This window comes from Diplotaxodon limnothrissa, linkage group LG3, assembly GCF_057381915.1.
Source record: "Diplotaxodon limnothrissa isolate DT_005_m linkage group LG3, D_limnothrissa_male_GT1.1, whole genome shotgun sequence".
Lineage (NCBI taxonomy): Eukaryota > Metazoa > Chordata > Actinopteri > Cichliformes > Cichlidae > Diplotaxodon > Diplotaxodon limnothrissa.
Window position 1 is genome coordinate 39606726 of NC_140598.1, and position 144179 is coordinate 39750904.

Below are 144179 nucleotides of genomic sequence, written 5' to 3' on the forward strand. Positions count from 1 at the left end.
AGTACTTTGGTAGCCTGATAGGCAGTGACCATAAAGACATCAGAGGCAGAGTTAACAAAGCTTGAGGTGCTTTTATAGCCAGCTCAGTCACTTCAGGAAGTTGAAGCAACACAACTTTAAAACCAAGACCAGGCTCTATAATAGTGATGTTAACTCGGTGCTACCATGTGGCTCAGGATGTTGGAGGGTAGTGCAGAAGGACATGAAAAACACTGACACCTTCCAGCTGTCTTAGAAGGATCTGCAACACCTGCACAGCCTAAAAGGTCTGCAACAGTAGAGAAGACATCGGTGTAACTTTGTGCTGAAAATTGGGGGGGGGGTCAAGATCTCTGTCTAAATAAATAAATAAATCTGGGTAAACTCAGATGATTAAACGTGAAACTATTTTGCTGGTAATAACGGATATGAGTAAAGAAAATCAACAGCCTATTTATGCAAGATTATTCATAATTTTATGGGGGTTTTATTGGTTGGGTCTGATTATTGGGGGGTTCATAACCTCCCCGGAAATTACGCCCCTGGAAGATGGGCTGAAAGATGAGGAGGCTAAAACAGCTCTGCCACATCTTAAAGACGCTCAAAAAAAAAAAAAAAGAGTTACAAAAGCTGCCTCAACATCGACCCCTGCTGGACAGAAAAGGATGTGACGGCCTAAAACATCTGGTGATCACAGCGGAAGAAAATGATCACAGCAAACAGTACAACAGATAAAGACCTTTATGTTGCTTTAATTCTCTCTTCTTCTTCTTTTTTTACCTTTACATCACATGTAATTAAATATAACACATTTAGTTTTTTAATCTGCTGTTGTCCTGAGTAATCACTATGTGGCTCTGTTTATATCTGTGCAAGATAAATGAAACAATCATAATTATCATATTCTATATTTTCAGATTTGCTACATTGTTTTCTTATAATTAATTTGTTAAAGTTGCTAACCTCTAAATAGCTTTTTAACATTATAATCTGCTCATTATTCTCTTGACTGAACCACTGATTTACTTTGTGAGGTGTAAAAAAAATAGTGAAAAAATGTCAGCTCAGTCAGTCAACACATGTGACACCTGCACTTGTTTTTGGTCATTTTTCATGTTTATTTCTTTAAGTAATTGAAAGCTCAAAAATATTTAGTGTGCATAATGTTAAACTATTAAGTAACTTGTAGCGGAAGTTTTCAAATCAACATATTGGAATAAAATCTGATCAAATATTTAACTTACCTCACAAATATGCTAAAATTAAAATGCAACAATAGTACCCGAAAATGAAAAAATAATGAAGCGGAAATGTGAAAAAGCTTCAAATGTACTCAGGTAAATTTGTAATTTTCATCATTTTAGTGTAAGTGTGTGAGCGTGTGCATCTATGACGGTAGGAGATGAAAGAAAGGAAGCCAAGTGAGGATGTGTCTTGACCAACATTTCATATGTGTGCCATCTCTCTCTCTCTCTCTCTCTCTCTCACACACACACACACACACACACACACACACACACACACACACACGCGTGCGCGCGCGCAAAGTGCTCAGTCCATGCTGGAGGCGACTGAAGGCATTGCACTACTAGCCTACTTTTGGACAGGTCAGTCCTCTAAAAGCGTCCAGCCACCGTGAAATTCATATTATTCCCGTGAAGCACACACACATACATACACACACACACAGCACGCACACACACACACACACACACACACACGCATGCACACACACACACACCATATATTGTCTCTTTATATACTGAACATGCCTACATATTTTACTAAAAATGTGTTTTACAAGCATAAAATTTAAATATGTCCATAAAAATTTACTTTGGTAAATGTACTACTGATAGCTGTTGGTAGATGTACAATAAGCCATAAAAACACGACAGCACCTACTTTAACAGACTCATAAAGACATCTTAAAATTAATTTTATATTGAAACATTTTTCTTATTATATTCACACATTTTGGCCTTTTTTTTAATCCAGTACATATTCACGTATGTGTATATGTATAGTGAATTATTATCTTTGATTCAGCTAACTACAGCATAAAAATGACAGTTGTAGTGTAGTGCATAGGTAGTAATGATGAACATGGATACATTCCTTAATATAAAAGAAAGATGAACGAAACAATTTCTGGTGCCTTTTTAGTCACATCAATACAGGATTTCTAACAGGTCTAAGAATTAATCCTTGGAGACCACAGAAAACCTCTGCTATGAGTAAAGAGTAAGTATCCGTTAAGTATTCAAATTGCCCCCTGTGTGCTCATATAATGATCTGTTGTACTGTTATAAAGTATTAGATCATTATTACGCATGCATTGATGCTTACTGCAAGTAGAGCTGTACTCTTTTGATGTGGCTGATGTGGAGCTAATTTATAAACTATTTTGTATTAAAACGTAAAAAAAAAAAAAAAAACAGTGAGAACTCCTCATCAGTAACACAGTGACAGTGTCCCGTTGAGTCCCAGTAACTTGTTAAAAAGTATCAAATCACCACATTTCGTGCAAATGATGATATTTTTAGTCTAAATAATCAACTTTTAAGATCACAGTGTTAGAAGTCACTCTAAGCACTTTTTAAAGGTGAATGCAGTGAAATGCGAGTAAAGTTTGTTTATTAGGCGATTTTTAAAGACAAAGCCCCGTGAGTGTAAAATAAATAAGAAATTGTCACAATAGCCAATAAAAAGACACAATAGATGAGAAGGTGGGAGCTGTATTACTCCTCTAAAGTACAAGTACATGAAAGTGTGTTTAAGCGCAGTAATATTTATGTGCAGTGAGTTTAATCCAGTGATTTCTCAGTGAACGAGAAGCTGGATGAGGTCTGGCTGTCTGGAGACAACGTCAGCGTGCCATTGCGCATCCGGAGAGCGCGCGCTCCAGCGGTAGGAGCGAAGGGGAGGATGAACACGATCGTGGAGGTTTTGGTGTTGATGGTAATGGCGGGGAGCGCGTGAAGCCGTTTCTCGTGGGATTAACTCTCGTGGACATGGATTTAATGGACGATCGTAGTTGTTTTAGTTGTTACTTCTCCTGAGAGACGCAGACAAACAGAAAGGAGCGGGAGAGATGGGGGACCGACAGCGGCGGACCGGGAGACTCGAGAACCTCACTACCAAGTCCCGGGTCTCCAAGGAGACCAAGCTCCGGTTGCGCGTGGTCTTCCTGGATGACAGCGAGCGCACGTTCGAAGTGGAGGTAAGCCCTTCACAGGGGGCAGTGAAAACATTCATATTTACTTTTCTGAGTGGATCCACATACAGCACGTGTCTCTCTTCAAAACAATATTATAAATGATCAAATGTGTCGAATATGCGTTTTAAATCTGTCTGGATATTATTTTTTCCCCGTTTTGATAAAGCTTTCTGTCACTTTGTTTGCAACTTTCTTCCCCTCCTTCCTGAAAAAAGAAAGAAATCAAAGAGGGGGAATCCACCACGGGCTCTGTTCAGACTGGATTCTTCTCCAACATTTACGCTTTAATATAATATTGAGGATTATTATCTGGGAGTACCTGGTCATGCACTTCTCTGGTCTGACAGGGTTTAATCTGCTGTTTAATATAAGTTAAACCTGCTTTATAGACACTATTTTAGGTTTTTATAGCGTGCTTTATGCAGCAGAGAGTGTGTACTTGTACTAAAGTATTTATTTAGTTAGACTGCAAAACAGAAACTGACCATTTAAGCTTACGAGTGTTCCTTATTCTTAGGCACCAACATCCGACACAAACCCCGTGTCTCTGATTATCTCTGTTGAACAATCAAAAACAGAAGAAGAGCGCTGCAAGTTATATTTAAATAAATAGCAGATCTGTGGTCAGTATACTGTAGCTATACTACCATATTCCCATGTACTTATTTTTTCAGGTGGGTTTCAATCAGTGGCAAAACTGCAATCAAAGATACAAAAGCACAAGATTGCTGCACTCAATAATCAATTAATTTATCTATTACAGATAACTACAGACTGTATAAAAAGATGGAAAGAGTTTCAGGTCTGTCAATCTGGTCTTTCGGTGATGATGTATGAACCCTGCTTCCGGGTCCAAACTACTCTGAGTTTATTAAGGCTGTTGTGTTTTTAACATGTTTTAATGCTTTGCATCTTGTTCTATTTAATCTGAACAAGCACCTTTAAAAAGTCAGTGATAACTGTGAGACTCTCTCTGTGATTATTGCCACTATTCATTTTAGAGCTCGGTTTTTAAAACCTTACAATGTAACTACAGCCCAGCCCATGCAGCAGTATATGAATGACTAACCTCGTATTGTGGATGGATTATCTCAGTTGTTCTCCTGACTGAAGTTTGGTCCATTTACATGCAATTACATTTGCCCCCGGCAGCTTTCACAGCTTTTGTGACATAAAAGAAATGATGGATTATATGATATGGAGAACACACAGGAGATAAATGTGTGTTATGTCCTTTCCTGCTTGCACTTACATAACACCGTTTTACCTTAGTGGCTCACAAAGAGAACTACAATGTGAGTTGCTTGCCTACTAACATTAGCAACTTGAGTTTTAGTGTCATATCCAAGTGCAGTTTAGCACAAGTGAGGAGAACAATCAAAACCTCTCCCACCTGAGTTACTGCCACTCTTGACTCTCTCTCTGTGTTAGTTTGTCCAGTAAAATAGGGAAAAAGATGAAATAGGGAAACAAACTCTCAAGCTTTCTGACAACACTGGTACAGCTGTAACAGTTGATTGTTTGTCTTGCAGGTGCTGTTTAGCGACAGAAAAGTGTTTGTGAAGGCAGGTTTGTGTAGATTTATGCATTGCTAGGACTGCTCTCCCCCCTAAAAACTGAAATTAATGCATTAACGAGGCTCAAACCCCAGTTTCTTCATTAGAAATGGTGTGTTTGAACCACCTCCTGTCTAAACTTTCATTCTTTAAAAATGGAAAAGCTCCAAAATGTCTTTTCAGAAACTCTTACGTGGGCTGTTTCACATGGTAGGCACAAATGAGAGAAATTGTCTTTAAATATTAGTATTAGTCATCACAGTGACTAATACTGCCATTACTAATACAGTTTAATTTTCACTCAGCATTAAATATACTGATGCAGTCTTCAGTAACATAATGACAGGCAGAAGTCAGTTAAAAAATACCCTGTAACCTGATTTTTAAAAAAAAGTTTCATTACAGTTGTAGGTGCTTCAGGATTGCTGAACAGCATCCTACAGGAGTGCTTCCAAATCCGCTGTTTAGCGTCAGATTCTCCCAGTGTCCCTCCGTGATCGTCTCAGCAACAGCGTGATACGTAGTCAATGTCACCAGCAGCCCTCAATGGAAGAGTGGATTAGGAAGTGACTGCAATGATTTGGCCACATCTGCCGCATCACCTTTTGATGCAGCAGCACCCCGCCCACTGGAGAATCAAGCGTGGCTCGCCTAAGAAGACTTGGATCAAGCAAATTGAAGACGATTTTAAACAATGACGCCTAACCCTTGAGCAAGCAAATGTGAAGGCAAGAGACCACAAGGCCTGGGAATGCATCATTGACCAAAATGGAAACCCTACGGCACCCACAGCGATGTATTGGCTTCGTGGACAACCACCAGCTAGGGACAAAAGAAGAAGAAGAAAGATAGCCTGTACTGTTTGCATTCATACTTGTGCATTGATGTTCCTGATCTGCCATCAGGACTGCCTGAGCTGTTCATGTTGGACTTGGAGCTGATAAATGTTGAATGACAGCTGATTTTACTGTCACAGCAAACAGAAGACTTCAGAATCACCCCTGGCCAATAAGCGTGTTATTAGAGCTACGGAAACCAGAAAAATGGCACATGTCAACATTGTCAGAGAACTAGCTATTGGATTAGCGATGTTGGCGAGCTACTTTAAAGTTACCATGATATAGATTTCAATATCAAATCTATGCTGTGGGTGTGCTGGAAGTTGATAGGTACCTACCTAGAAATGTTACTATATGTCAAATCGGCGCACTTTGATAGGTCTTTTAAGTGCTCCTGTTTACTCCTATGCATTTCTGGTTATTCTTGAACTCATTTTTCTCTTTTATTAGAAGAGAGAAACTTCACTGCCAGCATGTGTTTTCGCAGTGAAATAGCCGTACAGCAGAGAAACGCCATCCTGAGGGATAAAAGCAGGCCACAGCATCAGGCTCTTACATATGCAGATGCATATACATATATGCCATGCAGTATCATCACTGTGCTAGCATGTTTCCAATGTTAGCATGTCAACAATTCCAGTTAGAGACACATATAGCCATTTGGGGTTGCATCAGGAAGTGGATCTTTCATGAAACGCTGCCTGATCTATCTGACATTATCAAGTGATACCAAGCAGAAATATCACAGTTGTTAACATCTGCATTGCTAAAAGTTATTGGAAAAAGTTTTGTGGTTGTATGTACAGTGTGTCTCTGAACACCTCCTAAAACCTGAATGTTGTTACCAGCTTCATAAGTCATGTGGCTGTAAGCACATCCACCACAAAGTAATGACAGAGAATTAAACTTAGATGGAAAATTCAATTTAATTTTATTTAACCTCCTAGGACCTGTCGTCCACATATGTGGACATCACATTTTGGGTTATTTAGACTAAAATACTCAATTTTGCTCTACAAGGGCCTGATATCCACTTACGAGGACATTATACTGCTACTGTTCTATCAAAATATGAAATGAATATCCTCATATGTGGCTCTTATTTTTCTTAAAAAAAAATAAGGTAAAAAATAAAATAAAATCTGGTAATTCTTTGTTTTTACATTCATCAGGCCCCAATCAGCCCAAATATCAAAGAGAAATTAAAAATGCGTGTCGTGGAAGAGTTCGGGTCTTAGGAGGTTAAAATCACAACAACAGTCACTTCTTGGTGACTTAATTAAGTCTGTCAAAAGAAAGATTTATTTTATTTTTTTAATGGGCCAAACAGCTGCAGATGTTTACCAGCTGTGTGAGGTGTAAACACTCTGCTGTCTATGAACAGCCATGTGCTGCTCTACTATCCAGGTCAGAAAAAGCAGACCAACGGGCCTCTTTTTCAACATGGTAACGTCGCCTGCAAGGCAGTATTGCAATCTAAAAAGAATCTGTGTGTGAGTGTGTGTGAGTGTGTGTGCATGGCTTGCAGTATTGTGCTAGCAAAGGAGCTCCATTTTTCCATGCCCATGCTTTCTTCCCTGTCAGTTTCCCAGCGGCCTCCGGGACATTAGCAGAGTCTGTACAAGAGGAAAGAGAGCTGAAGGAAAAGGCATGGATGGACAGAATAGGGAAAAAATAAAATGTGATAAATTTAGTAAACACCCTGATCAGGCATAACATCACAACCACCTGCCTAATATTGTGTCGGTCCCCCTCTGTACTGCTGTGGGGTCTTTACCTTATGATATAAAGAACCTAGAGGTGACTGTAGTTGGGAATTAGTGTGATATGAATAAAATTTAATTTAGCTTAATTTTGCTGCCAAAACATCCCTGACTCACTGAGGCATGGACTTCACTAGACCCTTGAAGGCATGCTGTGCTATCTGGCATCAAGATGTTAGCAACAGATCCTTTAAGTCCTGTAAGCTGTGAGGTAGGGCCTCCGTGGAGCGGACTTGTTTGTCTAGCACATCCCACAGATGCTTGCTTAAGATATGGGCAACTTCAAGGCCAAGTCAACACCTCAGACTCATTGTTGTGGTCCTCAAACCATTCCTGAACCATTTCTGTGCAGTCCTAAAAGATTGATTCTATTCATCTGTATGTAGCATTTTCAGTGGGAGAAACGTTTCGTCACTCATCCAAGTGACTTCTTCAGTCTCAGCTGACTGCAGGTTTCCCCAATCTTATAAACAGTACATTTGCATAATGACTGAAACCAGCCCACTGAAGGAACAATGGGCTGGGAGGTCAGTTCCTTGATCATTAATATGCAAATTCTCTTGAGCATTGATCAACACCACTGATCAAGGCTCATTGATCAAAGATCACTGATGAATTGCGATGAGTACCATTCACAGAGAGTTTGGGAATGGCTGCAATCACAGCATTGTAAGATGGTGAAAGATGTACCCTTAGGCCCCCTCCTCGATTCAGAGATGGTCTTTCCCTTTTCAAGTAAATGGCCTCATTGACTCCGCGCTCATACCAGCGTTCCTCCCTGTCCAGGATGTGTACATCCTCATCCTTGAAAGAGTGTCCACTGGCCTATAGGTGTAAATAGACTGCAGAGTCCTGGCCTGACGAGGTAGCTCTTCTGTGTTGTGCCATCCGCTTCGCCAGAGGTTGTTTGGTTTCCCCGATGTATAAATCCTGGCAATCCTCCTGGCACTTAACAGCGTACACTATGTTATTCTGTTTGTGTTGGGGGACCCGATCCTTGGGCCGGACCAGTTTTTGGCGCAGCGTGTTTTGGGGTTTGAAAGCCACAGAGACCCGGTGTTTAGAAAAAAATGTGTCTCGACTGCGCCGATACTCCTGACACATATGGGATCACTGCAGGTTTTCGCTTGGGCAGCGGTTGTCTTTCTCTCCTGGATCAGCTGGAGCTTTCTTTAGGTGCCTTTCCAGCTTTGACAAAAGTCTAGCTGGGATAACCACATTTACTCAGGGCCTTCTTGATGTGATGCTCTTCTGCTTCTGTGGCCGTTGTGTCAGTGGGGATGGTGTTCGCTCTGTGTTGTAGCGTCCTGATGACACCCAGTTTATGCTCCAGTGGATGATGAGAGTCAAACCTTAGATACTGATCCGTATGTGTAGGTTTACGGTACACGTCAGCTTTTAGATATCCCCTATTACTGATGGAAATCTCACAGTCTAAGAAGGCTAACCTGCCACTTTTCATATCCTCCCTGGTGAAGTTGATGTGTTGGTCCACCGAATTAATGTGATCCGTGAATTGTGGTCCATCCTCAGATTTGATTTTCACCCAGGTGTCATCCACATATCTGAACCAATGGCTTGGTGGTGTTCCATGGTAGGATAACAAAGCCCTCTTTTCCACTTCTTCCATGTACAAATTGGCCACGATGGGTGAAACTGGGGAGCCCATGGCACACCCATGTTTCTGCCTGTAGAACTGACCCTTGTGAAGTAGGTTGAATGAAGACACAGTTCCAAAAGCAAACACACTTGGTTGATGCTGAGAGTGGTCCTGTTGCTGAGGTTGGGTCATCCGGTAATCGCTTACGAACTACCTCCAATGCTTCCGTGACTGGGATGCAAGTGAAGAGAGATGTAATGTTGTACGAGACCATGGTTTCATCTGCCTCCATAATGACATCTCTCACCTTCTCAACAAAATCCAGGGTGTTCTGGATGTGGTGTTCAGAGCTGCCTACCAGCGGGTTGAGGATCAAAGCCAGAAACTTGGAGATGTTATAGGTTGCTGGAATTTATTCTGTTTCAACAGGAAGAACTGAATATGTTACTCATCATAGCTTAATGGTACAGAAATACACAATAGTGTTTGTTTGCTACAGTCTGCTTAACAATTATGGCAGCACCTTGTGGATGTTTAGCAAAGCTTGTGGTAGCTAATCCGTAAAATGTTAGACATGTTCTGTCATGCTGAATTTTTCCCCGATGTGCATGGTTCAGTCACTCAGGTCATGTTTTCTTAACCTTCAGATTAGTTTATCAAAGCTGTGACACCAAGACTGAGGTGAGTCCGCTGATTAAAACAGAGAACTGTGACGCGTCACTGGACCATGACAGCAATTTCTATGTTTGGTTTATGAACAACTTGTGAATAAAGCTTACACGCTTGAGTTTCCTCTGGAGTCTCTGGTTTCAGTCCAAAGCTTTTAAGGTTAACTGGTTTGGGTCAATGACTGAGTTTTAATTTGTATTATTTTTGCTACATCTGGCAACTTTGTGCCCTCTGGTGCATGAAATACTGATCCCTGGTGGATTTTCTGTGAACTGCATGTGTCCAATTCACAAAAGTAAAATAAATAAAATGATGTGAAAGAATAATAAGAAATAGAAATAAACAGCAATAATGCAAGAACTATATATCAGGGTAGAATTAAGTCCAAATATAAAGTACAATTAGATGTACATAGTCATACTAAGGTAGGACATACAGATTGTACAGGTGTTATTATATAAAACTGTATTATAATGTGTACATCACAGTTCAATAATCAGGCAGTGATTCAGTAGCCTGATGGCCTGTACAACCGCACATGTTGAAAAATAATACTTAACCAATATGTTGAAATTTAAACTTGTCCGTACGTGATGAGCTGGACATGTTCAGTGTTACTGCTACCTCGCAATGTGTCATGACACCTATGACAAAGGTAACTCTGTGCCTGTCTTTGAGATTTGACAAAACTGCGTTTGTTCCTCTGGAACCAGCTTGAACGAGCTAACACTCCACTGCTGTATGCAATGAAGGCCCTTCACTAGTCAAACAAACACGTGTAAGCTTGTGCAGATATCATTAATGAAACTGTTTTGCTGTTTTCTGCTTTGAATTCACATCCAAAGTTGCACATCGCTCACTTTTTCCTCTGTTCTGCTCTGCTGGAAACTAACTGCTCTGCTGATCTGTGGGCGGCTGTTTGCTTCCAGTAATTATCAGTTAGGCCTATTCTTCTCTCTATAATCAGTTACAGCTGCCATGTCCTTCGTCATCCTCCCTCTCCCCTAATAACCTTTCTCCTTCCCTCATGACAAGTTAATGAGGGACGTCCAGTGACCCCCCCCAACAGGGCACTAAACACCAGCTATAAGACGGTGAAGGCTAAAAAAAAAGCAAAAACGTGTCACTGCAGTAAGTGAACACCGCACAAACACCAGAGACAGGTTCAGGGCTCCATGTGGGCACACACTACTACTTTGATTTAATCCTGAATTAAATTTAAGACACAGGGTCTTCAAAATAGATAAACAATAAGGCAGTACTTTTACATGTTTGTAGTGTCCTTTGTATTTTTGTCTAATGTGGTTAAAGTGACCCATTCTTCTGATCTGACTCCACATTTCTATTCTTGGACTCTACTAGAAAAGCTTTGCATGATCCAGAGTTCAAAATAATCATGACGATGTGGGAGATGCACCTGACTTTACATTTTCCAGTGTGGCTTGACGCCCCAACCTCGCTTTAACTGGACTTTCTTCTGATTGGCTGCCCCTTAAATACAAAATACTTAAATAACAAGTGATTAAAATAGTAAAATATCTGGTTATATAAGATTGTGACAAGATTGAATAAATATCAGTTTTTAGAAAATAACAAAAGGGGGGGGGGGGGGGGAATAGAGGAAATATAACTGTTAGTTTAAAGGACAGAAATGGAGGTAAAAACAGGACATATCAAAAATAATCACCCAGTTTCAAAGTGATTTAATTTCTGGCTGGAGTCACAAACTTCATATGGATGTAGGGGGTCACACCAATTAGGTTGGTGTGCAAACAAAAGTAGTAGCAGAAACTCTTAAACATTGTAATTTAACAACAAACATTAAAGGAAAGATGCACAGCTTATATACACTGCGTTCCAAATTATTATGCAAATTCTGTTTAAGTGTCATAAAGAGTAAATAAGTTGTTTTTCAATTAAACTCATGGATGGAATTGTGTCTCAGGGCTCTTTGTATCACTGAAATCAATCTCGGACACCTATGATCATTTGTTTGCCAGGTGAGCCCAATTAAAGGAAAAACTACTAAAGAAGGATGTTCCACATTATGAAGCAGACCACCATTTTCAAGCAATATAGGAAGGAAAAATGATCACTCTGCTGCTGAAAAGAGTGAAATAGTTGAATGGCTTGGACATGTAATGAAAACCTTAGATATTTCACAAAAATTTAAGCGTGATCACCATAATGTTAAGAGATTTGTGGCTGAGTCAGAGCACAGATGGGTTCATGCAAATAAAGGCACAATGAGGAAGGTTTCTACCAGACAAATACATCAGATTAAGAGAGCAGCTGCTAAAAGGCCATTACAAAGCAGCAAACACATATTTGAAGCTGCTGGTGCCTCTGGAGCCCTGTGAACATCAAGGTGTAGGATCCTCCAGAGACTTGCAGTTGTGCATGAACCTTCTATTCGGCCACCCCTAACCAATGCTCACAAGCAGAAATGGCTGCAGTGGGCCCAGAACTACATGAAGACTAATTTTCAAACAGTCTTGGCCACTGACGAGTGCAGTGCAACCCCGGATGGTCCAGATGGATGCAGTGGTGGATGCAGTGGTGGATGGCTGGTGGACGGCCACCATGTCCCAACAGGGCTGCGTTGTCAGCAAGGAGGTGGTGGAGTCATGTTTTGAGACAGAATCATGGGGAGAGAGCTGATCGGCCTCTTTAGGGTCCCTGAAGGTGTGAAAATGACCTCTGCAAAGTATGTGGAGTTTCTGACTGACCACCTTCTTCCATGGTAGAAAGAGAAGAACTGTGCCTTCTGCAACATAACCATCTTCATGCTAGTCAATGCACCATCTCATGCTACAAGGAACACCTCTGCATCAAATCAAATCAAATCAAATCACTTTTATTGTCACATCACATGTGCAGGCACACTGGCACAGCACATGCGAGTGAAATTCTTGTGTGCGAGCCCCACAAGCAACAGAGATGTGCAAACACAACAACACAAACGAGCAAAATACAAGAATGGCCAACCTGAAACTAATAAATATATGTACAATATATAATAGTGTATGCATTTCTGGATGTGTATACTAAATATTTTCCTACGTGTGTGTGTGTGTGTGTGTGTGTGTGTGTGTGTGTGTGTGTGTGTGTGTGTGTGTATACACATTTTTACAAATTAAATAGTAAAAAAATAAAATAAAACAATAATAATAATAATAATAATAAAATATATAAAATATACAGAGTTGAATATGTGCAAAACAAGTGGCATTTATATACAGTGTGGAGTGCATAATGTTGAAGTTCCAGTAGTGAAGCTGAGGTGTCTATGACGTGTTCAGCAGTCTGATGGCCTGATGGAAAAAGCTGTCTCTCAGTCTGCTGGTACGGGACCGGATGCTGCAGAACCTCCTTCCTGATGGAAGCAGTCTGAACAGTTTATGGCTGGGGTGACTGGAGTCCTTGATGATCCTCCCCGCTTTCCTCATGCACTGCTTCCTGTAGATGTCTTGGAGGGAGGGAAGCTCACCTCCAATTATCCGTTCAGAGCACCGCACTACTCGCTGGAGAGCTTTGCAGTTGTAGGCGGTGCTGTTGCCATACCAGGTGGTGATGCATCCAGTGAGGATGCTCTCAATGGCACAGTGATAGAAGGTCCTGAGGATGCGGGGGCTCATGCCGAATCTTTTCAGTCTCCTGAGAAAGAAGAGGCGCTGCTGCGCCTTCTTCACTGTTTTGTTTGTGTGTACTGACCACGTAAGATCCTCAGCCAGATGTACTCCAAGGAACCGGAAGCTGCTCACTCTCTCCACAGCAGCGCCGTTGATGGTGATGGGGGTGTGTACTTCTCTGCACCTCCGGAAGTCCACTATCAACTCCTTTGTCTTTGCAACGTTGAGGGTGAGATGGTTGTCTTGACACCAGTGGGTCAGGGCGCTGACCTCCTCCCTGTAAGCCGTCTCATCACCGTTGGTGATAAGACCCACCACTGTAGTGTCGTCCGCAAACTTCACAATGATGTTGGAGCTGTTAGTGGCTGTGCAGTCGTAGGTGTAGAGTGAGTACAGGAGAGGGCTCAGTACACACCCCTGTGGAGCACCAGTGTTCAGTGTGATGGGGGATGAGGTGATGCTGCCCAGTCTGACCACCTGGCGTCTGTCAGACAGGAAGCTAAGGATCCAGCTGCAGAGGGAGCTGCTCAGTCCTAGACCCTGCAGTTTCCTGTCCAGCTTCGAGGGAACGATGGTATTGAATGCTGAGCTGTAATCTACAAACAGCATCCTCACATACGTGTCTCTCTTCTCCAGGTGTGACAGGGCAGTGTGTAGTGTCAGGGCTATGGCATCATCAGTGGACCTGTTGTGGCGGTATGCAAACTGTAGAGGGTCCAGTGAGTCGGGTCATTGGCTGCTATCGGCGTAAAAGGAGAGGAACTCATGTTGTGGTCCCCATCCTGACTTCAATCCTACTGAGAACCTTTGGAGCATCCTCAAGCAAAAAACTATAAGGGTGGGAGGCAGTTCACATCCAAACAGCAGCTCAGGGAGGCTATTCTGACATCCTGCAAAGACATTCAAGTAGAAACTTTCCAAAAACTTACAAGTTCCATGGATGCAAGAATTGTAAAACTGCTATCAAATAAGGGGTCCTATGTTAATATGTAACTTGATCTGTTAAGATGTTTTTGATTGAAATAGCTTTTGATTTCAGTGAAATTGATCTACTAATGCTGCAAATTCAACAAATGACTATTTTGAATTCTCTACAACCTATAAAATCTTTTGAAGCTCTGTGTGCGTAATAATTTGGAATAGTGCATTTTAAGTTTTTTATTTTTGAAGAACATACTGTTTTCATTGGGAGTTTTGTTCAGCAACATTTGAATTATATTCTGTTGGTCGATGACTCGAAAATGATGCCGACTGTCATTTGAATCGACTATTTCGGAAAAACAGAGAAAAATATAATTTGCATAATAATTTGGAATGCAGTGTATATATCTGTTATAATCTGTTCATTATTTCCCTTCAAATGGAGCCACGTTTGTAAGGGAAATACATTTGTGAGTTGAGCAGCAGAGTTGAGTATGCGGGTTTTGTCCATGAAAAACAAGCCAGACCTTCTCTGCCAAGGCCAAACAATTTATTCTTGAGTCTTGTTTGGTTTAATTTAATGGATTGGATAATTGAAGTCTGAAGAAACAAGACATAGCAACAGTTTACAGTCTATTCATTGAACAAATGGACCTCAGTACCATGTGGAAGAACCATACACAGCCTGGTATCTCCTCCTCATGCTGGTCACCAGCTCGTTCACACACTGCTGTGGGATGGCATCCCATTCATCAACCAGCATTTGTCACAAATCAGCCTGTATAGTTGTGCTTTTGGCATTGGCAGAGAAGACCCCTTAGGTTTATATATCTATACATATCTGCCAGCAAACTGAGTTTCCAATGACCCAAAAGTCACTGGAATCCAGAGTCAGGGACATTAGTTGAAATACACCATTTTTACAGATTTGTAACCATGACGGCAAAAGAAATGTGTGAGACTTCATGTGAAAGGCAACACCTTCTAATATTTGAAAATGTGCCTAATTAACAAACTAGTGAAAAAAACAAACAAACCTAATCTTAACCTTTCGCCTGACGTGTTCACCATTAGGAGGTTAAGTAAGACGAGCAATGAAGGTCTCAGTTTCCATGGATACAGTTCAAAATTTTCTGCCGTTGTCCTCTGTCATGCCTCAACTTTTTCTGTCTGTTGTCTTTTAATCATTTAATGTCCCCTATGCATATCTTCCACAGATTAATTAAATATGAAAGAAAAAAAATGGCCATGATTATGCAAACTCTCATTAAGCAAAGTATTAGTGGATAAAGTAACTGAGCTGTAGCACATTTTTCTGGGCTCCCAGGAGCACTCCCGGACTTTAGTTTTAAGAACGTCTCAATTAAAAAGTCCTATTATCCTTCTCACTTTAATTCTCTCCCACTCTTTCTTCCAGCAAAAGGTTTTAGGTGGCGACTTCTACAACAAAGTGTGCGGTCATCTGAAACTGCTGGAGAAGGAGTACTTTGGCCTGGAGTTCAGACACCACAGTGGCAATTATGTAAGAAATGCTGGATCACACAGATACGCACAGATCAGTGCGGGAGGTTTTTAATGTCTTAACAAGTTTCTGTTGCAGGTTTGGTTGGAGCTGCTGAAACCTTTGGTCAAACAGATCAAATGTAAGTCATATCTGTCCTAAGATTAGTGCTCTGACTTCATATTTCCTCCAAATATTTCCAGATCTCAACGTCTCCGTTGGCACCATTGTCCTACGTCTATAATCTCTTTTCTTTTCCCCTCTGTCAGACACCAATGATTTATTCTTCAGGTTTATAGTCAAATTTTTTCCACCAGATCCTGGACAACTCAAGAGAGGCCTCACCAGGTAAAGTCTGAGCATAGATGTGATATATGTGAAATGCCACAGTAGGTGTACTCATACTGTTTTGTGTGTGCACAGGTATCTTTTTGCCTTACAGATCAAGCAGGACTTGTCTAATGGCAGTCTGACCTGTAATGACAACAGTGCCGCCCTGCTGGTCTCTCACATACTGCAGTGTAAGCATCAAAGTGCATCACACCTGCTGTAATTTTTTTTTGTTGTTTTTGTTTTTGCGGAAGATTCAGAAAAGTATGGAGCCCCGCAAGGGACATGGCAGAAAAAAAAAATTACGATGAAGTTTTGCGAGATCTCGCAAAACAAACTCGGGATCTCGCAAAACTTTTGCGAGATGTCGCAAAACTTTTAAGATATTTCGAGGTGTGAATGTAGCTATGTAAACGTCAAATATCTGCTGGGTTTACAAGACATCACATATTTGCAAAAGTGCTCCGACGTTTTTGGAGATCTGACACCCACCATCTCGAAGCTAATGGGAGGTCGAGACCTACTACAGCCGGGAGGAACACCGCTCTCCCGGCACATTGTGCCTCGACCTCCCGGTCGGCTTCGAGCTGGCGGCCACCAAAGAATGCGGCTAAAACTTTTGTGAGATCCTGAGTTTGTTTTGCGAGATCTCGCAAAAGTCAGTCTTAATTTTTTTTTCTCCCATGTCCCTTGTGGGGCTCCGTAGAAAAGTACTGGAAACGTTCCTCAGACATTTTGGTCCATATTGACATGATAGCATTACACAGACGCAGGTGCTCATCCCAGAGGTGCTCAGATTCAGATGTGGTGATTGTGCAGCGCGTTTGAGTACAGTGAACTCATTGTCGTGTTCAAAAAAACAGTTTGAGATGATCTGAGCTTTGTGACATGGTGTGTTATCCTGCTGGAAGCAGCCATCAGAGGATAGGCATAGGCAATGGCATTTAAACAATGTTCAACTGTTTAAATGTGTATTTTAAGAAAGTATCCTCTTACAATTACACCGGCAGTTTCTTGGCCTTCACTGACAACAGTGGCACCTGGTTTGGTCTTCTGCGGCTATAGCCCATCTGCTTCAAGGTTCAGCATGTTGTGCATTCAGAGATGCTCTTCTGCATACCTTCATATCACGTTATTTGATTTACTGCTGCCTTCCTATCAGCTCAAAGCAGTCTGGCCCTTCTCCTGTAATCTCTGGAATCAACAAAGTATTTTCACCTACAGAGCTGCTGCTCGTGGGATATTTTATCTTTATTGGGACATTTTCTGTAAAGCCTAGTGATGGTTGTGAGGGAAATTCCCAGTAGATTAACAGTCTCTGAAATGCTCAGATGAGCCCATGTGGTACCAACAACTGTGCCACACTAAAATTTGAACTTTGGTAGGAAATCTATATGTTTACATGGCTACATGCATTTTTCTGCATGTGTACCTAATAAAGGGTCCAGGGAGTACATATTCATTATATACATTATGTTTTTGAAAATGTGTTTCATATACTGCATTTACTTAGTCAAAGATTTCCCTCTAGAGCAACGACCCACTCAGATTCTCTCCTTCCCAAATGGCCCAAAAATGGCGACTATGCTGCAATTAAATATTTAAAACGCAGAGAAACTAAATATGTGTTTGCATGCATTTGCATTTGTGCTACAGCAGAGATAGGGGACTATGATGAGGAGCTGGACTGCCAGCATTTGGAGATGAAGCACTATGTTCCCAACCAGGAATATCTGGACCACAAAATCATCAAGTTTCACAAGAAACACAGGTATGAAGTGAAGCAGAAGACACTGGTGCTCTGTAGTATGCGGACAGTTTTGTCAAACTAGTGTTAATTTTGACCAGAGAGAAAGGGCAAAGTATTAACTGGATGTAGGACTGCGCCTCTTTCCCCCATCCCACCCATAGATTCTTTTAAAAAGACGATAGATTTGAAAATATAATCGTTTCCAACCAAAATGCCACTTTTGAAACATGTGTTTGACGTGTTGTTTGAGTCTAACTAGGAGAAATTTTGTTGGAAAAGCAGAAGTGACTGCTGGGTCAAATTGGCAGCAAAACAACAGCAATGCATCCAACTCTCCATAAATCAGAGGCTGGATAGTAATTGTGATTCTTTGTTTCTGTCCATAGAGGACTCTCTCCAGCAAACTCCGACATCCAGCTGCTGGAGGTGGCGAGGAAGCTGGACATGTACGGAATCAGGCCTTACCCTGCCTATGATGGGGAGGGAATGAGGATCAATCTGGCTGTCACACACTCTGGAGTGCTAGTCTTTCAGGTGTGTCCACTTCCACATAAAAGGACAAATCTTTTTATTTTTTTCCATCAGAAAAATTTCCTCTTCTTCTAAGCTAGGAGTTGCTGTTTTAGCATAAAAAAGTTGGTTTGTGAAGTTACAACACAATAAATTTAATGGATCTAATAAACTAACAATCATTCATTGTATGCGAGATAAAACAAGATATGCGAGATGTGTAGAGATAAAACCTGAGGACGTCGGTGATCCTTTTTAGTTTTTACAGTACCAATAAAAGTTTACAATTTCCATGTGCATTTCTCAAAAATCAACTAACAGGTTTAGGAGAGGAACACTGTTTGAGGCTAAATATGTGTGCAGATGCTACACTACACATTACATATAATCTCTCATTATGTTTTTCTTGTGTTTTTCCAGGGAAACACAAAAATCAACACATTCAGCTGGGCAAAGATCCGCAAGCTAAGCTTCAAACGCAAGCATTTCCTCATCAAACTACATGATAAAGTTGGGGTGAGAAACTGGTCCAATTTGGGCCACACGGTTTTGCTTTTTGTCCTATGAAGATTTATCTTTGAGGGGTGTACCCTGCCTCCCACCCTAAGACAGCTGGGATTGGCTCCAGCTCCCCCGCAACCCTGAAAAAGGAAAAGGGGAAGCAGATGGATGGGGGGGGTTTTTTGTCCGTTATTCAATAGTTGAGCTGTTAAGAGTAGAAAAGAAAGGGTGGTGGTGGTGTGGGGTAGACATGTAGAAATGAGCCATGGGCCAGACTCGATCCTGGACATCTGCATTTCAGCCATATGGCATGTGGTCACCTGCTCTACCAGTTAGCTAAACTGGCACACCTACCATTAGTATTTAGTATGGAATAATGAGTGAGTTTATGTCTCACTCCCCTGTGAGTGAACAGGGGACTCTTGTGATGGATGCATGAAAAATGGGCAGGTCCAAATATTTAAGAGATCTTTGGAAGGAACAAAACATTCTGGCCAAAAGAGTAAGGCTTTTGTGGAGATCTCCTGGCCAGTAGTTCTAAGTACTTGTGAACAGCATGCAAATAGGCAATGTAAAGATCAAATCCGATCCATAGCAGCTACCAAGTTACTAATGTAAAGGTTCTACAGCTAGAGCACTGGTGCCAGTTCCCACAGAGCACCCTATGGGGGCTTTTAAGTTCTCCGGTAGAAGACTTTTTGGGACTTGAAGTGCAGACAGCATGCTATACAGAGGCGGTTGTAAATATTTGACTCATCATAGTCTTATTTCATGTCCATCCAGCCCTCGTGTAAGGATACACTAGAGTTGGCCATGGCCAGCCGTGATGTGTGTAAATCATTCTGGAAGATGTGTGTGGAGTACCATGCTTTCTTCAGGCTGGCTGAGGAACCAAAGGCCATACACAAAACTCTGCTGTCATGTAAAGGCTCCAGCTTCAGATACAGGTAAAATGCAGACAAGTGCACATAATGCTATAATCTGAAGGTGCATTCAGGCTTTTGTATAATACATATATATATATATTAATCATCTTTTGCCCAAAATCAAAGTCATTTACTTCCAGTGTCTACTATGCATGAATTGTTCTCCAACCATTTAGTGGTACATCATCTGGATTTAAGCTTGTACACAAATATTTTGACTCACAAAACTTTTTACTTACCTACTCTTGTAGTGTTTGAATAAACCATCCTGAGCTTTCCAGCTTATCCAAAGGACAGATCATGTCGTGGTGATCAGTCTGTCCACAACTCACAAGAATCCCTACTGATAGTATTGGTTAGAATTGAACCAAACTGTGCTCAAAGTCATTTGCTGATTTATAAGCAAAAACCTGAGAAATATGATGGACTGTGAGCGTTTTTTTATTACCCTTTTCTTCTGATGAATAGTCAGACTCTTTGTTTTCAGTCAGGTGTGGTAGTGTGTCCATCTGATGTTAGTAATGTTGTTTGGCAGTGGTCGGACCCAGAAGCAGCTGCTGGAGTGTCTGGGATCAGGGGAGAAGAAGCCTTCACACTTTGAAAAGTGAGAGAGAGATTTTATTGATGCTTCAATTTCCTTTTCATAAGCAAGAAACTTGCTTATGCATGTACTTCAAAAGCAAGGAGCTTTAAGTACTTGAAACGGCAACATATTTTATTAAGCCATCTTATGTAAAGGTCAAAGGATCTGGAACAGAGGAATATTTTGTGATCAATTTTTATAGTCTGTGTATAACATCCGTTATTTTATTCCTTTCTCTGTCTGTCCAGGATGTACAGTCAGACAGACTGTGACCCCAGACAATGTCGATCTTCTCCTGATCTCCTCACAGATGTCTCCAAACAGGTAATAAATATGACTGTTCAGTCTTTAAAACTATTACTTGACACACAAAGCATATTCATGTCTGACAAAATTAAAACAGCTACTGTTCTATTATCTGTTTTTAATGATTTTGTTTAATTAACTTGAAGAGCTATGGGTTTTTCAAAATTTCATTACATGTTCTTGGGCCGTTTTTTCTTCTTTTTTACAGTTCTCTGATATTATCTAATACATACATACTCTGATATCATATGAGCGAATTAATTAATGGTAGCATAATCAAAATATTAGTAATAAAAACAACTCGAGTGTTCGTGCCTTTTCTTCTCAGGTGTACGAACATTCCCACCCATTCCCACGGTCAAGTCGTGCTCTGGCAATACACAGCCAGGATCAGCTGGACCCGCATCATCGAGACAATGATATTGAAATCAACGAAAGAGTGGCTAAACGCAGCCATTCATGTGTTGAGGTCAGCCAGAGGCCTCGCCTCCTCTCCCAAGTCACTCCTCTTTCTCCATCTGTCAACCAGACAACGCCGCCTTCACCCTCACTGAAGACGAGATCTGCTTCGATATCTGTAGTAGAGGACGCAAGGGGGGTACGAATCGGGACACAGCGCCAAGCCCAGCGGTTAGCTGGTGTCTATGGAAACCGATCTAGACGTCGACCCAACCCCCAGCCACATCCAGATGCAGGACAGCAGCTGGTCCTTCTCTACCCTAACAGCCCTGCCTACCAGTATCATCCTGTCCTCCCATCGTTCCCATTAGCTGGCTCCTCGCCACTCAACCGACATCCCTACTTGTCGGAATTTGTTACCGTTTCCTCACTGGAACGAATTCCACATACAAGACGGCGGGATTATGTGACAATGGATGGCATAACACGGCCATCTTTTTACCCAATGTGTCACGATTCGCCATCTAGTTCACCAATCAGGAGAAACCTCCGCTCCAGTGGTTCAGGTGGGCTGGGATTGGCCAGAATGTACCAACCAGGAAGCAATGGTGCAAGAATCAGGGGCGTTGGACATACAGAGGCGGGTCATTACAGCGATGACTCCAACTTCCTTCCTGGACTGCCTCGCCGTGTAGCCAGCCAACCTGATGTCAAATTAAACCTCTCGAGGAGCTCAAACACTGCCTTTAACCCTGCTTCTGAGTTTCGCCCTCTTGGTTACTACCCCCACCTGACGCGCCCCTCCAGACCCACCTACCTCCCACTAAACTCTTCCCCTCTGCCTGAACGCCCCAGTTCACTATGTATGATTGGCAGCACTGCGGGAAGCTACAGCGACTCAGACCCGGAGGTTTTCTATCCATACTACTGCCCTGCCCCTCAGGTAGGCAAGATGGTACGGTCCGCTGGACTAGCCAGGATGAGGTTTTCATCGGGGAGTCTCCAACTTGATGAGGAGGAAGAGGGGGAGGAGGAAGAGAAGGAGCATGCAACAGCAAAAGAAACTGCAAAGAAGGAGCCAGAGGGTGAAGAGGAGAAGAAAGAAAAGAGTGAAGGAGGAGCGGATACGAAAGGAGCGGCAAAGGTTACTGAAGTGACGCTGTAGAAAAGATTAAAACATTAAAGCGATTGATGATCACAGTCAAAACTGGAAGGATAATTTAAAATAGCACATCCTCTGCAGACTGTAGATAACACGATAAATGTATTAGATAAGAAGTGTGTCGTTTTGAGGTGCACTGGCAGATGAAATGTATTTTTTTGCCTTCTTCAAGTGAAAACCTCAGATTTTGAAAAGGGGCTACTGTTTTAGTGGCTATTTTATAGGTGCAAGCTTACAAAAACAAGTAAATAAATAACAATAATAATAATAATAATAATAATTAGTATTTTAGAAATTAAAGATGTTTGACAAATTAAAGCAGACAACAATTTAAATTTTTTGTTAAGGTGTTTGAGCCACTACAACATTAACTCTTCAAACATTCCTTTACCAGAGGGGTATGGGCACCATGTTTCTTAAATATTTTCCCTCATTTCATGTCTTGATGATGATCATCAAATGGAGACACATTGGTCTCCTGAAGATGTTAATTTTAGTTGCAATCTGGTGACTGTGAAGTTCATAGGCTACTCCTTAAGCCGTGTTAACTATAAGGTAGGCCCATATATAGGTGGAGGCACTGTCATCCTGAAATAGACCACTCACATCCCATACAACTGGTCAACCAGAACAACTTTCTATTGGTTTTCATTTTTCGTTCCCTCTAAGGCAGGGGTGGGCCAATAATTTTTCCAAGGGACTACATGAGAAACTGGGACTGCAGGGCTGCATCAATTAAGCTTATTGGTGTGGCCATCCAAAAAAGTCCCAGTTTCTAACGTGGCCCCTCAGAAAAAGGAAACCGCAAAATACCCCAAATGTCTTAATAGAGCCAACAGATGCTCTAAGGGCCGAGCATTCTAGGCTGTGCTTTTCTCTTGATGTCTTTATGTGTGTCTTTTATGCAGTCTCTCACTTATTGACAGTATGGTTAAGGATGGCTCACCCAAACGTATCACTTTTCCACATTTCTGCAGACCAGTGCCTATGTTGCTTTTTTGCTTTGTAACCCCTTTCATTGAAGCACTCTATAGCTATGTGCAGTACATGTGTGAAAAGCATACCTAGGTTGAAAAAAAAAAATGGATGAAGCAACTGTGACGTTAGCTTTTCGGCCACTGTTACACTAGTTTTTGGAGCCAGAATTTACCATATCTGGACAAGTTATCAGTTGCTGGTAAAAAAAGGAGAGTGTTTGGTCACAACCCCCCTGAAATCTTGGTAGATAAAGAAAATCTGTATTCCCCAATTGACTGGGCAGTGGATGCCAAGTGAGAGCCGCTAAATGAATATGGTACTGCACTGAAAACCTCTTTTTGATTGATTTGCTCACTGGCAGATCACTACGGTGATCCAGTTTGCGTGGAAGACGGAGACTTGACTACAAACAATCACCTAGTGGTGGTGAAACTCTGAAAAGTGCATCTATTGGAAAGTGTTGATTTTATCATCTTTGACGTTGCTAACCACAGGCAGCAACCTCCACTGCCAGCTGGTAAGGGAAAACATTTTTTGCATACTAAATAGTTGTTGCCAAGGGAACAACAACCGATCTGTGTGTAACTGAGTTTTAAAGTACAAAGAATACGCCAAGAATCTGCATTCTTGGCATTACCTTTAATCGTCCATAATTGTCTATATTTCTATGTGATCGTCCTCACTGACTGTCCAAAGTAAAACATAAGCGACATGTGTATCAACAAAGACCCTTGTTGCTACATCCAAAAAACAAAACAAACAAAAAAAAAAACGCTAAGAGAGAATGAAATCCCTGTTGCCGTTTATATGCATTTATAGTTATATGCAAACACTAGCCATACCCTTACCAGTTAATCCAGCCTATCAAGCACTGGAATCTAACATTCACAGATTGTGTGGATTGGACTGAAATCATGTGGAGTCTGTTTTGATCCCACTGGACCAGCGAACTATTAGCAATGTGGTAGTTGTGCTGGCTTTAACCTTTCCCACAGACTAAAATGGTGGTCAATTTGATCCCGATCAGATCATCTGAATTTCAGGTTGTGTTATTTAATGTTGACATACTGCTGTATTTGGAGACATTATTTCAGACTAATGGCAATGGTTTAAAAACAGAGCAAAACAATAATAATAAATAATCAAACACCAATAAAAATAAATAATTTTTAATCTGTGTGAAAATGACTAAATTAATCTTGATGTCTGTTGGAAAAGGACCTTCTAGGACTTAAATATAAAGTCTTTGTGTGTGGGTATGATGCCTTCATAATGTTGGTGGAATCATTTTCTGGGTGATGTAGTTATATAATGTATTGTTACTTCTGTAGTAAAAAGTGAACTTTGGGTTTATATATATTACAGTCGCATTTTGTCATTAAAGGATTAAAAACAAGAAGACAATTGTGTTAAAATTAATAAAGTGCAAGATTGTAAAAAATATATAATAAAGGAACTCATAATCACTGAATAAAACCCAGTGAAAGCAGTTGAATCAAACTTAAATATTTATTCATAAAACTCTAAGTCCCGCTACAAAAAATGAGTACATTGCTGTAAAATCTTACATCTTTCACTTTACATCTACCCCTCAACAAGCATTGTATCCCTTATGATATATATAAAAAAAACGAAACAAATATACAGCGACTGAATTTTATATAGTGTCTTTGGTACAAACTATCAGTAACACCTTCAACTGCAGGTCCCTTCATGCCCTTGAAAAAACCTGCGCTACTTTCCAATGTTGTCTATTAAGGAAGATATCGTAAAACTTTCTGACACAATCTGAAACTTACCAAGTTTTCCAAAATGCTACATATAATGAAGCAGCCACTGGAAGACCTTTGTGTCATAACTACATGTCAACATGTATTCTTTAATAAAAAAAAAAATAAAAAAAAAGATTCCTTCAATCTTACTGGGTGTGGGTTATCAAACGTAGTTACACTCACCAAATGGCAGCCATTTTCATCATTTTAACATCCTGTACCTCAGTCAAAAAGACTGGTCAGTGACTGCATGGTAACCTCCAGTTGCTAAGAATGAAGGCGTATCCTCCTAATCAGTTGGCAAGTGATAAACGTGTTTGCATTGAGTGTGTTGCACTGAAAGACTCGTGACTGCTTCAGTCACTTGCAGCTTGCCATGTTTGCCAGCAGTCTGCATGGAAGATGGCGACTTATCTGCAAACACTAACCAAACACCGAGTGGTAGTGAAACTGGAAAAAATTTGTAATGGAAACAGAGGACATGTGCCTAATGAAATGTATTGGTTTCAGTGGTAAGGCAAAACTTACAAAGGAACGTTCTTTGTTTCCAGTTGGCACCACATTTTTCAAGGTTTCATTACCACTTGGTGTAGTTGATCAGTGTAGACAATTTTTGCATCTTCCGTACAAACTACAAACAACTGTGGCAATCTGCTAGCAACCAAAGCAATTGGTAGGAGGTTTGCATTGAAGCTAGCAAGTGCAAGAACACTCCAGCAACCACTTGCCAATCAATCGGGGACTACACATTTCTTTCCCCCCTCTACTAGGTCACTGATTGGTCTCTAAGCCTCTGTGATTAAAGCCTTAACTGCTGCTAATTAGAGAAGGGCAGTAACAACAACAGCTATCTAGCTTACTGTTTAGCAAGCTACTAACTATTTGGCTAGCAAGACTAACATAACAAAATAAATCTGGACTAACAGTTGTGTGCTGCCAGTGGCTTTGTTACTAAAACTAACTAAACCAGCCTTATTCACATGGCAGCCATTTTCAGCATTTTAACTACTCATATCTTGCCAGCAACTTTGGGTAGCTACAATAACAGCTAGCCTACCAGTTAACAGGCAACTGGCTACCTAGCCAAGCTAGCCAGAGACTGGAGATAAGCTATTAAACTTGATGGGGAAATTTAAAAGTTTAGGAACATTTGGACATTAAAAAGTTCCATAAATTCACCACATTTGTACCATTTTAGAGTAGGAGGCTTTTCACCTTGAATATTCAAGAAAGTCGCTGTACAAAACAGTAAAATTGAAGGATCTACACTGCTTTAACAGAAACCACCTTGAATGAATTCTGGGATCAGGGAACTGTAACTGAAAGACATTACTGAAAAACAAAAATAAAAAACAAATGTAATATTGGCATATCATCTGTCTCAAGTGCTACTAAACAAGAATAAAGACATCTACAGACTCCAGGCAACTCATGACACAAAAACATGACACAAAAACATACCACTGCTGATGGACGAGAACCTTCTTTGGTATTACATTTCCTTCGTGAGCCATTTCTACAAAAACCTCTTAAGAAAACAAGTGACAGCAGAAAATGTAGAAAATGACTGATAACAAAAAGAACTAAGGCACATTATGGTAAAGGCAGATCAGAAATAAAAGCTATACATCAGATTTTATTTTCGTTATTGTTGTGGATTTTTTTTTAATTAACCATAGGGAGATAAAAGGTTTTCAACCAGCAGCAGGGAATTTATATGTATATGTTTAATATAGTGTATATATTACATTGGTAGTGTGTGTGCGTGCATGTGTGTGAGTGTGTGTTGAGATGTGTGTGTGTACAGCAAGCAGATACTGCACAGCAAATCTGCCTTATTTTCATCATCCAGCAGCGTCACCGTAAAGGAAACAGTCTCTCTCTCTTCATGTTTTTTCTTTCGATCCATCCATCTTTCAATTTGTTGTGTATCTGAGGAGGAAGATATTTGGTTAACAAATGAAGGAGGATACAAATGTTCTGTTCTGAATAATGTAAAAGAGGGAGAAAGAAACAGGACGAAGGGCAAATAAAAGCATCATATTCTGGCATAAATAAGAGAATTAACTTCCAATAAAAGAAATTGAGTAATGAGAGAAGGTTGTCATAAATAATTGAAAGAAACAGGAACGCAACGCTGTATTTAGAAAAGGTTACACTTCTGGTACCTGGCAATGATATGCGTGACCATCTTGTCCGTGATGCCTGGACAGATATCTTCAGCTATTCGAATGTTACGTTCCAGCTCCTCGATGGCCAACCGCTGCTCAGAGTGCTCCTTGTGCTGTTGCTTCAACTACAGAAGAAGTTGAACAATAAGAATCATTTTTGAAAATCTTTTATTTTATTTTATTTTAGCTCACTTCTCTCAGGTTACCACAAAACCCTCCAACAAAAATCAGCACAAAAGCCCAAAATCAATGGCAGGATAACTACATATTCCCTGATCCCAAAAACAGTGTCTGAAACAAAAGGATGAGTGTATTGATGTTTAGGAGACTTGTGTATACCAACCTCTGTGAAGACGGGGGAGATGACTGTGGTGAGACTGGCAGATTTACTCATCTGATCCTGAACCCAAGGATGAAGAGGACAAGAAAACAAAAGACTGTGAGAATCCAAGTTATACTGACCTCCGACTTCCTCATATTGCATTAAAAAAAAAAAAAATCCAACCCAGTACTAGCAAGGTGTAACTAATAAAGTGGCTGGTCCGGCTAGATGATTGAGACTGAGGCATTACTAGCGAGACCATTATGGACCATACTTCTGATTTGACTTTAAAATACAAGTAAAAACAACTACAAGTTAAAAAACAAAGTAACACACACAGGTGGTACTAACATTTCCATTGAGGATGGTCCTGCTATCTGACTTGTCCTGCTTCTTCTTACGGACAGTGGTGAAGGACCACTCTGGAGACTCGTTGTTTTCCTTATTACTAGATTCACTTAAAGAAAAAATGAACACATTTAAATGCACAGATAGATGTCGGACCTCTCTGCTCACACACACCTGAAGACGAAGTTCCAGCTAAATCAAGAGACAATACCTGTCAGAGTCGTCTGAACTGTTGTCACTGTGGTCCTCCTCCTTCCACCTCCTGTACCTGTCAATCAGCTCGCTGAGATAGGACGTCTTCTTGCAGTGTTTGACGATGAACTTGTGTTTGAGCAGCTCCTTGGCTGTGGGACGCTGCAGGACAAGAAAACTGATTGTAATTTTTTTAAATTTTTTTTTTTTTTGAAAAGAGATAAAAAACAAAAAACAAAAAAAACAGGTCATGATGTTATTAGTCTATAGATTTAAGATGAAAAGTTAAAAAAGCTTCAGCTTTCCTGGAGGAGATGGAGAAAAAGAATATCAGAAAGATAGGCTGAAAACAGAAGTGACCAGCAGGGGGCAGCAGGATCCAACGTAAATCACACACACAGAGAACAGGGAAGCTGTCCTGAAATATTCAAACCACCCTAACTGTAGGAAATGAAGCCATCTGCGCCAAGCTCACAAAATACTAAAGGGGGAGTTTACAAGGATGGCGGCCCAGCAGGTAAAGCCACCAATCAGAAGCCTAAGTTGCCCTTGATGACCAATAGAGTTTGTGTGTGGGTGATTGTTAGATATTACGGGCTGCATGAATGGGACTTTTAGCAGAAAGCACTCTGTGTGCTCAATCAGAGTAAAAACGCACAATAGAAGTCCCAGTCCATGCTACCATTTCCCAACACTGACACAGCTTATGAATAATCTGGGGTCAATAAAGCCACATATGTGGTAGCGCGTCTCTCCGTACAGCAGGAAATGCTAACATTTATGACTGATATAACATTAGTACAAATGTAAACTAACTTCCTTAGTTATTCATATTACTAGCTAATGTAAACACAGTCTAAGACGTGTATGCCGACAGCCTCGTCACTGCCAGGAAATTGAACTCGTAAGCTTTGCTAGTAAGTATACAAAACACTGTAAATAGTGCCTAAGTATTGACACCAGCGCCACTTATCCAAGTGCTTCCCACACCCCGGTGGGCCCAGCTGGGAAGCAGATGGTGTTGACTCAGGCTACATTAACTCAGCCCCAGGTTCACCTTATATTGGCCAGATGTCAGGTGTGTGGCGATACCTGGACCACGTTGAGCTAACACAACTTCTAGGTCCATAAATGAGCTGTAAACGCCAAACGTAGCCCAGGTTTGACACCTGGAAGCGACTGCCATCTGGAACTTGTTACAATCTAACAATTTTCTTAGCTGTATGTGGTCACCAGTGTAACAAATACCAAGTAGCAAATTAGTTTTGTAGTTCAACCTACTGGTTATTAAGTTAATTTTTCAAATAACCAATCTGCTTCTGTTACAGTGTTTCTGGATGCTGCTCATAATGTTATTCTGTTTCTCAGACTTCTTTCTAGCTGAACAGTGACAAACGCACGTGCCAGAGGCAAGATTAGGGGAAAAATTAGTCGAGGTATTGCAATAAAAAAAAAAACAGTGGACTTTTTGAAAGCAGGTGACTCATAATGTGTCATTGTCTCATAGACATCCAGAGTCTTTCGGTGACTCACAAACTAACAGATAGTAAAACTAAGGATGTTTTCCTTTGCATTTTTATTTTAGCTTAGTTCTCTAGGAAGTTCAAAAAATTGTTTCACTTAGTTTTCATTTTTTTCAAAAGTTAATTTTTTTTATTTTATTTGAGTCAACTAAACTGTATGTTCCACAATGAGTTTTAGTTTTAGCTAGCTATAATAACATCGCATCTTTTACACTGTCAGCTAGTAAGGAGCTCCATCAGCCAGCTACATACAGACCGAGTGGGCTAAATTAAGGGAAATCAAAGCTAGTTTCTCGTGATGTGGTGAAAGAAATGCTGCAAATATCAAAACGCTAAGCAGTGAGTTAAACTCAGTACATTTAGAGGTAAATGTACAGAAGGCTACATGAACTCTGGGTTTACAACAAAACATACAAGGCAGCTTATTTTGGGTAATTGAAACCCCCCCCCCCAAAAAAAAAAACGACCTCAGAAAGTTACCAAGACTGTTGGTCACATAAATGCAACTGCTCTAGCTCTTTCCCCATAAAAACAAGATCTAATGACCTCTCCTGTACACTCAATGGCATTTGATGCCTCAGTATATATCAATAAAGACACGGTTTGACAACCATTGGGATCGTTTCTGGGTTTTTCCGAAGTCCAGAGACCACCCTCACTAACTTGTGATGCACACAAAGTTATTTTGTTCGACAAGCAGGAGCGAAATGTGACAGAAATTACTTAGTTCAGAAAAGAGAAATATGGATTACTCCAAGTAGGAATTAAAGGGATAAAGTGCTAAAGTAAAACCAGAAATGTCACAGAAATGCAGAGAGAAAATTTTAAGCACTTTCCACCAGTGTTAAAATAACATAGATTTTTAATGTGAATAGAACTCAAAGGATATGGCAGCTAAATACTTTTAAATTACAAAACCCCCAAAGGTTTATTGCATTAAATGTGTGTGTCAGCTGTGAGTCTTACAAAAGAAGGGTCCTTGTTGAGGCAAGCTTCTGTGAACTCTTTGAAGCTTTTGGAGAAATCACCAGTCAGTGTTGGAGGAGGGGATTTGGGGATGTGGAAGAGCACTCGCATTGGATGCATGTCGGAGTTCGGCGGTTCCCCCTTGGCGAGCTCGATGGCCGTGATGCCCAGCGACCAAATATCCGCCTGGGAGGGGCAAACAATAAACACATTTACATGTTATTGACAGTGATCAAAGCTTTAAACAGACTTTTTGCATGTTTATAGGTGGATTATGGCTATGTAAAGCAGACATACTCATACACAGACAACACAGGGGATTTTGTATTCTTAACAACAAACTGACAGAGACACATGAAGGAATCTGATTTTTTTTTTAACCTTATAAATGACTTTAAACATTCATGTGATTGGGTAAAGATTATTTTAGCACAACTTTGATACAGGAATACAGGCTGTGCAGCTATTAATACATAAAGGCAGAAACACGCCAACATGCTGAGTCAGGCTGACTTTCTGTTTGCACGGTGGCTGTGACACCCACTAAACATATGTCAAGCTGGTAAGGAGGAACACACTCACACACACACAAACCTGTATTTATATCCTTGTGGGGACATCTCATTGACATAATGCTTTCCCTAGCTGCTTACCCTAACCATCAAAAATGAATGCTTAACCCTGACCCTTACCCTAAACCTAACCACAACTTAATTTTCAACCTGACACTAAAACCACATTTTGAGTCTCAAAAATGCCTTCAAACTTGTGGGGACCCTGATTTTGGTCCCCACAAGGGCTGTTTGTCCCCACAAGTATAGTAAACTACCAATTTTTGGTCCCCATGAAGATGTTAATACCTGTCCACACACACACACACACACACACACACACAGCCGTTACTCATGCATGAACGATTGAATATCCCATCTTCTCAACTTGCTCTAACAATCATGTGGCAGACCAGACAAGAAGCAGACATTGTCTTATATATGCACACACAGTCACACAGACTTCAGCTGTAGCAGTGCTGTTCAGGGTCACATTACTACAGGATGCTCAGTCACTATTTGACTGTTAACTCTGCCAGCTCCATTACAGTCACACTGACCATATGGCAGCATGTGGTAGGAATACACACACACACACGCACGCACGCACGCACGCACGCACGCACGCACGCACACCCACCCCGATGGACACCAAATGGTATAAAACAAGTTAATTCTCAATAAATACCTACAAAAATGAGAAAACTACTCATCTAGAGATTATTCATGATAAGGTTTTATTAGATTTCTTCCATGTAAAGAGGAAAAAGACCAAATTTGTGCCTGAGTCTGGGTCCCGTAAGTTGCACTCAAAAAAAAAAAACGAATAAAACTCCAGCAAATAGAAAAATGCTGCAAAAGCACTAAAAATACAGAGAAAGTAGAATAAAATTTTATTCATATTGGCGCAAACCAGGAACAGCAATGTGCCGTGACAGATTTGGCGTGAGGGAAGAAAGACAGGGCAAAAACAGAAAGGTTCCTGGGGACACAATATCGTGACGGACCACTGGCAGAAGAAACAAAAACCAAAACATGTAAAGGACTGCACTGAGGCACGCTTAAAAGAAGCACAGATTTCATCATTGTTGTGAGAGGAAAACAAGACGAGGTAACGTGTGTTTTAATCAGTGATTCATATAACACTGTATATTCATGTTAGCCATTTACTGCTAGCTTGTCACTTCATCAGGTCGAACATTGCATTATTGTTTCCCCAATAACACGTCTGCTTTGTTTCATCATTTATGTATTTATTTATTTTTTAGCTTTTGCAGTGTTTTCTTTTCTCTAATGTGATTTCATAAATTCTGTGATATGTAGAAGGATTTAACAAAAATTTGTTCTGTGCCTGGAAAGGTTTTTTTTACGTAGAAGAATAAACAAAAACTATCCAGGTGAGTGTATGCACAACTCTCAACTGTAGCTCAACACAACATAAAGTGTAGGAGGCACCACCTTTTTGAACTATTAACCTAGCTGGAGGCAGACCACTATTATTTAAAAAATAAAATAAAAAAAAGGCGATCCAAGCCTCTTCCACCTCTAATACAACCAGTGATGCAGAGCAGCTGATCTGTGCATCAGATGAACCCTTACACTTATCTACAGTTCGATCTAGCTGAGGTTCCCCCCACTTCCTGTCTGCTTTTTTTTTTTTTTTTTTACTTGTATGGACTAAACCCCACAGGAAACTGTGGTGTTAGTGGCAAACAGTAGGGCAGAGTTAAAGAAACATATTCAACTTGTAAAAACATTTACATTTCTCAGTCATGTCACTGTCCTGAATCAGCCTCTGGCAGGCTTTACACTGCTCTCACGCTAATGGCTGTTCAGGCCAGTCACTGAAAAACAGGGCAAGACTTCTTAGAAATATAACTGAATTATGGGTTATGAGTGGCTGTAACATCAACTAACAAGATTATTTTGAGAAAGTTGAAAATACTGCTGGTTGACAGAGGAAGTGCTTCTGTAAATGGTGCGGAGATTCAAATACCTCTGGTCAAAGTCACATGGTTGATGTATTAATAGGACAACTGACAGTCTGTGACCGAGACTGATATGAGATTAGGCAACACACACACACACACACACACACACACACACACACACACACACACACACAGCAAAGTACAATGGCTGTCTTCTGTTTGCAGGCTTGTTCTAACTTCTCAGGTTACATTTACGTAACCGTTGGCAAAGTCTCCAAACCGCCTTCGGTATTTCAACAAGTTGCACTTTGTCTTCCTTCCCTTTAAAGAGGATTTTAAAAACAAAAAAACAAAACAGTACAGACTCAAACATTCATTCATACTTGAACCTGTTTTTGTTTTTCACAAACTACATGATTATTCCTTTAAAACTTAAAAAAAAACACCTTTAAATCAGGGGTCCCTAATCTCAGTCCACAAGGGCCGGTGTCCTGCAGGTTTCAGATGTGTCCTTGATCCATCACAGCTGATGTAAATGGATAAATTACCTTCCCAACAAGTCTTGAAGTTCTCCAGAGGCCTGGTAATGAACTAATCATGTGATTCAGGTGTGTTGATCCAGGGTGATCTAAAACCTGCAGGGACACCGGCCCTCGTGGACTGAGATTGGGGACCCCTGCTTTAAATGATGGTCTCCTGCAGATATTTGAGCAATTAAACTGTGCCAGAGAGATAATGAACGAGTCCAGCTTAAATGAGTTTTTGGTCACATTTCTAGATCATTTATAGACCTTTTTTGTTACCTGATCCCTCTAAGGCCAAAATACACAATATAAATCACAAAGGCACATGAAGGCAGTGTTACATATACGCACAAAGACACATGAACCAAACCACATCAAGAGGTCAAGTGAAAACACCCTAATGGATCTGCCTTATTTCCAAAGAACACACTTATAAAACAAGCAGACAGAAAGCAGCTCCGCCTCTTTATACAAATTTCATCAGTTTTGTTTGCTCTGTGACTTGCATCAAAACCTGCGTGTTTGATGCCAGCAGGTGCAAGGTGCATTTCTAACTCCATTCACTGCTGAAGTCATTGTTTTGATACACAAACAAAGGACACGGTGAGGGAATCCCTTCTAAACTGGGGACCAAGTGGACGATCATCATCATCATCCTCATCAAATAAAAGCTAAAATCGCCACGATGGCAGCAGCGTCTCTATTGGATGCAAATAAACCCTAGAGGACTGTGGAAATAATGCAAAGTGGGCCACAACAACAAATCCACATGTGTTGGGTTGCTACAGCAACACGCAAACAGAGTAGGAGGAAAATCACAAAGCGGGATAGTCTATTGTTTTTATTTTTTAAGACCTGGTGGACTTTTAAAGGGTGAGAAAATGCCTGTCTTGGTATAAGGATAGGTGCTGTTTGAATTAACTAGGAAAATTTGCACTAATCTAAAAGATGGTTCTTTCAAAATAAGTCTCAAACACTGATTAGAAGTTTTCTGTTAAAGGCTGTTATGTGACTACCGACTACCAATGCAGCATCACAATCAGGCCTTTAGCTAGAAATGCATGCTAACATGCTAACAAGCACAGGTTTCTCCATTCCTTAGCATTTGTATTTTTGACTATGAGAAGCTATTAGCTTAACATAAGAATAGTTTTATACTTTATTTTGTTGTGAACCTTGCCCAAAGTCATTAAACTTATGAGAAAATAATTTTCTCTCAAGTTTAACAAATTTATTAGACAACCACCCAATATTAGGATAATGCCTAACTTAACAGTATAGCTAATACACCAGTATGTGCAAGCTCTTAATTTGATTAGTTTTCTTAATTTTAGCGTATATTTTTTGGAAAAACACACCCAAAAACTATATGCAAAAAGCAACAACAACAAAATAAAGTCTAAAAATAAATGTGAAAATATGCTTTGCCTACTGTCCTTTTGTGCAAATAAGACATATATAGAAAGGTATGTCTGTCGTGCCTTGCATACTTATGGCACCTCAGACATAATTGGATAATTACAGTTTCCAAGAGGAGCTGAGTGGATGTGAAGAAGGGCAGCACAATAGAAAGTATTTTGTTTGTTTTACATTTAACTCTTTCGTGTTATGCCTCCAGGTCCAGTGCAGACGCAGTTTGTACAACTGCAACTATGTTAATGACATTTAATTCTGATCAAATTTGGCAGTTTTCTTTTGTTTTCAAGCACATGCTCAGCAGAGTCGTCAAGCTCATTGTTACATGGCTGTTGTTGACTTTAAGTTAGAGTTTCATTGTTAGATGGAAGTGGAAGTACAAGCTTCAGGTTTTGATGGACATTTTCAAAAGTTCACGCTGTCCGGGTGATGTAAACAAGCAGAACTGTTGTATAAGACACTTCCTCTAAATGTCTCTTATTTGTACAGCCAGAGTTTGCTCATTTTGAATGAATATGAGGTGGTTCTGCATTCTGAAATTCCCACAACTACCTTCTAGTTATAAGCTAAAGATTATGAATGGCCTTTATGAAATCTGCAACGGTATAAACAGGTGTCTTACCTTGGAGTCGTAGGCGGACTGCTGGATGACCTCAGGAGCCATCCAGAACGGCGTTCCCACAAAGGTTTCCCTCTTGATCTGCGTGTCTGTCAGCTGACCTGCCACTCCGAAGTCCGCCAGCTTCACCTGACCCTGCTCCGACAGCAGGACGTTGGCAGCTGCAGAGAAGCAAATAATTTAACCTTTCTGCAACATCATCGGACTGAGTAACATCATCAACTAATGGTAGTTATTTTGTGCAATAAATGTAATTCTGATTCTAATGCTGTCAAATTAAGTATAAAAATCGCAAAAGAATTCCAGATTTCCACTAAAGCGGCTGTCCTTCATCTCTGAACCCCTACAGCTAAGATGTTGAGTACAAAGTTAGCACATATTAAAGAATAAGTATCAAGTAAGTATCAATTTCACGGGTTTGAAAATTTTTTTTTCCATTTCCTCCTTCTGACGACTTCCCCTGTACTCTTAAAGATGACTTTTGACACATCAGGATATATCAATAAAGACGTAGTGTGACAAACATTAGAATCGTTTTCTGCGCTTTTCCAAGAATATCTGCACAGGCAGAGATCACCCTCACTAACTTCTGATGCACGCCCAGTCATTTTGTTCCATAAGTAGGCTGAAATATGATTTAAACACATCAGGGTGAATCAAACTACTCAGACCTCATGTTAAACCTGCTCTCAGGCCTGTGTGGGTGGATCAACATCCTGAGAGCTGTTTCACAGTTGGTAATGAGAACATGTTGAAGTTCTTCATTGTTTCTATGACAGTGTTTACTTCAATACCCAGCTCAGTAACGCTCGAGTGTCACAGCCTCGCAGAATATGAAAATCTTTTGTCAAATGTGAGAAAATCAAGTAGTGATCAGCGATCAAGAAAGCTTTCTGCATGGATCCTGCGACATAAATTAAATGGACGGGCTTCCAATGAAAGAGGTCGTCAATTGTGGGAAGTTTCGTTTCCCCTAAGGCACCAACACCTGCACCGATTCTCAGATTCTGAATCTTACTTTCATTTAAATGATATAATATTTGAATCGGTGTTAGAGGTCCGGGCGCTACAGTCTAACCAGCACCTGCCGCACCTTTGATGTCTCTGTGGATCTTCTTCTCAGAGTGCAGGTAGTCGAGCCCTTTCAGGATCTCCTTCAGCATGGTGGCAATCTGAAACTCATCAAACGGACCTGCCCGCAGCTGCACACACACACACACACACACACGCAGAGTGATGACACGGGTATAAAATACACTGTGATATGCCGGAGGCTCACAAACACACCCTATTCCAGTTTCAATCAAGACAAGTCCCAACACAGAAAATTAGACAATCAAATGTTAATGAATCAGATTTTCTCATTTTAAACAGAGTTTTAAAAACTTTGTTTTTTATTTTGATTTAAAAGAATTAAAGTTTAATTTCTCTGTATTTATGTGCAAAGAGATGTTTATACTCATAAGTGAGAATTCTCCAAAACAGGGAGGATGAAACTAAAGGATAGGAGATTAAACGCTTTCTACATCTATTAGCGAGACCTCACAAACATTGGCTCTAGTCATTACTTGATATTATTTCACTTACTAGGTTTCATGGACAATAAATCCTCTACAAATGGACATAAAGACTCACCAAGTCGAGTGCTGAGCCCCCTCCAAGATACTCCATGATGATCCACAATTTACTTCCCTGAAAGACAGAATTACAAATAAACTTCCAACAATGTGCCTATAAAAATGACTCAACTACAATATACTGGGAATAAAAAAAAAATCCTTAGTTCGCAGTAGGTGAAAAATTTTCTGTGGGAAAATAACACTCCCCACTCCTGTGGAATTCCTTTTAAACCTGACTTAGATCGGCTTCCGGGCTGAATGAAAATATCCGCCTTACCTTCAGGTAGGAGCCGTAGTACTTGGTGATGTACGGACTGTCGCACTGACTGAGCACCGTGATCTCCTGCTGGATGTCCTCGATTTCATCCTCTGCCTCCTCCAGATCGATCGTTTTGATGGCGACGACGCTCTGAGTGCGATTATCGATTCCTTTGAAGACCTGCAGGAGGGAACGGGAGGCAGAGAAGTGAAAAAACATGGATGTAAGAAAACAAAAGAGGATCACCAGGAGAGGAAGAAGAGAAAGAGAGAGGTGAGAAAGAATAAAAATGAGGGGGATAAAGGAAGTGAATGTAGGAGAGAAGATGACAAAAAATAATAAATTACACCCACCTCTCCAAAAGATCCTTTTCCAATGCGATCCAATTTAGTGAACAGCTCCTCTGGATCGAGCTGAGTACTCTGAGGAGACGACGAACAAAGAGTTAACAGCTCCATAATAATAATAATAAAAATAATAAACTATTAGCAAAACTACAGGTCTCAAACAAATTAAGATAAATGCACCACACGGGCTGAAACACAAACAGACTCATGCTGCTCATTTGCAAATAGATTAAAAACACATTTCTATCATTTATAATATCCAGAAGCAGATATCCAAGTCATTTGCATGCTTGGAATATCGGACAGACATCATGACGTGGAATGGCCAGTCTGGTTAAGACAAACGTCTCTCTTATTATTAAATAAGCTGTAGCTTGACATTGAATGTATTTTTACAATTCCAACAACAGCAACAGAAAACCAGATTTCTGTTACTGAAGCTCAGCAGCGCTGTGACATTTGACGTCAAATTGATCCAAAAACATCTGCACATCCTGCGTGTTTATTACACATTTGAATATTATATAACTTCCAGTAAAACTGTTGGCTCATGAGTGTTAATGCATCGACACACTGAGCCTATTCAGGCGCGCCACCAGGTGTAACAATCATGTGTAAACTGATCAGGAATTACTAGTAAATAATTAACTCTTATTTTGAAAGTTCAGGCAGTTCTATCGCTCCTTCCTTAGTTTAGGGACTTATCCTCTTAACTTCACATTCAACCTGTGCTTTACACTGTGCTTCTTCCCAAGGAGCATCACCACGGTAACTTGAGCTGCAGATGAAACCTCCTCCAGAGCAGGTCACGTGTGAGCTTAACAGGTATGCGTCTATTCCAAGAAAGGCCTGTGGATCTCAGCGCTCAGTTGCCAGGAGGGTTTCAAGAGTGTCTAAAGTTTTTGTCTGTCTCTGATGAGCATCATTAAGAAGTATAGCTTCATACGAGGATCCTTTTTTTTCCTGTTGGCTGCAAGCTAGTTAAAACAAAAAAACAAAAACCAAGAACCTAAATATGGTAATATGATTGTAAAACAGGGAACCTATTTGTACCAGGTGACCTTACAGACTATTGTTCTTCATTTGCCATCGCAGCTGGAAAGAACAGGCCTAAAACTCTGTTAAGCATGTCAATAAACAGCCAGTTAATGTAATGGATTATCACCTGTTAGATCCTCCCTTGTTTGCTCTATAAATCTAACTTCTAAGAAAGACCTGGTCAAGGTAGCATCCACACCCTAGCTGTAGCATAAAACATTACAGGCCTTTCAATAAAAACATCCACCGGCCTCCTTCATTGCATACCTGATGATGCTTTAGATGCAGGGATGTTTAAAAGTTCAGGTGTGTGTTAATTATTCCTTGTCAAAGGTGCATAACACACACCAGAACCTTCAGCACATCAAAAAGCAACCATCAGAGAAATCACAGCTGGTGCCTACTGGGTACGAAGACAGACTGGGAGTAGGGCAGGGCAATATTGCAAAATATTTATCACCATATATATTTGATAATTTGCGATAACGATATAACTGACAATATAATTGACACAAGACAAAATACTTTACAACTCCACAACTTTATTAGTGCAAAAAAACCAGCATCAATTTATTTCCACTTAAACAAGCAGCTGTTTCTTTATAATTGCATTAAAGCGATATAAAAACTTTACAGTGCAAATTCCTTGCTGACAGTTTAACCAAAAGGCATTTCCATTGGAAATGGGCCGATATATCCCGAGCATAACCATGTATGATATCCACACAATATAAAAAGAGGTGCTTTGCAACATGAAACTGCAGTGTGCCAAATAAATAAGTCAAATACGTATTTTTTTGGACCATAAGGAGCATGGAATTATAAGACGCACTGTCGATGAATGGGTCTGTTTTCATCCATAAGGCACACCGGGTTATAAGGCACATTAAGGGAAACAAAACAGTCAGATAAGTCAAACTTTACTCAACTTTCTTCTTGCTTCCTCCACTTGCGTCCCATTGATTCATTAATGTTGAATTCTTTCACAGCTGCTCTACTTCCATTAAATCACAGAATTAATTATAGTTAAAAATCAGCTGCTAATAGACCAGTCTACGTTTCTGATGTAGTGACCGACTTATCCAGCTGATAGCCGCCTTTAGTCGCTAAGCCTGATTGCAGATGTTAGTCTAAGAGAAGCCCAGAAAGATATTGTGGGTGTGCTGACCTTGCTGTGTAAATACAGGTGCCTGCTCTGCAGATTCGCTGCAAGCTGGAGAGTCACCCTTACTGGCACCAGGTACGATGAGGTCAGCGAGGCTGAACTACCCTCAGCTGAATTCACTGAACAAACAGCTGCTTATCATGCACAAAATATTTCAGCTATAAAGATTCGCAGAGGAGTTACTAATGAGTAATTGCTGCCCTTGTTTTTGCAGGATTTGTTTTAAATATAAAATCACTGAAATTAGGCAGAAAGACAGAATAATAAGATATTATAGTGACTTTTAACATCTTGATGCATGCTCAATCTTCCAGGTAAGTAAATCCCAAAGATTGACTGTGTTCATCTGGACGTAGCGTTTCGTCACTCATCCAAGTGACTTCTTCAGTCTCAGCTGACTGCAGGTTTCCCCAATCTTATAAAGTCATTGCACAATGACTGGAACTAGCACCACTGAATGAACAATGGGCATTTCTCCCACTGAAAACGCTACATCCAGATGAACAGAATCAACCTTTTGGTGTAGTGACTTTTAACATTTTGCATTAATTTGAGTATTGAAACAGCATATATTGCAATTTATAATCATTTTTAAAATGCAAATTACATCCTCAAAGTTAAAATCTTTTAACATCTGATTTATTCAATAAGAATGATCTCACTTCAGTTTTATTTGCTGCATAATGAGACAGAAGAATGCAACACTGTCACTAAAACCTGCCATACGTAGTGCCACAGGAGTTTAAAGACGTACGGAGCTGGTTGTAGTATTTTTACTCGTGTGACTGAGCCGTTAGCTTGATAAAGCTACTTTCTAATTCAGAGCAAACCCAGTGTGTTTAGTGTTGGGTGGTTTTTCAGTTGAGTTAATGCAGTCTGGACCCCCAACATTAGTATCCTTGTATCGATACAATATAACAATGTAAAAAATATCAAACACTATACTGTCTTCCACCGCCCAAATGTTTTGTACGTTATATTTTAAAACATGCATGGGTTCTCTCCAGGTACACCAGCTTCCTCCCACAGTCCAAGACATGCAGTTAGTGCAGTTAGGTTAATTAGTAATTCTAAATTGGCCAAAGCTGTGAATGTGAGTGTGGATAGTTGTCTGTCTCTATGTGTTAACCCTGCGATAGACTGGCAACTTTTCCAGGGTGTTCTCTGCCCCCCCCCCCCGACCCTGACAAGGGTAAGCGGAAGAGGATGGACGGATGGAAACATTTGGATTTTTACATCCCTCAAAGCAAACTAAAACGTTTTGAGGACACAGAGAGAATTTTTTAAAACAGTATTTATCATTTGATATAATGACAGTGACAACTTTATTTATATAGCACATTGACTTGTCATGTAAATTAAATATACTTAACAACAAAAATGAACACGTAAAAATTAAAATGTTGGTTTAAAAACCTTTAAAAGGCAGTGAAAACAGCAAAACAGAACAAAACAAAAACAGCTATAAGATATAAGACTGTATCAATATGGATCCATTAGTGAAACCAAATAAAAGATGAATTATTAGAGCAACAAAAAAAAAAACCCGCAAAAAAACTTGATCACATTCCCAGCGACCTGCCTTATTTCCTCACACGCAAAACTTTGCAACATGAATGCAATGTTGTTACCACAGACTCACACAGACACACACAAACAGCAATGAGGTGCAGAAGGAAACAAGCATGACAGTTGAAGATAACAGGAACTGAACACACACAGCTGCGTGACCACACAAGCACACACACACACGCGCGCACAGTACTTATCTGAGTTACACTCATTTCCTAAAAGCTGCTGCGGCTCAAAGCGCAGCACTTACACTGAAATACATGTCATTTCAGTTCATTTCTCCCGTTTCTGCATTCGCACAGACTCAAAACCCTGCACGAGTTTCCAAGCAAAGCCGTCGTGGCCGTGACAGAAAAAAAAAAGAAGCCCAAAAAGGAGTCAGTGCTCAAAGCTGAAAACTGACAAGTAGGCACAGACAATTTCACAGAAATCTTGAAAAACAAAGAAAGTTTTGATCGACAGGAAGAAAACATCCGTGTTTATCATTGTGATGCTTCACATGTAGAATGAGCTCAGCAGTTCAGACTGATGCAACTTCCAGTTATATTTTAAGACTGCAACGTTCTTGGGAAATACATTTACACTCAAGCCACACTTAAAAGTTTGACACTTTTAATCACCTAAACCAATAAAATGTAAAGCACACCATCTTCATTTTGCTGTGCAAAGTAATCAGAAACACACATTTAATTCTGTGTCACACACATTTAATTCTGTGTCACACACATTTAATTCTGTGTCACACACATTTAATTCTGTGTCACACACATTTAATTCTGTGTCACACACTGCGTTAGGGCTGGGCGATATGGCCTAAAATCCATATCGCGGTATAATTTGAAGCACGTGCAGTAACGATATATATCGCGATATATTCTTTTCTTCTGTGTAACGTATTTTACACACTATAAGGCACACTTAAAATCCTTTAATTTTCTCAAAAATTGAGAGTGTGCCTTATGTATGAATTCTGGTTGTGCTTACTGACCTTGAACAGATTTTGGCGTGCAGAAATCTGTTAAAAAATGTTTTAGTACAACTTTGGTAAGCCGCACTGCTTGATGGATTGTCAGAGCATTACGGCTGCCGTAGTGAGGAGCTTAGTAATCTGGGTCCAAAACTCCGTCCGCTTCAGGTCCCAAAGTCAAATGAACACTGAGTGTTAAAAACTGACTAAATTATTTCATATAAAATGATCAGCGTTGCTGCTTTACCAGGTGTAACAATTAAGTTTAACATCCAGGCATCCATGAAAACTGAATTTATTAAATTTAACGAAGTTAGAAGTTTACAGGAAGTTAGCTCGCTAGTTTCCACCTAAACATTTCATACCATGTTCTGACTGAGAGATTTTTTTAAACTAATTAAAACGTACAGCTCTGCTACCACTTCCAACATAAATGAAGACAGAAAACTAAACAGCAGTGGTGTTTGCAGGGTTACTGAAGTTGGACTACCTGGTATATAATGTTGTGCTACGTGATTGCTAGCGACACAGCTATGTTAGCATAACATTAGCACAGTGAAGCTGGAGGATGAACTTTTTTTCCACTCGATAAAAGTTAATGTGACGGATTCTGGTGGTTAGGGACAAATGCAATTGCATAACAGGATGCTATACACGGGGCAAACTTCAGTCAGGAGAACAACTGAGATTATTCATCCACAATACAAGGTTAGTTATTAATATACTGCAACAACATGGGAATAGAGCAGCTGCGAGAGAATTCAACATTAATGAATCAATGTTACGGAAGTGGAGGAAGCGCAGTTTTTGGCTTTCCCCATATTTCAAAAGTGCTTCATCTCTTTGCTATGACTGTCGCCCGGCATAATTTGCAGATGATAATGGTTGTAGCCACTGCGATGCTTTCGACCAAAACAGGTGCAGCTTGATGACATCGTCAACATGCGCTATTGCGGTAGAGCGGTATAGTCAAAATCTCTATTGTTGGCCAAATTTATATTGTTTCTATTGTATATCGTTTATATCGCCTACCTCTACACTGTGTGTAATTCACTATTCTCTGAGCAGTTTCTACAACTATGGCTACGTTCACACTGCAGGTCTTAATGCTCAATTCCGATTTTTTGATCAAATCCGATTTTTTTGTCTGCTCGTTCACACTACAAATAAAATGCGACAGCAAACGCGCTCTAGTGTGAACGCTCAAAGCGGCCCGCATGCGCAAACGAAGACGTCACACACAACGCGCTCTGTTTAGACCCAGAGCAAACTATATTGTTTGACTGATGGCCCTTAATATAAATGGTAAATGGCCTGTATTTATATAGCGCTTTACTAGTCCCTAAGGACCCCAAAGCGCTTTACATATCCAGTCATCCACCCATTCACGCATATAAAGACTTCGGACTTCATGTTTCCCAATTTTTGCTTTAAGTTATTTTGTTATTTACATAATAATGTAGATAACCTAATAATGATCCTTATTGCTGTTTTAGGGGAGCGGTGCTTCAAAGGATAGTTGCAGATTTCTGTCAGAATCTGCAGGTTATGCAGTACAAATAAAATGTTAACGTTTCTCCAACGTTGTCTTCCCAGCAGTTTCACCGGATGGCCAGGAAGCGTTCGCGATGTCTTCTCGGGCACTTCTCTGGCGCTGATAATTGGCGTCTGTCTTGTGTCAGTGACGTAAAAGACGGATTTAATGCGACATGACCATTCACACAGCAGTCGCTTTCTGAAACATCGGATATGCATTGGATTCAGTACCACATACGAAAGTGACCCAGATCGGATTTGAAAATATCGGATTTGTGCCGTTCACACTGTCATACCATGATCGGATATGGGTCGCATAGGGTAAAAAAAAATCGGATTTGATGCGCTTTCGCCTGCAGTGTGAACGTAGCCTAAGTCTTCTCGGAGTATCACGGACATAAAATGGCTCGAGTTTTGCAAACATGGAAGCTGCATTTTTGTTAATGACCAGCAGGAGGCAACTCATCTGGTTGAAAAAAGAAGCCAATGGAAAAATGTCCCTCTGCTATGACCGCAATAAACACCTTTTCTTTATAAGCTCAGTCTCAGAATAAAATACAAAGTAAATCTGCAGATTTTTCTTTTATTGAGAAACTTCTAAAAGTCACAAAAGAGGATAATCCAGGATGTCGTCACTGGCTAATGCCTGGCAAATTGTGAGATTTCCATCTGATATTTTATTTTCTGGTTAATTTTGTAACTAGGTTTAATGACTGCATCAACAATTCCCCAACATCACTGTGAGAAAACATGACTGATGTTCGGGCTTATCAGCTTCCTAGCACTCTGTGTCTAAAGCTATGTTCATGCAGGAGGCCGTTTGCAGCGAAGTGATGGCCAAAGTCCGCAGAATGTTGTTGCTACGATGGGCGAAAGAATTGAAAGGATGTGGACAAAGATAAACTTCTAGACGAGCGACTGAACAACTACCTACCATGAAGAGTGAAGAATACTGGTGGCTGACATATGACATAATATCAATCCATTAGAGGCTCAGCTAGGCAACCAAAAAAAAAACGGTCCTATTTACCAGCTTTCTTTCTGGTTCACAATCAAATTCTCCTACGTTTCTATAAAGAACAGCTCTAAACTCTCGGACTGTTCCCACCTACGCTCTCTCAAACCTGCTATCAAAGCCTCACTGCCACAGTTCGCGGTTGGGTTACGTCATGTAACTCGTTCTTACTCTGAGCACTCCATAAACAGACATATCTGATAGATCTAGATCTCTGAGGCAATCATTGCTGCAGTTTCCTGCCTGTTTTTCTTGATTTTTACCACAGTTATGGGACCAAATCTGCTGCTGCTGCTGGTCTTTCTGGTTTTATCCATGTCAGTCAACAGCATGACAGCATAACCGACTTCCTGCAAACAAGCAATGCTTTACCTTTCCTCTGACCTCACTTGACTCATCTTTATTTCGCGGCCATTTTTTTGCAACGGGTTTTATCAACCCACTTCTATTATAATCTGTGGGTAAGCATGTGGTCTACTGCATGAGTTACAGATGAGAAGCAAGTCTGTAACTTGTCCATGTGGTTTTTTTAAAACCTTTCACAATAAAATGTTTCAATTTAGTTAGATTACATCATGTATAATATAGATCAGCGGTCCCAAACCTTTTTTGCGCCACGGACCGGTTTATGCCCGACAATATTTTCATGGACCGGCCTTTAAGGTGTCGCGGATAAATACAACAAAATAAAACTAGTACCGGTACCGAAAAAAAGAACATTTATTCATAACACACGTGAAAAGACCAAGGAAAACCGAGTAAATGATAAAAACGATAACAAAATAAGGCTGAAAACCGATAAAAGCCCTGACAACTATACATTTCACACCTGAGCCTCAACTCTCGCGGCCCGGTACCAAACGACTCACGGACCGATACCGGTCCGAGGCCCGGGGGTTCGGGACCGCTGATATAGATCACACATTAAAGTCCAGAATCTTTGTAAATTGCCCTTCAGCAGACTAAATGGAGATCAAGCTATCCAGCACAGAATGTGAGATAAAATTAAGATAAGGGAGAGACAGGCCTCTTGTTAACGCTTTAGAAATGGACACATTTACATTTCAGATCTCTTAAAACAACACTAACTAACTGTTTACTAATCATTGCGTACAGTAGGGGTGGGCGGTAGAAACAGTAGAAATTATATGAATTTTGCCAACGGTAGAGATTTTGACTATACCGCTCTACTGTGATAGCCGTGTTGATGGTGTCATCAAGCTGCGCATTTTTTGGTTGAAAGCATTGCAGAGGCGGCAAACAACATCATCTGCAAATTATGCCGGGCGACTGTGGGCGGTCAATCCTTCAAGCTCGGGTCCTCTACCAGAGGCCTGGGAGCTTGAGGGTCCTGCGCAGTATCTTAGCTATTCCCAGGACTGCGCTCTTCTGGACAGAGATCTCCGCTGTTGTTCCCGGGATCTGCTGGAGCCACTCGCCTAGCTTGGGAGTCACTGCACCTAGTGCGCCGATTACTACTCGAACCACTGTCACCTTCACCCTCCACATCTTCTCGAGCTCTTCTCTGAGCCCTTGGTATTTCTCGAGCTTCTCGTGTTCCTTCTTCCTGATATTGCTGTCATTCGGAACCGCTACATCGATCACTACGGCCGTCTTCTTCTGTTTGTCTACCACCACTATGTCCGGTTGGTTAGCCACCACCATTTTGTCCGTCTGTATCTTGAAGTCCCACAGGATCTTAGCTTGGTCATTCTCCATCACCCTTGGGGGCATCTCCCATTTTGACCCCGGGACTTCCAGGTTATACTCGGCACAGATGTTTCTGTATACTATGCCGGCCACTTGGTTATGGCATTCCATGTATGCTTTGCCTGCTAGCATCTTACACCCTGCTGTTATGTGCTGGATTGTCTCTGGGGCATCTTTACAAAGCCTGCACCTGGGGTCTTGCCTGGTGTGATAGAGCCCAGCCTCTATGGATCTTGTGCTTAGTGCTTGTTCTTGTGCTGCCATAATTAGTGCTTCCATACTGTCTTTCAGTCCAGCTTTGTCCAGCCACTGGTAGGATTTCTGGATATCAGCCACCTTCTCTGTCTGCCGGTGGTACATACCGTGCAGGGGCCTGTCCTTCCATGATGGTTCCTCGCCTTCCTCCTCTTTCTTGGGTTTCTGCTGCCTGAGGTATTCACTGAGCATGCTGTCAGTTGGGGCCATCTTCGTGATGTATTCGTGGATGTTCGTTGTCTCATCCTGGACTGTGGTGCTGACACTTACCAGGTCCCCGGCCCCCTTCCTTCCGCTTAGCGTACAGCCTCAGGGTGCTGGACTTGGGGTGAAACCCTCCATGCATGGTAAGGAGCTTTCTTGTCTTGATGTCAGTGGCTTCTATCTCCTCCTTTGGCCAGCCTATTACCCCAGCAGGGTACATGATCACGGGCAGGGCGTAGGTGTTGATAGCCCGGATCTTGTTCTTACCGTTCCACTGAATCCTCAGGACTTGCCTGACCCTCTGCAGGTACTTGGTGGTTGCAGCTTTCCTAGCAGCTTCTTCATGTTTCCCATTCGCCTGCGGGATCCCCAGGTACTTGTAACTGTCCTCTATGTCTGCAATGTTGCCTTCTGGTAGTTTGATCCCCTCCGTTTGATCCACTACCTTCCCTCTCTTTGTTGCCATCCGACTACACTTCTCCAGCCCGAACGACATTCCGATGTCATTGCTGTATAGCCTGGTAATGTGGATCAGTGAATCGATGTCTCGTTCACTCTTGGCATACAGCTTGATGTCATCCATGTACAGGAGGTGGCTGACAACTGCTCCATTATGTAGTCGGTATCTGTAGCCAGTCTTGTCAATTATCTCACTGAGGGGGTTAAGGCCTATGCAGAACAGGAGTGGGGACAGAGCATCTCCTTGGAAGATCCCGCACTTGATGGTGACTTGTGCTATGGGCTTGAGGTTGGCCTCCAGTGTTGTCCGCCACATCCCCATTGAGTTCCTGATGAAGGCTCACAGGGTCCTGTTGATCTTATGTAGTTCTAGGCATTCCAGGATCCAGGTGTGGGGCATTGAGTCATAGGCCTTCTTGTAATCAATCCAGGCAGTGGTTGGTCAGTTTGGTCCTGCAGTCTCGGCTGACTGCTTGGTCTGCCAGTAGCTGGTGTTTTGCGCCTCTGTTATTCTTGCCCATCCCTTCCTGTGCCCCGCTCATGTGTTGACCCATGTGCCTGTTCATCTTAGCCGCTATGATGCCTGACAGGAGCTTCCACCATTTTATATTTATATCTCTCTCTCTCTCTCTATATATATATATATATATATATATATATATATATATATATATATATATATATATATATATATATATATATATATATATATATATATATATATATATATATATATATATATATATATATATATATATATATATGCAAGCTGGATAGCGTAGTGGTTAGACTACACGCCTTTGGAACAGAGGATCGCAAGTTCGATTCCTGCCTGGGGCGTCTGTATCCAGTAAGGGTCCTAAGGCTAGACCCCCTATGCTAAGCAAGCCTACCGCAGACATGAGCGAGACAGATAAATATGAAGGCATGCCGGCTCGGACGTCGCCCGGATCAACAAGGTCCGCGTTAGGTGTTGAGGAACCAGGGCACCCTGACGAAAAGTGGGCTACTGGAACAAGAAGGCATCGGTGGGCAAGAGACGAAAACAGGGCGTTGTTGGAATGCTACTACGCAAGTAACCCTGGCGGAAGGGGCTACATGAATAGGCTGAGGGACCTATGGATTCTTCGATACCCAACATCCACAATGACGGCGAAACAACTAGTAGCTCAGTGTTCCAACATTTAAGGAACACGAGAAGCTGGAGAAATACCAAGGGCTCAGAGAAGAGCTCGAGAGGATGTGGAGGGTGAAGGTAACGGTGGTCCCCGTGGTAATCGGAGCACTAGGTGCGGTGACTCCCAAGCTAGGCGAGTGGCTCCAGCAGATCCCGGGAACAACATCGGAGATCTCTGTCCAGAAGAGCGCAGTCCTGGGAACAGCTAAGATACTGCGCAGGACCCTCAAGCTCCCAGGCCTCTGGTAGAGGACCCGAGCTTGAAGGATAAACCGCCCGCAGGGGCGTGCTGGGTGTTTTTTTTTTTTTATATATATATGCGAAGGCTTTGTGCGATGTGCATATTCAGTTCAATTAAGCGTCCATTAAGTGTATCCATATCTGGCCCTTAATATGATTCCTATCTCGGTGTGATATACTCTGGGCTAGGGCTGTGCGGTATGACCAAAATCTCATATCCCGATATAAGACATCTATCGTCCCGATAACGATATAAATCCCGAAAATTTTACATTTTCTGAAAATTCTGTGAATCTTGGGCAGCTCGACTTGCGGGAAGTGTTTCCAGGTGGGTGTCGTGTACCTGGAGTCGAGTGTTTTAACCGATGCATGAAACGATACATTTTTAGACAAGTTGTAAAGGCCGCCGTTTTCTTTGTGAGTATTTATTACACGGCGTGCTGCGGGGAAAAGCCTGTTCCAACGTTCGAGTCTAAGGTTTATTTTTTAGCACCTGTCGGCTCTTGGTAAATGGTAAATGGCCTGCATTTGTATAGCGCTTTTCTAGTCCATAGGACCCCAAAGCGCTTTACACTACATTCAGTCATTCACCCATTCACACACACATTCACACACTGGCGATAGCAAGCTACATTGTAGCCACAGCTGCCCTGGGGCGCGCTGACAGAGGCGAGGCTGCCGGACACAGGCGCCACCGGGCCCTCTGACCACCACCAGTAGGCAAACACGGGGTTAGTATCTTGCCCAAGGATGTTTGGCATGCAGCCAGGATGCAGCCTGGGATCGAACCACCGACCTTCTGATTAGTGGCTGACCTGCTCTGCCACCTGAGCTATAGCCACCCCTGAGGATCCAGCTCTTTTTTGCTTCTCACCCGTAAATACTCTGCAAACTATTTCACGTGATTCAGTTTATTTTGAAAAGTCTCAACAGGATCTTGAGCTTTATTCTGAAAGGTTTATGTGGAAAATAAACAAGCAGACACGGGATGGTCTTATCGTTGTTGTTGCTAACGACAACGCATAAAAACAGGTGCTTGTCTATCCGTAGTGTGGTTATATTAAATATAAGAGAAAGAGAACTTTAAGAAATTAATATAGCCACTACAGTGACCATCAAAATGGTGAAAAAATATTGCCGTAAACAGTTTATTTTGCCACACCACGAAACAAACGATAGCGTAAAATGAAACTATAGACGTTTTTATATTGTCATCCGATATATATCGTTATATCGAACAGCCCTACTCTGGGCCTTTTTTGTGTTTTAAGTGGCCTCATGCACTTGTTATGAAACACACTCACATTTTGTCCTCAGACTTGGAGTAACATGTAAAAAACGTGCTGGTCACAGAAGTGTATGATATTCCTATGATTCTGTTTGAGTTTCCTCTCTGGACTAAAAAAAGAACGCACACACAGAAGCGCACTCAGTACCCACAATGCTGCCACACCCTGTCAGCAAATACAGCGGTTACTGTTTAATGATACTTTTAGCTTGGTGCAGAGAGGCGAAGAAAAAAAAAAAAAGGATGAATGCAGAAAGGAGAACACAGCAATGCAGAGCATGACAATAACTTTCTGTACAATAATTTAAATTAATAACCTAACCAACAAACACAAAGCAGTAAAAGCACCATGACGCAGGAGCAACTGAAGGAAAATATGCCTGTGTGACTAAGTAAAAAAAACATTTTGCATGAAAGCACAACTAACAGCTGAAATGACAAAAACTGCAGTTATATCTTCACATTTAACATCTAGGCACACTAGGACAGGGCAGTTGTGGTAGTAAAGCAGGTCATCTAGCAATCTGAAGGCTGGCAGATTGACCAACTCAGTTTGTCAAGATACTTAAAGCAAGTGGATCCATCGGTCTGTGAATTTTAGAGAAAAGCACTGTATGAATGTGACTAGGATTATGAAAACAGTTTGTGTGCTCAAAAAAGGTAAATCCATTTAAAATGTACATTAAAACAATAAAAAGCAATAGATAATTAAGTCAAGGGAATAACATGACAGGATGCAATAGAAACAGGAGATAACTAAATCATATTTTTATACAGGCCATGGTGCCTGTCTGAATCTAAAGGGATGCAGTGGTATGGCTTTTCCGACAACCTCCCCACCAACTTAGTTGTTGGAGCCTCATGACACCGTATAAAAAAAAACCAAAAAACAAACAAACCTGGTGACGCCCCTGCTATAGTGGAGGGAATAAAATGTATTTGGTTATTGAAAAACGTGATTAAAGGTGAGAAATTGCTGCCAGTATAAGTAGAGATGGACCGATCCGATATTACGTATCGGTATCAGTCCGATACTGACCTAAATTACTGGATCGGATATCGGAGAAAAATAAAAAATGTAATCTGATCCATTAAATATCACGAAAGCACCTCACAAAACTTGCAACACGCCGTAACTCGCCTCAGAACGTTAGCAATCGGAGCAGTATGCATCACGTGATAGAGCGGCTGTGGCATGCAGGACCTGTGGTGGTCTGGATAGCATTTGGAGCTTCGCTAGCAACCTGGCATTTCATCTCCGACAAAGTTATCCCAAGAGAAGTAAAGCAAGTGTGTAAGTGCATCTCTGAATGTTTGTAAAGCATTCCTGCGTTAAGCTTAACAAGCGACTGCCTCTTCTTGCTGCTACTTCAATCATGAAACTGATCAATGATCAGCTGATCGGCTTTTCTGTCGCGACTCCGTCTCTCTTCTTAATTTATTTAATATTACTTTCTACACCAGGATCCTTTTCTACGTAGCTGACGCTGGTAACTGTGCAGGGGCGGATCTAGCAAAGTTTAGCCAGGGGGGCCGATAGGGCATTAACAGGGAAAAGGGGGCACAAAGACATACTTTTCTTTCTTATTCTCATTTAAAATGTCGAGCTTTTAATAAATAATTATCTGAATCTTACACCCAAAGTTTTAATCTGATGTAAAATGTATAGAAGTCCATTACTGTATATAGTAACTGTTAAGTCGAATATACCCTAGTAAGCTATAGTACATTTTCCTTTGGGAAGGTACCATCTGTGCAGTCTGCAATTTTGTTGAAGAAAGATGTTGAATCTATTTAATATTTCTTGAAAAATAATTGATTTCTGTGCATTTTTTTTTTTCACACTGCATCAAATTAAAGTTGATTACGTCGATTAAGCATCATGAGGTGGAGCGTGAGGGGTGGTTCCCTATTTTTTATTTATTTATTTTTGTTGTTGCTGGGAGTTGGAACCCTATTAGTTAGGTTGCTTAATATTTACGCTAAGTACTCTTTAAAATACCAGAATAGGGAGGATGGTGTAGGTCTAAGTTTATTAGATTGATCAGTATTGCTGAACTATGAAATATTTTTTTTTGCATACAGGTATAACAGAATAGCCTGAGTGTAGTTGTTGTTTTAAACTTCAGTATGAACTTATACAAAATGCAGCAATATATTTAAAAAACAGTTTTGTTGATTAAAAAACACTATATCGGATTCATATCGGTATCGGCAGATATCCAAATTTATGATATCGGTATCGGACATAAAGTGGTATCGTGCCATCTCTAAGTATAAGTACAGTAAGTAATTTTTTTTAATCTAGATCTTTTCATGACAAGAAACCAGTCACAAAGAGTCGTTATAGAGGTGTCAATAAAAACATTTTTACTCTTGTCTAAATGTTGAACTGCTTCTAGGTTTGTCAACTGGCCTGATTGTTTAGTTTTTTTAAAATTTGACTTTAGGGTGGTCATCAAGAACGTAACTAAGAAACACAGATCAGGAGGATTACATGACAGCATTTAACTGAGTTGAGCTTCGTGGTAAAACAGTTTGAGGTAAAGAAAATACACATTGTTGGAGAGTAATGGAATACATGTACCGGCATTATGTATTTAAAATACAAAATATGAATGTATTTTGTTACAGATACGGTTTAAATAGGTGATAATTACAATGCAGTTACTTTGTTGGAATAAATGGATTTCATGGGGGTCATTTCCGTTTCTAATTTTGGTAATTAAATGCATTGCCGGAAACCCAAACAAAACACGCAATAAGAGACTAATGTAAGCATTCTGTGTATGTTGATGGCGTCAGTTACACAATGGACCTGGAGCCAGCACAACAGCGCCAGCAGTGCACGGGCAGGAATGCATTTCTTATTTGGAAATTCCACCACTTCATATTTAAAGAAGAAAGGGATGAGCGAAATCTGACCGTGCAATGCAAACTCTGCCAACAAACAAGCTGCTCTCAGCGTCAAAAGACTCCAACCTAAAGAAACATCTGGAAGAAGTTCTTTTTAAAAACTAAAGTTAGCCTGCTGCAACTACCTTGCTTTAGTTGTGGTAGCTACCTGAGTTATATGGCACTTCAGTATTTTCAATGTTCTATTGCTGTGCGATTTATTACTATTACTGAAGGCTACTCGCCACCAAGCTAGCATCTTATCTTGACATACGTCTTTTCTCCCCTAAAGTAAATAAATTGTCTACTCAGTGAGATTTGGGCTTACAAGCCAATTGGTAGAGAAAAACAAACAAGAATTTGCAGGATGTCATAATATGCTAAGTAACCCAAAGTATTCAGAATACGTTACTCACATTGAGTAATTACATTTTGGGCCCTGTATTCTACAATCTGTAGTGAATTACATTTAAAAGTAACCTTCCCAACACTGAAAATGCTTTAGTATTATAAACATGTATCTGTATACTAGTCACATGATCATGTTGTTTATGCAGCTGTAATTAAGAACATCACAAAATATTTTTGCTCTAATTTTGATGTAGTTGACGTCTTTACAGAAAGAGCTCCAGACTGCAGGCCAAAAACTGAGATATGAACTGAACCGTGAATGAACAACTTTAAAAAGACTGAACAAAAACAAGAAGAGGCTAAAGAAAAAATAAAAGATTACTCTTTTCCAACTCAGGCTGAAATAGTTATTTCTACTCTTGGATCTGAGTGATCTGAGTGATGTCTTTATCATTCCCTTAAATGCGTTTCCTGTAATTCCCAGCCCAGCTACACCCACCTGTCACAGCCAATTAAAATACCTGTGTGAGTGTGACAGCCCTTTGACATATTTTCGGTTTACATAGCTGTTTGTGGTTGTAAATTAGCCACTCCTTCTCTTTAAAGGATCAATATTTTCAGGTTCCAGCATTTAATATTTTTTACATATTAAACAAATGTAATATACCCAGGTTTAGGGTATCTGATATATATATATATTTTTTTTTTCTGACACTTTATGGACCAAAACTTAAATCAAGGAAATAAACAAAAAAAAAAACAAAAAAAAGAGAACAGAAAGAATCATTCATGTAGCACAAAAAGGGGTAAAACCTAAATTGTAAAAGCATCTAAATAAAATGAATTCTATAAAAATCTACATTAACATCTACATCTACATTACAGTAAGGCAAAAGTTACCAAAAGCAATTAAAGCCTTTGGTACAATCTTGTTTGCCATCTGGGAAATCCATAATCGCCTGCCTCATAATTCACTTCAAGCCAATAAGGAAGTCCTGAAAGTGACTGTTTATTTATCAATTAGGATCTAAGAATATGATAAAAGAGCCACGTGGCTTCCTCAAAGACAAACAGAGACAGACGGAGAGAAAGTGTCTCTCCCTTCCCTCGTCTATTATCCAATCAGCATTATTTATCATTTTCAGTCACATTATTTTAGCAGCATGAGCTCAGCGTTGTTTTTACCCCCGAGCCATCATAAACCTGCTGATGACAACAAAGAAAAATAGAGTTCTTGGCCCTCATGGCTTCACCCAAATGACTTTAACAAAACTTTAGCACAAAAATGTTTGAATCAGATGTTATGTTTAACCCCACGAATCTAGAAGTATGAGCAGACTGGGGATTTTTAAGTGCTGTTATTCCTCTTTGGCCCTTTAAATGTTCATATTTCAAATACTTTCAGTGTTGGGTGTTCTCCTCCTCAGGCCACAGAGTTTAGGAGACTCTTATATGTAAAACTAAACAATAGAGGTCTTTAAACATTAAATTGCAGATGTTTTAACTTTTCTTTCTGTGCAGTAAAAGCGCAGAGGCTTCACATTTAGTATAGTCGCAGGAAATACGCTAAAATCCACCGTCTTTCAAACTGTGCATTTTTGTCATCACCGGAGCATAAATGTAATTTTAACTGCAAGTAAATAACATGCAAAAACACTAATGGGCGGTAAAACCAAGAATAGCACCCACAGGCCCCTGGTGGTCTCTATGGGTGGTTTTGAGAGAGTGTATGAAAGCTGGAGCTCCTGAACCTCTCAGCAGCAGCAGCACGCTCACGTCTGCCTTCAGGGAGGAAGCACGTCAGTTGGGGGCGTTTCCACCGACACAGAGACGGCTCTGTTCTGGTCGGGTGTTCTGTGTTTCCATCAAAAGGTTTGGAAAGCAAACAGTCACAGCTTAAAATAGAAACAGCTAAAGCAAAAACCAAGACATTAGTCTTCAGAGGGGAGAAAATAGAGAATATTAAATATTTTAGACACCGTCTGTTTTGCAAGCATTCCTATCTACACCTGTACAGTAGCCATGACTAAACTGAGAATTTTATTCTTAACGAGCATTTTAAAACTTAATTTGAACAAAGTAAAAAAGTAAAAAAAAAAAAGACTACTAAAGTTTAGTGTGTAACTTGTGTAAAAGTTTAAAAAAAAAAAAAAAAGCTTTTGTTATTCATTTCAAGTCCAATGACCTATAAATTCAAAAAAGTCCTTTCATATATTATAGCCCGTTTTGACCTGTGCTACATGGTGATATGACCCTTTCAAATTTTGATGTGAATTATCAGAAAACGGGTAAAACATCCAGCAAACCAATTTTTACTATTGTTCCTTTACATCACAAACATTAAACTGGATCAGTTTTGCTACTGAAACACTGAACCTGAACAAAAACATGATTTTCTCTTCACAAAGTGACACTTTGAGTGGACGCTGCAGTTTTAAACACAGCTCAAGGCCCAGATTTACTGACATGTTCGCTCAGTGGAAATTTTTTTTCCTTCATAAATGTCTAAATTTAATAAATTTTATTTTTAAACAAGAAAGAAACTTGTCTTTAGGGCTGTTCAATACAACGATATATATCGGATGACGATATAAAAACGTCTATCGTTTCATTTTACGCTATCATTTGTTTCGCGGTGTCACAAAATAAACTATTGACGGCAATATTCTTTCATCGTTTTGATGGTCACTGTAGTGGCTATATTAATTGCTTAAAGTTCTCTCTTTCTCTTATATTTAATATAACCACACTACTGACGGACAAGCGTCTGTTTTTATGCGTTTTCGTTAGCAACAACGACGGTAAAACCATCGCGTATCCGCTTGTTTATTTTCCACATAAACCTTCCACAATAAAGCTGAAGATCCCGTTGAGACTTTTCAAAATAAACTGAATCCCGTGAAAGAGCAGATTATTTACGGATGAGAAGCAAAAAAAGAGCCGGCAGGTGCTAAAAAATTTGTAATTCACCTGTAAAGCTATCTACTGAGAGCATGTAAACACTATTTTGCCCTGCTTAGCAAATCCACTGCGAAATGTGTTTTTTTAGGATTGCTGTAAAAAAACAAAAACAAAAAAAAACAAACCACACCCTCATGTAGCTTAAAGGCCTGTAACTGCTACCCTTTAACGTAACAGCGTAGACAGAAAGGATTATTTTGAGTATAAAACTCATATACAGTTTGATACATTTCCATCAAGTCCTTGCACATTTACACTTTTTCAATTCTTTATTTCATATTCGAAATAGGGCTGTGCGATAGGACCAAAATCTCATATCCTGACATAAACATTTATTATCCCAATAACGATATATATATAACAAAATAGTGCATTTTCTGTAAATTCTGTGTGCGGAGCCACTCAATAGTTTTATTGTCGTTATTGTTGTTGTTAACATAAGTACGCATAAAAACAGTGGCTTGTCCATCCATAGGGTGGTTATTTTAAATATAAGAGTAAGAGAGAACTTGAAGAAATTAATATAGCCACTACGGTGACCATTAAAAAATATTGCCGTAAACAGTAAAAATGCTCAACATTCCATCATGCATCCAAACTGTGGTGACTGTGAAGTTGGAAAACTCATTTTGACATGAGGATGATGAAATGAACATGTACATTTCAATCCCAACAACTGGGGAGTTACTTTTGTTTTGTTTTGTTTTTTTAAACATGTCGATGTTCATATAGATGTTATGATGTTTCTGCAAAGTTTCGTTCAGATAGGTTCATCCCTTAAGGAGGAGACGTGGTAAATACAGACATATTGCATATGCTGATCATAAACTACAATCGACATAGTAAAAAGGTGTAGAATCGCCGTTTCATAGATGTAACTGAATCATGAAGCATCAAAATAAAAAATAAAAAAATCCAACAATGACAGTGCTAACATTCACCTGTCATGTGAAAACACTGACAGGGAAAAACTGGTTTGGGGTTCACACTATAAAAATATAAATAGATCATAATAAAAGCAGGATTACGTGACCCTGAGAGGTCACACTTTGCCCTTTCTGTCCCCGGGTGCTCAAAGAAAAACAGTTGGGTAACAGGAGGAAGTTAAAGATTCAACAGCTGCTCAACCATTACTGACCATTTTACAGGCTGTTAAGTTACTGTTAAATTATCCATTTTTATAAGACTTCAAAAAAAGAAAAATGGCTCTAGTTATTGTTTCACGTTGGGTCTGATTAGACATGCAGCAGGGGAATTTTTAATGTTGGCTTATCAGTTAGAGGCATTCAGGAATTAGACAAAAGGTAAACAAACCAGGTTCCCATACTCAGAAAAAAGGCGTTTCATGCTAACGTTTAAGCAAATGCAAAATAGCTCAGGTGTATTTGCATTCTGTTTGTCACTTCGATAAACATTTTAACTGGCTTTAACATTGTTGATATCAAGTGGGTACACTGGAAGACTATTAAATAACCAGCACCATTAGGTCACAAGCACCATTAACCTCAAGAAACTGCTGGGAAGCTAACCAGTCAGCAGGATCACTGGTTTAATACATTATCTGGTGCATGACAGCAAAAACAAATTTGAAAAGTAAATATTCTCTGAGGGTCATTGCTTACTGTAAATGACTTTAAATTTACAGACTTCCATAAATATGTACTGGTGTCTCCTTAAAACTATGTGACAAACAGAAAATAGGCATGTGAAAGGTTTTTGAAGTGAATTTAAGAGTTTATATGCAAATGACCGAGCTTGAAGCATGCCCTAAAAATAACACCACAACTACAAATTAAAATAGAATAAATGTAGTAAAAGAGGAACTTCATCTGGTCATGCATGACTGAACACGACTAAACCACACCTGCTTCTCACAGTTGTTCAAACAGCGAACAGTCAGTGACTCTTCTGATCGAATCATTGGTAAAACACCGACTTTGTGTATCAGTATATCGATCGCTCAGCTAATTAACATAGCGCCACTCATTCTATGAAGCGGAAACACCCAATTGCACTGGTTCACATTTCCAAACTTCCTGAAGGAATTCCTGTTGAATCAGCAGAGCCCATTTTTCCATTCTTTTTATAGCCTCTTATATGCTTCTGAGATAAGATACGCCGTGTTTTATATTTAGACTGATCTCACACAGAGACTGATGATGTATATATAGTGACGACACACATGCCTCAGAGTAGGGCTGGGCGATATGACCCAAAATTCATATCTCGATATTTTTTAGCTGGATGGCGATATAAGATATATATCTCGATATTTTTTTAAAGCCATAAAGTAAGAACAAAAAGAGAGTTCTTAGTCACACTGTGTCCCAGCTGTCACACGGGCACTTTTATTTACATACAGCGTAGATGTACATGAAGAAATTACTCAAAAATAAATTATCAGCATTTATTAAATAATCATGGTCCATAAATAAAAGAAAACAATGTTATTTTTGTGCATAACAAAAAGCTCACAATTGTGCAGTCAAAATGTAAACTAATAGATGCTGAGCATAATAACAAAGAGACAGATTTCACAGCTGCACCACGTCTCTGAACAGGTGCCATTTGTGGTCCTTATACACACACAGTACGGTAATATTGCTCAAACCACCGCTACTAGCGCTGAGCTAGCCGACACAGTGCACCATCCAGCTGCTGTGTCCCAAGATCCCGCCAACAGTCAACACAGGCTCTCAACTTGCGTCGCTGGTGCTTCTGCCAAGGACGAGAACTCCTGGTTTCAGCTAGGGGCCAGACCCAAGGCTCTGGTCAGCTCCACTCCACTCCAACCAGCGCCATGGACCATGGTTGAGACGCGTGGTGGCTGCAGAGGGGGCAGGAGGATCAGTCTCTCGCACCCTCACCCCTCCGGTGCGGTAGTATTGGAGAATAAATTCAATGTCCTGGATCCTGTGGACTTTCCTCCTCTGACCGCTAGCCCTCGCCATCCCGCTGTGTCGCTGAGGTCTGCGCCATCTCCACCACTACGCCCCCGGAGCCGCGGCGGGCAACCCGACGCTGTGGTGCAAACTCACCGCGGAGAGCTGTGCTTTACCCCGGCTCCTCGGAGAAGAGGACCCACGGCGCGGCTACCTGGGAGTTACTCACGCAGTCCGGCTGGCGCATCTCCATCTGAACACCCCCGGTGTCACGGCGCGGGCGTCTCAGATGGCCAACAGCCCTCGGTGGCACCTCCTCTCTCCACGCTGGTCCTCGGGGATTCCATCGTCAGGAACGTGCGGATGAGGGGGGCGCTCACGCTGTCGTTCCCGGGAGCCACTGTTGTTGACATAGTGGACAGAATTCCCAACATTCTGGCATCCCACCCACAGGTTAACCGGCTCATCATCCACATCGGCACCAATGACATCCCCAAACAGCAATCTGAGCTGCTGAAGTTGGACTTCCTCGAACTCTTCAGCCTCCTTGGTCAGTTGCAGGTGAGTGCTTTTATCTCTGGGCCCACCCCCACCTGTGGCAGAGGGATAGGCCGTTTCAGCCAGCTGCTCAGCCTTAACACCTGGCTTTCCTCTGCCTGTATCTCCCACGGCGTGGGTTTTATTAACAACTTTGATGCCTTCTGGGAGAGGAGGCATCTTTTTGGGGCAGACGGGCTCCACCTCAACGCCTGGGGACGCCGTTTGCTGTCCGCCAATTTGGCATTTGGCGTACAGCACTCCCGCACATCGCCACTGTCTGCCACTGACTGATGTTCCCCTGGTCCCAGCTCCTATATTTGTTCCACTTTTAACAGTAATACACAAAACTCTGGACTAGGACCTTTCTCTCCCACAGTCAACACAATACCCGTCATAATCACAAACAGAGAGCAACAGAATTATCATAAATCCAGTAACTCCAAAAACATTAATAACCTCCGGCCTCTTCAAAAATATCAACATCCATTCAACTCTATTGTCAATAATCCACCAGTCTCAATCAGCATGGCACTTTTAAATGTCCGCTCTCTGTCGAACAAGTCTTTTATTATTAATGATTTAATTTTAGATAATAAACTTGACTGTTTATTTTTAACTGAAACATGGCTGGGCTCGGATGCACCAGTTGTTCTCACTGAGGCCTCCCCACCAAATTTTAATTTCTCTTTTTCTATTAGAAGTGGTAAGAGGTGGTGGGACTGCATCTTTAGCCAACAACACACTCACCACCTAACAAATTTTATTTGATCATTTTACCACTTTTGAATTCCATGCTATTGTTTTCAGCAGCCCTCCAGTTTTATCTGTCACAATTTATAGACCACCTAAAGACAGCGCTGCTTTTATCAAGGAATTCTCAGTATTTTTAACAAACATACATTCAAAATATAATATGATAATTTTAACCGGTGATTTTAACCTGCACATAGATAATCCTTCTGACCCTGCAACAAAAGAATTCTTAAACATTCTTCACTGTTTGGATTTTATCCAGCACGTCACGCAGCCGACTCACAACAGAGGACACACTCTGGACCTGGTCATCACCCATGGGCTGTCCACCAGCGTGTCCTCTGTTGTTGACTTGGCTGTCTCTGACCACTACTGTGTGTTTTTTAACATCACCGGTTTTATTCAGCGGAAGACCTCGGTGCAAACTGTGAGGAGGCGCTATCTAACCTCTGAAGTGGCTGCAAATTTTACCAGGGTTTTAGTCAAATGCCCCCCTGTGATTTTACCTGCACCCTGCGATTTGATTTTTAGTTATTTTAACAGCAAACTGAAGAAAAGCCTTGACTCCGTTGCTCCACTCACCACCAAAAAGATTAACGTAAAACATGCATCACCCTGGAGAAACGAAGAACGAGAAACTCAAAAGAAATTGCAGGGCAGCAGAAAGGAGATGGAGGAAAAATAAAAATAATATCAACCATCAAATATTTTCCGAGCAACTTAAAATGTACAATAATACATTAAGGAAGTCAAGAAATTCATGCTCCAAAAGAACCCCCACAGACTCGCTCTGTGAGCAGTTTGCAGACCACTTCAGGGGAAAGATCAGCGCCATCAGATCTGATATTTTATCTAATCGCGATATGATTGTAAACACATCTGAGGGCTCGATTGTACCTGAGGAGACACTGGACAGCTTTGTCCTGGTTAATGCTGAGAAATTTCAGAAGGTTTTCTCCACAGTGAGACCCACCACATGTCTTTTAGATCCAATTCCTTCTTCACTCTTTAAAACACTTTATGGATTTTTTGAGGCTGAGCTTTTATACATGATGAATTGCTCTCTTCAGTCGAGCGTCTTCCCTGCTGCCTTTAAAACGGCGGTGGTGAGGCCCCTTCTGAAGAAGAGCAATTTGGATTGTAATGATTTTAATAACTACAGACCTGTATCCAACTTACCATTTTTAAGTAAAGTCTTAGAAAAACTTGTTTTTACTCAGATTACTGATTTTCTCAATGATAGACAGATCCTGGAGATATTCCAGTCTGGATTTAGGGTGAACCACAGCACAGAGACTGCTCTCCTAAAGGTTTTAAATGATCTTAGATGTAACTGGGACGCCCAAAAGCTCTCAGTCCTGGTGCTACTGGATCTAAGCGCAGCCTTTGATACAGTAGACCACGCTATTCTTTTAAACAGACTAAAACACATGGTGGGCCTCTCTGGTGCTGTACACAACTGGTTCACTTCCTATCTCTCTGACAGATCTTTTATGGTGAGTATGGATACATGCTCCTCTAACATCCATAAAATGACATGTGGTGTGCCTCAAGGGTCGGTTCTAGGCCCTGTACTTTTTAATTTGTATATGTTGCCTCTCGGCAGTGTCATCAGGAGGCATGGAGTGAACTTCCACAGTTACGCTGATGACACGCAGCTGTACATCTCCGTGTCTCCTGATGACACCAGACCAATGGATGCCCTTTTTAACTGTATCTTGGATATAAGATCTTGGATGGCAGAAAACTTTTTACAGCTTAACCAGGACAAAACTGAAGTTTTAATTGTCGGTCCTGAGGCTCAGAGAGAGAAACTCTTGTCTAAATTAGAGGCATTTTCACTATGTCCTTCGCTACAAGTGAAAAACCTGGGTGTTATTTTTGACTCTGAGCTTGGTTTTATCCCACATGTTAAACATGTAACCAAAATTGGATTTTATCATCTAAAAAATATAGCCAGAGTCCGCCCTATTCTCTCTCGGGCCAACACGGAGATGCTGATGCATGCTTTTATTACCAGTCGCATTGATTACTGTAATGCCCTGCTCTCTGGTCTTCCTAAGAAGAATATTTCAACTTTACAACTCTTGCAAAACTCGGCAGCTCGTGTGCTGACGAAGACCAGAGGGCGGGCCCACATTACACCGGTTTTAGAATCGCTGCACTGGCTCCCCGTGTGTTTCAGGATCGATTTTAAAGTTCTTTTATTGGTTTTTAAATGTCTTAATGGTCTTGGGCCTTCTTATCTCTCAGATCTGCTTTTACCATACAAACCCTCGCGGACCCTGAGGTCCTCTGGTACTGGCCTTTTGATTGTCCCTAAAGTCAGGACACATACTCACGGAGAGGCAGCTTTTCAGTGGTATGGTCCTCGTCTGTGGAACAGCCTGCCGGAGGAGCTCAGGGCCGCAGAGAACGTACATGTTTTTAAGAACAGGCTCAAGACCCACCTTTTTAATTTAGCTTTTACTTAGCGTTTATTTATTTTTTATGCTTATTTATTCTATCCTGCTATTCTATTATTAATTTAGGATTTACCTAATATTTCTTGATTTTATTCTTATTCATTTTTTAATCTTCTTACTCTATTTATATTTATATTGTATCCTGTTCTTATTTATTTTATCATTTTACCCTGTATACATCGTATTGCGTCATATCTCCAGTGTTTCCTCGGAGGGCGCTCTCTGCACCGGGGCTGTTATTGACCGTGGCTGCTGGGTCTCTGGGGTCCTCTCAGCCTGGTTGGGGGGCTCCTTTGCCTCCCTCCGGCTGTGTGCCCAGCCCGGAGGCTGCGGTCTGTGACCGGCTCCCGGTGCAGACGGCTCTCTGTTATAATGTTTCCTCACTTGGCTCATGCGAGCCCAGCCCAATTTTTACTCTTTAAGTGTGCGCGTGTGTGTATGTGTGTGTGGGTGGGGGTGGGGGGATATATGTGTATTGAGAGTGTGGGGAGTGAGTTGGAGGGTGGGGTGGGCTGCTTTTAACTATGTAAAGCACTTTGTGCTACATTTTTTCTGTATGAAAAGTGCTTTATAAATAAAGATTGATTGATTGATTGCGTTGGAAGCACAGTACGTATCACTCCGCAAGGCTCCTCCCCGGTAGCCGTAATCCTCCGACAATCCATCAAGCGGTGCAGCTCCGTAGCTTAGCAAAGTCATATTAAAACATTTTTTGACAGATTGCTGAGCGCTGTGTACCACATAAAATCAGTTCGCGGTCATGAAGCACAACCAGAATTCATACATAAGGCGCGCTGTCGAGTTTTGAGAAAATTAAAGGATTTTAGGCCATGCAGCCCGGAGTGGTTAGCGCGGTTAGCTCGCTAACACGTTGACGCCGTCCAGCCCCACGCACGGGGCGATCCGCGGTAACTCGCTAACAGAGATTTTCCGCTTTCATCTTGTCATTGCCTGCAGGTGAAGCTATGGGGGAGGGGGAGTTGTGTTCAGTGAAGGAGAGGCGAGGCCGAGTAACCTTGCATAGAGACAAAAGTGGACGAAAGAGAGGCAAACCTGCGGCTCCACAAGTATAATTATAACGTAACATAGACTATATCGATATAAACGATATTGTCACATCTTATATCTCGTATGAAAATATATAGATATTTTTAAAAAAAACTCGATATATCGCCCAGCCCTACCTCAGAGCAGGTGATAAGAGGTGGAGTCGGGTCAGGTAGAAGCACTAAAGAGAAGCGTTTAAAGTTTAAAGTTAGAGGTCAGTGAGCTGCTAACACAAACATGACACTGCCCTGGAAAACTTGGACAAAGCTGTGGAAACTGTGCAACTGAGCAAGAAAGGACCATGTTTTTACTAACAAGTGCTGTCCAAAAACAAGAGAAGTCTGTGTACAAGTATGTCCCTGTTGGAGGTCAAAGGTCACAGCTGCTAGAGGAGGAAGTACAAACACAGCATTCTCCAAAATGACCTTTGCAGACAGCATCATGTGAAACTCTCAGCACTCTTTAACATTTCCTCTTTCCTCTTAAACATGACATGATGCGTTGAATCACCCAAGATGCGAAATTTCCAAAACAACTTTTGTAAAATGATAATGGCACCATGCTTTCACCTTACATACCAACATATTTTATTATATACAATAAGTTAAGCCCTTCACTACTGCTTCCTCTAAGTCAAAACTCTAGAGTAGCTGCTGGAGGGTGAGAGTGGTTCATGTCATATGACAGCAGTGCAGTACATACATTGTATGCAACATACATACATACATACATTGTATGTATGTATGTATGTATGTATGTATGTATGTATGTATGTATGTATGTATGTATGTATGTATGTATGTATGTATGTATGTATATTTTATTTGAAAATTAAGTGAGTCATGATTCATGTGCTGAATCATCGTACATTTGCCAAATAGTTCAGTGGGATGCAGTAGTGTTAGCTTAACTGGTGATTCTAAATTCCCCACAGGTGTGAATGTGAGTGTGAATGATCTCTTTGTGGTAGCCCTGCGATAGACTAGCGAGCTGTCCACAGTGTAACCAGCCTTTTGGCCTAAGACAGCAGGGATAGGCCCAGCCCACTCTCCACATACTAGACTTTGAGGAGAGGAAGAAAATATCGATCCAATTGTGCTAGTATCAATCACATACTGATACCAGTGCAATAGGGCTGCCACAAACGATTATTTTGATAGTCGACTAGTCACCGATTATTTTTGCGATTAGTCGACTAATCAGATCATCATCCATTAGACGTAAAACTACAGCTTATTGCACCAGCAGCATCTGCTCTTATATAACTATCATTAGCTTACAGCTTTAAGTGTTTAAGGTATGTGCTCACTAAAAGTAAAGACAAGATGATAGTTTGTTAAATTTTTATGAAATTTGCAGATTGTTTCGGTGAAGTTTAATAAACTCCTTGCTATCTAAAATATAACAGGACACCGGAGTATATTCTCCAGCATCTCACACTTCTGATAATCAGCTGTCTGCTTGACGTTTATTCAGCTGTGTAAAAACTATAACTTTAATCTCAGACAAACTGATTTACTCAGGAACAAATAAAATACTAAAAAAAAAAAAAAGCCAAACAATAACATTTTAAGTTATCTAAGTGACTCATATATATTTAACCTGAGTATCGAAAGACAGCGGTGGGTTTGAAAACGATTTGTGGGGAGTCCGGTGTTCTCACGGCGCTAGTGAGCCTAGCCCCCGGCTAGCTATCGAGCTAGTGGGTAACAGATGTCTCCGAAAACGTCGGAGCGCTTTTGAAAATATGTGGTGTCCTGATAAACTGAGCAGATATTTGAGGTTTACACAGCTACATTCTCGCCTGAAAATATGTTAAACGTTTATTTTGTGACCCAGAAAGAAGAATAAGAGTAACATTAAAACTAACTAGCTGCCGCCATTGTTGGAAACTGCGCTGGGCCGCGCTATGAATTCTGGGACACAGCTGCTTCTTCTTCTTCTTCGGGGTTTAACGGTAGCTGACATCCTTGTACATGCAATGCTGCCATCTTCTGTTTCAGTCCGTTATTACACTCTTAAATCCTGCCACTTATTCCTGCGTCTTTTGTGATCTTACAAAGTTTCAAACGACGCGTCGACTATTAAATCAGTCGTCGACGATTTTGATAGTCGACAAATCGTGGCAGCCCTACAGTGCAAGTATCGATACTATCAATATTTATATTGAGCTGCCCACCTCTACCACCTACACAATGATTGACTACAGCCCTCATCCAAAGCTTACAAAAGCCACCAACAAAGACTTTTTAAGCACTTATAATTTCTACGGATATTGCTTTTCTAAAAACATGTTACTCCTCTGAAAATATTTTCTTTACTTTGTGGCAAATACCTTCTGCAACACTTATCTGTCTGTTCTCCTATGGTGGGACTACAACTCCACATCTTAGACTGCAGGTGCAGATGGCAGTTCTTTGTCCTCGAGGAACGTCGGTGAGCGGCTGCATGTAAACAGCTCTCAGCATACTGCAGATTCTGGTTTGACTGGCTCTCCAGCTAACAGCAGATCCTCCGAGCAGAAGACCGTTTATAGCTGACAGCTACAGCTCCATAAGTTGGCATATGTCCAGCTGCAGGATGAGCAACTATGTGGGGAGCAGGTGAACGATATTTAGGATTCTTGTTTTTGCCCTACAGCCAGTACTGAAAAAAAATCAAGGACAAGTAGGGCCAATAATAGGTGATTGGCAACAAGTTGACTATTAAAACAAGTTAAAAACAAGTAAAGTCTAGGGATGTGCAGCCAAAATAATATCTACTTCTGGCTGGTCTCTTTTTCACAATGGGTCACCACTGTGGCTGGCCCTGCACTTTTTATTTGGCAGATGTTTTTGCAAGATGCCCTTCATGACACGGTCTCCAAAGAATTTGTGTTTCCTCCCGCTCTCAAACCAGATAAAATTAGGTAAATAAGTAAACCAATGGCTTGCATTTAGTCAAATATATATCAAAAATATGTACATATTATCTACAAATAAAATTATTTGACCATTATCCAAAGATTTTACTCCAAGCTCCTGCAAGCTTTATCTGGCAGTATCTGGTATTTTAATGAATTTTTATCCAAATTTTGAGGCTGGGAAATGGCACATATTTCTGCCACCTGCCAGCACTAGCTGCGTATTACGTACAGTAAGTGGGCAGTAAACTACATTGTTACTACAGAGCACCGATTCACACTAAATCAACCTGTGCCAAATTTCCAAAGGAGAACACATTCAGATTAGAAGATTGCAAGACCATGTGACGTCACTCATGCAATATAATGAAGAAAAACAAGCACCAAGCACACAGGGCAATGGCAGCAGTAGAAAGCTGAAAAGTGTACTATGTTTTGTAGTCTGAAAGCCAAAATCACTGAAAGACTTTGAGCTAACTGAACATCTTGTCAATGTATAAAAAAATGGAACCACATTTGGCTGGGGGATATGGCCTAAAATCCATATCACGGTATAATATGAAGCATGTGCGGTAACGATATATATCGCAATATATTCTTTTCTTCTGTATAACGTATTTTACACACAATAAGGCACACTTAAAATCCTTTAATTTTCTCAAAAATCGACAGTGTACCTTATGTAGGAATTCTGGTTGTGCTTACTGACCTCGAACCGATTTTATGTGGTACACAGCGCGCAGAAATCTGTCAAAAATATTTTAGTACGACTTTGGTAAGCTATGAAGCCGCACCGCTTGATGGATTGTTGGAGCATTACGGCTGCCATAGTCAGGAGCCTCACGGAGTAATCTGGGTCCTAAACTCCGTTAACTTCTGGTCCCAAAGTCAAACGAACACTGCAGCATCACAGAGTTAAAAACTGTCTAAATTCTTTCATCGTTAATAAAATGATCGGCGTTGCTGCTTTACCAGGTGTAACAATTAATCCAGGCATCCATGAAAACTGAATTTATTAAATTCAACAGAGTTGGAAGTTAGCAGGAAGTTAGCTCGCTAGCTTCCACCTAAACATGATATAGCATGTCCTGACTGAGAGATTTCTAAAAAAAATTAAAATGTATAGCTCTGCTATCACTTCCAACATAAATAAAGACAGAAAACTAAACAGCAGTGACTTTTGTAAGGTTACTGAAGTCGGACTAGCTGGTATATAATGACGTGCTACGTGATCGCTAGCAAAACAGCTACGTTAGCATAACATTAGCACAGTGAAGCTAAAGGATGAACGCAAACTTTTTACCACTCAGTAAAAGTTAATGTGAGGGTTTCGGGTGGTTAGGGACAAATGCTATAAACGGACCAAACTTCAGTCAAGAGAACAACTGAGATAATCCATCCGCAATACGAGGTTAGTCAGGTTACTGCAACAACATGGGAATAGAGCAGCTGCGAGAGAATTCAGCACTAATGAATCAATGGTAGGGAAGTGGAGGAAGCGCTATTTTTGGCTTTCCCCATATTCCAAAAGTGCTTCGTCTCTTTGCTATTACTGTCGCCCGGCATAATTTACAGATGATGTTGTTTGCAGCCGCTGCAATGCTTTTGACCAAAACAGGCGCAGCTCGATGACTCCATCAACATGCCCTATCGTGGTAGAGCGGTATAGTCAAAATCTCTATCGTTGGCCAAATTTATATTGTTTCTACCGTATACCGTTTATACCGCCCACCCCTCCACACGTACACTGGTATCTTTCAAAACGCAGCTTTTTCTACATGTTTGGGCCTTTCATCCACACGTAAATGGAGAGTTTTAAGAAGTCCTGCCAATGTGAAAATTTTCAAAAACTTTGTCTGGCCGTTTACGCGTGGATGAGGAAAACAGAGATTTAGTCAAGCAATGTAAAAGGAGTGCGGCCTTTTTTGACGTCACACTGTGCACCACTGATTTAGACAGAATTCACATAGACTCCCGATTGTCCACCTGTTGCTTTGGTGTGCACTTAAGAGCTTTGACTTCGTTTTTTGCATTTACATGCCGACAGAGATATTATTTCCATAACTGCACGTGTGAACGGGATTTTGTTTTTTGTAAACGAAAACAGAAAATCTCTGTTTAGAAAAATACCCGTGTGCGTGGAAGTAGTTTTGCTGGATAACCTGCTGTCAGAGAACTTATAACTTACTAGCTTTTATGTTGTTCACCCATTCAAACTGAAGCTTTAGAATAACTATGTTTATAAGGTTGACTGGTCTGTAAATTGTTGAGTCTGTGGTTCTTAGGTTAACTTTGAATCTAAAGGAAGCCCGGTGCAGTCCAGTTATTTTTTGCCACCTGAAAAAACATTTTATGCTAAAAAAGACTGGTCAAATAATGTTTTATCACAGATTTGGTGCTTTTCCATTGGTGGAAGGTAAAATCCTCTTTAGTGGTTGGCTGTTTTTATTTTAAAGCAGGAAACAAAAAAAAAAACATATTTAAAATCAATAATTGGTCCCATAAGCTATTGGAGCTGTGGAAAGGAGCTGGAGTACCTGGAGGCAACATGCAGAAGTCCACACAGAAAGGTCCCACTCAGCTGGCGAATACAAAACTTCTTGCTAAGACGAGACAGTGCTAACCACCAGACTACTGTGTCGCCTATAACTAATCCAACATTTAAAAATTATGCCCTAATCTAAACGCAGGCAGCTGCACAAGATGATAAGCAATGCAATGCTGAGAACAATCAGCACCACAATATTTTACTGTCAACTGAAAAAAAACGATAACCACAAATTATAAGTGTTAGCTATATTTAGAGTATTTTCACCATTTCATCAGACAGCCGTTTCCGATGAGGAACTGAAGTAATTATACTGCTCTCTCAAAATCCCCCAGACTCCACAGACAACAACAGTAATTTTGTCATTTTACCTCACAGGACTTACCGATCTGCCGCTGCCCTGTTTGAGTTACTGTGTGGCTTTGAAAGACCACCAACTCTTTTTGTTTTGATGGGTTAATGGCTGATTTATCTATCAATTCTTCAAAAGAATCAACTAATTGTTTGGTAGGTTTACATAAAACAACTCAAACCACAAAAATGACCAATTTCAGTCACACAAGAAATAAAAAAACATCTCAATTACAACAAAGTGGCCAGTTTTATAACTTGCCAGTCATTTCTGTATAATTTGTATCATTTCGTTTCCTCAAAATGATGTTGAAGCCAGCACTGAGTGAAACTGAAGACTTGAATGACTCAAACTCCGTCCAACACAGGAGCCGCTTGTGCCGTCAGGCGGTTTCTGTTTATACGTCCTCATCCAGGAAAATGTGAAGATAAACAAGACAAACGCATGAACAGAGGGGTGTGAGAATGCTCTACTATGATTCAGGCTGCAGAAAGACTGACTCACGCTCTATAATCAAAACTTGCAGGCAGCTGGCTGATAATTCCTCACTCAGGAAAACACAAACACACCACCTTCAGGGTGGTGGAGCCTGTGATTATATATAGCCACAGATACGTACAGGCTGTGAGAACTGGAGCGCTGAAAAGGTGCAGCCGTAAAAATGACAAAGAGCAGAAGGAGAAGCGGCCACTCCCAGGTGTTTGATCAGGTGTATGCCACTTTGACAATCCGATTGTTCAGTCTGACGTCACTAGCCGTGTCTGGGTCTAAACTCCGCTGCAGGTCCATATATCAAACGATCACTATGGCATTACTGAGAGTTGAAAAACTGTCTAAAGTCTTTCATCTTTAATAAAATGATCAGCGTTCTGCTCTACCAGGTGTAACAACTGAGTTTAACATCCAGGCATCCATGAAAACGGAATTTATGACATTTAACGGAGTTAGAAGTTAGCAGGAAGTTAGCAGGAAGTTAGCTCGCTAGCGTCTATCTAAATACAATATAGCATGTCCTGACTGCGGGGTTTTGGAAACAAAGTAAAACGTACAGCTCTGTTATCACTTCCAGCATAAATGAAGACAGAAAACTAAACAGCAGTGACGTTTGTAGTAGGGGTGCAACGATACACAAAATTCACGGTTCGGTTCGGTTCGATACTTTGGTGTCACGGTTCGATATTTTTTCGATACAAAAAAAATGTTCATGCCTTCTTAATTTGTCATTTATTAAAATTATAAATATATATTTTAACTCAAAAGTACAGTTTTTTAAATTTAACCCTAACCCTTGTGCGTGTTTTTTATTTTGACAGCGAATGCGCACCTGCGGACCACTTATGTGCAGCCCTGGTTATTTAGCTCATCATATTGCAGCCACAGAAATTATTTTGTCCATGAAACCATAAAGCTGCACTTTCTTTTTGCCTTATAGTCTGATTTGTCATAACTTCTCCGTTTTGTGGTAAGCTTTTCTTTGGCTGTCACTTCTTCACCCTGACCTGTCTTATTTGGCTCAGCAGAACTAATATATATATCCTGCTGCTTTTACACACGCACTCACATAATGCTCAGCGATTCTCTGCGCGATCAACCTCTCACATGTTTAAGCTTGCTGCCGGAGATTTCACTTGTCATGTTTGCATAGTAAGCTAACGATTAATAAGACGATGTCAGAGGAATTGGTGCACAAATTATCATCACTCACAGATCAGTGCTGTCGCTCTCTATACACAGTTCGCACGATTGCAAAGTGAAAGCAAAAAAACAAGCGCAAATTCAAACGCGATTTCAATATGTCACATATTGACAGTGGCTCACCGATGCCAATGACATAATTGGATTGTGGATTCGTAGCTCAAAACACACACACACACACACACACACACACACACAGGTACTCAATATACAAATAGTAAAATAATACTATTTTAGCTGACACACAGCTAGATGCTGCGCTGACATCCTGAAATCTTTAGGATTTCTCACTGCTGCTAAATGTCCTAAATGAAGTTTGAAAAAAGAAAAAATTTTGTTTTGTTTTTTTCAGAACGCACTCAAGAGGCCTCAAGAGGCTCTTTTACATTACAGTGCATTAGGGTTGTGTGACTGAAATATATCTGCTTCAGGCAACCAGCTGGGTCAATCGCTGATTGGTTTTTATTCTAATGACAGTTTTATTTGCTAATTTAGTAGTTCACCTTATGACAGTTGGTATCTGTGAATAATTAAGCGATGCATCCACATATGTGGGTTTTTTGTTTTTGTATTTTAAGGCCAGTAAAGTCCTGTAGTGGATCAGTGAGCAGGAATCCAAGTAAAAAAAAAAAAAAAAAAAAAAAAAAAAAAAATGGCAGGAACAGGAAAATGCCAGACGTTTAACACCTAAAACCCATGTTTAGTTTTTTCCTCTCTCTCTCCATACGTAGCTCGATTTTTTATGCTAGTCTGCCAGCTGAGTTAACTTTAAGTTGGTTTTTAAGTTGCTGCACTTCCAGTCTAATAAAACTTCAAATCTACACCAGCCATACTTCAGGTACTAAAATTACACAACTGTTACTCAGCGAGGCTGATAAAATGCTATTGTTTGATTGGGGTAAAGTTTCCATTAATCGTTTGCAGGGATGCACTAATCTGATATTTGGATTGGATATCAGTCCAATCTAAAAGCTGGATCGGGTATCATCAAAAATGCTCTGACCCGTCGCACAAATTAGTGCCATGACACTAATTCAAACCAGCAACTGTTGTCAAGTTAGCCGACACAACCAAAAAAAATTGTAACTTTCGTTACAAGCGGTGTAAGACTTGCTGAAATACTTTATGACACTTATGGTAATATAATGTTCTGCCGTCACCTGGCTTTATATTTTTCAGCTTCCCCTCTACAGGGGAGAACCAGGGAAGGAGAATCTAACGTGGCCGTTATTAACAGCAGCAAAGACTAACAGACAGCTGAAAATAAACTAGAGTGAATAAATTAAAGGGATAATATAAATTAATTTTGTTTTATTATGTTCATCTGTACCTTAAATTTAGAAAAAACAAAAGAAAAACCTATTACCAGTACAGTTTATATTTGTAGAGATAATTGTTTTGTAGTTACGAAGTTACGAAACCAGTGTTCAATTCATTGTCTTACACAAAAGAACGATTCCCGGTTCTTTTTAAAAAAAAACATAATCACAGCTCATTAATGTGACACTGCTATCAGATTACTACTGGATTTCAGCTGATACCCAAAGTCATTGATCATTATCAGATCAGAACTGTAGAAAGTAGGACTGGTACATCTCTGGTTGCCATTTCTTGGCCAAATGAAGGCTGGCTGGAAATCCTAAGTATATTTGACTTTGAGGGTGATTCCCTGGATTGACAAAATATGTGATTCAACTAAACTGTCATATTTAGTTCAAAGCCCAACAGAGTGACAGTTCTAATAATATTCTGCGAATTAAACATAAATTCATATTAGATCAACAAAATTTATTAGTGTAGCATGAGGCAGGAGCCCGAGGAGGAAGGTAGGCAAATGTCCAGAATCAAACTCTTGGGGAAATACCTTTAAGTGGTGGAATTTGCCTCAAGTTTGTACTGTTTGACAGGGAATGACCTCCTTAAACCGCCATGGGGCACTAAAACTGAAAGCCCATTACTGAAAGAACAAACATAAAAACATGTTCCTGCATACCTGCCAGCACGCAATCAATCACAGTGCCAGCTGAGTCATTGGATTTTTCTTCTGTGACAATCAACAACTCAAACCATACTGTCAAGATGCTTCTGATTTGCAAGTGTGAGATCATACATTAGTAGCTGTGTTTCGTGGCGCCACTAGATTTGATTTTAGGCATCAGTGGAAATTTGTACATTTCACCAAAGATGGAATTTCGCCCACAGTGTTAGGATTCTGTGGAAAAATAAACACAATTTTTATATCCCAACATTGCAAAATTTTCCACTAATTAAGCGTTCAATCCCGCTAATGAGATTTTATGATCAATGAAGATTAGGCCTCGCCTAACCTTGCGTAATGTAGGACTATTGATATTAGAGAAGAAGTTTGTCGATCACTTTATAAGTTCAGTGATCTCAGATGTGAATACCTTGTGCTTTCCTTTTTTTCCCCCCATGTTGGTAAAATGGAAATCTTACGTTTTGCCATGTCTGCACGGTTAAAAAAGAAGAAGAAAGCGTTTCAATATAACAAACATGTATTTTTGAGGGCATTTGTTAAGAGAGTCATTTCCATTTTAACATAGTGTGGAAACCCATGAAAGAGCTGACACAACGATGTGATGCCCAAGGCAGCAAATATCACAGTCAGACAGTGAACTTATTATTCGTAACAGACTGTAAAAGACATAAACAAAGGAGTCAGCTGGGGGCACTTGTGTAATTATAATGATAGCACTGTTTCAAATGATATCAAGCTTATTTTTCTGGATTATGTAAGATTTCTTTCAAAAGAGGCTCTGAATCATGGTCACAAGCCAGAAACCAACGTAAGAGTCAGCCGAGTGATATCGTTCAGGCTTTACACAACATTTTCCATGGAGCTGGGATCTCTCAGCAGCTTCCACTGATAGCAGAAAGGAAGGACTAGAGGAACTAGAGGTTCAAAGTATGTGTGAAACTGATATCCTGAGCCACAAATCATCCATTATGCTACTGTACCGCTTTTGTAAACTCATTCATTTAAGCTAAATACCCCCCCCCCACCTGTTACAGGATAATTCTTACAAAATGAGACACTCCAGCACAAATTTTGGGTTATTTTTTGAGCTGTCTAATAACAACAAATGTTGCAATAATGGCAACCATGCGTCTTAAACTTGATTTAAAAGAAATTTTTGGCTACCTAGGGGCAGTCAAAACAAGTTTTAGACATTATGCGAAACAGATATGTTGTTTCCTCTTCCAAGTTTGTTTTGCTTTAGCGGGGGGAAAAAATATCAAGCCCTTTAGCTTAGGTAACTTTGCCCATTTGGCTAATTCAAGTCACTGTACTGGCCCTTTTGACTCTATTCATGACTTTAACACTTTAACACCTTTAATCCATTTTCTGCTAAATACAATTACTGGATTTGCAGTTTATTAGACCACTAGCCCATTCATTTTGTTATTATCATAATTTTTAGTAAAGTTTTTATCATTTCTTTTAGTTAGCATGAAATTAGCAAAAACGCTTATCACCTGATACTTTCATACACTATAAATTTAGCTTGCTAACCAATCTTGTCACAAGGGCTCGCCACAGCAGCTTGCACTGCATGTCTAGTTGTACGCTGGATGCCAATGGTCAGTTGGTTAGCATTATAGTGATGCTAGGTACCTTCATCTTCACTACAAATTCTGGTATTATTTCCAAGTGGTTATAATATAAGCACCCTTTTAACGCACTTAGCGATTCAATTCTTCCTTAACATAAAAAATTATTTATATCACCTTTAAGCTACCAGAGATCAAAGTGGCAAAGTTACTTATACATTTAGGCCAACAATACATAATTCCCAGCCACATAAGCAAATATATACATATTGGGTTGTTTTTTTTTTTTAAAGCGATCTGAAAGCCACCATAACTGATATTTATGCTTAAAAGAATAACTACCCAACAAGTGATAAATATCCTATCACCTAATCGACTGATCAGGTAGCTCCAGTCTTGCACAGCACTTTCCACTATGCATCATTGCTCTTACTGGCAGCAAACCTTGCTGTCTGTCTCGATGCTGTGGCAGCTGGTGCCAGGCGTTGGGTGTGTTGATGTAAGCAGCCTGTGACACCATTTGTGGCCCCGCCCACTTGGGACGCACAGAGCAGACACGGCGAGCCAGTCCCACAGGTAGACACACCTGAAAGCCGGCTGAGCAACAGGTTGGAGGCGTTTACACACTTTTAGTGCACGTTAGACACCTTTTGTTTCTTACTGGCACAAGTCTGGCATACCTGAAGATTTTCCTCTAATATGACTTCCAAGGGAAGGATGATCCCAGAGTAGATTTTAATCAACTAGACTAAAGGCAGTGGATGTCCTATAAAAGATATCAATCAATGCTCCTGAGCAACAGATACAGAATGGGCCATTAACACATGGAGTGTTACGGGAAATCATGAAGGCTAGACACACCTTTTGAGTTACGCATAGCTCACATCATTAAGGAGATAAAGACAGAGGACTATAAAATGTGTCACTATGGAAACATTACATGAACACAAAAGTGATACAATCAGAAAATACATCAGGTTCAGGAGAATTAAGGTCAATATAATGTGAGTCTGCGATATCAGCTGATAATAACTAAATATATGGATGTGATAAGAGGCAGAAACATTGTGTCATCATAAAGTGTGCCTGGATTACAAGCAGCACATTAAGTCACGGTAAATCTGGATTATTTAGAAGTCTTAAATCCTAAATACACAAGAGAGTTAAATAAACTCGTTTATACAGCAGCAGAGTCACACTGTAATTCATCGCATGTATATATCCGACGGTACGTAAACCACAGTCACACTTCACCTTGGGTTGGTAAAACAAAGTCACAACACAAGCCATCGTGACACATTACACGACACTGTAAAGTACATATGAAGCAACAAAGCCAACACATAAGCCACTACAGAAACACTATTTTCACACTTTTACAGCTGTAACCACCTTAAACATACAGTAAACTCAATAATGAGGTAATATCGATAAATATTAGTTCACTTTAAAAAATGTGAACACCATGAAATAAAACTCGTTTTAGGGAACCGGAGAGACATCATGGGTACACCTTAAATTGTATAAACACTACAAATTCACTAGTTCAGAAAGCTAAAAGTCACCTTATAAATCATCATACACACATTATAGGTCGCATTAAGAGGTAAGGGCACTCACACACTGTGAACTATGTGTATGCAAGTATCACAGTTACCACTGAAGACACAAAAACACCCTAAAAAGTTACTGTAAGCTTATTTTGTAGAAGCCGAGCCACCTTATAAACCTTTCTATGAAGATTACAGTTTCATTTAAAAGATTTAAACATTAGAACTAGGCGCACTTGATGCAACAAAAACTTCAATTCAAAATTTAGACTAAACTTTGAGCACCAAAGTCACAATATAAGCTAGTATAGATTATAGTTATACTTATTATAGATGATAATAACGCAAGGTTATTATCAAGTCGACTTGGAGAAGTTAAGTCACATTATTAAGCAATTATTTGAGTAAAACACCCAACTTTAAAGTGATTTAAAAAGCACAAAATAAAAAGCACAAAATAAAAAGGAAACTCAATTTATGGCCCCAGAGTTCCATTATGAGTACACTTTAAACGATATAAAATACCACAACCTCACAATTTCAATAAGCTAAATAACTTTATGGGTCATTAAATCCACACTATAGGTCACATCAAGAGAAAAGGCCCTGTAAACTAAACTTTGAGCACCAAAGTTATGATATAAGCTGGTATAGAGGTATTGGAATTACACTTATTACAGATGTAAACACACAAAGGTTGATAGAGCAAGGTATTGAGCAACTATGTAAATATAATGCCAAAACTTAAGGGATTTAGACACCATAAAATAAAAGCCAGCTCAATTTAAGGAACCAAAGCTACATTTTACACAAGTGTAGCTTCATTTCACAGCCCAGAGCCACAATCTGGGGAAGCTACATCACTTTATGAGTCAGCACATGCACATCAAAGGTCGAATAAACAGGTATAAATACACAATTAGACACCATGTGAGATTTTGACCATAAACTCATTTTCCACAGCTAGAGAAGATCTGACGAGTCACTTTTCCCTGATGTTTTTTTAACTGGATGTGGAGACCTACGTCTGTTTATTTGAATACACAGCGCTGTATGTTAGTATGTTCCTATGGCTCATATACACAACAGGTAATCACTCTTACAAAAGAAAGAAACATGCAGCAGCAGTTGCACAATCTCCCCTCCACTTCTCATAAAGACCCGCTTCAGTTTTCTCATGAGGACGATTGAAAACCCAGAGAAGAGCAGCAGCAGCACGTCCACCTTTCTCCTTACCTGCATACCAGGAACTTCCATGGTTACTTCGAAGTATGAACGCCCTGTTCCTCCTCCAGGTTTGTCACTTTTTATTCTCCTCCTTCTTTGACTACTGCCTTCTACTATATATATTTTTTTAATCCTCGTCGAGCTTCTTCACAAGGAAATAAACTTCTCGAAAGAAAAATAAGTAAAGAGGTTTGACTTCGAAGTGGAGGAACTGTATCCGAGAGGAACGGCGGTTTAACTTGCAGGCGGCTGAAGTGAACAAACTACAAACACACAGTGACAAAGTGAGCACAGAAGAAGAAGTGCACGGAGAGGATGACGCGCAGCTTTCTGCCTCCTTCAAGGGAGGAGCGACGGTGTGTGAATGTCAGCTTCGCACACACTTCTACTGCCACCTGCTGTTCATAACTGTTCCTATCTGTGGTTCATGCTGCCTTCAGGTGCAAGTCCAAAACTGCTTCGAATCAACAGCTGCCTACACTTACCGGCCACTTCATTAGATACATCGGTTCAGGTCAATTCAATTTTATTTATATAGCACCAATTTATAACAGGAGGCACCTCGAGGGCTTTATACTGAAGGGTTTAAGAAGAAGTTCCAACTATCAGATGACCCACTATGTGCAGATGCTTGGAAACAGTGGGAATGAAAAACTTTGAACAGGAAGAAACCTCCACCAGAGCCAGACTCAGGGAGGGGTGGCCATCTGACACAGCTGGTTAAGGGTTAAGGGAAGGAAGACAGGACAAAGGCATAGTGTGGAAGAGAGCTAGAGATTAATAACAACTAATATTTAAATACACAGTGTGTGAAAAAAGGCGACTGAAGAAGAAACTGTGCATCGTGGGAATCTCACAGTAACCTAGATCTAATGCAGAGTAACTAAGGGAGGATTCAGGATCACCTGATCCAACCCTAACTATATGGGTTATTAAAATCCTTTTATACTATATAAAACTATGTAGTATTTATTAAAATAATGTAATAATCCCTAAGGACAAATATGCAACAGGAGTGCCCAACATGGGGCTCCAATCGACAACTCTGAGATTAAGAGGCTCATGCTCTTCCAACTGAGCTGGCCAGGCTTGGAAAGTTTGAAGCCTAATCTTAAAAGTAGAGATAGTGTCTGTCTCCTGAATCCAAACTGGAAGCTGGTTCCACAGTAAAGGGGCCTGAAAACTGAAGGCTCTCTCTTCCATTCTATTTTTAAATACTCTAGGAACAACAAGTAAGGTTGCAGGCTGAGAGTTCAGTGTTCTAATGGGGTGATATGGATTAGGATAAGATGGGGCCTGATTATTCAGACCTTGTATGTGAGGAGCAGGATTTTGAATTCAATTCTGGATTTAACAGGAAGCCAACAATGGGAAGCCAGTATGGGAGAAATATGCTCTCTCTTTTCTAGTCCCTGTCAGTACTCTTGCTGCAGCATTTTAGTTTTTAGGACAACCTGATAATACTGAATTGTAGTAGTACAGCCTAGAAGTGATAAATGCATGAACTAGATTTTCAGCATCATTCTAAGTGGGCGTCTAAATTCATAGCCTGCATCCTCCTGAGGCTGCATTTGTAGGTCGATTACGTCACAGCAACGCGTCGACGGCTGTCCCAATTCGTAGACTCCTCCAAATGCAGCAGACAAACGCATCCTCCTTTTCCCCAGATTTGAAGGATGGGTCGGGTGTATCCTTCATGGCCCACCATATCCCAGAATTCATAGCGCAGCCCAGCCAATTCCACTTTCCAACAATGGCAGAAACTACTTAGTTTTAATATTACTCTTATTCCTCTTTCTGGGTCACAAAATAAACTTTTAACATATTTTCAGGCGAGAATGTAGCTGTGTAAACTTCAAATATCTGCTCGATTTATTAAGACATCAATATTTGCAAAAGTGCTCTAACTTTTTTCGGAGACGTCTGTTACCCACCAGCTTGATAGCTAGCCGGGGGATCAAGGCTCACTAGAGCCGGCAAGAACATCAAACTCCTGGCACATTGTTTTCAGTCCCCCGCGGTCTTTCGCTACTCAGGTTAAACATAATATAATATAATATATTCACTTAGATAACCTAAAAATTTTATTGTTTGGCTTTTTCAATGTTTTATTTGTCCATCCATCCATCCATTCGCTACCGCTTATCCTTTTCAGGGTCGCGGGGGGTGCTGGAGCCAGCTGTCATAGGGCGAGAGGCGGGGTACACCCTGGACAGATCGCCAGTCTGTCGCAGGGCTAACACACAGGGACAGACAACCATTCATACTCACATTCACTCACAGATTCACACCTAGTGGCAATTTGGATTATCCAATTAACCTATCCCCACAAACTGCATGTCTTTGGACGGTGGGAGGAAGCCGGAGTACCCGGAGGGAACCCACGCAGACACGGGGAGAACATGCAAACTCCACACAGAAAGACCCTGGCCTGATGGTGGAATTGAACTCAGGACCTTCTTGCTGTGCGGCAACAGTGCTAACCACCGTGCCACCGTGCATAGACAAAATCTATTCAGCCAATCACATGGGAGCAACCCGACAGAATTGGGCAACTGTGCTCAACGACCCACTGAAGTTCAAGTCAAATCAGAAGAGCGTCTCTGGCTGACTTCAAACCTGGCAGCAGCAGAAGACCTCACCGGTCTTTTATGCTGCTCCTTTCAGCAAAGAAAAGGAACTTGAGGCTACAATTTACATGAGCTCATCAAAACTGGACCATAGAAGGTTGGACAAATATTGTCTGGTGTTTTTGCATGTCAGTGTCTGCTGAAACATTCCAATGGTATGGTCACAGTTTGACATAAACAAGATGAAAACATGTATCCAGTCTTTGAACCCCACTATACCAGCTGAGTACCACAGCCTACCATAGTATTACTGTTCACCACGTCCATTCCATGGTGACCACAGCTTACTCCCCGTCTACTAGATTGACTGGCAGCTCTGTGATCTGAAAAACAAATCTGCTTAAGGGTATCAATAAAAAAGAAACACGGCAGATCAGAGGTGAAGATTTATTTGTTGAGTCAAATATTCTTTAATCTCTTTTGAAGAAAAAAAAGATGAACTGGCCCTTTAAACATGAATCGCCTTTTCTCGACGGTCCTGGAAGGCAGCTTCAAGTTTCCATCTGACGTCACCCGGAAGCGGGGGACGGGGGTGGAGCCCGGGAGAAGATGGCGGTTCTTCGCTGTAGGCGAGATCCCTGCGGCGTTATCTGCCTGATTTTAACTTATTTCAGCGTGTTTTATGCGGACTATGTGGTCATACAGTACGTGCTCATCCCCGCGTACTCGGACAGGTGGGTGTTTTGCATTTTCACGCCTTTTTAAACCCCTTAAAATCCCTCAATATGTCGTCCGCCTCTTTGCTGTGCCTTCATTCATTTGACAGCAAACAGATCAACAGTAACGGTATCTTCACGATTTCACCCTCGGCGCAGTGAAACTGAATCAAATCTCGTTTGTTCTCACTGTAATGTGGCTTTAATCGCGTTCCCATTCACGTCTTTGGTTTTGTAACCGGGCTCGCGCTCCATCACAGGTGGCTTTCGGTTTGTTTTCGTAGCTGAGGCGTTTCATTAGCCTACTCCGGAGCCGACGAGTCCAGCTGTCGTTCAAAATTTTGGGTGATTTAAAGTTGCTCTGCGTGTCTGAGAACAAAAATCCTCTTTAAAACCAGAATCGCAGCTTCATCTAAATCAACGAGAGTTGCTCTTTAATTCGTCCTAAATTCAAAACTGCGTTAACCAAGTCTTCATGCCAAATTCAGACTTTCCTGAGCTGAGAAGCGCGCACTTCCTCAATTTCCACCCAAATATTTTAAATGTTAGCGTCACAAAATGTTTGTATGTACTCTTATTTTCAGTCAAATGTAGTGCTTTTTGCTTATTCTGTGCAGTTTTGTATGATATTGGATGTAACCAGGACTATTTAGAAAGCAAAGGAGTAAAACGTATTTTATTAAAATTGTAAAGTTGTCAAAGTTACAGAGCAGTCATCCAGCCCCTTCAGAGAAACTTATGCTCAGTTAAGTTGTAGTTTAATGCAAAAATAAATAAATAAATCGGCTTTTCTTTGTCTTTTGTGATCATGAACATTTACAGGATATTTACCCAATTTCCCTCGGGGTCAACCTTCAATTCAATAAAGTTTTATTGAATTGAATTGAAATGTACCGTGGACTCCCTAAAGCTCTAATAACTTGCTTTACTTCTGTCATTGTACTGCTGTAGGGTCTTTACCTTAAACATAAGCACCCAGAGGTGACTGCTGTTGGTATTTGGCGTTATCTAAATAAAATTGAATTGAATTCTATTAAGAAGATTAAATGATGAAGTGTAATAATCGCATGTCTCTTCTGTCTCTGACAGTGTGTGGTGTACTCTCCACGGGTCAGTGTTCAACCTGATTCTGCTGCTGCTGCTAGCCTGCCACTCTAAAGCTGTTTTCTCAGATCCTGGTCAGTAAGACACACACACACACACACACACACACACACACACACGCCCTGTGTGTCATATTTATCTCTCATAAAGTTAAAGTCTGTCTTTTATACCCCCAAAAGTTGATTCTGTTCATCTGGACGTAGCGTTTTCAGTGGGACAAACATTTGGTCACTCATCCGAATGACTTCTTCAGTCTCATCTCACTGCAGGGTTCCCCAACCCTATAAGTAGTACATTGGCACAATAACTGAAACTGTGTCGCTTTTTAACGTACTGATAGTTCATTCAGGGCTGGTAGCAGTCTCCCTTTGTTTCAGGGTAAGGCAGATAACTTTTTATAAACCGCTAACTTTCCTCTCTGAAAGTTTTTCAGCTCTTCATCATAATTTCTTTCACTATTCAGCTCACAAACACGTAGCACGAGTTTCTCACTGCTAGTCCATCTTTCTAAAGAAAAAGAAAACGCACACGCTGTGGGTTCTGGGTGGAAACATCCAAACAAATGTCTTTTGTGTCTGTGTGTTTAGGCATGGTGCCTCTTCCTGACACGGCCATCGACTTCTCGGACCTCCGCTCTCAGTCGTCTCGGATGAACGAGCGGGTGAGTCGCAAGAACACAGAAATCTTTGTGATCCTCCTGATGAGACGCGCACACTTACACAAATTAAGTTTCAGGAGAATCGGTTTGGCGACGTTTTCCGCAGTTTTCCTCGGTCACGGGTAGCACTGAGAGCGTAACGACAGCATCAGACGCGTTCGGACTGCTGGAAAAATCCTCCGTGTGGTTTAGGGGAGAAAGCCGCCAGGACAGAGCAGGAAGGAGGCGGCACAGATGACGCCCACTCGCTCGGGAGAAGAATGTGATTCTCACATGAGCGGAGGCTGAGATCACAGAGCCGGCAGGTTGAAAAACAAGTTCAGCCTGAAAATGATATCACGATACTGCAAGCGGGGAAATCTGATATTTCTGACGATGTAGAGGAAATACCGGACAGTGTTTTATTGAAGCCTGCTAGACAACAGTATTTCTAAGTGCAGTTAAATAAAAGGCATGTTCATCCTTCCTTTGATGAGCTGCTGTCACTGATGACAGCACGACCTGGTAAGTTTGTTGGCTTGGGCTTGCTTAACCAGCTGCTCAGAGCCCTGCTTTACCCCTGCGTAACTACACCCGTCATTTCAAAGCACCGTCAGCTCTTCTTGTCATTCTGAGATTTTCAGTGGGAGTGAGCAGAATGAACAGGATTAGAAACGAGTCCGTCAGAGGGACGGCTCAGGTCGAGCTGAGATGGTGCGGACGTGTGCAGAGGAGGGAGAGTGGATATATTAGACAAAGGATGGTGAGGATGGAGCTGCCAGCCAGGAGGACATGTAGGGGTTGGTGTGATAGTGAGATGGAGATGATCCATTGTGATCACTCCTAAAAGAAGCAGCAGCTTGAGCTTCCTGTTGTATGGAGCACAGCTAACAAGCGCTCCAGGTCACATGGTCAGGTCTTTCAGGTCACACGTCTCCAGTTGCTAGCATCACCTCTTTGGTAGCCTGGTTGTACTCGACAGGTGTTTATTAAATTCTTTCCACACCAGTTTGTGTTTGGTTGAAGCGGCTCTTTTATTTTGGTACTAAATCTAAATTGCTGGCTCCCACACCGCTCTCACTGTCGGTCGTGCTCGGCCTCGTCTCGTCGCGCACGCTACGAAACATAAACGTGTGGCCGGTGTCGCTGTAGTGATGATGTCAAATAAAAATTCAGACACATGCGGCACAGCTGAGTGTCAGTTCATGCCAGCTGAGGATGATGGTAAAAACGGTAGGGTCTTGGGTAGGGCTGTTCGATATAACGATATATATCGGATGACGATATAAAAACGTCTATCGTTTCATTTTACGCTATCGTTTGTTTCGTGATGTCGCAAAATAAACTGTTTACGGCAATATTGTTTCATGGTTTTGATGGTCACTGTAGTGGTTATATTCATTTCCTAAAGTTCTCTCTTTCTCTTATATTTAATATAACCACACTACGAACGGACAAGCGCCTGTTTTTATGCGTTGTGGTTAGCAACAACTACGGTAAAACCATCGCGTATCCGCTTGTTTATGTTCCACATAAACCTTTCACAATAAAGCTCAAGATCCTGTTGAGACTTTTCAAAATAAACTGAATCACGTGAAAGAGCAGATTATTTACGGATGAGAAGCAAAAAAGAGCCGGCAGGTGCTAAAAAATAAACCTTAGACTCAAACGTTAGAACAGGCTTTTCCCCGCAGCACGCTGTGTAATAAATACTCACAAAGAAAACGGCGGCCGTTACAACTTATGTCTAAAAATGTGTAGTTTCATACATCGGTTAAAACACTCGACTCCAGCTACATGACGCGCAGCTGGAAACACTTCCTGCAAGTCGAGCTGCCCGAGATTCACAGCGTTTACAGAAAATGTTACATTTTTGTGGTTTATATCGTTATCGGACGATAGAATTCTTATATTGGGATATGAGATTTTGGTCATATCGCACAGCCCTAGTCTTGGGTAACCTAATTGGCCGGCTGCTGGCCTATTTGGACCAATGACTGCGTTTCCATCCATCGAGTTCACCTACACCAAACTGACTGAAAAGATCCGTCACTAATCTGTAGCGTAGTTTGCTGCAGGCTGACAGCAGTTCACCTCTCAGTATCAGTGAAACCTTTCGAGTCGGGGTGATGTGACGCTGCGCCGTCTGCATTTTTAATGACCTGGAGGTGAGTGAGGGAGGGAGAACTGAAACGTGTGGATGGATTTCTGCAGGTTTGAGGGGGGAAAGTGCTGATTTTTATATGTGGGAAGTAAGACTGGGCAGCTTTAAAAATATATTCTTTACAGCTAAGAGCAGAACCAGAATGATAGCTGTTGTTTTTAATCCCACAGATTATAAAAACTTGTATGAGAGCAAGACTGACGCTAAAAGAACAAACACTGGAAGAGCTCCAAATTCCTACTTTTGTTCCCACCCTGAACTCAGCAGTGATGTTTGTGGCTTGAAAATAAGCAAAAACAAGCCGAACGCTAATGACAGAGAGGGAGTGTCAGTGGATGGCAGCTGTACTCTGAGCTGTAATTTTACCAGGTTTGCACCGTGTTTATCTCAGCGCGCCTTCATTCACGTCCCAGCAGCTGCACTCGTGTCTGCTTCACAGCGTGTTATTATGCGCTTACGAGCTTACAGCTGTCTGTAAAGTGTGTTCCTGCCAAAAAAGGAAACCCTGAATGCGTGCCTATAAGTTTGGATCATATTGTATGATTTTTATTTTTTATTTTTTTAAACTTTAAAGCAGAAATGATTGGTGCACGTGCAGCTGCTCATCCTCACCCTCAGCCTGCACTTGGGAGTGTTTGAGGTTTTAACACATGAACTGCTGCGCTGCTGTGTTCAGGGCTGCGAGGGCTGGACGGTGTGCAGTCGCTGCGAAACCTACAGACCCCCCAGAGCGCATCACTGCCGCGTCTGCCAGAGGTGCATACGCCGCATGGACCACCACTGTCCCTGGTGAGAACATGCCCTCGTCTGTCCATCGGCCTGCCACCCCCCACCTTTACCCCCACCTCTGTTTTTACACCTCCAGCATCTTCTCATCTGTGCTTTTCTGATGTGCGTGTGTCATTTTTAGGATCAATAATTGTGTCGGGGAGCTAAACCAGAAGTATTTCATCCAGTTTCTCTTCTACACTGGTGAGCACACAATTCACACTGCCTGTCGAAATGATGACTTTTTAGAAAACACACAAAAGTTTTGTGTAAAGTTTGTGAACACCTCCAGCGTGTAAAGTTTTCACACGCTGGAGGTGTTCACAAAAACACAGACAAAGGTCCGCTCTGGGAATGTGGTGAGCTGCTGCTGCTGCTTTCACCTCAGTCTGAAAAGTGAAGGTAGAGATTCTCAGGCTGTGATTTGTGACGTGATGTCTGTGCGCAGGTATGGCCAGCCTGTACTCCATGGTGCTGGTGGTGTCGGCGTGGGTGTGGAGAATAAGGAACGAGCGAGGCGGTGACGCAGAGAAGGAAAGCGAGGAGACGCCCAGCAAACACCTGATAGTGTGAGACAGAGCGACCTGTGACGGCTGGTTTTCAGGGTGAAGCGTCAGGCTTGTGACAGTTTCCTTCTCTTTGTCTCAGGGCGCATTACATCATCCTCCTCGTGGAGTCGGTGCTGTTTGGTGTGTTTGTCATGGTCATCTTCTACGATCAGGTACACACACACACACACACACACACACACACACACACACACACACACACACACACACACACACACACTTTTAAGTATTAGAGATCAGTCTAATGAAAACATGCCGTCAGTCAGAGGTGATGCAGGCATGTTTTAAGTCGTCCCTCATGCAGTACACAGCTTCTTCCTGTCTTTGTCTTTCACAATAAAAGCCCTACACATACAGATTGCATTCCTATTATGTAGATCTTTGGATTAGTAGAGTAAAACACTGCTGTCATTTAAAAACCCTAAACGGTGTTAAAGAAACGTTACTATATCGCATGTTTGACCGGTGGGTAGCGCAGGTCAAACATGTGAAATTAAGAAGACGACTGTCTGTTTTCTGCCAGTAACGTTGAAGCTCCTTAAAGAAACAAAAGGAAAAAAATCATGTGCCCTCGTTTGTGGTTTGTCTTCTCTCAGCTGGTCTCCATAATCACAGACGAGACTCCCATCGAGCAGATGAGAAACAGGCTGATGATTAAAGACAGGGCTTCTTCGTCCTCTTCATCCTCCACCCCCTCCTCACAGCTGCCTCACCACCCTTCACACACCCGCAAGCCGAAGCTGGCCCTGTTGCGGGAGGTCTTTGGGAGAGGTGCGCTGATCTTTTGACACCTACGTCTCGCCGGCGCTCCAAATACATAAAGCACTGTTTCATCTCTCTTTCCGTCTTTGCAGGGTCGGTCTTTTGCTGGCTTCTCCCGCTCCACTCCAGCCCTCCGTCAGTCGGAGGCATCACCTACTCCGCCCTGCCTGACTACGACGTCTGACTCGTGGGCACAAGAGGGGACGGAGAGGAGAGAGAAGAAAAAGGGAAGGCGAGGGAGGTTTTTGTGTGCTTGTGTGAGCGCGTGAATGAATTTTTTGCATATTTATGATGTCTTATCTCTGGAACTGAGGGGGTGAGAGTAAAAGGGATGAAGGCCGAGGTGTGAATGAATGAATGAATGAAGAATGAATAATGCACCAAGTATGACTCTCCTCCAGGACCTAAACACAATGTTCATGAAAACCTATTTCTCATCTTTCCTGGCACGAGGAAAGAGCACTGACCGCCCCCCGATGTGTCCTGATGTGCAGTTATAGGAAAGAGCTACTCCTGTGTGGACTCTGGGATTTGACTGGTGTGGCTTTTAGACAGTTTCACACTAAACAGGCTGAATTAAAAAGGTCTAAATATAATGTCCACTAAACCCAACGACAGGCGCTGCTAAAGAGACGTAAATGCAACATGCACATCAAGTGCGTCCAAAGCTGTGGGAGGGGGGAAAACGAGATGCGCAGTCGCTTCAATGTTCTTTAAAGAGTAACTCAAAAACGGGTACAAGTCACCTGACCAGGGTTTAAATCCTGACAGGCGAAGAACTTGACCTTGTGATTCCTCGTGTTGTGAGGGTGAGTCGATGCCTGTCTTTCATGTTCAGTTCAAACGCTGATCACCATCAGCTCTGCCTTTAACAATAGATTTCATATAGCTGAGTTATGAAACTGAGCTTGGCGTCATACTTGTGAGACATCTCTCTTTATGGCACGATGCTTAAAATTTAGTTAAACCTCCAGATTTTTATTCATGGAAATTACTTTTCTATTCGGTTCAATTCAGTTTTATTTGCGTAGCGCCAAATCACAGCAACAGTCAGCTCAAGGGGCTTGTAACGTAAAGACCCTCCAGTAATACAGACAAAATCCCAACAATCACATGACCCCAGTGAGCAGGTGAAACTACACGACCAGCTTTGCATGATTTAAAATTAAAAATAAGCCTTATTTATATTAAATAAAGCTCCTCCCACTTTAAGACAGCTTTCTTCTCATTGGCTGCCCCTGGTCACTCTGTGCATTTGTGTATGTGCGAAACGTATCATTTGTACAGAGAGCGTGTAACCTCACCTGTCCGAAACTTCCTCCAAATATGGGTATGGAGCCGTTCTTTAATCCCGTGAGTGTAAGAAGAGGAAAACCGTCCTTTGAGTTACTCTTTAATTAAAATGCCTGTGACGTTTCAGCTACTGTGACCAGCTGATGTCCACTAACAGTCAGATATCGGTCAAATCCCAGTGCTTTACTGCTTTATTCAACCAGTATTTATGCTGGTGATTGTTTTACCACTCAAGCTTTCATCAGCCTCCACAGGAAGTTTCTAAAATAGGTCAGTTCAGCTTCCTGGTTCATCTCAGTGTTTCTTAATCATACACTGCAGCACGATAGAGAGACTATTTGAGTTTTTATGTACAGTCGAGCTTTAATTATTCGGGATGCACTGATACTGAATTCGTTAGGTTCTGTGTGTTTTGTGTGTTTTCTGTTTGTTTTCCGTCCACACTGGTGAAGCCTTGTGGTGCAAAACATGTCAAGCTTTAAATTTTGTTTATGCAACTACTGTTTACCATGCTTTGTGGCCATAAGTACTTAGGCTTCTTCAATCTACGCTGGTGTTCAACCAGAAAGTTTATCCACAGGGATATTTGTACGTTTTGATGGTGGGGCTCTATTGGGAATGAATAAGCCCTCTAACTGAAGCATCCAAATACTTTTAGTCACATAGTTTATTAACGTGTTTACGTGGAGGGCAATTAATTATCTATTTTTATTCTCGTGCTCAACCAATCTTAAATGGTTTCTATATTTATAACATTCATTTGTTTTATTCTGAAACATAAATGCATTAGCTTCCTGTGCAGTCATGTCCAGGATGACAAGCGTGTGTGGGAATGTTGAATTCTTGTTTTAGGGTTTTTGTTTTTTTACTCATTCTTCTGTTTGACGTGCTACTAAACTTTGTTACATTTGCAGATTTCTTACACTATTATTACGCACACATGCACACACATATATAGTTTGGTGCAATTGAAGGTATAAAAAAGAAGCTGCTTTTGGGGGGGAAAGGATTTACTACACTGAAATCTGTTTGACAGTGAAACACAAACTCAGAGTTCACCAGTGAGTATTCTGCGTTATCTCAGTGAAGGGACGACTCTTAACTTAGTTATGGTTTCTAACTATTCTGTGGAATTAACTCTAACAAGTGTGTGTTTTTATGTGAGGGGTGGGGCTGCCTTTCACTGCTGACCTGTTACTTGGATATATTTGAAAGTATATATGACCAGAGTCGGGCGATTTATCAGCACATTGTATTTTTAACACAGGAAACAGTCTCAAATGGATGATGGTGATCATGTGATACATTTTATAAAGTAAACTGGTGGCTTTGTATTGGAAAGAGTCAGAGGTCAGACATGAAGGCAGCTCCACCCTCTGTGTGTTTTATGTATGTTTGTATATATTTTTTCATTTCCTTGTCCAACCTGGGCTGAACAATATTCTGCGAATTGTCCATTTTCTCAGAGTACTCGCTGCAGCCCTCAGAGGTTTCGATCAAAACTTTCCAGCTGAGAGATGAAGTTACATGACTTAATCTGCCTTTTTTATATTTTAACATGTTTTTGGATATTTATTAACAATTTAAAGGCAAAATATTAAAGATTAGAGAGATGTTATGAAACAGCTGTAGAAAGACTTCTAGTTCTGCATTCACATTGTGAACAACGTGGGGCTGCTGGTGCAGAAATGCATAGTTTATTTTGACCTTTAAACGTTACACTTGAAATTATACTAAATATTTTTACAGTAAGAATGAGTCAAAAAAATGTTGAAGCACACATGTACTGCTACGTTTTTTTGTTGTTGTTGTTAATGTGGACATCCCACATATCTGAAAACATATGTAGATCTGGGACTAGTGGCCGCTTAGCTTAGCTTAGCTTAGCTTAGCATTGGACCTAGAAATTAGCTTATCCAAAATCAGCATAGTGATGTGTGGTGTCAACCAATGAAAGTGGCTTGAAGGCCAAAGGTGGAGCTCTACGTCAAGTGCTACTACTGCCACTTTTGTCTAGCCTGCAGGTATCTTCTTTGGAGTCACACAATATTGGACGATCACAAGGGGTTTTTTCTTTTTCTTTTTTTTTTTAGACTTAGCTAGAAAAATTACTTGGCTATGCTAAAGAAAACATTGTTTGACTGTGCAAGTTGAGAAATTAGGCTAATTGTACCTACACTGCAACAACATGACAGAAATTGATTGCAATAAACTTGTCAAAATGTTGAATTCAAGCATCCTTTCAGGGCCAGGGCTAACTAACATAGTAAGATTTTCCAAAAGAAACACCAGCATTTTTGTTACAAGTTAAGTCTGCTATAACAATATTTCCAGAGAGAAGCTCATCTTTAAATGGGAATTGATTTGAGGTAGACTGGAGGCCACTGTGGCATTGCACTGGCTCAGTCTGAACCAGTCTCTGGCCACTTTCAGTGTAACTGGGTGGCTAGCTGGTTTAAGTCCTGATTATACTCGGACATGGACAGATGGAGACATGATGGCAGAGTTGCTATATTTTAATGTAATGTCTCAGCAGATGAGTCTGTTAAGTCAGAAGAAACATGCAGGTCGGCAGATGTCTGGATAGACCCTGGCACTCACTGTCTGACGAAGAAAATTTATGTCACTTAAATACCCGCGGACTGGCTGCAGAAAGTATAATTAAGGCTTAACAACCAGCATAGGCTTTATTAAGAACTCCGTAGACTTATGGGGTCAGGTGTTTCAAAGCTTTACGGAAAGATAAGCTAATAAACTGGTAGCTTAAGTGCACACCAGGAAATTATTCTTAAACACTTGCACAGTTGGGTGATTCTCACAAAGATCCCCCCACACGAGGAAAAATACAAGGCTTCTGGAACATTGATACTATTAAAGATTCAGTATTTTCTAACTTTCAGATGTTAGTTTAAATTTTGCCTTTAAGTTCATCATTTTCCTCCAAACTGTCAAAGAAAGTAGAATCTCATGTTGCTCAGCTGTGAGGCGGGCCTTACTGCCAGGTAAATGCAACATGTGGACCGTGTAAAGGCTACAAATGCTTGGGACAGTTCTCCAAGGCTTTTGGACCTTTTAAAGAGAAAAATCATAGGTGTAAATGAGGCTTTTACTGTTCGTCTCATTCTAATTTATTTAGAATTATGTTGCACATTGGATCTTAAGTTTAGCTGCATGTTGTTCACAGTGTGAAAGCACGTTCTTCGAGCTGTACGCTGCCTTATTTCTGTGGGATTTTGAACTTTTATAGTGACTGCAGAGGATGTTGGAAAGGTTTCCTGAAAGTTTCTCGTAACTTCTCTCATGACAGACAGAAACACTCAGTCCGCCCAGGTCGGGTCTCTGCTAGCTGTAAATAGGAAAGTTCTTATTTTCTATCAATGATGTGCAATTCTCATGAAGGGACAGTTCCTGCAGTCTTTTTTTGTTTTTGATCAGTTTGAAGCAAAACGAGGTTTGAAATGTTTTTGATCTTGTGAACGTCAGAGAAGTCCAGAGGTACACAAGGTTTGATGTTTTAATTATTCTCTCCTTAAAATTATTTTTGGTCTAATTGAGGGTTTATTCAGGGCTGAACAAAGAGTCTAATATAATCACTCACAAACGAAACCAGCTGTACCTCAAATTTGTCCAACACCTAAAAACCCCCCACACAAAAAAACATTTTAAACTGTAAATGTTTTTGTCCAGGTGTGTGTTTGTATCATCAGCGCTTGTTTTTGTTGATCCATGTCGGGGCAGTCGCCTCCTCATAACTGATTCTGTTAAAATCCAGCATAGATGTTGCTAGCTAAAACAAAACAGGCGCATCTCGGTGCTGGTTTACTAGACAGCGAGAAGGAATGTGCGCACACACAAAGAGGGCCTGAAATTAATAGCTGGTCGCCAGTCAAACACAAGCGCTAAATCAGAAGATATTTTTTTGTAATTTTTTGTTTATTTGAACCAAATCCAAAAAACTTTGAAAAACAGTATTTTGAGATCTGGGAAGATGTGTTTTCAGATTGGGTTGTTGGTTGGCTAAAAAAAAAAAAAAAAAGTTTCAGAGCCCAAAAAACAGAGTTTAATATCATGCAGCTTCATGATGAACAAGTTTACAGCTCACTGATGTTTTATTTATGTCATGTTACAACCTTGAAACCGTGACCTGTGTATCATTTCTTTTGATATGCTGCTCTGGATCGTTCACCTGGAATTAAACTGATGTCTTTTAAACTACTTTGGCTCCTTTTGGTTTTTCACGGTGGTTTGTGTGGTTTTACTTTATTTTAGCATTACATGTACATCCAACAGCGGTAACAACAACAAAGGCAGGAATTTCTAAATATTCTGAACATTATCAGACATGAAACATGAGTCTTTTTAAGTTTTTGCTTTTGCTGTCTCACAAGTGGGCGCTGCAGGTGCACCGGTCTGAGACATGCTGCCTCTCAGTAGTGACATCTTGTGGCAGCACATTGTTTTGGCAATTGGCATTTTTTTTCGGAGCTGTGATCACAGAAAACAAGTCTGACGTTAAGCTTTGAAACATGAATATTTCATCCATAACTGAACCTACTCAGTCACTCCTGAGTAGGTTCACCGCTTTTGCACATGGTCTCCATTTGTGTGTGATAACTTTCAACTTATGAGCCACACTTTGCTCATAACCTACCAGGGGTGTTTTCACACTTTCCGAAACAGCAATTAAGCCATGAAACCATTTTATATCATATTTCATCATTAAAACAATCAGCCAAGGTATACACGAACCCTATATCTGAATTAAAACCATTTAATGTTAAAAATCCCCAATAACAGCTAAAAAAAAATATCCAAGCACCAAACTTTCTCCTTGGTCCCTCCCAGAACGTTTAAGAAGCATTAAAGTTCCTAGATACACATGAATACCCCGGAGAGATAAAGGACAGTGACTGCTACTCCACAAATATATTATTTACACTTTTTGTAGCCACATCATAGTAAATTACATTCATGGACAATACTGTCTCTTTATCTTAATATGGAAATATTTTCCTAAAGTCCTACCTAAATTGGAAATGTGCCCATAACACCATTAGCTAATACAATAATGCTAACTCTAAACGAAACACCTCTGTCAGTACAACAACCAACATCTGGCATCATCAATGATTTTTTTCAAAACTTGCTAATACTGAGAAATCATATCAGAAGTATATTATTAAGACTCAGCAGACATCACACACTAGTCACTGTTTATGCTGCACCACTAGAGGGCGCTGCAGCTGCACCAATCTGCGGGTCACTGCTTCTCAGCTGTAGAATGACGTCCTGTGGGAGTCCATTTTTCACCAGTGCTGATTTAATCTATGGATTCAAAAAAGGAAGACCGAGTTAGAGTCACTTTCTCTGCTTAGTGTAAACTACACTCAGGTCCACTGGGTCCTTTTATGCCTCATTATGTGGACAAAATGTCACTATCAGGCACACTGGGAATGCCAATGAGTTAGACTAGGATCTTTAGTGTTTAGAGCAGAGCACAAGAAAACACTCAGAGAAACGTTTAATAGATTTAAGAAAAATATTTATTGAGGCAAGACTTTAAGCAAATTTAGCATTTTTTAATCTATATATCAGTCTGGGATTACGATTTTTTTCAGTTTCCCCAAGTACTAAGATTTCAGATGAGATAAGAACAGACTAACCTGATTTAGGAGGGTGTCTTTATAAATCTTAGACAAGCCCACTAAAGAGGAAAGCTTCATTTTCAGACCTGCAACATCTAGAAATACAAAAATTCCACGTTATAGGTCAGAATTGTCTTCTGTCTGTTTAATCAGAGATCACTCAAAACATGAAAAGCAATTTTGCCTAAATCCATTTATAATTTGGTGACAGGCAAACCAGTCATACAGTGTGTTGTAATCTGTCCATGAGTCTCTGCTTTACACAGCTAACATTGCTGCAAGCAGCTGCATTTGACAAAAATCAGTGGATCTTACATTTAGATAAAACACAATGGTAGATATACAAGGTAAATTTAATACCATAAAAGATTTAATCCAGGAACTTGTCTGGTCATTATTCACACTGTAGGTTAGCTTCCTAGCTAGATGACATAAAAGCCCCTAAAATTTCACCGCTCCTGTATAACATTTGTTACTCCCTAACTTACTTTATATTAACTTCTAGGCTTTGTTTAACAGCTATGAGTTAACTAAGACAAACAAGTCACTGTTGCCCCAAATCTGTCAAGCTGGACTAAATCTCATGAATTACACACAAACTGGTGTGTTGGCTGGTGTAGGTGTTGGTGTTGATAATTCTGTACACAAAGTAAAAGTCAAAATAAAAGCTTGTTAATGAACGATATCAATCCAGTAAATAACTGCGGAGCCGCAGTATAAAGACTAAAGAGCTGCATGCAGCTCCGGAGCCGCAGGTTGCCGACCCCTATGCTAATCGAAAATGACCCCCCAAGTTTCCTCACAGTGTTACTGGAGGCCAAGCTAATGCCATCCAGAGTAAGTATCTAGTTAGATGCCATATTTCTAAGATTTTTAGTCCCAAGTACAATGACCTCAATTTTATCTGAATTTAAAAGTAGGAAATCAGAGGTCATCCAGGTCTGTATGTTGAGAGCTTGCTGACGAGCTGCATTACAGTTTGGTATGGAAGCTCCTCTGCCAGCAGCCGAAAATCACTACAGAGGGTGGCGAAGGCAGCAGAGCACATCGCAGGCATGAAGCTTCCTTCCACTCAGGACATCTGTCTTATACGGACTACAAGACTCAAAAACAGCTTTTACCATCAAGCCATTCGACACCTCAACCACAACACTTAAACACACACACTCCACAGGATGCACTCAGAATCTGTCCTACAGTTTCTCAAGTACATACTACACTCTGCACTGGTCACTTCATTTTTATTAGTATTTAAATAAAAATAAAAACCCTTACTCCATGCAATACTGTGCCAACTGCCACTTTAAATCTGCTACTGCTCAGTTGTACTGCTGCTCACTCCTGCCACTTTATCCCATGTGGAAGCATAATTAACCTTTTTGTGTGAAGGAGACTCCCATTTACATCAACTAATTTGAGTATATTAGCTATATAGGATAGAAAATAGTGTGATTAACAATATTGACCACTGCACGTTCTAACAATTCTAGCAGGACAAGCACAGACATGAGTAGCTAGAGATAGCACAGATTACATGGGATTAAAAGTACCTTCTCCCATATTTATTCAGTTAAAGCAGTTGAAACTTCAATATATCTTTTTATGTTTGTTTATAGAATTTTTTTTTTGTGTTTCTTCACAGCTTTTCAATGGATTTGTGATGGTAAAATCATAGGCAAATCTAACTCTAAAAAACTTGAATGTCAGTACTTAGTATGTCCAAATATGAGAACATTCAAAGCTCTTCTTTGCAAGTTGGCTGCATTTTGTTGTGCTCTCTATCAAGGTGATCTCACACTACTTGAATAATGTTGAGATCTAAGATTTAGGGAGGCCAATCCCAGAGTGATTGCGTTCTATTGTGTGTTTTTCTATCCAAGTGCATTTGCTGCATTTTACTGCATTGGCAGTGTATTTGTGATTATTGCTATGCTGAAAAATGAAGCAGTTAGCAATCAGATTCTTCCCAGATGGTACTGAAACACGGGGCTGTGGTGTTCAACAGTCAGGTCATTGATTTCAAAATTATGAGCCCAGTCACTCATCCTTTCTTCCAAAAACCCATCACATTTCACAGACCCACTCAAAAACACACTACCAAATGTGCTCAGCACTGACTAAATGATGGGATGAATTAACTTTAAATAGCTGACTTAAATTATTTTTCAAATCCAAAGCTTGTTCCTGCTGAGAAATCACATCAGAATCAAGCCTTGCAGATATCAAACATGAGTCATTGATTTGATGTTTATGTTGTGCCACTGGAGGGTGTTGCAGTTGCACCAATCTGTGGTTCATGGTTTCCCAGCTGTAGTGATGTCTTGCTAGAGTCTACAAATGAGTATTAGGAACCTCTGTGTCTCCCACTGTGTGTTTAGTGATGTGAGTTATTGTTCTTTGCTCCGACTTCTTGTGTTCCATGTTTACCTCATCCCGTCATGTGCTCCTCTCGGCTGATTCTGTGTGTAAGGTTCGTGTCTTGAGTCAGTATTTTCAGCTTCATGTCCTCCCTGTCTTGTTATGTGTAATCGTTCCCTGTGTCCTTATGTCCTTCGTTAGCCTTCTGTGTATTTATGTCAGAGTCTCCCTTAGTTCCGTGTCGCTTCGTCCATTGTCTTTCACTGTGTGTTCTATCTGCCTGTTAGTCTCGTGTCCGGTTTAGCCAGTTTTCTGTTTTGCCTGCAACCAGTAATAAAGCTGAGCATCTACAAGTTCACTTTGCCTCCGTGTGTCCTGCTCTTGGGTCCAGCATTTCTGCCTGCCCTTGCACAGCGATGACATTTAAGGCTTATTTTAAAGAGATTCACAGATTTAAGATTTAACAAATGCCAAGTGTAATTATTTTTATTAGTCAAAATGTTAATTTACAAATCTTAATATAGCGGCTCTGTGGGCACTAGTGACCTAACAGCAGCGAAATAAAACCAGAAGTAATTGGGTAATTGCCAAAACCTTAATATCCTGCTGCTGATGAGCCACACTTTGCTCATAACCTGCCACGGCTGTTTCCACATTTTCTAAAGTGGCAATTGAGCCACAAAACCATTTTATATCATATTTTATGATTGAAACTATCTTCCAAAGTATACATAAACCCTATATCTAATTTAAAATGATATAACCCTACAAATCCCAAATACGAACTTAAAATTCCCGCTTCCTACTTTCTCCTTGGTCCCTTCCAGAACCTTTAAGTAGCGGTCAGCTGGAATACCTGGAGAAGACAAAGGAGAGTGACTGGTACTCCACAAATGTATTACCCACACTTTTCTTAGCCACATCATAGTTAATTTCTTTTATGGACAATACTGTTGCTTTTATCTTAATGGAAATGTGTTCCTAAAGTCCTACCTAAAGTGAAAATGTGCCCAGAACACCATTTGCTAATACAATAATGCTAAATAATCTAAACAAGTAAAGAAACACCTTTTCAGTACAAGATCAAATATCTGGCATCACCAATGACTTTTTCAAATTCAAAATGCAAAAAAATTTTTTTTACATCAGAAGTATTTGATCAAGTCACTGAAATGAAATGCATATTTTTATGCGTCATAACAGGGCACTGCAGTTGCACCAATCTGCATCTCACTGTGTCGCAACTGTAGAAGGACATCAGGTGGGAGTCCCTTTTCACCAGTGCTGCTTTAATTTCTGGACTAAGTGACTCTGAGTTAGAGTCACAGAGGCAGTGACAGAACATGATCTTAGAAGCTGTGTTCATGGAAAGCAAATTTAATGAATGAGTTTATGTCTTGATGCATGCTCAATCATTCGGTTAAAGAAATCCTAAAAAGTTGATTCTGCTCATCCGGACTTAGTGTTTTCACTGGGAGAAACGTTTCATCACTCCAACCTTCTTCAATCTCACCTGAATTCAGGTTTCCCCAATCACTGTGATTGATCAATGCTTATGACAATTTGAATATTAATGATCAAGAAACCGACCTCACAGTTCATTGTTCATCAGTGATGCGAGTTTCGGTCCTTATGCAAATGTACTGTTTATAAGGTTGAGGAAAGCTGCATTCAGCTGAGACTGAAGAAGATTGGAGTGATGAAATGTTTTTCTTTGAGGAAGTGCCACTAATAGGCTCAGCGTGAAGGGGAACGAGTTAAACTGTATGATTATCTATAGTGTTTAGAGCGTTTTAGAGTGTTTATCCCTGCTGTCTAACATTTTCTGACATGGAACCCGACGTATTAGCCAGAGGTCCCTTTACTACGGTTCGGAGCTGCAGACCTGTTTTATATACGCACAGAATAGTTTCTATATGAAATCGCTGCAAAAAGTGCAGCCTTACCTAATGTCCTTAAACCTTAACTAATAAGTAACTAATTAAGTACTCCTAAGCAGTGTTGGCCAAGTAACTTGAAAAAAGTAATCAGTAATTAATTACTGATTACTTCCCCCCAAAAAGTAATCCCGTTACTTTACTGATTACTCATTTTCGAAAGTAATTAATTACTTAGTTACTTTTTAAAAACACGATTTACAACCTGAATAGGTGATAAAGCGATATATCTTTCAGCCCAATTCTACTTTTTCTACATAATCCATCATACAAAATGTAATCAAATGGAAAAGTCTCTTTTTTTAACTTGTTTTATCAGTTTTAATCTTTTAACTTTATGCATCAAGTAAAAATTAAATTATATGCAACATTCTCTGACTTGAAGAAATTATCATTTAAACCTATTTTCTGCACATTCCAGCACATAAAATAAAATATTTTTTGTGTTAACACTCACTCTTTCAAATAGATTCAAGTAAAACACAGCAGAAAATAAATAAAGTCAAAGACTAGCGGTCCTGTTGCTCTATTTTCACCTGTAAAGCAGGAGTGGCGTAGGCAGAGGTTTACCCTGGTGCAGGTGTGCCGCAGCGGTCAGTGGAAGAATCCGCGAGTTTCTCTGTGAGTTTCCCATTATGTGGTAGCGCACTCGGTGCTTGTTTAGGGTTTTTTTTTTTTCGCTGTAAAAAGAAGTTTTCTTCCCACGCACAACGGACACTAATGTTTTTGTCACTTTTTATGGAATCAAACTCAAAGTAAGGTCAGTACTTCCACGCTTTAAACGCTGCACGCTCATACTCTCTCCCACACTCGATATGTGATCCATTGTTGATCTGCACACAGCTGTTGTCACTAACGGCGCACTCGTTTACGTCACTGTCATGAGACATTCTCGCAAAAACATCACGGTTTTAGTAACGCAGTAACGCAGCGTTCCTACAGGAAAGTAACGGTAATCTAATTACCGTTTTTGCAATAGTAATCCCTTACTTTACTAGTTACTTTTAAAAAGTAATCAGATTACGTAATGCGTTACTGCCCATCTCTGCTCCTAAGTATTCAGAATACGTTACTCTCATTGAGTAATGTAACGGAATACGTTACGAAATACATTTTGGGGCATGTATTCTGTAATCTGTAGTGGAATACATTTTAAAAGTAACCTTCCCAACACTGACTAAGAGTGAGCACAGCCTAAGTGGAAAACTGGAACTCAAAGGCCTGGGCTCCCATTTTTTGGGATTCTCCAAGTTGCCCAAAGTCTATCAAGGTAGGCTAACTCTGTCATTAGTTACTCACAAACTGGTGTGTTGGCTGTTGTAGGTGTTGGTGTAGTAACCCTCTAGATAAAGTCAAAATAAAAGCTTATTAGTGAACAATATTAATCCAGTAAATAACTGTTGACATTAAAACAAAGAAAAGTTGCACTCACTGACATCAACACTCACAACTATGCATCGAAGCTCAGCGTGATACTTGGTTCCACTGTGGAAATAAATCAGCTTATTCTTTACATTTTTGAAGATAAGCAAAGAAAGAACATTGAAAACAGACAATATCATTCAAAGTTTATAATAGTTCATGGAAATCTGATGTTTTGTTTTGTTTTTCACATTTGAGTTCATGATTGAAATACAACAAAAACTGACAAGTAGAAAGTGACCTTCAGCCTTTCCAGATATGCAGCAGTTAACAATATCTTAACTGGAAATGTTTAATAGTATGCTGCAGACTCTTTAAAGAAGATATTATTATTGTTAGCACTTGTAGCTTATCTAGCTTACACTGGTTGAAGTCATTATCATGCAGTATCTACTTTCTCGAATTGAAAATGGGCCCATGCAAAGACAGCAGTTTTCCCTCAGCCTGCAGTGAGGTTCACACATGGAGACTGAATTGTCAAATACAGATTTCCATTTAAGACCATCCAACTTCTGACAGTAATAAAATTATTGGGTGTGTGGGCAGCCAATGAGACTGGCTATGTGTTAAATAGGTATCAAAGAAGTTTGAGCATGTACCAGAAGCAGTCATACACTCCCGAACTGTGATAGTGCAGTGGTTTGCAAAAGTATTGTCAGGGTTCCTGGGTCGCTGACCCAGTGCTTTTTGTTCTGTCACGTTTAGTTCATGTTGCCACATCAATGTTGTTCTCACTTCCTGTTTTTCCTGTGTCAGCTCGTCTCTTGCGTCCTTAGCCAGATTATGTTCAGCTGTGTACTCACTGGTCTCTCATTATCATCCTCATCTGTCAGAGTATTTAAGTCCTCAGTTTCCTTCTGTTCATCGTCGCATCATTGATGTTGATGTCGTCTTTCCCGCATGTCCAGTCAATCCAGTGAATCAGCCAGCCAGTTAGTTCAGTCATCCAGTCAGTCATTTCAGTTCATGTTCTGTTCATCCAGCCTACAATAAAGCATCATTATCCTGCATCGTGAGTCAGCGTTTGGATCATCTCTTCCTCATCTCCACACACGACACTCCTGACAAGTACAACCCAAATGAATATAAGAAAACTGTAGACATTTGTTTTTTAAGTGAAAAGAGACATATACTATAGAAAACTACTCATGGTCCAAACATGGTCAAACCAACCCATCCATATAGATACAGTGGCTTGCAAAAGTATTCGGCCCCCTTGAACTTTTCCACATTTTGTCACATCACTGCCACAAACATGAATCAATTTTATTGGAATTCCACGTGGAAGACCAACACAAAGTGGTGTACACGTGAGAAGTGGAACAAAAATCATACATGATTCCAAACATTTTTTACAAATAAATAACTGCAAAGTGGGGTGTGCGTAATTATTCAGCCCCCTTTGGTCTGAGCAGTCAGTTGCCCATAGAAATTGCCTGATGAATGCTAATGACTAAATAGAGTGCACCTTTGTGTACTGTTCCCTCTAACCTGAGCGCGTGAGCAATTGCGCACTGCACACAGCCTCTGCGCACAGAAAATCAGCAAAATAAAATAAATGGATGTATTTACTTTAATTCCAGTTGAGGCTGGATTTTTTTGTGTGCGCAGAGCAGATTTTCTGTGTGGGGAGACCATGTCAGCAGTGAGCGATTGCTCACGTGCTCAGTTTAGAGGGAACATTGCCTGTGTGTAATCTAATGTCAGTACAAATACAGCTGCTCTGTGACGGCCTCAGAGGTTGTCTAAGAGAATATTGGGAGAAACAAGGCCATGAAGTCCAAAGAAGACACCAGACAGGTCAGGGATGAAGTTATTGAGAAATTTAAAGCTTAGGCTACAAAAAGATTTCCCAAGCCTTGAACATCCCACGGAGCACTGTTCAAGCGATCATTCAGAAATGGAAGGAGTATGGCACAACTGTAAACCTACCAAGACAAGGCCGTCCACCTAAACTCACAGGCCGAACAAGGAGAGCGCTGATCAGAAATGCAGCCAAGAGGCCCATGGTGACTCTGGACGAGCTGCAGAGATCTACAGCTCAGGTGGGGGAATCTGTCCATAGGACAACTATTAGTCGTGCACTGCACAAAGTTGGCCTTTATGGAAGAGTGGCAAGAAGAAAGTTGTTAACAGAAAACCATAACAAGTCCCGTTTGCAGTTTGCCACAAGCCATGTGGGGGACACAGCAAACATGTGGAAGAAGGTGCTCTGGTCAGATGAGACCAAAATGGAACTTTTTGGCCAAAATGCAAAAGACTGTGTGGCAGAAAACTAACACTGCACATCACTCTGAACACACCATCCCCACTGTCAAATATGGTGGTGGCAGCATCATGCTGTGGGGGTGCTTCTCTTCAGCGGAGACAGGGAAGCTGGTCAGAGTTGATGGGAAGATGTATGGAGCCAAATACAGGGCAATCTTGGAAGAAAACCTCTTGGAGTCTGCAAAAGACTTGAGACTGGGGCGGAGGTTCACCTTCCAGCAGGACAATGACCCTGAACATAAAGCCAGGGCAACAATGGAATGGTTTAAACCAAAACATATCCATGTGTTAGAATGGCCCAGTCAAAGTCCAGATCTAAATCCAATCGATAATCTGTGGCAAGATCTGAAAACTGCTGTTCAAAAATGCTGTCCATCTAATCTGACTGAGCTGGAGCTGTTTTGCAAAGAAGAATGGGCAAGAATTTCAGTCTCTAGATGTGCAAAGCTGGTAGAGACATACCCTAAAAGACTGGCAGCTGTAATTGCAGCAAAAGGTGGTTCTACAAAGTATTGACTCAGGGGGCTGAATAATTATGCAAACCCCACTTTTCAGTTATTTATTTGTAAAAAATGTTTGGAATCATGTATGATTTTCGTTTCCACTTCTCACGTGTACACCACTTTGTATTGGTCTTTCACGTGGAATTCCACTAAAATTGATTCATGTTTGTGGCTGTAATGTGAAAAAATGTGGAAAAGTACAAGGAGGCCGAATACTTTTGCAAGCCACTGTATCTATATGGATGGGTTGGTTTGACCATTTACAAATGGTATAATGTAGGTACTAAATTGGAAATTGCTTGAATAACACAACAGAAGGGGTGGTCTTCTCCAGCTTGTATCTTGGATCGTGTCATGAACTAAAATATTTAACTATTAATGACAGTTTTGCTAAAAGGATTTGCATCAGTCACATTACCATTAACCAATGATCACCCTTGATGGCAGAGCTTCAGTGAATTTTGTATAGTAGGTGCCTGTGCCATAAGAATAAGCCTGTTGGACGTTGAAGATAACAGAAGCCTGTGTTCTGCAGACCATCAGCAGCAGGAGCCACACAGAGAGCGCCATAGTAACTCCTTGTCTATCTACAATAACCGTGAATTGTTGAGCTATGACAGGAACTCCGCTGGTCGTGTGAGCTGCGCACTGTGGGTAACACACCAGACAGAAAACTGGCTAAACTAGGCTAGAGAATTCTCACTCGTCGCAGCGAGGTATGACTGGTGTGTAAGCTGGCTAACGCAGGCAATACGCCAGGGGAGCACAGCCTACCAAGCCACTTGAGCTCAGCAACTGGCTATCACCCAGAAATCAGGCGACCCAGACATGGGTCCACTCGTCCGGGCACCACTCCAGTGGCAGCCAGAGGGGATGGAAGCTTCTTCAACCTCCACCTCATGATAATCAACCTTCACCGGCCCAGGCCTCACAGAGGAAGAGCCATGGTTGGGACACTGTAGGAAGGGCCAGCAGTGAATCAGCAAACAGGGGTGGGAGGGGATCCAGCCCATGGCCTGCCTATCTGGTCTCCACAGCAATGGCAGCCATTTTTGCCATAGTAGCTTGAGAGGCATGAGATGGGGGAGAGGCGCTTCTGTGTCAGTGCTGACAGGTGAAAGTGTATGCTTGGAACTCTGACACCTTTCCCCAATGAAGCCGAGCTATGAGCGGAGCCAGCTCAATCGGCAAAGGAGCCGGGCAACGGGAGACCAACTAGGGGAGACTGGGGCCAAGAGAAAACTAAGGGGACCAAAGCTAAGGGAAATGACTGGGGAGAGGCTAGCGTCCAGGGAGGCTGCCGAAACAGGCTCCAGACGGACGTACGTGCACACACACACAGCACTCTCGAAGAAAAGTCACTCACACGCACAAGTTGAGATCAAACAATCACCGGTGTCACGTCTGCACAGCTGTATTATACGTGAAGTCTGGGGTGTGGCCGGGCAAGCCGGAGTGTCTTAAAGAAGTATCCATGTGCCACGACCAAGGGGGGTCATACCCCGTACATATGGAATATGTAATGGTGTGGAGAGATAGTCTCGATATGCTAGAGAACTTCAATGCTTCTTCACCTACAAACAAAGGAACATGTTTTTGTGATGACATATTTGTAATGTTTCAGCAACTATGAACCCAGATTGTTTTTATTTTCCATTTGGCATCTCATCCCCTTCTTAATTACATTTTTTCCACTTGAGGGAGTTTGTGTCTGGTTTTAAGTTACTCATGTACTTTTTGTTGCATGAAAATAAAGTCATACAGCCATTGTACCTGTCTTGTTAAACCTGTTTTGAGTGTAAAAGCTTGAAACTTGACCTAGAAGAAAAAACAATGCACCAACTCCAAGTATCAGCTTTCAAATAGAAATCATGATTACACAAAATAAATTGTGTAATCACAACAAGAGCAAACACAATGAGAACAAACATTGGAGTAGCTTTTGTCAGGTCACAATTTTGAACTTTGAGTGATCAACTTTATCCAGCCAATAACTTGTAGATTCAGGATTTTAGATCAAAATAAAATTAAACAACTCAGAGAGATTCTCTGGAAAAACAGAGTTTAAACAGAGTTTATTGAACAGAATCATATAGAAAGCAAAAAAGAATGTCACACTACACAGAATAGCAAGACAACACAAATCATCAAATTGTCCAGTTTCTATCAACCATTTGCCACATTCTTGTCAAAATAGGCCATAAGACTGTCAGAGTATCTCTGCCCCTCTGTTTATTTATAGGTGTCTTCTCTTCTGTGGTTGTTAGAGTGTCCTGTTAGAGTACCTGGTTCCCTAGCGTCATTCCGTTCCTGTTTTCTTCACACTGTTTCCAAGCCCAATAGTGAGATTAATTATTTTTCTCTTGAACTTTGTTTCTTTTTCTCCCCATTGTCTGCATCACCTCAATCAAGTTTTTTGTTAAACTCTGTTCACCTCATGCTAACAAATGAGATTGTTGGAAAAATTACCCACAAACAGTGACATTTCTACTGAACAAGTGTAAAGATATACTTATTTAGCAATTTTGCTTTGAATTTGGTGGAAATGCGGTTCTAATTCATTCTACAAGACAACAACACCATGCTGGTGTATATGGGGCACTAATGATCAATGGATGGATCCTAGTAATATCTATGAAAGATAAGAATTAATTTCAGGGCAACCAGTTGATATGATATCAGTTTTCATGTAAAATGACTACGAGTTATTATGAGTTATTTTCTTGTATATTCAAAACCTCCATTTACAGTATTAAATCTCATTCTTTTATTCTTTTACTGGACAGAGAGGACACAACTCAGTTGGTCATAGTATTTATAATTATTTATTCAATCACAATCAATAAAAATTATCAATCATTTAATCAATAAAAATCAATTTTCACTCTTTTCTCTAAAATCTTGCAGGGAGCACCTGGTTGTTGCAAGTTTGTGATTGCAAAAATAAGGTTGCATAGGTCTTCAGATAGCTCACTGTTTTAAATCATGGGATGTTTCTTTTAATGAGACATCTTTTATAGTTTCAACTGAAACAGCTGATATCAATTTGCTCTAAGTGGCAGGACTGCTTTCTAATTACTGATATATATGGTAAAATCAGCATTCTATCACCTCAGACATTTATCGAAGGTTAAGCCCTTTCTTTACAAGTGTGACTTTTAAAGTGTTATTCATGCCTTTATGTCACTTCCACAGTGGCAGACGAGTGGAGGTTGGAAGTAGGACCCAAGATGCAAGCACTGGCTGATGAGAGTGAGCTTTATTTTGTCAGTGAAGGTACAACAGCAAAGGAGGTGGCAGGAGTAGAACCGAAGATTAACTAAACTGGGCACTTTGCCACGCTTACAACTAGTGCAAAATGCTGCGGCACGATTTTTAACTAGGGATGGGTATCGTTCAGGTTTTATCCGATACCAGTACCAAACCGGTACTTTTGAAATGGTGCTTAAACGGTGCTCGAACCGGTGCTTAAAGAATGAAAAACACAAACTTTGTCCAAAAACCTCTTATGTTTAGCTGTTTTTTTTGTAAAAAGATAACAATGTTAGCATTTTCTGCAGCTATAGGGGATTTATGGCATTACTCTTGGCTGGAAGCAGTGCTTAAACAATGGGGGGAAAAAAACACCAACTTTGTCCAAAAACCTCTCATGTTTAGCTGTTTCCCACTTTTTCTTTGGTGATTTTAGCTTTTTTGGCCAGGGTGAAGGGAGTATCTGCCATCAAACAAGAAGACAGCCGCATGTAACTACGACGGTGTTTGCTAGTTCACCTTACGTGCATTAATTTAATAACGCGGTTAGCCTACTCAACGTAAATTACACACAAACAACATTCAGCTACTCACACAGAGAAGAACGGCTGCTGCTGCCATCATCATCCGTCATCATTTCTGCTACACTGGCAGGGCTAGGGGCCAGGACTCTACTCTTCAGGTTCTTGGGGGATGTTGCTAACTCCGGGTCAGATAACAGGCACCACACCCGCAGTAGATGTGCTCGGTGTGAGGTCTCGCAACAAGCTATCAAATACGGTGCATTTCTCGGCTTTTAAAAAACGCTATGCGTCGCCAGGTGTTTCATCAGATTCGAGGTGTTACCTCCTTTGCACAGTATCACAGTATCAGCTTAAAGCACTTGTTGCAGGCTGCTGAGTTTGCATATTTTGCTGTGAAGTACAGCCAGACTTTGACCGCTTCGCCTTGGGCATTTTTAATCTGTAGCTCTGCTCTAAAAGAACGTACGTACCTGGCCCCGCCTACTATCCTCGGAAACGTAAAATGATTGGCTAGAATCGAAAGTGTATCACAGCTCAGGAAAAAAAAAGCACTGAAATAAAGCACCGAAATGTGCGCTGCTTTTCGGTCTGGTTACTACCGTTTATGTCAGAATGGCACCGGATACCGGTACCCATCCCTATTTTTAACTGGCAGAAGGATATTCGACCACATCACTCCTGTTTTTGCCTCTCTACATTGGCTTCCAATTGAATTTTGGATCCATTTTAAAGTCCTTTTATTGTTTTTTAAATCTCTAAATGGTCTGGCACCTGTTTATTTGTCTGATTTGTTGAAGCCCCATGTCCCCATTCGTTCACTTCAGTCAGCTGAGCAGCTGTGGCTTTTAGTCCCTAAGTCATGGCTGAAACTTAAAGGAGACCGAGCGTTCTCTGTTGCGGCTCCGATGCTTTGGACTAACCTTGCTCTCCATATTAGACAAGCTACATCAGTGCTAGTTTTTAAGTCCACATTAAAAACCTATTTCAATTCCCTGGCTTTTAACTCTGTGGGTAACTACCATTTTTATTAATTTTATTGCTATGTCTGGTTTTTGCTATTTTATTACTATATTTATGTTTGTATTGAACAGCACTTTGGTCTACCAGGTGTATTTTTAAAGTGCTATATAAATAAAAGAGGATGATATATTTTAGCTGTTTTTATGACTTTCCACACCCTTTTGCACGGCCCATTTTTCACGTGTTCAACATTTTTTCCCTGTGTTATTCCTCATGGATAACTGTGGTTTCATTTCTTTGCATGTGTGGATTGGACGGAGTGTTACCAATATCTGGTGAGAATTTCATGTCAATAGCAGCTCTGTTGTCATCTGTAGTGTTGTTATTCATTACTTATTTTAGCCACTGTAGTTCTTTTTTTTTTTTTTTTTTTTTTTTTTTTTAAATGACATCAGAAACAGCAGTATGCGACATTACGTGATGGCAGAGCTTCAGTTCATCCTTTGTCATTTTTTTTTTTTTTTTTTTAATAAATAGGACAGGGGGAATGAATGAGAGAAAGAGGGGGAGAGAAAGAAAGAAAACCAAAGGGGAGAAGAGACGGTGAGAAGGGGGGGGAAGAGAGAGAAAAAAAAAAAAGAACTCCTGGGTCACCTGTATGGAGAAAAAAAAAAAACAAACAAAAAAAACAAACAGAGGAGACAGCAAACAACAAAGAGCAACATAATAATAGAGAAAACAAAGCACCATCACAATAAACTAGCTAGTCATAGATATCAATATTTACTAAATAATAAACGATATTGTGCAGCACGCAAGATAGACAGCGCACAGTGTGCTTTGAGGTAGCAGCCAAGAAAGCTTTAGTCCGCGTCTGTGAATACCCATGTGTGCATACCTGTGTGGATCAGCATGCTTGCATTCCAAAGGTTTCTCCATGTAATGATCTGCTAGGGAGTGTGGGGGGGCCACAGCCCCGTCCTCCAGGGTGTGAAGCGGGTATGGAGGAGATCAAAACTCCAGACATCCAGAGGCCCCCAGAACACAAGAGACCATGGAAGACCAACAGAGGGGCAGCCGCGCCACTGTTCCAGTAAGAGCTGAGGAGAGTCCCAGATGAGGGCTCGCCCAGCAGCCGCGGAGCAGAAGTCAGGGGGAGTTGCAGTGACGCGCCCGTGAGCTCCGCCGGCCCCCAGCTGTGCCTGAGTGACCGAGCCCCAGGCCGAGAGGCCGGGGGCACCCCACCTCCAAAGGGGCCCGAGCGAGCCCCAGGCCCCGACAAGCGGCCGCCAAGGAGTGAGCCGGTGTGTACCCGGACGCCCACCCCCAGACACAAAGAACCACCAACACACCGACACCTGAGGGAGTCCGCCACCGGCAGGGGAAGTGGTGGTGGGTGGAGATAGGCCTCCAAACCTTGGAGGGCCTGAGGTGTCCCCAGAGAGGTGGCGTCTGATACCCAACCTGACATATAGACACAGACATACAGGCACACACAGACACAAACATCCATTCCCACCCTCATGCTCTCATATGCACTCACTCCACACTCAACCAACGTGGAGACAGACATAAAGAGACGCTGTACACACAATCACACTCCCCAAGCGTACTCTACAAACCGGGTCTAGGTACCCTTGCCCCTGGAGGGGGGAATTGCACCCAGACCCAGGTGGTGTTACCCTTTTCCCTGCGGTGGGGAGAGGCAGACCACCCCGACTCCGCAGCAGCAGGGAGGCCCCACACCCCAGACCGCAGTCGGACGGCCAACTCCTCCTACTAGCCCTCCCGCTCCAGCAGGCCGCAGAGAATGGGGGTGGGAGAAGACTCCAAACCTCCCTCCACCCGCTCATTGTAGTGTTGATGCATATGTGTTCTAAGGTGCAATTAAAACCCAGGAGGGCATGGAGCTACCTGCCAAGGAGCAGCAGGTAAGCGCATAGTCCCTCCTGCTAGCCCTCAATGACTAAGTGTATTTAAAATTGAGAGGTGGGCAACGACGTCAGGGGTGAGGTATACACCCTGATGGTAATTTGGACTCCGTGATTGTGCCCACCCCCAAGATCCTATATGTATGTGTAATGAGAGTGTAAATAATGTGAATGTCTAAGTTGTGGGATAAAATTGAGGCAGAGGCAGCCAGAAGGGGACGGGGGGGGGGGGGGGGGGGGGGGGGGGGGGTAGCCTCCTCTGCACCCTGGTGACATACCCCCACTCCAAGGCCCTGCATGTGTGGGTGGTTGTGGAGGAGCGGGAAGAGGGAGGCAGCTGGAGATGGGGAGGGAAGGAAGGGAGGGGCAGGTAACCCCTCCCTGGGGCCAGCTCCCCCGCTGACCCCAGTAGGCACTCCCACCCTCCGCGACCCGCCAGGGAAGGGGGGCCCAGGCCCATCAGACCGGGGCCCAGTGCAGTAGCGCCCTCCGGCTCCACAGAGCCCTGGACAGTCCACCCAACCCCACCACAGAGAAAACTGCACCCACCCCACCATCCACACATCTTCCAGACTACATAAGACGGTAAACGCCCAGGCTGAGATCTTCCTCCACCTCTCCTGTATCTCCCCCTCCTGCAGAGAGTTCCTGAGGAGAAGAAAGCTCCTGCAAGATGTGACCATCCCCCCCCACCAGTTGAAGAGCCCCCCAGGCGGCTCGACGCATCGGCGGCACCCTGCTCCAGGGCCGGGCCCCCATGCACCCACCCGCCCACAACCCCGGCAACACACCAACCAGGACCCAAGCCCCCGAGGCCCGGCCCGGGCCCCAGCCCAGAGACGGAGCGCCCCCAGAACCTCACGCCCATCCCGGACCCACCCAGGGGCAGCCAGGTTGCCAGGTCAGTAACCCACGTCCGTCAGCACAGACCCTCCCCTAGCCCCGCTGCACGCAGCCGCGAGGAAACAGTCACCTGAGAGCCAACAGAGCCCCCAACCGGACGTGACCGCTACCCCGGGTTGAGCCCCCCAAGGAAGATGCCTCCGGGGAACCCCCCGACGCCCTAAGCCTGTCCCTACCCCCTCACCAATCACAACAGTGAAGGCGGGACCAAACTATGACCCCCCACCCCCACTAGGTGATGGAGCTGATAAAAGGGGCCCAGAGCAATTGATCTAATGTGGTGGCAGAGGCTGTGTCAAGACTAATGTAATCTAATAGATAATTTCTATATTGGTTAGTATTAAGATTATTTTTATTTTTCCAGTTCATGAGGACTGTTTTCTTGGCTATGCATAGGGCAGTGAAGATCATATGGGCTATATTCTTTTCTGAAGTGACATTATCTAAGCTGCCCAGTAGACACACTAAGGGGGAAGTTGGAATGTTACATTTCAGACACTTTGATAAGTCTTCACATATCTCGCGCCAAAACTTTTGCACTGGTGGACAGAACCAAAGAGCGTGGATGTAATTGTCTGGTGTATTGCCTTGACAGTGTGAGCAGTTGTTGGAAGATGTAAAGCCCATCTTGAACATCCGATGACCTGTATAGTGCACTCTATGAAGTATTTTGTATTGTATTAATTGCAGACTGGGATTTTTAATTAATTTAAAAGTTTTTAAGCAAATCTGAGACCAGAAGTTTTGGTCTAGGTTGACTGATAAATCTGCTTCCCACTTTGCAGTAGGAAGGGATATTGATTCATCTAATTTAGAAAGTGTTCTGTATATTTTAGATAATAATTTGGGGGATTTAAGAGTAAGAAAATGTGCCGCACTTAGTGGTATTTGTAATTCAACTTGACTGAGGTTAAATTTCTTTTTTACTATGGATTTAATTTGTTGATATTCTAAAAACCTTGTCTTGTTGATCCCATATTGTTCAACTAGTCTGTCAAATGGAATAAATTCTGTTCCCTCTAATATATGTTCTAAGTATTTAATTCCTTTACAACTCCATTCTGGGAAATTAATCATATTATTGTTTTGTAATATGTCAGGGTTATTCCAGATAGGTGTACGTTTGCATGGGATTAATGAAGACTCCGTTATTTTTAGAAACTCCCACCATGCTGTTAGAGAAAAGCTGATGTTGATACTTTTAAAGCATTCATGTCTTTTGATGTTTGAGCTAATAAATGGTAGGTCTGAAATCTCTAGATCCTTGCATAGTGCCTGTTCAACATCTAGCCAGGGCTCAACTAAGGAGGTATGTTTTAACCATTCTGAGATGAACTGAAGCCTGTTGGCTAAGAAGTATTGGTGAAAATTAGGCAGATCTAATCCTCCTCTATCCTTGGTTCTTTGTAGCGTTTTTAAGCTAATACGCGGGGGTTTATCTTTCCAAAGGAATTTGGAAATATATGAATCCAGAGATCTGAACCAATCTTGTGATGGTTTGTTAGGGATCATCAAAAATAAGTAATTTATTTTTGGCAAGATCATCATTTTTATAGTGGCGACCCTTCCCATGAGTGATATGGGTAAAGATTTCCATCTAGTCAGATCGCCTTCTACTTTCTTTAGAAGTGGGATGTGGTTTAGTTTAGTTAAGTCTGAAAGCTTAGGAGAGACATTAATACCTAAATATTTAATATTTCCGGATTGCAGTGGGGCAGAGGAAGAATTATGGAAGGAGCAGTTAATGGGGAGAGCTGTAGATTTTGGCCAGTTAATTGAATAATCTGAAACTCTTGAAAACCAGTTTATTAAAGTAATTACCTCAGAGAGGTTGGTTTGTGTGTTTTGCAGAAAAAGCAACACATCATCCGCATAGAGACTGATTTTATGTTCTATGTTCTTACATTTTATGCCCTTAATTGTTGTAGCCTGTCTAAATGCTGCCACTGTAGTTCTAATAGCAACAACTGATTAGAGAAGGTATAACATGAAAGAAAGAGGACAGTCATTTAACAACCATCACATAAAAAATTAAAATGTGAAATAAATGATTAACAATAATAGACTTCATTCGATTTCATTCAATATTAAAGAAGAACAAAAATGAATGAGTAAATAAACGTAATAAACAGAGAGAATTCAAGAGTTTCCTGCAGGTAGACGTTTGTTTTTTAAAATTAGGTGGTGGCACACTCATCTGCACTGGCTGCTTTTGAGGTCTGGTGCGGTATCTTCTGGTCCTGTCAGCACATGGATAAAAAGGAACAGTGAGCTTCAGGTGTTACTGTCATTAATCATGACTACTAATGCAAACTTTCCCTGAGTTGTAAAAAGAAATTATGTGATACTGTGAGAGGTTCTGTGGCTTTATAAGAATCGACCAACCTCAGGTAGCAATGTGTCCACATTCACCTGAGACAGAAACAAAGACTCACCATTATATTGATAGCAAGAAGAGTTGACTGTTAATGTATATACACATAGACGTATAGATACTTACTTATTAAGGATAAGAGTTGAAAGTAAAGGTCCCATGATCAGAATAACTGAAAGAAATAGAAAACAAAAAACATTGAAAGTTAAAAGTGCTAATCTTGATTAAAAATGTTTATCAACAATGGCCTGCGTGACACTTCAAAACTGGTGTACTAGCTGGAGGGGTAAATGAAAGAGTTGTAGTTGCTTTACTGGTGTGAGTTGCTGCATTTGCAGTAGTTGCTTTACTGGGAAGAGTTGCTCCAGTTGTAGTAGTTGCTTTATGGGTATTAGTTGCTCCAGTTGTAGTAGTTTGTCCACTTGTTTGAATTGCTCCTGTTGTAGTAGTTGCTTCACTGGTAAGAGTTGCTGCAGTTGTAGTAGTTTGTCCACTTGTTTGAATTGCTCCTGTTGTAGTAGTTGCTTCACTGGTAAGAGTTGCTGCAGTTGTAGTAGTTTCTCCACTTGTTTGAATTGCTCCTGTTGTAGTAGTTGCTTCACTGGTAAGAGTTGCTGCAGTTGTAGTAGTTTCTCCACTTGTTTGAATTGCTCCTGTTGTAGTAGTTGCTTCACTGGTAAGAGTTGCTCCAGTTGTAGGAGCTTCTACACTTGTTTGAATTGCTCCTGTTGTAGTAGTTGCTTCACTGGTAAGAGTAGCTGCAGTTGTAGTAGTTTCTCCACTTGTTTGAATTGCTCCTGTTGTAGTAGTTGCTTCACTGGTAAGAGTTGCTGCAGTTGTAGTAGTTTGTCCACTTGTTTGAATTGCTCCTGTTGTAGTAGTTGCTTCACTGGTAAGAGTTGCTCCAGTTGTAGGAGCTTCTACACTTGTTTGAATTGCTCCAGTTGTAGGAGCTTCTACACTTGTTTGAATTGCTCCAGTTGTAGTAGTTTCTCCACTTGTTTGAATTGCTCCTGTTGTAGTAGTTGCTTCACTGGTAAGAGTTTCTGCAGTTGTAGTAGTTTCTCCACTTGTTTGAATTGCTCCTGTTGTAGTAGTTGCTTCACTGGTAAGAGTTGCTGCAGTTGTAGTAGTTGCTTCACTGGTAAGAGTTGCTGCAGTTGTAGTAGTTGCTTCACTGGTAAGAGTTGCTGCAGTTGTAGTAGTTTGTCCACTTGTTTGAATTGCTCCTGTTGTAGTAGTTGCTTCACTGGTAAGAGTTGCTCCAGTTGTAGTAGTTTCTCCACTTGTTTGAATTGCTCCTGTTGTAGTAGTTGCTTCACTGGTAAGAGTTGCTGCAGTTGTAGTAGTTGCTTCACTGGTAAGAGTTGCTGCAGTTGTAGTAGTTGCTTCACTGGTAAGAGTTGCTGCAGTTGTAGTAGTTTGTCCACTTGTTTGAATTGCTCCTGTTGTAGTAGTTGCTTCACTGGTAAGAGTTGCTCCAGTTGTAGGAGCTTCTACACTTGTTTGAATTGCTCCAGTTGTAGGAGCTTCTACACTTGTTTGAATTGCTCCAGTTGTAGTAGTTTCTCCACTTGTTTGAATTGCTCCTGTTGTAGTAGTTGCTTCACTGGTAAGAGTTTCTGCAGTTGTAGTAGTTTCTCCACTTGTTTGAATTGCTCCTGTTGTAGTAGTTGCTTCACTGGTAAGAGTTGCTGCAGTGGTCGTTGCTATAATTATGTCTGACTCTGTGAATCAAGTTAAGTAGAGATGTTAAATTAAATACATGAATTGGGTACATCAGTAGCAAAATGTAAGACTTGGGAGAAAAGGGTAACGGCTTTGCTCACTGTTTCCAACGCTCACAATGACGCATCGAAGCTCTGAGTAGTACTTGGTTCCACTGTGGCTATAAATTAATGTAGATACATCATTATTTGTGTTACAAATTGTAATTTTTTTCAATTATTTTGGTTCCCAAAGTATTCACTTTCATTCTTAAGCTTGTAAATAATTAATGGTTTATCAGATTTAAAAATATGGTGCTGTACAGTTTAGCAGAGCTCAAAGAATTTTAGTCACACAGTGCTTAATAGATTTATTCAATCACCACCTAATGTAATCTTTATGGCACAGATGTCGTATAATTTTCTATTTCTTTCTTATTAAGATGCCAAGTTATAGTCATTTTCTTGCATTGGCCAACAGCAGAATGAGAGAAGTCTGTCCATCCATCTTTTGCCTGTAGCTTCTTCAGACTGAGCTCACCTAGGTCTCATGGGCTAAGGCCTAGCCACCAGATACTCACCCTGGAGTCTCTTCCCCAAACCTGGCTCCAGGGTAGGACCCTGGTAATCCTGTCCTAGGCAGGGTGCACCTGGACCTTTGGCTTTTTGCTCAACATAAGGGGTTGTCTGAATTTAAGTGTGGCCAAAAACATGCACTTTATTTGCCTAATAAATACTAATATAATAATTGTTTATAGATGTTTTTGGCAGGTTTCTAAAATATTTATGGGGGTTTTTTTGGTTTGTTTTTATGATCGCTGGTCTAATAAATTTTTTAAGTATTGTAGACATTTCCAGGACTTCATGTCATCTTCTGGCTCCAACTGTAACCTCAAAAGATGAAAAAGTTTGCTGGAAAAAAGTCAGATTCGTGCAAAATTTCAAATGTGAAAATACATGTTAAAAAAAATCAAGTAAACAAGCAAACACTTCTAGACAGTGTAGATTTCATATAAAGACCAACATCAAAACAGGTCATTTTATAAAATCTGCAAGAAGTTCACTCTTAAAAAAGTTTACACTTCAACACAGCCAAGCTTTCTTATACTTTCTTTAAGCAGTCTCAAGGAATGGTTCTCCGGGCTTCTTGAAGGACAGTCAAAGCTCTTTTTTGAATATCGGCTACCTTCTGATCCATTCTCTGCCAAGGTGATCCCACACTGCTTCTGTAATGTCGAGGCCTGGGCTCTGGGGCGCAAATTGATGACTGACAGTTTTCCTTGGAGAGTTTTTTACTGCAATGTGTTTGGGATTATTGTTGTACTCAAAAATGAATTTGTTGTTAACCAGACACTTTTCAAATGGCTTTGTGTTGTTGAGCAAAATCTGCTGATACTTTTCTGTATTCTTAACTCCTTCACTTTTGACCACACACGTGGTGCCAAACCATAATAGAGATGTCAGTATTTTTGCAAATAGCCATAGGTACCACTGTTGTACCTCTCTCCTGACCACCTCCATCAAATTTGGATTAATAACTGCTTTTTAGTGCAGTTCTTTTGCAGTTTGGTATACATCGGCCCTTTTTGTCTGTGTTTTGAGTAGAAAGCTCAACTGAATGGCTAGATGCAAACCATGATTTTCAAATAATATTCATGTACTTTCGATAGATTTTTAAGCCTGTAAAATAATTAAGGGTGCACCGCACATCAAGCTTAGACATTCAAAGTTTGAGTCTCATAGCTATCTGAGAATCGTCTTGTTGGTGCAAAAATACTATTTTATTTCTGTCAAACTATGTTATCTTTGGCATTTTTTATGGAATCAATTAAAGAAATAGAAAAAAATTATGTGTTTTTGAAACAGGATGCTAGTATAGCAAAGAGCCTAAAGATACAACTCGCTATAGGGGAGTACAGCTAGATACTTACTACTTCCTTGAGTTGGGATGTAGCCATAATGCTTTGATAATTCATAGGTCATTACTCTGGAAATGGTCAGGTACAAGGGCTAAACTGAAAATTTGTGAAAAACCAGCCAATGTGTTAAGAAAACTTTAACAGACCTCCAGAAAACCTGGAGAACACTTACTTAGAAAATAAGAAAGCCCTTCTACTCGAAACCTCCTTACAAGCAAAATATGAAATAAGAGCTAGTCAGGGCTTTTGCACAGTACTGTATAAATCAAGTTACTTACTTGGAGTCTGCCTGTATAACAAAGCAGAATGGATGGCTTCCACCATATTCTCTTACAGACGGCATCCATCTCAGACTGAACTGCCCTGGTCCCGTTTTAATCACAGTTACATTAGATGGACCGGTGAACAGCAGCTCAGAGATCCTTCAGCAAACAGAAAAGCAAAACACCAAAATACAAAGATGTATTATGAATTCAATATTAGATGTAATAGAGACAAATAATATCATTCCTTTGTCACATTCTTCGCTGCCTTGAGAAATCAGATTGCTCAACTAATCACCTGGAAAATCATTACCAACTTCCAGAGATGATTTGTAGAGATATATCTCTAACAAGTTCAGCCCTGGAGATCTTATTAACCTTTCCCTTTCACTTACAACAAACCACATTTTCATGCCTTACACTGGCCCTTCAAAAAAAAAAAACTTTTTTTTTTCAAATAATGCTACCAGACACATCTCTTTCCAATAAAATGATGAGTTGAAGGTGGTGTGACTTTCATTTTGGTGGGGGAGGACCCCTTTCTGCAAGCTGCACTACATGAGGGACATCTCCATTAGGAGGCAAGATAAAGATCAATAGTTTACATGTTAATAGTGAAATAAATGTATATTAAAAAATACTTGTATGTGCATGAATATGTTAAGAAGCATATTTGATTGTTTGTTCTACTTTTTAAAATTTATTTATACAGTAAAACTGTTAATTTTCATTCGTTGCCTCAAGGCAACACTGCGCAGTTAGCCCAATTTTTTTCAGGCAATATAATGCATTTGCATATGTTTGTAGAGATGTGTTTGTGTGCATTTATATGATCATAGTCAATGTTTTTTACTTTACAATCTACTCATAATTACAGGACATGGATGTAAATACCTTTTATCTAAGGAAACCAAGGGAATGTGCACTTTCTGTCCTCAGAAAGTGAGGACAGTGAGCTTTCAGGGAGTGAAATTGAAGTAGAGGAGTGGATCCCTGAATGAGGTTTGCGGGACACTTAGGAGCTCAGGGGTCAGTCGGTAAAGTAACTGTGTCTGTGTGTGTGTGCTAGTGCCCACATAGCAAGCAGGTCTGGCCAGGATCTGGTATCAAGTCGGCACTGCTGGCCGACTTCTGGTATGATAAGACGTATGTCATCCAGATATGGGCCAGGCCTGGCATAGATGGCACTGTCTATGTGATGGCATGCCATATCTGGCTTGATTGTGGCTTGGTTTATGTGGCCCAGGCCTACAGAAAACAGGTCTGGCCCAGATCTGGCATCAAGCTGGCACTTCTGACTGACTGGTGTTTTGGCAGAGTGTATGCCAACCAGATGTGTGCCAGGTCTGGCAATGACGCCACTGTTTATGCGATGGCATGCCATATCTCAGGTGGTAGAGCAGGTTACAAACTGATCGGAAGCTTAGCGGTTCGATCCCTGGCTCCTCCAGTCTGCATGTCAAGAGTGTGAACGTGTATGAATGTAGTTAGGAAGCATTCAGTTAAGCAAAAGTGGGTGAATGTGGCATGTTGTACAGAGCAGTTTGAGCAATCTAGGAGAGTAGAAAAGCGCTATATAAAAATCAGTCCATTCACTGTGTGAACAGAGTTTCGGCATGTTACTTTTGCACTGTTTTGCATGTTCTGGCACATGTTGTTATTGCATGGCTTGATTAAGGTACACATTAGGCTGACATCTGGGGCCAGAGCTGAAACCGTTACGGGCCAGCAGTGTGTCTACAACTGGCCCGTGGCTGCACACCACCTACAGATGGCCCACATACCGCAATGAATGATGGCCCTTTGGTGGCCCAGATCAGGTTTGCCAGAGGTAATCCATATGTGGGCCAGCACAGGACAACCAGGGTGTCTGAAACTGGCCTTGTGCTGGCCCATGTGTGGGCCACCACTGGCAAACCAGGTCTGGGCCACCAAAGGGCCGTCATTCTTTGCGGTATGTGGGCCATGTGTAAGCACATTGTGTGGACCAGATCCGTGCCATACCAATTTTGCTGTGTGTGTGCGTGTGTGTGTGGACGTGTATTACTTATTATTGTGGGGACACAAATTTGTTTACACACTCCCATTGTGAGGTCTCGCCTACTTTATGGAGACAAATTGCAAGGTAAATCATTTAATTTTAAGGTGAAAGTTGAGTCAGGGTTAGGGTAAGATTCAGGCAGGGACTTGTGATGGGTAGAGTCAGGATAAGTCACCAGGAAATGAATGTAAGTTAATGTAATGTCCCGAAAAGTGATGGAAACACAATGTGTGTGCGCGCGCACGCATGCATGGGGTTAGGGTCAAATGTTGGATGTATTTTGGTGTTTTATTGTTCTGTGAAATGTTTACATTGTTTATTTCTTGTTTATTTATTTGTTCATCCTTGTTGTACTAATACAACTTATTATGGAATAACTTGGCATTTTACTACCCTTGTTGCACAGTGTTGCCTTGAAGCAACAAACCAATATTTGCTTTGGGGGGGGGGGCAGGGTGTCAAATTTTATGATTGATATATTATTAGGGACCCTAAAGCTCCCCCAAAATAGGGTGAAATATCATTTTCTCAAAAAATTAAAAAGTCATGCAGTAGAGGGTTAAGCAGTCTCAAGGAATAGTTCTCCGGGCTTCTTGAAGGACAGTCAAAGTTCTTTTTTGAATGTCGGCTACCTTCTGATCCATTCTCTGCCAAGGTGATCCCACACTGCTTCTGTAATGTCGAGGCCTGGGCTCTGGGGCGCAAATTGATGACTGACAGTTTTCCTTGGTGAGTTTTTTACTGCAATGTGTTTGGGATTATTGTTGTACTCAAAAATGAATTTGTTGTTAACCAGACACTTTTCAAATGGCTTTGTGTTGTTGAGCAAAATCTGCTGATACTTTTCTGTATTCTTAACTCCTTCACTTTTGACCACACACGTGGTGCCAAACCATAATAGAGATGTCAGTATTTTTGCAAATAGCCATAGGTACCACTAGAGCTGGGCGATATAAGATTTTTTCATATCACGATATGTTTTTTTCATTTCAGGCGATAACGATATCTATCACGATATAAGCCAAATAACTATATTTGTAAGATTTAAATGTGCCGTTGCTCACAAGTAAAATGTGAAATAATCAGCAGCTTGTTTTGATTTAAATATTTATTTCCCATAATAAGTTCAACAGGGTAGATGTACTTAAGGAACATGAGACTTTTTCAGATAAATAAAGGCAAATATTGCAAACTACACAAAAGGCAGCTGCTAAAGCATTTAAGTTTCAAAATAGAACAAACGAAACAGACTACTAAATTGTCAATTCCACTTAGAAACAAAATATTAATTCTAAAAATAAATCTTAGTTTGTTTTACAGAAGAACAGACAAAACTGACTAACTTTTGTCAATATCAAATAAATTGAGAACTAAAAGGAAATTCTCAATCTCTCCTTGTTGTATAGCATAGCTTTTCAAACAGTTTTAACAGTTACTTTAGTCTGACAAAAGCCGAATGACGAATTAGCGCTTCCAGTCAGAGACTGAGGCTACGTCCACACGTACACGGGTATTTTTGAAAACGGAGATTTTCCGTTTTCGTTTAAAAAAATAATCCCGTCCACACATAAAGGGAGAAATGAAAGAAAACGCTGCTATGAACATGCCAAAGCAGCAGGTGGCGCTAGATTCCTAACCGTGCAGAAATGTTGGCCAATCAGAAGTCTAGAAGCCTCGGTGGGAAAAAGTAAACAAAGCTGGGGCATAGAAGCAGAACCGAGTCGTATGTGTGGAGGGACAGTAACTGTGTGTATATGTAAGCATTTAAACACTGCAGAGAGTAGAATTAACAGTAACAGTATTGTAGAAATTCATTTCACCGAAACAATAACGTGGCGCACAGTGTGACGTCAAAAAATGCACACACCTTTGACGCTGCGTTTTCTCCGTTTTTCTAGTCCACACGTAAATGCAAAAACGGAGTTTTTAAAAATCTTCGTTTTCAGTGACCAAAAACGCAGTTTACGTGTGGACGAAAGGTGCAAACGCATAGAAAAATCTGCGTTTTCAAAAATACCCGGGTACGTGTGGACGTAGCGCATGCACCAGTTTATTGTATTTCCAGACTTGCTTTCGGCACAATTTACAGTGCACGCTACTCTGTTTTTTGTCAGACTTGAAATAGCCGAAATACCTTCACACTACGGAACTTCAATGGCTCTTCCGTTCGACAATCTCTCCGGCATTGGAACCATCATCTGTTTTCTCTTCGGTAACCTTCGGTCACGCTCGGTTGATTTTTCTAGTCGGCACACTCATTTCCTCCATTACCCGGGCGGTACGGTGGCTGGCTGCTTCCCAAACAAATACACATGTGCGGCTTGGCACTTGTGCTGTACGTAACAAGTCACGTGACGTGACGCTGCGGCTGTGATTGGTTCGGCTCTGCGCTACTTAATTTGGATTGGCCGTTCTTTTTTTTTTTCTTTTTTAAGAGGACAAGAGCGGCGAGGTCTATCGCGATAGTTTAATTTTTCTATCGAGAAAAGGTTATATCGCGATACATATCGTTATCGTTCTATCGCCCAGCTCTAGGTACCACTGTTGTACCTCTCTCCTGACCACCTCCATCAAATTTGGATTAATAACTGTTTTTTAGTGCAGTTCTTTTGCAGTTTGGTATACATCAGCCCTTTTTGTCTGTGTTTTGAGTAGAAAGCTCAACTGAATGGCTAGATGCAAACCATGATTTTCAAATAATATTCATGTACTTTCGATAGATTTTTAAGCCTGTAAAATAATTAAGGGTGCACCGCACATCAAGCTTAGACATTCAAAGTTTGAGTCTCATAGCTATCTGAGAATCGTCTTGTTGGTGCAAAAATACTATTTTATTTCTGTCAAACTATGTTATCTTTGGCATTTTTTATGGAATCAATTGAAGAAATAGAAAAAAATTATGTGTTTTTGAAACAGGATGCTAGTATAGCAAAGAGCCTAAAGATACAATTGAAAACTCGCTATAGGGGAGTACAGCTAGATACTTACTACTTCCTTGAGTTGGGATGTAGCCATAATGCTTTGATAATTCATAGGTCATTACTCTGGAAATGGTCAGGTACAAGGGCTAAACTGAAAATTTGTGAAAAACCAGCCAATGTGTTAAGAAAACTTTAAAAGACCTCCAGAAAACCTGGAGAACACTTACTTAGAAAATAAGAAAACCCTTCCACTCGAAACCTCCTTATAAGCAAAATATGAAATAAGAGCTAGTCAGGACTTTTGCACAGTACTGTATAAATCAAGTTACTTACTTGGAGTCTGCCTGTATAACAAAGCAGAATGGATGGCTTCCACCATATTCTCTTACAGACGGCATCCATCTCAGACTGAACTGCCCTGGTCCCGTTTTAATCACAGTTACATTAGATGGACCGGTGGACATCAGCTCAGAGATCCTTCAGCAAACAGAAAAGCAAAACACCTATTTACAAAGATGTATTATGAATTCAATATTAGCTGTAATAGAGACAAATAATATCATTCCTTTGTCACATTCTTCGCTGCCTTGAGAAATCAGATTGCTCAACTAATCACCTGGAAAATCATTACCAACTTCCACAGGTGATTTGTAGAGATATATCTCTAACAAGTTCAGCCCTGAAGATCTTATTAACCTTTCCCTTTCACTTACGTAGAGTTTGTTGACTCTGCAGCGATGTTAATTTCCAGAGTCTGATTGGCCCTGTTGTAGAGCTGAGCACCGTTGGCTGGTGTTGGAGACAGGAACTTGGGCAAAAATTCTCCTTCCGCACAGGATGTCGCAGCAGTAGTCACTGAAACAATACATAAAACAAATTTGTAAGTCATACTGATATTTTTATACTGAAATAAACTGCCCACTTCAGGTCAGGGATGCGTTACTACCCAGGTGGTGGAGTATAAGAGGTCTTGCTCATGAGTGAGGACCTAGTGGAGAATATAGACTGACAGGTTTTGGGTACACCAATGTGTTGTGGTGAAGAGAGCTGAGCATGAATGTGAAGCTGTCAGTTTACCAGTGACTCTATTTTACTATCCTCAGCTAGATTGCAGATATAAGCGGTTAGAAATTAGTTTTCTTCAAAGGGGGCTGGGCTCTACCTTAGGGGAGTACAGCCTTTAATCTTCCTATTGAAAGCAGCCAATTGTGATGGTCCGGGTATGGGTAGGTGACTGGGGTGAGTCTGGACTTCTCTCCTAAAGTCATTTTAAAATGACTTTACTTGGCCCCTTTAAATCAGTGTAGTCTGTAATAGGAAATGATGTCATCACTAGACAGGAAGTCAGTGATTTGAGGAGGCTTGTGCAGCATGGTGACCTTAGCTAATTAAACCCAGTGGCATCCACATATTTTCTGCAAATTTCATGATACAAACAGATGATTTATGCTTGCAATCGTTCATTGAGTTACACAAACTAAAGGTGCAAGCAATTCATTACAGCTAGAGTTGTTATTATCATAATTTAATATGTATGAAGTAAACCATCCCCTTACAGTCAACTCCCAGCTTTGTGTTTTTAATGAAACTGTAGAGGCTTGAATTCTTTTTGTCAGTGTCTGTCTTAAGTTAATAAGTGACACAGTTTAAGCTAGTGATGCAACCTTGGAAAGACAATGTTTTCACTCCCTGTGAAGATCAGCCCAAACATATACAATATTTTAAATTCAGTGCATATCACTGATGTTGCCAAATTTATAAAATTTAAATATTTATAAAATATGAAAACATTATAATATAGACATATACCTCTCAAAATAAATTGGAGTGGCACTTTGCTGATAGCATCATTGGTCGTTATTTTTGTCTCTGTCCCATTAGTTTGAGTCAGTGTGATGTTCTTTATGGGAAAGTCCTCCATCATCAGCTGTACTACATACAAGCCTTCAGTAGTGCTGTTGGTGGGGCTGAATGACAGAGTACAAGATGACTGCAAGAGGACAGAAAAAGGACATGTGGTCAAAGTAGCCTAATAAGTTAGTTTTGGGCCAACTATCCTCTAAATGAAAACCATACTCACTGGTAAAATGGTAAGGAAAGATGACAAATTGCACGGCTGACACTCTGATGTGTTTCCAAATCTGCATTTAACCTCGTCCCCATCAGGATCAAACATCAACAAGGTGAAATTCATCTGACAGTTTGAAGGAACTCTGTGAATTATAAATATCCACTTAATTAAGAAGCTCAACTGGAACAGTTTTAGGTTAGCAACTTTATTGAAGAGCAGTAAGTTTTTACTGAGCTTATTCATGGCCACTAAACATGAAGTTAGTAGTTTCTCTTTGGTGTCAAAAAGGTTTGTTAGTCAGCAGTCATTGGATTGACCAATGCTAGAAACACTGGAAAAGTACAAAGCACTCAGAGAAGCTCTAAGAAGAAGAATTGTACATTGGGAAGGTTACGTGGAAGCATTTCGAAAAAATACAGATTCCAATATCTGTGTTGATATGTAGATGTTGATGTAACGATAGGGTTTACCAGCATGGGGCACTGTATTTAAGAAAGCTCACGAATGCCTCGGGGGGAGCACATAAAAGAAGACTGGTCTGTGATGTTGCATAATGATTAGTGATGGGATTTCCGGCTCTTTTTAGAGAAACGGCTCTTTCGGCTTCGAACCGGCTCTTCAGGTTGTTTTGTTGCTTTAATTAATTTATTATTAACAACAATATAAAATTATGCACAAAAGGAATTACTAATGTTAAAAAAAGTGGTTTTATTTATATATGTTTATATATAAATATTTACCGTGACCCTAAAGACAAAGCACGTACAAACTCCAAAAAACATTTCTAGCATTAACTGAACTTCAAAAGCAGAGCTGCCTAGATCACTTAAATTACATATGAAAGCATATGTATATGGTTTGTGTATTTATACACAAGCACTCATATATATGCAAATTAAAAAAAAAAAAAAGTTCATTTACCTGTTACTACCACACACCAAATCCGGTCATTGGTACTTGCTGGCTTGTGTAGCCACTTGGTAACAAAAGCGCAACACTGCGCCGAGCATCCTGGAGCACTTCTGTTGTGTTTTGTACGTGTTTTGAGTTTTTATGTGCTTTGCGGTTTGTACGTGCTTTGTCTGTAGGGGCCACCGTAAATATACTTCTATTTATTCACTCCGTATAAAATGTAATAAATAAATCATATAATACAAAAACCAACTATTCACAGTTCAACTTTTAACTATTTAAATTTTCAGCTTTTTCCTTTTAAACAAATTTAAAGTGAAACAACACAAAACACTTGTCCCTGGCTCTCTTTCTCTGTCTCCCTCCTGCTCTGTTCCTGTGCTACTGAGAGTGTAACTACTGCCCCTCCCCCCTCTTCCCAGCGCAAAGCACAAGGCTCGCGTGTGGAGTGAAGCGGGAAAAAAGTGTGAGAGAGAGGGTGAGAGAAAAAAAAAACAAACAAAAAAAACCCCACGGCTCGCGATAAGGAGCCGGCTCGCGTCGTTCACTTCAAAGATCCGGCTCTAAGAGCCATTTCGTTCACGACCGACACATCACTAATAATGATGTTAATAAAAATGTTTGGAGCAGTAGTTCGCAAAGCATAAGTGGATGCTGTGTTATTTTTGACAAGTGCTATAAAGGCAACACAATATGATCAATTCAAACAACAGCATGTATGTGCAAGTTATTTGGATATTTCACCATTTTATAAAGATTTGGAGGAAGACCCAAATGGTCACCCTCAGATCGGAAGAAAGTGGTTAGGATGTACAGGAATGACCCAGTAATCACCTAGGTTCAAGCCTGACATGAATTGACAAAGTGTTTACCATGAAAGAAGCCCCTGGTCTAAAATCCACAACTTCAAGTTCCAAGACAACCTCACTGACGAACCAAATGCCTTCTGGAGAAGAGTTTTAGGGTCAGATGATGCAAAGACTGAGCTATTTGGCTTCAAAGAAAAGCAGTATGTGTGGAGGAGTAAAGGTAAGGCTTTCAAACTTAAGAACACTCCTAGGTTGTAGCATCATACTCTGGAATTGTTTTGCTTCCTGGTATATTGCACAAAGTGAATAGAAGAAGGTGGACTACCTCCAAAACAAGATATTCTAGTTGTGTTGCAAATAAAACAGATGCAGATGTCAGTACAGCCCAGACAAATGTGAAATGTTGTAATTTAATTTTAGGATAAATTGCACTATATAAAAGCACAGAGAGGGCCAAATCTAAAACACACACACACACACACACACACACACACACACACACACACAACGGTTTAAAGCTTTCAGCTGTAAAACAGTGACTCAAACAGTCAGCAAACTTACATCATAACTGGCAGGATGGTGGTCTGTGGAGATGAATTTTCTTTGCAAGTGTCGGAGCGGGTCCTCAGGTCTATCAGTGCTTCAGTTGTGATGTTGCTCATGACTCCATTCATCTCGTTAGCACCAGAAGTCAAGTTACTGGCATACATCCAATTATCACCATGCAGCCTTCAGTAGAAATTTGTTGGAGATTGAGTTTTCACTATGTTGCATGGTGTATATTAGGTATGTATTATACACTAGGAAAATCAAACCTAATGTAAAATGTGTTATTAAATCATCAGTCAATCGCTTACTTTTCTTTTAATAAAGTTCATGTTTAGTTGAAATATTAAAGTTTAAGAGAAGGTTATTCCTAAGATGTACTCACATAACCAGGTGCACATCATTGTCAGGAACCTCACCATAATAGATTTCCTCCATCTGGCACCACTCTCCACTGATTTCACTGATTTTGTTTAGCACATTTTCACAGCTGTTATTTTGGCAGTTATACAAGGAAGCATTGTAGCAGTAGCGGTTATTCAGTGTATAACGAACAGTCAGCTGTGGAAAAACAGCCAGTATGCTTTTACTAAAGGACAAGAAAATTTTAAAAAGTAAGCACATTTTACAAAAGAAAGCACACATACCATAACAGATCCATTATCAGCGTATTTTGTGTAGTATGTAGCTGTGCCATAAAATCCAGGATGCTGGTTGCTCAAGAAGTCAAAAGCCTGTGTTCTGCAAACCACGAAGAAGAGCAGCGGCAGCACAGAGCGCGACATAGTGAGTCTGTTTGTCTGTGGACAAGATAAGATGCACTTTTATCCTATGCTGAGAAATTACTGTTACAACAGCCAAAATATCAAAATCAATGAAATATATAAAATATTACAGCTCAAAATAGCTCAAAGAGGTTAAAGAGGGGATGAAATACAAAAATTACAAGAGGTGAAAATAGAAAAACAATACCTCGCTAAACCACTTGAGTAAAACCTCGCTAAGCAAAATAAGCAACTGAAGTCATTTATTTGTAACTACGAAGACAGCCTCTTTCTGACTGACTCATGTATTTTTAACATGGCACGTGATTTAGTTTACAGTATACAAGATTTTATTCCACATCAGTGAGAATTTCCATAACTAGCCTGCAGGACTGAGGTCAGCAATGACAAATACTAATGTGCTGTGATTGCCTAATACAGGCGACAGAAATTAGTTTTATTTGTACGTAATATGTTTGTCAAATGTTTTCTTTTGCCTAACATTTGATTTGATTGGTCAAATGTTTGTATTTTAATCTTTTCAGTCATTTTTCAAACAACTGCATTACCTGCATGTCTTTTGTGGCTGTTCAGTGAATTAATGTGAATTTCTGTGATAATTTCTGTGCAGACTTGTGATCAGTGAAAATAATTTAGGTTTTAAACACTGATATAATTTCCTGATTTGCAGCCGCTGTGTATGTTTCAATATTTATCCTGCATAAATGTGGCACTATGCTTACTTACAAATTGACTTTAATTATTTCACTCCAAACTGTTAGCAGAATATTGTTACCTCTCAATAAGGTGGGTCTTATTGAGAGGTAAATACAGCATGTGAAAACACCTAATGCAATAAGGTGTTTATTCAGTTATGTTAAATAGTATTTTGTGTGTGTTTCTTTAGATAAGACAGCGAGACTTCGGTAAAGGGGTCTTTATGTCTTTTGTCCTTGACAAAGTGACACCAGCGACACCATGAAATGCTTGATCAACGCACTTGGTCCCCACATTGTCAACATACATCAACACTTTATGTATACACGTTTTTAACCTAGAGCTTCACTGTTTCCTAAACAAACTCACACAGTGAGTTTAGTGTGAAAAGCGAAACTAAAACACAAAGCTGGTAAAGAGGGCACACATGGCTCTCTCCAGGCGCCCTATTGCAGTTTCTTGAACCAGAGTTTAGAGAAATTCCTGCTTTTATATAAAAGAAAGAGATGTTAACTTGATCCAGAAACCATGGTTACTGACTCTGTGAATTTAAGCTGCTCGCTGAAGGTTTTCTTCAATATACTCTGAGTCTCTCTCTGAGTCCTCCCCTCCTGCTGCATCTGAGCTACCTATCTGACACTGATTCCTCATAAATGATGTTAATTCTATATTTTTTGTAGTTATGAACATGAACAGTTTTATAATTAATTATTAATGTGGTTTTATTATCAGTCCCAAATAATAATACTGGGAAAATGTGTCACATTTAAGGATTTGAAGATGGTATAGTTTTATTTACTTATTTTTTGAGTGAAGATACTGAAACTTGTTCACAGATCAGATTCACTCATTACTCAATGAGATCAGACGTTTCCAAAGGTAAACTGACTTGTGCGCACATCTGCCCCCAAGTTTTTCATCATTTTGTTCTGCTTGTGGTTTTGTCAGTGGCTGAATTCGAATTTATAAGTAATTTATAAGTAATTTGAAGGTAACCTCAACCTTTAGGTCTTTGGGCTTTAAAAAGAAAGAAAAACAGAAATCACTCTCAGGGAGCGGCAGCTACCTGCTTTCACTGGTTGAAGGTGAGGGGAGGAAGGCATGGGAAGACGCCCAACGGATTTACTTTACCAAATTGACCATCCCAGCCTTGCCGTAATGGTCTATTTGATTCACCTTTTATTGTTTATTTTATTTTCACTTGCTAAATACGGGACAGACCTGACTGGGGAAAAGAAAGGGGAGAAAGAAAGAGGGAAAGAAAAACAGCGGGGAAGAGGCACGGGGCAAAAAACAAAAACCAACAAAATAAGCAGACAAAAAATACATATATCGATCACCTATCAACATAATAAACAACATTACGATGATCTATGGGAATGTAACAGTAAATACTAAATATTAAACATTATTGTGCAGCACATAAGATCGACAGCACGTAAGATCGACAGACAGAGGTAGGAGCCAAAAAGGGTGTAGTTTGTGTGTGTGAGCACCCGTGTGTATACCTGTGAACATGAGCGCGCTTGTATTTAAAAGGTTCCTTCATGTAATGATCTGCTATAAGGTTATTAAGATAAGACGGCACCTGATTATTCATACCTTGTATTTGAGGAGAAGGATTTTAAATTTAAAATTTTTTAAATGTTAAATTCTTCATTTAACAGGGAGCCAATGAAGAACAGCCAGTGTGGAAGAAATCTGCTCTCTCTTTCTCGATCAAGTACTTTTCAGGACAATTTTAGGACATGCCAAAAGCAAGAAAGCAGTTAAACAACTTTTGTATAATGTACACACTGAAGGACATATCCTGGTCAACAATGACTCCAAGATTCCTCACAGTGTTACTTGATGCCAAGCTAATTTCATGACCCCTGAGTGTAAATGTCATTCCAGTCCCATCGCCAACATTGAAATAATTACTGAAAAGCAATGCATTCTTTACATTCCAGTCATCAAGACTTTGTGTGCCCAAGAGCATGTTTAAAATTAATTGGAAATTGAGCTTTTTTCATAAACCAAACACAATAAAGACATGATTTTATTGTTAGTTCCCAACGAGTCAAGCGCTGGTGTTTTGCGAAAGGTGTGGCATCACAGACAGATGTTGGTAAAGATATCTTTGCGCTCTGGGATTTTTTGTGCAACGATAGGATTTCACTGGGTTTCATATTGAGAATGTTCAGACCATTAGGTACTCTTAATATCAACATGCAGGCACATGTACATTACTTTTTAACGACCAGTGTTTAGCAAACATAATCCAACCAGGAATGAAAAACAAAACCAAGACAGCATTCTTCTGGAAGACAGTTCTGTGATTCAAACTTGAACTAACTTTACAGCAGCGAACTGCAATTAATTTTTTAAAATCTGTTGTCAAGTCCATGATATTTTATCTTAAATTAAGCTTGCTCTGTTTGGCATTAATCCCATATTATCCCGTATGAAGTTTGAGTTTGGTCAGATCATTTCAGACTTCAAGCCATAGTTTTTCCACACCACCAATCAGCTGTTGACCAAATACAGTTGGCATGGCTCTGTTGTGGATAAAGTTTTCAGTAAGCTTGTGTCAGGCTTATGTGAGTGGCAAGTAAAGGGCATCTCTTATACTGTTAATGATGCATACATATTGGGAGAAGGTTGATCTGATATCCTCGTGTTGGTGTTGTTCCCAGATCATCATACTAAATGTTGTTCCAGGATCAACATTGCAAGTGACCAATCAGAATGTTGTGACGTCATACTTTTGCGACTTCGGGAAAAACCGGCGTAAAACAAAAAACTGTACTTAAGCTGCGTGAAACCGCCTCTGTCCGCCGATCAACAGACCCTAACCCTAACCGTAACCCTTTAATAAACAGTAAGCAGAATTGATATTGTCCTTGCAACATTGGAATTTCATAAATGCACGAATGGCTTGGCGCGCAAAGGAATAACGTCACAACAATGTGATTGGTCACTTGCAATGTTGAACCTGGAACAACATTTTCATGATGGTCTGGGAACAACACCAACACGAGGATATCAGATCATCCATTGGGAGAATATCTGGGCTCCCACACGATTGGTGGGTCTACTGAAAATTTCAGCTCTTGTGAGTATTTCTATAGATACTGTCTAGTTACAAAAATGTGAATCTAGGTGTTACGACTGTTGTTGTAATTTTAATATGTAAATCTGAGTGTGCAGGTGCTTCTCCATGATTGGTGCATCCAGAGTGAACGGATCATACCGGTTGGCTAATGACCGGGAGGCAGCACATAAGAAGAGACCGCCATGAACTGCCAGGGGATTCATCCTCAGCCCAACCCAACCGGCAGACTGTGTTCACTGTTTAGCAATGTTTGTTTAATGTAGGAGCATGTAAGGGTGGACCGCCTTTTTGTTTGAATACAGTTTTCTCCTGTTTTTGTTAGGTAGGGAGGTAAGTCATTGTCGTTTGGTTTAATTCTTTTGAATAGGTAAGTTTGATTTACCCCGGAGATCCCTTTTGTTTGTTTTTTTGGCCTTGGGCTCACCCCCAAGTTATAACTTGCTCCCTTCCTTTGTTTCTAAATTCACTCATTGTAAATAAATCACTGCCAAAAAGTATTATTTGCGTGATGTGCTGCTTGGGGTTGGACAGGGATGGATCGCCCTTATGTTATGGTCGGGCCACGCCTAGACGGGCCATAACACTAGGTCTAACTCCCTCGCTTTTGCCATGCATATTCCTGTTGCATAATGAATCTCTGAATGTTTTGGAGAGTCGCCCTGATATAACCTGCTAGCAAGGCACCAGAGCCTCTATAGTTTTGTCACTCCTATATAATAGTTTGTCAAATTTAGATGATTATTACACTTTTTATGTTATCACCTACCTACAACTACAAATATTTCACATGATTAATTCACTGTTACATCCCAGTACCCAACTGGGGTAAGTTGCAACACAAAATCTGTATTTTACCGACTTTTAAAAATCTTCTTGGTGTTCATCAGTGCAAAAAAGCACTTGCCTCAGTCAGACATACTCAGTTAAAAAGAAAGTCATCATAGGAATCGTTGTTTATTTGCCTTTTAACAAATCATTTATACAAGGTCGGGGTGGAAGTTGGCATCCATGGAACTGATCACATGATCTGAGTAAAAGTGATGTTACATCCATTCATTTCTTTCAATCTTCCCTGCCACGCCTACAATTCAATGCTAACATGACAATAACAACATCATCATCACACACATCCAATCCAAGTCAGTGTCTCTCTGTTTTTCCTCTCAAAGATCAGCACTGCCATCAGAGAATGACGAGGATTTCTATCAAGTAAAACTGATACAAAAATTTGCTGTTTAGATTTTAATGGTCATTAAAGCATGCAAGTTTAGTTTTTGCTCTTGATGCAACATGTCTATGAAGCTTTAGTGTTTGGTAACAGTTACTATCTGTAATTCATACTCATAAACAGGAGTATTGCCTGGGAATGTTGTTTTTGAAAGGTTTATAAAAGTAGTGTTTAGTTGACTAGAAAGTGTTGGTTAAAGTGCAGTAGTTTGTGGACTAATAGGAGGTGTTGTTACAGATGATGTGATTAATAATTTGATAAAATAAATCAAGGTAAAGTATCAGAAATGAAATTTACATCAATTCAATAAATCGCCTGGAACAAGCGAGGACAAGTGAGTAAAAACTCCAATTAGTGCTTGGATTACATTGGTTGGAATAAAACTTAAAGAAACTTGAAAAAAGTTATTTGTGCAGAGTCAGATGACATTCATGTTGTAACAGTAGAGGGTGATACTGTTGCATCAATCCAGAGTCAATCTTCAATCTAGAAGGAAATTAGAAACAGTGAATTCATAGATTTTTTTTTTTTTTTACATTTGAGATAATCCTCAGATTGATATGTTAAATATTTAGTGATTGTCTGATGTGATTCATTTCTGGAATATGTCATAGAATAAGTTGTGCTTTGTGTGGTGTTAGCATATTTTGCGAATTATTTGTATGCTCCTACAGAGGTTGCCATAGCCATTGTGTGTGTGTTCATAGTTTTCTGTAGCTCAATCACTGGAGATCAACACTGCTACTTTTAGCAATACCAGTGGTACTATTAGTACTGATGCTATGGTAGAAAATCTGATTATAGAAGAACTTACCTCTGATTTTATCCATATTCATCTGAGACAAGAGACAAAAACTCAACATCAGAATGATGATCAATGGGGTTGATTTAGTTTCATTTTAAAAGTTAATAATAGCAATAATAATTTTATGGGCGTAACACGTTTAAAAAATACACAAAATGTCACATTTCGGCAAAAAAAGATCTAAATATGCAGACACATACTTACATGGAAGGGAAGGCAAGAATAAGAGTTGAAAGGAAAGATCCCACGACCAGGACAACTAAAACAAGTAGAAAATGATTAAAGAACTTCTGACCAACCAGATAGACTTTTCATTTAAAAACACATAAAGATTTAGTCGACCTGATTGGCTGACAAATGCTGTCACAAAGTTTAAAAACTGTATCTATATATGGCTTTTAAAGATAAAAAAAAGCTCTGAGCACTGCCCCGGCAATACAAATCGTTTCATGAGCAGGTAAACGGCTATAAAGCTGACTTAAAATAAATGTAAATGTAATAATCTACAGGGATTTATCCTGTTTTAGCTTTTCATGAATGAGTTTTGCAACAATGTCAAAAATTATTTACAAATACGCAGACTTAGAAACATTTAGCAACTTTATAAATTTGTTAACAGTTACTTCCTGGCATTGATACTTACAAGCTGAAGCACTGGCTGGGGCACTACTAACAGGACTATTTCCAACAGTCACGCTGACACATCGAAGGTCTGAGTGATACTTGGTTTCCCTACGGAAATAAATCAGAACAGTGATTCCATTATTTCCATGAGATTATATTATATTTTAAGATCGTCTTTGCTGTTAATGACACAAAGTATATGTACAAGTAATATGGGTGTGTTTGATTAACAGTTCTAGATGACCCTTAGCCTATGTCCACACGTACACAGGTATTTTTGAAAACGCAGGTTTTTCTATGCATGTGGGCCTTTCGTTCACATGTAAACTGCATTTTGCTTTTAGCTGTGGATGAGGAAAACTGGGATTTACTCACAACGTTTTTGGCATCACGCTCTGTGCCACGTTATTATTTACATGAGATGAATTTTTGCAATGGTGGATATTACCATGTGCACTTTTAAAGCACTTACATATACACACACAGTTACTGTCCCTCCATTTTAAAAGGACGGAGGAGTCAGAGTGAACTTCTCCATTCAACACAGACGCTCTCACAACCCAAATCCGTTACCATGGTTTTGAATAAATTTATGCATTTTTCTTTCCTAGGTTGCTACTCTACACCAGCCAAAATACTGTCTTTGGTTATTAACATTCAAAATTATAAAGCCACTTGAACAGTGGCACATAATTAGCTGCCTTTCCAACTTCTCTTTCCCTCCCAGGCTTCTACACTTGGCCAAATGTTGATTGGCCAACATTTCTACATGATTCTGTTCTTGACAGAGTTTGAATGCGTTTTTGGTGTTTTATTGTGGACAGAAGTATTTTTTCAAACCTGTACATGTGCATGGGATTTTTGGAAAAAAGTTGAAAAATACCCATGTAGTTGTGGACGTAGCCTTGGTTTGTTGGCAGTAAGTAGACTCATTACTGATCTGCCTCATTAAAGCATTTCCTGCACTGCAACTTCCCCTTCTAACAGATACGCTATTTTTCCTGTTTTAGATAGTTTATTGTTTTTCACATAATCTTCATAATCTCTTCAGATAAAACAAAACAAAACAATAAAAAAATTTCTAGGACAGCTAAACCTGTCAATCACCAGTTTTGGGCGCAACACATTTCAAACTAATGTATTATTGTAATCTGATTATATTTTTAACTAATAGCATTATATATGTTACTGTTCTAAATAAGTAGGCAATTAAGGAACATTATGTCTTTTAACAAAAGGAATGAGTAAAGCGTAATAAGTTATTGTTTCGAGTCAACATTAAAGTGGGTCTTTGTGTAAAATCTGCAAAATAAAGCCTATAGGTGACTTCAAATTTGTCCTTGAGTTCACCTTTTTCATTTTAGTAATTATAATTTCAAATGCCAGTAGTGTAGACGGATTCAATGAAAAATCTGTTTGTGAACCCCCACAGAGTTATCTGTTTTTGTTGGCTGATATTTATTATTTTTGAATTTCTGTTGTATTTTACAGCCTGTATATCTTGGTAAGTACAGAAGATGTTCACATGAAATTTTCAGGGCGGAAAAACATGTTTGGGCTCATCTGTAATTTCACACCCGCTCCAAATGTCACGATTTTAAAATGTAACCATATATGAATAAAGCATAGAAGCATCACATCATAGCTTCAACAGCAAAACTCCAATTTATTATCTAGGATGTAGTCTAACATAAACAAACTTTGTTTATGACAAACCAATAACTTTTTGGTTGGTCATTGGAAGCAGAGGAAGGGGTTTTGGCTTTTTGGGGGGATTTAATTTTCTTGCCATGACTCCTTCTGGGCCTGGGGTCTAAATAATTTTCTAATAAAGTCAGATTTAAACATTCACCAATATAGTTTATGGCTGCAAAATTGCAAATGGACTGATTCTTCTTTAGTGCTTTTCTGCTTTATGCAGCACGCCTCATTCACCCATTCAAACAAGCTCTTTTGTCTATGCTTAAGTGCTTTCTGCCAAACACTCATGCTCTAAGGGATGAATTTGTAAAAAGGTACTGACTTGGAAAGTGCCTGGACAACAAAGCAGAAGGGGAGGGTGTCATTGTCTTGTGATTTAGATGGCGTCCATCTCAGGGTGAACTTTCCTGGTCCAATTTTATTCTGAATTGCATCATATGGTCCGCTGAACAGCAGCTCAGAGATCCTTCATCGAAGAGAGAAACAAAAAATGAATCAACTTAATTCTCATAGCTTCTTCAACGACATACAAAGCAAAGTGTTTGTCTGTAAATGAGCATCACTTTGAATGGAGACTTCACCTGACTCACTTCTGTTTGGTTTTAAGGGTTTGAGTTAATAAGCCAAATTTTACTTAAACATAATTTCACGAGTTTTTATTTACTCATGTTGCATCAAAGCAAAATAGCCTTAAAACAGATTTGACTTCTCTTTGGGTTAAATATGTGTTGAACCTACTCTTTATATCTCATACAGCCTTGTATACATCTGACTGTGTTACGCTCTTACGTGTCTTGTTAAACCTGTTTTGTGTGCCAGTGCAGGACTGATGCACAGATTAAACAGAACGCAACGGATAAAATCTTGATTTGATCAATGAACAGAAACATGACAGGAATCGACTGATGTGTGAATGTATTTCTTGTCTAACCTGAAAACAGTTCTGTGGGACATAGTTAACCTTACTTTACAATGTCAAGAATGTCAAATGTGTTTTTCTTTGACTTACGTGGAGTTTTGTGCCTCTGCACTGATGCTGATTTCCAGAGTCTTATCAACAGGCGTGTAGAGCCGAGCTCTGTTGTTTGGGGTTGGAGGCAAGAATTTGGGCAAAAAGTCTCCCTCTGTGCAGGATGAGACCTGGGGATCCACTGAAAGATGACAGAAAACCAACGAGTTTCTTTCGGGGTGGAATTCATAGTTCGAAGTTAGAACAGTATTTCTAAGTTTAGATCAGATCTTTACAGGTTCAACTCCATCTATTAAAATATGGACTTGTACCTATCAGAACAAACTGGATCGGTATTTTGCTGAGAGCATCGTTAGGTGTTTGTGTTGTTTTTGTGCCATTGACTCCAGTCATGGTGATGTTCTTCCTGGGAAAGTCCTCCATCAGCAGCTGTACTCCATAGTTGCCCACATTACTGTCGGCAGTGGGGCCGAACGACAGAGTACAAGTGGACTGCATGAGGAATAAAAAAGGAAAAGAGATCAAATGAGCAAATGTTTATTATTACAACTATCCTTCTGTCTCATTAAACATTAGATTAACAGTCATGCTCACTGATGAGAGGCTGAGGACAGATGGTGGCTCACAGCTGTTACACTCCAAGAGTGAGGAGTTTCCATATCTGCATTTAACCTGATCCCCATCAGGGTCAAACATCAACAGGCTGAAATCTCTCCGACAGTTTGAAGGAACTCTGAGAAAGAATTACAAATACAATCTTCATTTTCCAGGATTCACTTTAGTGTGAAGTTAATGTGCAGCTCCATGCATTCACTCTTAAAATCTGCAAAATACAGCCACAGCCTGATCACTGGTAATTTTAAACATAGCAATATTCAGTTCACTGTCTCAAAATAAAACTTTAAATTGTATAGTTTATATATTAAGTGAGATTTAATTTAAAGCATCACTAAACTACTTAAATATTACAGCAAACATGGAGGAACATTAAAATTACTCTATAATTTGCTGCCATAAGGAACAACAACAGACAAATAAAATATCTTTTTAAATTTAAACTTGCCACAGGTATAAAATAACTGCATATTTTCTCTTTGAAGTTTCTCAGGGGATGTTTCCATTTTAACTGCACTTCTCATTTTAGGAGGTTTCTGACAGGAAGTCTGTTTGTTAAATTAAACTTAAAAGAGATTTTTCTCATTTGGTGACAAAGAAGTTAACTCATCTTCATACTCATCCTCATTTTCTGTTTTTCTCTCATTTGGAGCCTGGGGGTACTGTAAGAGAAGCTCTTTAAGGAAAGAGTTATAGGATTACAATTAAAACCTTTAAATGCAAACGTTTTAGTGTGGAAACTATTTTTGGTAAATTATTTTTGTTCATTTAATTAGTTTATTGCCACTTTATTACGGAGGCAGTGGTTGCAATAGCGGTTAAAGTTGACCATGCAGCAAGTTATAGTCTATATTTTTGTCTATATTTATTGACTTTGCCCTTATACTGTGAGCAGTTTTGTCTTCTACATGGAAACAATATCAGATTTGAAGTTTGCAGTAATGCCACAGTCACTCTTGTCCTGCTACTGCTGTTGCTTTTTTAGCAGAGACACAAACAGTGAGTTGGCTCACCTCACAAATGGGATCATGGTAGACTGGGGTGAGGAGTTTTCTTTGTTGATGTCAGAGCGGTTCCTCAGGTCGTATGTTACTGCAGTTGTCCATGATCCAATGTTATTTTTGATGCCACTCACCCAATTAACACCAGGGACCCTTCAATAGAAAATAGTGTGAGAGTCAGTTTTCAGCGTGTTACACTGTATATAGCAAAACACTACATGGGCTAATATATGTGTGTGTGTGTGTGTGTGTGTGTGTGTGTGTGTGTGTGTGTGTGTGTGTGTGAGAATGATAACAATATGAATAATAAGTTCGTTTTATATATTTTCGAGGTACACTCACCTGAGTGAACCAACCACATTAATGGGAGATGGCTGAACAGACCTAAGTTCATTCTGACACCACTCTCCGCTGCCTTCTTGGTCGACCGTCCGTACCAAAGTGCTCACATACCCACAGTTGCTATTTTGGCAATCAAATGAGAACTCGGGAGTGCAGTTGAGATTGTTCCCCATTAGGCGAATGGTCAGCTGTGGAGTCACAGTGAATAGGAATTTAGTAAAGAAAACCTACATTTCAAAATATAAACACATTTTAGAAAAAAACCTGTACATACCGAAGAAGAATTATTTACTACAAACTTCTCTTTTGTATAGAAGTTGATTGCACCAACAAAGCCATTTAAATTGCTAATGAAGAAATCAATATTCTGCGAGTTGCAGACCGTCAGATGCAGCAGCAGCAGCAGCACTGCGGAGAGCGACATGGTCAATCTGTTAGTCTGTCTTCACAAAGACACTTGTACGTCAAATACAGCCTCTCTCTCTGACTCTCCTCCTTTTATCTACTTGCTGTTTCCCGCATCATATACAATGTGTAGTAAACTGTTCTGGTATGAGGAAATGTTTCATGCTCATGAGTTTGAGATGGTACCTGATAACTGATAATGAACAGTGAAAGCAAATGTCTCAACCAACTGTCAGGAAATGAGATTAGTTTCCATCCATCTATCTTCTTCCGCTTTATCTGGGGCCGGGTCGCGGGGGCAGCAGCCTAAGCAGAGAAGCCCAGACCTCCCTCTCCCCAGCCACCTCCTCCAGCTTATCCGGGGGAATACCAAGGCGTTCCCAGGCCAGCCAAGAAATATAATCTCTCCAACGTGTCCTGGGTCAACCAACTGTTAGTAAATGAGATTTGTTTCAAAACTAAAAATAGAAATGTTTTAATTGCTGCTTCAACCAAATGTAATAAAGCATTTTAATGTGTGTATTAATTTTATTTTTAAGGCACTCCTATTTAGAATTTGATCTCATTGTTATTTTAGCACTTCTGCATCTATTTTCCCTATTCATGCCAGAAAAAGGGCAAAACACACAACAACCTTGGCCAAGGCAGATGACCTCCAGCTGCAAACTGCTGATGTACAATTTCTATAGTAAAAGACAGTTATTATTGCAACAGAACAAATCCACTGTCCAACTAGCTAGATGATAGTTTGTTCAATACAATTTGTTGACAAGAATGTCTTCCTTGACTTCCCAGTCTCACCTTTAAAGTTTCTATTACAATATCATTAAACTGACTTACGTTACTCACATAGAGAAAATCATCTAAGAGCACAGTAAGTCAGAAGTTTACATCCACTAATCATGGGAAGGAATATCATGATAATATGGGACTTTTAATGATTTATTGAAATTTAATAACAAGAATGCAAGAATTGACTACAGAAGTTTGAATTTATTTAGGATTTTCCAAACAGGTTCATAAACATATGTAGGTGGTGCAGAAGGTTATGACTGATAGTTTTTACCAGCATGAAAATGATTGGTTTGAACCACTCATTTCACTGACCAAAAAGCAATGGAGATGTCCAGGGAACTCAGGCTACGTCCACACTGTTTTCGTGTTTTTGTCTGAAAATGCTCCGCGTCCACACTAGCATTTTCAGTTGTTTTCACAGAGTTGTGCGTCCACATTGAAACCGCCGAAACACTTACATTCCAGTCCTGCGCATGCGCGTGAGTGAGAATTAAAGAATTGGAAGAAAAGCTATCTGGAGCATGTACAAATTGATATTAATCTTTTTTTAGGGTTGTCAAAATTGAGAGCAATCCAAACAACTGCTGTGTAATGCCCTCTGCTATCCTAGTTTAATTGGTCACATGACTGCATCACCTGAATAAAATGCGTCATCGTTTTAGAAAGTCTGCTTTTTCGAGTGTCCACACTGTGACGGGACAGCTCTGCTCTGAAATGTATGCGTTTTTCCTTGGGAAAACACGGTGTCAGTGTGGACGGGAGGCCAAAACGGAGAGAAAACGATGCGTTTTCAAATGAAAACGCATTAGTATGGACATAGCCAGTGAAGCGATTAGACAGAGAAATGTAGATTTACAAGCCATTTCTAAACGGACTGTTTTCATAGCGTGTTTTCTGTGCATAAAAACTTGAAGTTTTTTATGCATGTCTCTATTGCCCATTTACTTAAACTAACTGCATCCTATCTAACATTCAAACCCCAATAAATGCATTCAAGATCATTAGCTCAAACAAATGTACCTAAGTATAAGTTATTCACACTGTGTGTCTGGAAGAAAACCCAAACTGTCACCTTCAGATGAGAGGAAATTAGTTGGGATGGTAACAATCCAGGAACAAGGCTCTATGTTCTTTAATAATACTAATTATTATCATAATGATTTAAGTGACATGTAGATAAATTATTTTATGCTGACAAAGCAACACAAATCACCACATCAGCAAATGATGAGATGTGAGCTCACACAATCTTAACTTACTGTTCTGGAAAGTCTGAACTGTTATTTGTTCTGATCAGTCACTTTTTTTCTTTTTAAAATCAAAAGCACGCTCATGCTTAGATGTCGGAGAATGTGAATAATTTGATAAGGACTGAGATCTCTCCTCAAACACGTCATCACTAGACACCACAGTGTCAGAATGTGCGTTGTTCTTTAGAAAAAGGCTACAACTGAGACAGACAACGAGACAACTTATCAACAGAAACTGAAAGAATGTTATCTGACATCAGATAATTTTGGATGCCTTGCGTGGATTGTTGTTTAACGGGTAATTCTTTTGTGGTTTGACACCCTTCACATCTTCATCAGATGTGACAACCATACAATCTTTCAATGCAGGAAGTAGGTGAACTAACTACGGTTGTTATGGTTGTTACAGTAAAACATAATGTCAGTCACTGGGGTAAACAACTCACAGACCTTTCAGATTAAGGAAAAATAAGAAATAAAAAATCTAATTTTTAATTTTATGAGGGTAAAGGCATATTTGAAGTGTGCAAGTAATTCTGTGGGGAATACAGATTACAGTTATGATTTTGGCACATCAGTTTGTTCAGTTCTGCTGAAAATTATGTGTTATGTTTGTTTGTTTTGTCCACTTTATGTTAAATGACAGTGGACTTAAAATCAAAACACAACTCCTCCCCATGGGGGGGAGGGGGGGGCAGAGAGAGTTGTGTTTTATGTAAAAAAAATTCATTACACTGTTCGGGCTGTTTGATATGATGTTATTTATTGGCTGAAGATATTAAAACATCTATTGTTTCATATTATACGCTATTGTTGGTTTCGTGGTGTCGCAAAATACACCGTTTACAGCAATATTTTTTCATGGTTGTGATGGTCACTGTAGTGGCTATATTAATTTCTTAAAGTTCTCTCTTTCACTAATATTTAAAATAACCACACCATGGACTGACGAGCGACTGTTTTTATGCTTAATTTCATTAGCAACAACGACGGTGAAACCACTGTGTGGCTCCACCGTCTGCTTGTTTATTTTCTATATAAACCTTTCACAATAAAGCTAAAGATCCTGTTGAGACTTCTCAAAATAAACTGAAACGATATACATTATTCTCTCTTTTTTTTTTTTTTTTTAGAAAACTGTACTATGCAAATGGTGCCGCAAACCGTTTTGCGGCACATTACCAGACATTACCAATAAGTTTGATGTGTCACATGGCCCTCTTCATATTGAAAAAACAAAAGTTTTATCCAAGATTGCCGACTTCTAAATGGCCACCATGGTCACCACCCATCTTGAGGAGTTTGCCCCCTCACACATACTAATGTGCCACAAACAGGACTTTAATATCACCAACCATTCCCATGTTATTACGGTGTATCCATATAAATGGCCCACCCTGTAGATGCCCTGCTCCCTGTTTATTATATTGCCACTTATTTGAGTTTATATGTGTTTAAGTATGTTTCTTATTCATGTGGTAATGGCCTCAGAGCCATCTGCGAACACTATATAATTTATTTCTTTTTACTCTCTCCACAAACCTAGACTTTTTAGGTTTTTTAACCTTACAATACAAAGCACCTTGAGGCTACTGTTGTTGTGATTTGGCACTGTATAAATAAAATAAAAGTGTTCACATAACCTGTTTAAACAGCAACATTTTTCTCATCTTTGACATTACTTCCTGTCAAAGGTCTCCTAGTGTGCAAGAACTGATAACACAATAAGCGGCATCATTCCTAGAGTACCATCTAATGCTGCTTTGTCAGATTTTTGAGTGTCAGGGATAATCACAAGGTGTTTGTTGGCACCTTGAACTCTCAGCAACAGTGACAGAAATCTCACTTTAAACTTTTCACGTGCTTTGTTTATGATTAATGAAAAGCTCTGAACATCTCATTTGGATGAGTTTGATGTTGTGAAATGGCATTTAAACCCAAACGCACTGTCACTTCCATCTGTTTTGTTCCCAAAGCTAAAAAAAAAAAAAGAAGTTAAAATAAAGTCAAACAAAATACTGTCTTCTGATTGAAAGTAGTGGTAGCACTTTTTTTATTGCAGGTCAGGAATAATGTGGCAGTCAGTGCTGCTGTCTTTAATTTAAAAAAACCAGGAAAGTATTAAAAATAACTTGGAATGTGGTAAGTAATAGAGTATGTTATTTAATTACTCATTGGACAAAGTAATTTGTCACACTGCTCGTTACATTACTTTTCTTTTTACTCCATTAAATTATCATTAATTCTTAATTGCAAGTTAACGACATAAACCTGACGTTGCAGTCCATCTGATAAACAAAAACACTGTTTCCTGATGAGGAAATTACCCCTTTTCCATTAGTACCTACAGAGATCGATTCAGATTGACTGGTTTACCATTACAAGTACATCAAGTACCACCTAATGTGGGTTATCGTTGTCACGGATATGTCATTTAATGTGAACTCCTAATGTCCTACTAAGTATCTCTGCATTCCGTCACATAGTCCGTATTTTAGCCCTTTTGTTGCCAGAAGTATGGGCCCCTACATGAATGAATGAAACAGCTTTTATTTGTCACTAGCAGGTTGCCCCTGCAGCGAGATGGGAACACCCCCCCCCCCCCCCCCCCCGACCTTACACTCATAACACAGACATCACACGGGGTTACAAGTCAGAGATCGGTAGCGTTACAGAAAAACACTGAAATGTACACAACAACGGGAAAGTACAAGAGGAAAAAAAGAGACCTCCACTCATGCTGTGCTTCAATGGTAGGACAGCACGAGAACAGGAAACAAAAAAACTCCTCTGCACAAAAGCACATAAATGTCTACAGCACAACATTATGGAAGACATGACAAGCCACAGGGATGGGTAGGGGATGAGAAGTAACCCCAGGCAACTCCTCATCCCAAAATTGTTTGGAGTATTTTGGATTGTGGAATTTCCATGCCATTAGAGGATGGTCATGATCATTGAGTGTTATGTCTAGGCTCTCAGCATTTTACTTTATTAGCCAGGGAAACCCCTGAGACATTGATGAGGAGTACGTCTTTTCCATTGGTGACACCCACTGGTCCTCTGGATTTATAGATTATGGACAAAGCATCCTGATTACTGGAGCTGGCCCCATGGCAGATCAACACTCTAAATCTGTTAACAAACTGACTTCATAGAGGCTCTCCCCATTTCCCAAAAGTGGCATCATGGGGTCTGCGTTTGGTTTGCTCCACCCTGATTTCAGAGTTGCTGGAGTGAATTAATCTCTGTCCTTCTATCTTCCGAGTCGGGTGATTCTCTGCTCCTCTTCTTTCATCAACTTCCGGAGTAGACTACCCTTCAGTTCGTTACATGGATCAGGGGATTTATTCTGCCACTGGGCTGGGATCCATGTATGGGTAATTAGTTGAGTCCCCCTTTTTGGCCTAGAGCCTTCCAGACCTCCTAGGCTCTTCCGCCACAGCACACTGGCTCCCGTGTTGCCAGGTCTCGACTTTCCTTTTCAGCTGGACTGGGTGTGAGATCCTTTCCATCACTTCGAATTGTCTGGTCCAGCTTGGGCCCGACCACTTCCTCTTGAGCCCTTTCCAACAGACCCACTTCTCCTCTGGCACTGCATGCTCCTGGTGTCTGTACCGCTTACAGAACCATAACTCCATCGCTCCATCTGTAACTTAAAAATGAAACTCCCCAGAAAACCCTCTTTTGGCACATGGACCTCGCCATGCGTCAACTCCACACAATTAGAGATTCACAAGAAAGTTGCACATTCTCTCAAAAAATTCCCAGGGCTTCTCCCTTGGACTAACTCTACTCCCAGCCTGTAACCCTGTCATAAGAAAACATTAGCCAGTGGTTAAATGTCAAGATTGTTCAACTCAATTGTTCAATTGTCCTTTTATGTACCTCCCCCCTTTTTTCTGAAACAAAACTCAGTTCACTCCACCTTTTGTTTCAGAAACATCTAAATGAAAATCTCTGTC

At 40.5% G+C, this 144179-nt stretch overlaps 5 protein-coding genes across 5 annotated transcripts; 2 read left to right on the forward strand and 3 right to left on the reverse strand.

The window, feature by feature from the left end:
* Positions 1 to 3073: 3073 nt before the first annotated feature.
* LOC146635815 (FERM domain-containing protein 7) lies at positions 3074 to 22150 on the forward strand. Its single transcript, XM_085350625.1, has 12 exons — positions 3074 to 3202; positions 15597 to 15701; positions 15780 to 15822; positions 15950 to 16028; positions 16104 to 16201; positions 17667 to 17781; positions 18147 to 18294; positions 18691 to 18786; positions 19555 to 19718; positions 20233 to 20301; positions 20529 to 20604; positions 20915 to 22150. Exons 1-12 carry the CDS (start codon positions 3074 to 3076, stop codon positions 22148 to 22150), a joined length of 2358 nt encoding a protein of 785 aa, XP_085206751.1.
* Positions 22151 to 25056: 2906 nt separating this feature from the next.
* LOC146635816 (serine/threonine-protein kinase 26-like) lies at positions 25057 to 78316 on the reverse strand. Its single transcript, XM_085350626.1, has 12 exons — positions 78062 to 78316; positions 37692 to 37760; positions 37357 to 37518; positions 37096 to 37152; positions 36554 to 36662; positions 35464 to 35621; positions 30420 to 30605; positions 27950 to 28092; positions 27742 to 27847; positions 27412 to 27468; positions 27066 to 27193; positions 25057 to 26829 (listed from the first exon to the last, which is right to left on the reverse strand). The coding sequence occupies exons 1-12, from the start codon at positions 78080 to 78082 to the stop codon at positions 26814 to 26816; spliced, it is 1212 nt and encodes a 403-aa protein (XP_085206752.1). The 5' UTR covers positions 78083 to 78316; the 3' UTR covers positions 25057 to 26813.
* A 2900-nt stretch (positions 78317 to 81216) lies between these two features.
* Positions 81217 to 87526, forward strand: LOC146635817 (palmitoyltransferase ZDHHC3). Its single transcript, XM_085350627.1, has 9 exons — positions 81217 to 81356; positions 82428 to 82516; positions 83030 to 83103; positions 85920 to 86032; positions 86154 to 86215; positions 86460 to 86580; positions 86660 to 86732; positions 87177 to 87351; positions 87435 to 87526. Exons 1-9 carry the CDS (start codon positions 81232 to 81234, stop codon positions 87524 to 87526), a joined length of 924 nt encoding a protein of 307 aa, XP_085206753.1. The 5' UTR covers positions 81217 to 81231.
* A 25308-nt stretch (positions 87527 to 112834) lies between these two features.
* LOC146635818 (uncharacterized) lies at positions 112835 to 126685 on the reverse strand. Its single transcript, XM_085350628.1, has 12 exons — positions 126548 to 126685; positions 126286 to 126461; positions 125916 to 126083; positions 123643 to 123775; positions 123372 to 123552; positions 122276 to 122417; positions 121896 to 122039; positions 116616 to 116759; positions 114542 to 114600; positions 114136 to 114439; positions 113135 to 113739; positions 112835 to 112884 (listed from the first exon to the last, which is right to left on the reverse strand). The coding sequence occupies exons 1-12, from the start codon at positions 126683 to 126685 to the stop codon at positions 112835 to 112837; spliced, it is 2244 nt and encodes a 747-aa protein (XP_085206754.1).
* A 6026-nt stretch (positions 126686 to 132711) lies between these two features.
* On the reverse strand, positions 132712 to 138188 carry LOC146635819 (uncharacterized). The gene is made up of 9 exons (XM_085349078.1): positions 138039 to 138188; positions 137765 to 137952; positions 137435 to 137575; positions 136401 to 136539; positions 136118 to 136298; positions 135846 to 135987; positions 135159 to 135302; positions 133155 to 133243; positions 132712 to 132770 (listed from the first exon to the last, which is right to left on the reverse strand). Exons 1-9 carry the CDS (start codon positions 138186 to 138188, stop codon positions 132712 to 132714), a joined length of 1233 nt encoding a protein of 410 aa, XP_085205204.1.
* Positions 138189 to 144179: the final 5991 nt, after the last annotated feature.

Excerpts from the sequence above, each read along its gene's own strand:
- LOC146635815 (XM_085350625.1), top strand. The coding sequence starts at position 3,074 with ATGGGGGACCGACAGCGGCGGACCGGGAGACTCGAGAACCTCACTACC. Across the intron at positions 16,029-16,103 it reads CTCAAGAGAGGCCTCACCAG|GTATCTTTTTGCCTTACAGA; the intron begins GTAAAGTCTGAG and ends GTGTGTGCACAG. Across the intron at positions 19,719-20,232 it reads GGCTCCAGCTTCAGATACAG|TGGTCGGACCCAGAAGCAGC; the intron begins GTAAAATGCAGA and ends GTTGTTTGGCAG.
- LOC146635816 (XM_085350626.1), bottom strand. The coding sequence starts at position 78,082 with ATGGAAGTTCCTGGTATGCAG. Across the intron at positions 37,761-78,061 it reads TGGAAGTTCCTGGTATGCAG|AGTACTCAGCTCGATCCAGA; the intron begins GTAAGGAGAAAG and ends TCGTCTCCTCAG. Across the intron at positions 36,663-37,095 it reads GGGGCTCAGCACTCGACTTG|CTGCGGGCAGGTCCGTTTGA; the intron begins GTGAGTCTTTAT and ends GTGTGTGTGCAG.
- LOC146635817 (XM_085350627.1), top strand. The coding sequence starts at position 81,232 with ATGGCGGTTCTTCGCTGTAGGCGAGATCCCTGCGGCGTTATCTGCCTG. Across the intron at positions 86,216-86,459 it reads CCAGTTTCTCTTCTACACTG|GTATGGCCAGCCTGTACTCC; the intron begins GTGAGCACACAA and ends GTCTGTGCGCAG. Across the intron at positions 86,733-87,176 it reads TGGTCATCTTCTACGATCAG|CTGGTCTCCATAATCACAGA; the intron begins GTACACACACAC and ends GTCTTCTCTCAG.
- LOC146635818 (XM_085350628.1), bottom strand. The coding sequence starts at position 126,685 with ATGTCGCGCTCTGTGCTGCCGCTGCTCTTCTTCGTGGTTTGCAGAACA. Across the intron at positions 126,084-126,285 it reads AATGATGTGCACCTGGTTAT|GCTGCATGGTGATAATTGGA; the intron begins GTGAGTACATCT and ends TTTCTACTGAAG. Across the intron at positions 122,418-123,371 it reads ACTCCAATTTATTTTGAGAG|TGACTACTGCTGCGACATCC; the intron begins GTATATGTCTAT and ends GTATTGTTTCAG.
- LOC146635819 (XM_085349078.1), bottom strand. The coding sequence starts at position 138,188 with ATGTCGCTCTCCGCAGTGCTGCTGCTGCTGCTGCATCTGACGGTCTGC. Across the intron at positions 136,540-137,434 it reads ACCATGATCCCATTTGTGAG|AGTTCCTTCAAACTGTCGGA; the intron begins GTGAGCCAACTC and ends ATTCTTTCTCAG. Across the intron at positions 135,303-135,845 it reads GCAGAGGCACAAAACTCCAC|GATCTCTGAGCTGCTGTTCA; the intron begins GTAAGTCAAAGA and ends TCTTCGATGAAG.